Genomic DNA, 144,179 nt, shown 5'->3' on the forward strand with positions numbered 1-144,179 from the left:
ATCCTTTATTCTTCCTTAACCACTCTCTAGGTGCCCCTGATTTTCACATTAAATGCAATTCCATCTGTATAAAAATGTTGGAGAGAAGGATGAGGCGAGAAGAGATGTTTGTCCCTCCCCAAACTGTTCTAGAACTTCATTAAGGGAAATTAATAGAGTTAGGTTATTTTAAGGATAAAAGAAAAGGAGACTGTGACAATTCTGAGGCTCGTTTGACAGCTAGATAAGGTGAAAAGGTTTAGGAAAGACCTAAAAACCAAAAACAAAAACAAAAAACAAAACAAAAACAAAAAACCCAAAAAACATAAAACTGAAAGAACTAAAAAATGTAAGTTTAGCCCAGTTAAAAGAAAGGGTCACAAACAAGAAAGAAACTGAGGGAAATCATTCCAAGTGATGAAGTGTGTGGATCTCAATTACTATTGTGCATAATATCAAAACAAACTGAGCAAATCCCTATCATTTCTGTGAGTCACTTTAAGTTACTTCTGAACCTAATAAATACAAAATAAGACGACAAAGTGAAATCTAAATAGATCTTTTGATATTGGTGGAAGCTCAATGATAGGAAAATAGTCTTATTTTGCTCAAAAATAATTCTCCATCCACTAGATTGTCTAATGCCTACTGTAACCTAACTCCTACATTTGAGTTGTACCTGAATTCAAAATTGTTGTTCCATAGATTTAAACAAGGGCAGTCGTGAAGCTACTTTGAGAAGTAAGAAATCTGATCCTACATTATTTCTAGTGATCTTCTTAGAAATTGTTTAAGTATATTAGTTCCTCATATTTCTCCAAAGAATGTTGTCATCCATTTCTTCCTGACTTGATCCCCAAATACCAATATCCTGGTGCCTACCTACCCTCCTCCAAAATACTGGATGCTTTTGTTGAATGGACTAAAAAAGTCTGGAAGCTTTGCTAGAAATAAATGGTGGAGATTTATTCAAGGATCTTGGAGTTTGCAAATGGGATACATACACAGTTAGGTAAAATCCCAGAAGTGTCCCAAAGAAGAAAGCAAAATTAAAAGTTCTTATAGTAAGAAGTACATTCTTAAGAACTATCAGTCCTGTACGCTTAGCCCTATGATTGGTCCTACATTATCAATCAGATATCAGGCAGTCAGGATTACGGATGCCTGGTGGTCCGGAAGATGCGTACCAGGAGGTCTGGTCAGTCGCAGGCTGGTCTGGATAATGGATGTCTGGTAGATGTATATGTGAGTCCTTCAGAGGGTAGTCAGCTGGCCTGGATATTGAGCCCTTCATGGGATAATTTTCTAGTTAGTTGGCGGTCCAGATGTATACCCAGGCATTGACATAGAACTAGAAAGTTCAAACAAAGTTTGCGTTCCCAGGCTGGTTAGAACAAGAATGGAGTCTTTCCTCATGCCTCAACCTTCATAATGTTAATAATTTTAGCAGCTTGGTTAGAGTGGCTCCATTTTATATATTGCCCATCTTCACTCTTTCCTCACCTAAAAGATTAAAAACAAAAACAGAATGAAATGAAAAATCACAAAGAAGAGCTCTTAGAAATCAACAATATGATAGATTAAAGAGATGATGAAGTTAAGAAAAATCTCCCAGAAACTAAGACAAAAAGACAAGAAGACATTAGTAAAGAAAATGTAATACAGACTCTAGCAATTAATCTAGGAGAACATCTGGAGAAAGAGGAGTTCCAGAAATAGTGAACAAGAAAATGTCCTGGAACTGACGCCATGAGTCTTCCGATTGAAAGGACCCCATTTAGTATAATCAGAATAAATGAAAAGCAATCCACACCAAGGCATGCAGTCATGAAACTTCAGAACATCAGGGATGAAAGAATCTTCAAAGTGTCTTTAAAATCAGTTAATATGCAAGGAAGTAGAAATTGCATGGCATCAGACTGGTTACTAGCAATTCAGCATCCTAGAAGACAATGAAACCATTCTCCAAACATTTGTGAGACGATGATTTTCTCCTAGACACATTAATGGTTAAGTATGAGGGTAAATAAAAACATTTGAAGACACACGAGAATTCAAATTTATAACTTTTGTAGGAAACTACTGGAGAATATGCCCCAACAAATGAGAGAGTATCTGTGACAGCAAATTTCAGGGACCACAGAAAGGAAACATTTCAACACAGGTAGGAGGCAAAGGAAAGTCCCAGAGTAATAATGAAAAGATGCCCTAAATGACAGCTGTGCAACAAACCCAACAATATATCACTCAAAATTGGAGCATGAGGATGGCGGGAGCCTCTGGGAAAAAATAGAACTGATAGATTATCTGATATGTTTGAGCACTTGAAAATTATTGATAATTGAGAGATATGATGAAGCATGTATAAAAATTTCTCATGAGAAATTGAGAAAGGAGGAAGTTATTAATGTTAAGAAATAACAAAATGTGGCAATTATTAATACTAGGGAAAACAGAGTTTTACAGGAAAAAACATGACTGTAAAAACAGGTCTCGAAGTGTCAACATTTACACAGATATGCAAATGTAACGCTGAATATCAATTTAACCAACAATTATGGTATAACTATCTTGGGAGAGTGGCAGATGTGAGGGAAAGTAGGACTGGTGATTAAGAGATGTAAATCTTCATTTACCATAACAGGATATTAATAAATACATTTGAAATTTATAAATAAGACATACCAGTATAAGCAGAATATTTAGAAATATGGAGGTAAACGCCAGAAAAAAAACATAAGCGTTAAAAAGAGTTTCAGCTAGGAGATGAGATGAAAATAGGCAAGGGATTATAGTAATTATGGTAAGAGTACTGTGCATTTAAATGGATACTACTTTATATTACTTTAATAAAATTTCTGTCTCCTTCTCCCTCCTTTTTCCCTTCTCTCTTCTCTCTCTCTCTCTCTCACACACACACACACGTACACACACACTTCTATGAATTAAGACTTTGAAGTGTGTCTTGACTAGAGAGAAAATCAAGAACAAAGGCTGATTTCCATTTCTATCATAATTTAGCTTATGGATTTCATTGTCTTGACAGCTAAATGATAACAAGATCTTGAATGGAGATGAGAGGGTTAATTCCAGGACATCGGAAGCTCTGTGGGACATAGCTTGTTGGGTTAAGGTTAGGATACAACTGGGGTTACGGCTGTTGGGGTGCTGTTGGGGTGCTTTGGGTGGGAGATTCCAAGTTAAGGAGGCTAGAGCAGAGGAGCAGAAGCACACAACCCGCCTTGCCACTAGCCCAAATAGTGTCCTTGTGCAAGTTAGAAAAAAAATACACTTTCTCAAAACATTTTACTGCCATCTGCTAGGAAATCATGGCAATCAATCCACAAATCAATGATGACTACAGATGTGAACACTGCCGTCTAGAACCCTGCCTCACATAATCAGGCAACGACTTTGCCTGTAACTAGAGGTGAGGAAAGGACTGATGAGGATTTGACGGCTCTGAAGGGAAACCTTTTCTTTTTCATAACTTCCTTATAATTATTAAGCAGATTCCTACGAATATTTAGATGATTCCTTTTCCCTAAACTAGGATCTATGAAAATGGGATGTGTATCTTATTCATTGCTATATAATTGGCTTCTAATAAAGAGCAAAGCTCATAATAAAGACTCAATGATAATTTCAGAAATGAATGACTGATGTACTAAATATCATAAAATCTTTGCTTTCTGTTACTAGGATTCCTTTTACCTTTGAGTAGTTTAGAGCCAGAGCTCTTATGACAGCCTGTCTCTTGTTGCTTTTTTTATTTAGTTTATTGAGGTAACATTGGTTAATAATATTATATAAATTTCAGGTGTACAATATTATAATTCAATACCTGTATATTCTATTGCATGCCCACCACCCAAAGTCTAGTTTTGAGTCTCAGTACCACCACTTTCTAGTTTGTGACCTTGAGCAAATTATTTAACATTCCAGAGTTCAGTTTCTTCATATAAAGAATGGAGTATATCCAATACCTACTTCGTAGAATTTTTATGAGCATTAAATAAGATAATATTTTGAAAGTATTTCAGAAACTGGTACATAGTAAGCACTCAATAAGTTTTAATGTTATTACTAATCCAAGCAATAACTAACCTTTATTTATATTCACAATTAATAGTTCTATCAGTTGGGACTTACATTTGGCAGCTAGTCACAAACGAAAATAACATGATCTTTAACTGTTTTTCTCTCAGGTAAAAGAAGTCTAGATCTTATAGGGTGCCAGAGACATCAGAAACCAAGCCTATTTCAATATTCCTACTGGGCTCTTCATAGCCATGGCTTCTATCTTCAAGATTTTCTCATGGTCCAAGATGGCTGCTGAAGCCCCAGTCCCCAGGTTTGACTTCCAGGCAAGAAGCAAGAAAAAGGAAAGAAAGTAAAAAGGATTCATGGAAGCTATCTATCCCTTTATTAAGGAGTCGTTCTAAATTCCATGTCTAGCTGCAATGTAGGCTGTGAAAAGAACTCTTTTAACTGGTCATATTGCTACTTGCATTAAAATCGAAGCCTCTTTATTAAGCAAGAAGAAGAGAATTAGTATTGTTTTGGCAGCTAGCCTCTTTCATAGCTGTAAATGAGGACCCATTGCCATCATAATGAAGGTTGTAACTGATCTTAGCACTACTCCAAAATTATGTTGTCTTTGTTTTTGCTTTATGATAAAGACATGCTTGGGACAGTGGAATGCAAGGTTCCTTGAAGTTTGTATGAGGATAATTCACTTCAAAGTATGAAAGTAAGATTTTTGAGTTCTGAAAATAAGACAGGTTGTTAGTCATTTATGCTTTGCATTTTCTTTGCCTTCAGGATGAACGTATACAGATATGTACATGTATTGTGTCATTCTGTATTATTCATGTATCATGAGATAGCTCTAAATTTGCATATAAGGGATAAAGTCAGCCTATGTATAAGGATCAACTCTTTTCTTGACTCAATCATTTAAACATGGAGTCACTAATAATTAACCTAGAAAAAAATATGATCTTATAATTGACATACTTTTCCACTGACAGTGTTCTAAGAACTAAAATGAGATATGGCATAAAGCATAAAAAAAGTACATGTTCTTTTATAAATTATTACCTTTTATATAAAAGAGAGAGATCATTTAAGTGATGAAGACAAGGTTTTTGAGGAGATAAAATATAACTGTCCTGTGAGAATTAAAGCTTGATCAACATAGAGCCATCACTGGATTAAAAGAATCTACCCTGGTCGAGACAGAGGACCAGCCATTCCAGGTTGCCTGGGACCTTCCTTCCCAGCGTTAGCATTGAAAATCCCAAATCCTGGAAAACCTTCAGTTCTGGGCAAACCAGGACAGTTAGTTACCCTATTTTTAGCTAGTATCAGGGTAACTGTTTTAGGGTAGTGTGAGAAAAATGGTTAAGTTTTTTCAGATCTAGATAGCAAAAACCTAACATATGATTACTGTAAGGAAACACTGATTCTCAGAGTCAGCGGGGAAGGTGGATGCTCCTAGAAATGGGACAGAAGCAGATAGGAAAGAAGGAGCATAGCCGTCACAAGCTAAACAATCTTGCTTAGAGTTTCTGCCACGTTACGAACATGTGTTTATCGTCCTGTCAGTTGCTGACAGTGAGTCTTGCTTGCAAATAAATAGTAATAAATGAAGAGGATTTTCATAGTAAACGTCAACCTTATAAGTATTAGATCATAATCCACACATCTGATTTTTCAAGTTCCCATATAGAGTTGCCAGACAATATACAGGATGCCCGGTTGTATAGAGCACATAAAATGTATTATATTTGTTGGATAGAGGTTTGCAAAACAAGTTGTTTACTAGTAGGGACAGGACTATGGCCGCACATGTGGGAGACTGATAAAAATAAAAAACATGTTTTTGTGTGAAACTGAGCATAACAAAATTGAGTGATAAACATATTTACCAAGCAACTTCTGGTCATCATTCAAGAGGTAAAAAACTCCTGGCAAACAACTTGTGGTCATCACCTAAGAAGTAAGCACGTCCAAGGAAAAAAGGATAAAAGCAGACCTCCAGAGCAGTGCCATGACTGGTCCGACTGGGCGCCCCAGCTAAGACCCTCTGCGAGGCGCTGAGTGAGACACTCCAGAACGATCCTACAGGACGTTCTTCTGGGTGATCCGACAGAGTCCCCTGCGAGATGCAAGCTGGGATACCGGGACTCTCTGAAGTTCTTCCTTGCAAGACCAGTTTGCCTCAGACCCGTCAATGGGCCCAGTCGCCTCTCCCGGACCAGGAACCTTCTCCATCCCGATTGACTCTGGGACTTGGTTCGTTAATAAATTCTATTCTATTCTGTATAACCTTCTGAGCTTACCAGAGCATTGGCCTCTGGAGGGACACTGGCTCCCAAATAAAGCTGTGTTACTCACTCTTTCTAAACCTGTGTGCCGGGACTTTGTTCCCCACTCGCGTCATGAATACCACGTAGGGACGTAGGGCCCTGCGGAGGGGTTAATGTCCCCTTGATTTTCAGGAGGAGACTGAAATGTAGCAGACTGCCTTTACAGGCGCTCACAACACCAGTTAAATTTGAATTTCAAAAACGAATAACTTTTCTGCTTAAATATGTCTCAAATATTGCAAAAGCCATACTTACATTAAAAAAAATTATCCATTGTGTATCTAAATTCCTATTGAGCTGGAGAATCTTGTGTTTTTATTTGCTAAATCTGGAAACCCGACAGGAAGAAAATCACACAGTTTACACATTGGTCCCAGTGTAAACACACAGTTTCTTTCCTCCATAGGGCTCTCTGAGAGACAGTATCACTTTTTTTCTCTTGTGAGCCCCCTCTCATCTCCATGATCTTCACTATTCTTTTCATGCACCTTAGTTAGCCCTCTCAGAAAAGATCGTGGGTGCTCACCACCTGCTTCACTGAGAAAAAAGGAGGGGGTTCAAGGTAGAATTCCCTCAACCCTATTCGCGTCCTTCCTCCTCCAGCGTCTGTGTCTATGGTCCTGTTCTTTCTACTTCAGTTCCTATCTGAGAACTGAGACCCTCCTCCTGTTGAAATCTTTCCCCTGCAAGATGGATTCCATGACCTGCTCCTTCGGCTTCTCCCCTCCTGCTGGTCCGCTTTCTCTGGCATGTGAACAGTCAAGGCTCTTTGATCTTTAACCAAAGGCTCCCCTTGGCCTTCTAACTGCCATCCTCTCTCTTCTCTTTTCTTTGACACTCAAGCTCCTGGAGAAGCAGTCTTCACTGGTGGGTCCCACACCTGACTAATCAACAGCATTACCTGGGAAGTTTTATTGAATTTTGTATTGGTCTCAAGCTCCCTCCCGAAAACTACTCAATCCTGGAGTGGGACTCTCACCACATCTAGCCAGTTCTCAATCTCTCTGGGCCCTGTCACTGTCTCTGAGTGCCCACTGTGCCTGCGTTAATTATTCCTAACAAGATTACTATCCCTCTCTTTCACTTGCACATAACCCCTTTGCATATAACCCCTTTTTTGCATCCACAAATACTGCACAGCAACAAACATGAACTAGCTACAACTATACTCAGCACTATGAATAAATTTTACAAGTGTAAAGTTAAGCAAAAGAATCATACTCAAAAGGGTACATATTATATGATTTCATGTATATAAAATCAAACCTATAAATTAGTCCAAATTAATTTATGGTGCTACAAGTCAAGATATGCTTGTTCTTTGTATGGGAGTAGACACAGGACGTGAGCCAAGGGCTTTCCTAGAGTTCAGGAAATACTCTATTTCTTAATACGGGTGCTGATTACATAGGTAACATGTAACGCATTGCTGTGAAGCTATCTTGTTGATATGATTAAAATCCAAAAGTAGTTGACTTTAAGTACGGGTGACTATCCTCTGTAATCTGTGTGGGCCTGATTCAATCTGTTGAAAGGTATTAAGAGCAGAATGGAGGTTTCCCTGACGAAGAAGAAATTCTGCTTTCAGACAGCAGCTTCTAGAACTCTTCTAGAGTTGCAGTGGCCTGTGCTATGGATTTTGGACCTGCCTAACCAGCCCCCACAACAGCGTAAGCCAATTCCTTGCAATACATTTCTTAATATATATCTTTTATCGGTTCTGTTTCTTTGGTTGAACTCTGACTGATACAAAAAACAGCCGCATTTTAGATTCTTCCAACACACTGGATGAGAACAAAAAGAGGGAAAGGAAGTATAGCAAACTGATTGTCAAATTGCTCACTTCAGAAGATTTCCTCTCTAAAATTACAGAGCTGAACAGATGACAGAAATCTCGGAACCAATTAAGTAAGGAAGACTATGTGCAGCTAAATTGAAGTTCAAGCCTACAAACTGCTTGAAAGGTTCACTACATAGTAGTTGAGTAATAGTGTACATTTTGGAGTAATAATTATACTTATTCTCTTTCTTTTCTTTTTTAATTTTTATGCTTATTTTCATTTACTAAAATAAATAGTAGTTGCTCTTATTTCATAAATCTACTTTAGAATTTAATGTACAGAAAATAATGACTAGTGACTTTTTATTAGGTAGAGATAAAAATCTTTGGATAATGTAATTTTACCTCTTTTCAATCATTCTCTAGATAAATATACAAAATCATACATATTCCAAATGCAATTAACTATTAGGCTCTATAGCCACACTAACCATCAGTAGCTACTTAAGGAGTAGTTCTATGTTGTATGTTGTAGAGGAAGTGATAAAAAATGAATAATCACTGAAGAAGTAAGGCAAATGTGCAGCATTTGCCTACCTGTAACTTAGGCCTTGTAGATGGCCATCTGAGGCAATGGTGTGTCTACTGCTCTTTAACTAATGAGAATCTCAACTATAAATCCGGGTGCATGTATATGCAATTTCACATACCTGGTTAGAAGTAAGAGGAGAATGATAAGAAATCAGTGTACCTCTGGAGGGAATGACTTTGCTTCTGGAAAGGTAGAAGGGATTCCCAATGGGAAGTATGTCCCAAGCAAAGGAGTCCCTATGACCTAATAGTATCACTCTACAGAACAAAATCAAAGTCATTTTCAGTGGGAGGCTGTAGATACATTATGTCCATATGAGAAAATGGTAACAATGGAAGGTACTGAGGGTTATTCTGGAGATGATACATTAATCACATGAGAGGACAGCTGTAGTCGTTTAACAACATTTTATAATTAATCACCTGAGAGGACAGCTGTAGTCATTTAACAACATTTTATAATATAAACAATGTTCTATTACTTTACATCTTGGACCTTGTCTAGGTTGGATTCTCCGAAGCAGATGCTGATATGAAGTTAAGGATTCAAGAGATTCATTGGGGAGTTAACATCTGTGAAAGAAAAAAAGGAGAGTATTCAGAACATACCGCAGAGTTGACAAAGTCTCTGCCAGTTCAGCAGGGAGCTCTGAAGCAAATATTTTAAAGGGGTTGAGTGTCAGGCAAAAGTGGTTAGACCTGTACTACCACCTGTTCAGTCAATGGCCAAGTGCCACCCTGAAAATAGCATGACTTCGGGTTGAAAGCTGAAGGAAACCCCAACAAAGCAGCTGGAGTTTGCTGGTTAATCACACTTCCTGCAGCTGGAGAGAGTGTGCTTTCTTGACAGGGAATCCAGACTGCTTATCTCCATGTCTGCCCCAGTACTGCAGTGTAGCACTAGTAAAATTTTGGGTGGCTGCATATTTGGAGATGAAAATTGATTAGGTCAGAACAAGAGGTGTTAGTGAAGTACACTCAAATTGTAAAATTCCACTAGAGGTAGTTTCTAGAGGTATACCACCACCAATTCCTAGCTAAGGTGTCACTACCAACAGATTAGGGATTAAAAATATTGGATGTTGCTTAAGGCCTCTAAAATGATAAGAATATTGTTATTTCCATTTAATCCCAAATAAGTTGCTCCTAGTGGGACAACTCAAGGCCTCTGCATGTGATAGCCCTTTACATGTCACACTTGCCTTAGTTGTGAAATGGGCAAAAGGAGCTCAGAATGGCTCTTTTGGAGATGATGAGAAAGAATTATTTATTTCATAAAGAATCAAGAAGGTGGGATTTAAGGAAACCTGATTGGCTCTTTCTGATGCATCACTTTTTTTGGTTTTTGCTTTTTTTCCCCTCTTCTATATGAGTTCCACAATAGTGATGGACAGAAAGAGACAAAGTCTTTTTTTTTCTTTATATTATAAATAGATAGTGCTTAGTATAGTGGAAGCTCTGGAGTGTCTCCACTTACTAGTGATTTGGCTTTGGGCAAATTCCTGACCCTCTCAGTGCCTGAGTTTCCTGATTTGTTAAACAGGGATTACAATTGTGCCTACATCATGCAGTTGTAAGGATGAAAACACATACAGTCCCTGGCGTGGGAAGGGCTCAATACCTGTTAGCTATTTTTCTGCTTCTCTCTCCCCTTTTCTCTTCCTCTTCTTCACTAAAAAACAAAAGAAAACAAACCAACAAAAATGCTTTCCTATTGAATTTTGTTACCTGCTCTCTAGATGAGCAAAATGTTCACAGAACTTAGGAGGAGGGTAAAATTGAAAGAATCTATTACTCTTAACAGGATTCAGTATGTCTGCTTTTGGTCAGGTCATTGGTTTTCACAGCTCTTAGTACTGTTCTGGGTGTACTAGATGTAAAAAATGGCTTCTGTCCTGAGCAACAGTCTATTTGAAAAACAAATGGATATAAAAATGATTAATGGAAATGGAAGCACAAATAAAATTCAGTTCTAATGATCTGTAAGTGATGTGGGAATCTAATTTCATTTTGCTGTTGTTTTGATCTTTGAAAGGTGATACCATTTGGGGTGAACTTGTGAGGGTGAGCTCTTATACGGTAATACAATAAAATGTCATGTTTATTATCTTAGAATCTGAAATACATTAAGTTAGATCAAAAGAAAGCACGTTAAAAAAATTAAGTATGATGTCATTATCTCTTAATATTATGAGCCTATTAATGCTCTCTACCACTAGATATGTTAAGATGGCAAAAATACGAACAGCTGATGAACACTTTGAATAAAACTATCAGGAAGGCTTAAATTTTTTAGTTGTTGATCTCTCAATGAGTTTGTCTTTATCGTATTTTTGCTATTTTAACTAGTTCATCAGGCTCATCCATTAGCCTTCTTCATTCCAGGAATCTCCTTTGGCAATTCAGGAGTAAAGTAAAACAGATAGCTGGGCCAGATCATGTGGGACCAGTTTTCAGGGTATAGAAAGCAGGTGTTTGGGTTAGAAGGTACTTATGCAGCCCCATTAGGACTCTTAACAGAGAACATGCTTTGTGCCCTGTGGGAGGTACACATAGTAGGTGTGGATGAAATAAAGGGGTTCTATGGAAAGTAACCTGATGGTGATCTGATCATAAATTCCTAACTGGGCAGGTCATGGTGGGTAGTCATGCCCCAGACATATAACTTCTTTAGTGAAAGGTTTTAAGCCAGCCCTGTCCATCGTTCTTGTGCATCTAGGCTAGCACACCTTTGAAATACCAGAAGTAATCCTCTTGTCCAGACTCTTGGAAAATCCCCCTCATGGAGCACATAATCTTGTTTATTATCCTGTAACCCAATCCCTACCTTGCTTTCTCCAATCTTCTTCACGTTCCCTCCCCTTAATTTCAAACGCATAAAAGAAGCGGCAAAACTGTAATTCTCTGGAGCCTTTGAGATCTTGGTCCCCAGCACACGTCAGTTTGGCTCAAAGTAAACTCTTATGAAAATTCTATACAGGTTTGAACATTTATGTCAACATAGGACATGTGTGGACAACCAGATACTGAGATAGTCTTACGATGTCTCACACAAAGTGATGCTTTACTGTTAAACCCTTCCAAATTATGGATGTATGACCAAAAATAGTCCTATCTTATTTCATTATTTTCCTGTATCCTTCCAGTAACCTAGCGCTCTAGAGGACTCTTTCCTTGGGGCGATATAACTTAAGAGTCCTTGTTGGGTTCTTAAATCTCTTATTACCAAGAGGGAAACAAATTTTTTTTTTAAGATGTCCCTTACCTCACTAATGATTTTGAATGAGCATTTTCGAAGTGTCCTAGAGGTGGATCACCCTGCATTGTCCTAGGCTGAGTGAGTAACAAGAGGGAGTGTTGGGAAATGGGTGACCTATCTATCCCCAGGTGCCCTAGGAATGCAGTCCCTCCCTCCCCGACATCGGTTTCTGCGTGGTGACAGTGCACCCGCCTGTGGCTGCGCGGAAACCTTCCAGTAGAAAAGGCCAATCAAAGACGGCGATTCTTTTTTTCCATTCCTTTTGCCACCGCCCACTCCCGACGAGCTGACGAGCTGACAACCTAGACAGCTCCCCTGACTTGTCTTACTTTTCCATCTCCACCCACCCTGCCAAACCACCCGCCAGCTCGCGCCGCGGATGGGCCGCCGGAGGAGCCAGCGAGCATGCGCGACCCTCCCGAGCATGCTCACTAGTGCGCGCGGCGCCGCGGAGCTTCAGCGACCCGCGGCGGAGGCGGAGGTCTCCTCGGCTGCTGCGGCAGCGGCAGGAAGTGAAGCGGCCCGGCCGGCTGACCGCGGCACAAACAGAGGCGGAAGGGGCCCTGCGGCGACGACATCGTCGACGGGGGTGGCCGAGAGGGCTGAGCACCTAGGGGACTCGCCGGCTCGGAAGCCGGATCCCGGGCCGGGCAGGATGGATCATCACCAGCCAGGGACTGGCCGCTACCAGGTGGTGAGTTTCAGGTCCCCGCCTCGGCCTCCGCCTCCTGGAGACCCCGAGACTGTCTCCCGCCGTGGCCGGGAGAGTCCCTTTCCTCAGATTATTCCCTGTGGGGACGTGCTGGCTGTTTTTTGGTTTTGGGGTGTTTTTTTTTTTTGGCCCTTCTGGCGGGACCCCCTTCCTTCACACGTCCTGGGGAGCCTGCCTCTGACTCGTGGGAGACCCTTCCATCCCGACCCGTCTCCTACCTCCCCACCCCGCACCCGCACCCTCTACCCCGCTGTAACCCCCGCCCCCAACACACACATTAAAACTGATATCTATTTTATTTCCCACTTTCTCGATCATTTCCTTATTCCTTGACCCAGTTACTTCTGAGACATTCCAATGGATTGTCTGCTGGGAAAGGTACTCAGTTCACATACCTTCTGGGAAGGTGATCGCCATCATCAATGGAGTGGGTGGAGGGGGGAAGGAGTGTAAGCATTACGTAGGGTAGGATGTGGATTTGGCAGGAAAAAAAAAAGAAAAAAGGTGGTTTTAAAAATTGTGCAACTGTAGAGGGTAGTGGTGATTTCCTCTCTCAGCTCTAGTTAACCTTGTCGTTTTGTCCTTTTCCATTTTGTTAGTATTAAAAGTGACTGGATTCTTTTTTCTGTCCCCATATTTTGGGGGTGGGTTGGGGGTGGGGGTGGGTTGAGCGGGAGACGAAATAGGAAGTTTTACTAGAAAAATGCTAATCTTGTTAGAAAAAAATATTTTTCGTTAAGTACGTTTTCTATGTTAACCATATAAACCTTTGTATGTTGAAATGAGTTAAAAGTGCCCCTCTATATTTTCAGTGTGAATTTTTCTCATCCATTTTTTCCGGTAGTGTTAACCCTGGTGTTGTCATTGGAAATTCCTATTGGAAACCTCTTTAAAAAAAATGGACAGCGGTAGTTGACTACTTTGCTGCAGCTAGCTAGGTAGCATGTTATTCTGTAAACTTTGAGATGGTAATTTAGTCAACCTATTTATTGAGAGGAGAAAAACATTAATATGTAGCGCTGATGGTGCAATTAATAGTGCTGTTTGTGGTATTTTACAAATGTGTATATGTTAGTGGACATTTCACCTTTTAAATCTGTTTACACACGTGAAACAGTTGTGAACTAAGAATTTATATTAGTAAGTGCATTTTGACAAATAGGAAGGCTACTGAAAGATGAAATCCCAGTGTATATCATTTTGCATTTTTCTAAGACAAAAGCTCATGATGCTTCCATTTCATCTGGTTTACAGTCTGTAAAACCTCCAAAAGATCCATATTCTGAATTCTGTGAAAATTTATCAGTATTTTCGTGGCAGTTTGGAATATTTTTGCTGCCAGTATGTAAGGCAGTTTTCAAGTTGTCAGTGTATATGGTTTTGGTGGTTTTACTATTATTATTTTATATAAAGGCATTCTTATTTTTGCTGACATTGAAAATAAAATGCAGTAGGAAAGTACTGATATTATTACCAGAATACTATTACCAGTGGGACTCTTTTTTTTCCCTAATCTTTTTCCTTTCCTGTACTTATTCGTTTCCCTTAATGGCATTAGCTGATTTGAATTCTTTCTCTTTGGAGTTTTGCTTATCAGAATCAGCCATGTTCTCATACATAAGTCACTTCTGAAAGCATTTTTAACTGATGTAGCTCTGCCTTAAAATAATTTATTATATTGCAAATTTGCTTTCAGTAGTTATGACTAGTTAAGACTTGACTTACTACTTTTAAAAATTCCTAACACCAAAATACTGAAATTTGCTCTCTCAATTTTAAGGTTTTTTTTTTTTTCTTTATAACTCCTTTCAAGTAAGTAGGAAATATAATATTTTATTACGTTGGTTTTTCAAACTGGAGCTGTGTCCTACATAGACTTTGAATGGGTGGAGGCATTCCTACAGAGCAGAGGACAAAAATCAGTCCTAAAGATAACTGCTTTAAGTAGATAGGACATGAATTTGTTTTCCTTGTAAGGCAAAGTGTTTAGGAATCTTAGCAAAGTTCAAGTTTGGATTTTAATTCCTGTTACTACACAGTAATTACATCTGTCTAGTATAATAACTCTGGGCTTTGTTGAAAATGGCCTGATCAATAACTACATCTAGATCTATGCCAGAGAAGCAGGTGAATTGGTTTCCAGGATACTGTTTAGCTAGGGACCAATCTGCAGCTGTGGCTTATATGATGAACACAGCTGTTGTGTAGCTGCTTTTAGCTCAGTTGTTTGTGAAAACTCTGGAAAGATTAATAAACTTGAGCAATAAACAATTTCAGTTGTTGAGAGATGTTAAGAGATGAATAAAGGAGACAGGCAAGCATGCTTAGGCGTGAAATGGTGTGCGATGCTAATTTATCACTTATTGATAGAGTTTTTAATTTTTCCTTATTGGAAAAATAGCAGTGATACCCAGGACCATCAGAATGACTTACCATTAACCAGTGCACAATTTTTATGTTGAAATTGCTTTTTCTATGTTCTCTTCTTCCCTTCATATGTTAAGAGGGTACAGATTTTGTTAAGTACAGCAGTAAATAACTGTAGAGCTACAAAAAGCCTGATTGTTACCCATATAATTTCAGAAAAAGCCACGTATGTTATGTAGTTTCATTGTGTGATGGGAAATTGTTTTGTTTGATAGGAAATGAGCAATATTGCCAAACTATGAAATAGTTGAACTGGCTTGAAGCTGTTAAGTCACATTCTAACTTTGATGTTTTCTATTTTAAAGGATTATATCCCTGTACCAAGCTGACTATTAAAAATTTAAAGGTGTTCTGTGTAAAAGTTAAGTTGGCACTGTATATTGTAGCAGTCATTTCCCAAACTGTATTCCAGAATGATGATAGTAGTCTTAGAAGATTTATAACACATATTATCATATTAAAACATACTAAAACTTTTATAGTTTATAACACATATTATCATATTAAAACATACTAAAGCTATGAGAAATTTGCTGCAAAGATGATGGTTTGGATTTATTTAACCTCGCTCTTCCTAAATCTTGGTCACAGATTTTTAAAGAAAAATTTAAGGTTATGTTCACATGTCTGAAGTGTTCATTTTTTACAAACATAATGAAGTATCATACTGTGGTATCTGGAGAGTTAGAGTTGCCCTTGATAAATCAGCTGGCAAGGAGGTTGACTATTAGTGGTTTAAAAAATGACATGTTTCAAAATCATCTGGGCTTACATTTAGGTTGTGCTGTTTACAATTTGTGAGCCCTTGGCTTACTTACTTACAGTCTTAAAGCCTAAGTTTCCTCATATTAATACTTCGTTAGGATTAGTATGAGAATTATATAAGTAGTATATGTAAAAGATATAGAGACTGGTACATGAAAATAAATATGAATAATATAAAGTAAATAAACTAAAATATTTTATGTATTTCAGTTTTTGCTGGTGACCACCTTTGTGTCTCTTATTTTATTTAGCAATCTGAGTATCAACTACTTTGTTCATGCCAAGAACTGTGAAGTCTTAAGATTTTATTTTACCATATTTATAAGCTAATAAGTTAGTCTATTCATGTTTCATAGTTGTTGGCAGAAAACAGGAGACTCCCAGGTCAGAAACAAATGACGTTACTACTCACAGCATAGCAAACTGCATGAACATTAGAATATTTATGTAGGTTTTCCTTGCATCCAGGTCCCATGAGGATGATGGGTCTACATGGAGGCACTAGTGTGTCACAGCTGAGGAACCCAGAAGCAAGGGTCCCGCACTTTTTTAAGCAAGCAGCAAACGTAGTAAACAATAGTAAACAACCTACAAGTTACTGCACCTCTCACTGGGAGGGGCAGTTCCATGCTGTGGTAACTTTGACCTTCTTTGTTGCCTGTGTGGCTTGTTACAAGAATCCACTCAGTATCAGGACATGGATAAGCTTTGCAGACTGTCACACTCAACAAGAATGTGCAGGGACACTCAGGCCCAGGGTGCACGGCCTTACCCAATAGAACCTGTTCTGGTTGAGATGATATTTAGGTGCAGTCAGAGACGGATTGCAGTCTTTTACCTTACGTTGCTTTCTAGTTACTGTGTTCTTGGCCCAGCTCAATTCCTTTTATCTTCACTTGTTTGTTTCCTTTGAATTATCACTATTCTTTATCTGGTTTATATTCTTACCACACCTCTTTTACATCATCAAGGTTGTCCATTGCTTAATCTGGTAGATACTTTTTAGTTCTTGTCTTGCTTTATTTTTGTCACATTGACACTTTGAACATTCTCCTTGAAATTCCTTCCTTATTCCTGATACAAAGAAACTTTCTATTCTTTACTTCTCTGACTTTTCCTTTCTTTGTGAACTTATTTTGTACGAAGTCCTTAAATGTTGCTGCTTTCTCTAGCATGGACTATTGTAATAGCCTCCTCACTATTTTCTTCCTTCATTTGACCTTCCTTTAGTTTGTCATTTGCACTGCATGAGTCATATTTGTAGAATATGTATATGGTTGATTTTCATTGTTTTGTTCAAAAATCTTCAGTGACCTCTTAATAATTCCCTCTTTCCCCATATTTAATAAACCTTTCAAATATATAGAAAAGTTGAAGAAAATTGTACAGTTAGCCATCATAAGAAGTAGGGTTTACAGTTACCAACAGTTTTTTATATATGTGTTACTGTATATCTGTCAATCCCTCTTATCTTTTGATGCTTTCAAAATTGCAGAATATAAGTGTACCTCACTGCAAACTGCATGCTTATCATTTAGCCTAGAGTTTAATATTTCTTTATGATTCTTTTTTCCTTAGGGTAAAATTGACATAGTGAAATGAGCAAATCTTACATGGCTTATTGGATGGGTTTTGACAAATGCATACACCTGTGTAACCCAAGCGACTTTCAAAATACAGAGCAGGAATCAGCAAACTAAGTTCCAAGTCCTGGTTTTGTAAATAAAGTTTTATTGTACCACAGCCATAGCCATTCATTTACAGTGGCAGAATTGAATATTTGAGGCAGAGTCCACAAAGGTCGATACATTTGCCATTCTGCCCTTTACAGAAAAAGTTTACTGACTCCTGATACAGAACTTCTCTATCACCCTGGAAAGTTCCCTCCTGATCCTTCCCTTTCAATTCTTACCTCCACGTGATCATCGCTTTGATTTTTTTCATCTTAAATTAGCTTTGCCTATATTCTAGAATCATATAATCTGCAAAGCTTCTTTCACTTTGCATAAAGTTCTGGGAATCAATCCATGTTATTGTGTATATCAGTAGCTCACCTCCTTTTGTTGCTGAACAGTATTTTGTGTGAATTGTGTAAACTGTAGTTTATCCATTGCTCTGTTGATGGACGTTTTGGTTGTTTCCAGTTTTTGGCTATTGTGGATAAAATTGTTAGGAATATTCTCATATCATTTTTTGTGGATATATGTTTTCATTTCTCTTAGGTGGAATTACTGGGCAATTGGAAACCACCAGACATTTTCTCGAAGTAGTTGTACCATTTTTCAGTTCCACCAACAGTGTTGCTCTACTACCTTTCAAAATTTTGGTGGTGTCAGTATTTTTAATTTCAGCCATTTTGGTGGGCTTATTGGATTTTTAAAGTACAAATTTCTGTTCTAAACATACAAGTTCCTTGAATTGACCTTCCCATACCTGTACAGTGCCATATCTTAGGAATCCCCCCTCTTAATTTTTATGCACTAACTGCTAGAGTCCAGCAAGACCCACTTACTATTAGTTCTTCAACCATAATGTGTTCTTTCTTCTCTGGCTTTACATGTTTACTTCTCATCTCAAGTTCCGTACCACACCCCTCTGTTTTGTTCGCCTCATAAAACCCTGTTCTTAAATGTAAAAAGTCCTACAAAACTATAATTGGAAGAGGGAGTCAGGGTGAGTTGCTTGCATTGGTCATCAGCATCAAAGCAGAGGAAAAGTTGAGAATCACAATATTGGAGAACTTGTTGTACTGAATTTGTTTTTGTGTGTCTTCCTACCTCCTAAACTGGTGCTTTTCCTTAGAGATGCTTCAGGGTTCTGTGAATATCTAGTTGTTATTTCATCTTTAAAATAGGTTTTAAACTTTTAAAATATTGTAATTGAGGAAATTCACAAATATATTTTATACTAAGTTTCCACACTTTGAAGACTATTATGTTAATTTATGTTGCCAGGGTAATTTGTTCTTGAACGAATCCCAGATTAAAGTTTCTCCAGCATTTTCTGTGTATGTCGTGATATTTACTGTGTATCATTGATTTGATTGGTTGAGTGCAGCTCATTAAAAAAAAAAAAACATAAAAATGAGTAAACTACTTTAGCACACCTGAGTGATGCTGGATCGAATGCTAGCATTGTGTGGGCATATCTGGTATGATCTGGTAATGGCGTAATATTTGTTAGTAACAAGTAAATGCATTGGCATTATGTCATGCAAATACCACAATATAGATAGTTTATATGCTCATTTTATGTTTTGAGTGCCTCTTGTCAGATTTATACTTAACATAAGGTATGGGAACAGTGTTTCGATATCAGTATCGATTAACTATGAAACAAAGGTGCTATAACTCATTTATTCATTTATTCAATATATAATGAATTATGAAAGTGTCTTTATCTGCCAAATTCTGTTTTAGGTGCTGGTGAACAGGACAGTTAAGTTCTTGTCTCATGGCTCAGACTTTGGTGGAGAGGAGGCAGATAAGTAAACATAATTTCAAATAGAAGTCGGTGGTTTAAGAAATATGAAGAAAACTGTGTGGCTAGAAGAAGTAGAAGGGGGATGGCTCAGAGTAGAATGGGAGAAAACAGAAATAAAATTTATGCTGAATTTGATAGAAAAATGAAACTCTCATTTATACCTTTAATTTTTAATTTTTGTTGCAAGAAAGCAGTCAAGTCCAGATACATTATTTGTAGCCCAATACAAATGAAAATGTGGAGCCCTGGCCTGGGGCAGGGAAGCCCATCTCGTTTTCCTACAGACCTGCTACCTCAGCCCACAGCAGACAGACAACCCCCAAGGATTGCAGTCTCCATGCCAGGACTTGCTGGATACCCGGATTGGTAATAGGCAAGAGAGGCTGCTGGTTTGCCTGTGAATGTGTCGTGGTGCTGCCACACTGGAATGGGATGGTCACTGCCATAGTCCTTGTTGCAGGGTGAGGATGGGAGGGGTTGAGCCGAGCCAGGGGGTTCAGCTGACTGAGAACCCTTCCTAGGTAGACAGATTGCTCGTGAGCCGAGGCTCCTAGCAAGTGCTCTATCGTCCCATTGGAGTTCACTTATAAAACTCTAAAGATAAACTTACTAAGAATTACAAGATGGGGACCACAGAGCATGGAACCCCAAGGACGGGGTCCTCTTGAGGCAGGGTTCTATGTGACTGTACCGTTCATGTGCTCATGAAGACGGCCCTGAAAGTAGTCTCACTGCAGGGGTGGTGGTGGTGGTGGTGCTGATCTAGACCAGGGGTCAGCGAACTTTTTCTGTAAAGGGCCAGATAGTACGTATTTTAGGTCTTCCAGGCCATGGGGTCTCTGTCACAACTACTTAATGTCTGTTGTTGTAGCACGAAAGTATTCCTACTCAGTAAGGAAACAAATTAATGTGGCCACGGTCCTTGTAAAAGTTTATTTGTAGAAACAGTCGGTGAGCTGGATTTGGCCTGCTGGCTGTTACTTGCCCACCCCGATGTAGATGGTACAGGAATGTGCCTCATCCAGGCCCGGAGCTTGGGCCCGCTGTAGGATACTGCTGACAAATTCATTTTTTATTTCACCCAGTCTTGAAATAAGCCCTTAGGAATGTGATACAGTTGTTTGGAATCACTTACTTGTACTTGGTAATCAGCAGGCACCTACCTCGTCTGTCAGTAGAATTGGGGTGGAGATGAATGGATAGTGGAATAGTGTATAAAATTTCCTGTGAGGATGGCAGAGAGTTTCTCATGTCTGGTAGAAACTTCATTCCGTTGGAATGGTTACTGCATTGAGCCATTCTTGACCACCTTATTTAAAATCACAGCACCATTCCCTGTTTGAGTTTTTTTCTCTCATAATACTCATCACCAACTGATATTCTAAATATTTTGTGTAATTTCTATCTCTTCCCTTCCCCCCAAGTGTAAGCTTCCTGAGGACAGGGATTTTGTCTGCTTCGCTCACTGCTTTCTCAGTACCTGGCATGTGGTAGGCACTTAGATAATATTTGATAAAAATGAATGAATGCTGCTAGCTCAAGACTAGTTTTGCAGACTCAAAACTTTGCCTGTGTTATTTTATTCAAATTTTTATTTTGATGCAGAGAGTGCCAAAAAAAGTACACATTTTAAGAAAGGAAAAAACTATTAAAATTGTAATACTCAATATATACCAATAACAAAAGATGAATACAAGTCACGTTTGACTTCTGCAACTGCAAGAGGTTCTCAAAGTGGTTACCATCAGCATCCAGACACTTCTGATTACAGCGAACTACGTCTTCAGCAACGGTGACCAAAGTGTTCACTTGTATACATTGTTTTGGCAACCCCAATGTTTTGTTCATTGCTACTGAGACTTTGGCTCTCTAAGGTAGTTTTTTTTTTTTTTATTACCTTGCATTCTCTTGCTTAATGTCTCTCTCTCTCTCTCTCTTCCCCCTGTCTCCCCCCCCCCATATATATGATTGGCACCCCCTAGAGTTGTTCAGTAAACAAGCTATGAAGTAATATGCAGTGACCCTGCTTAGTACCTTTAATTGTGGAGTTGTGGGTACTGCTTTGATTTTCCTCATCTGTTTTGTATTGACTGCTTAGTGACTATTTTCTTTTTATTCTTTCCTTAATATCAGACCTATATTCTGTCTGATTTTATGTGTATTAATATTTTAGAATTTTACATACTATGTATGTAGCCTTGACTTAAGCTTAAATAACTGTGGAATGAATACATTCTGCTGACATTTAGTAAAGGTAAATTTATTCATCATTGTAATTAAGGCTAGCCTACCATGTGATTGTAAATCATCCTGTGTCTATGTTTTCATGCCATGTTGTTATGGTTTCTTCAAAAGTTTGATCACTTAGCTGGAATTAAGGTGTGGGTAAAATTCTTGTCAAAGACATGCTAAATGCAAGTTGGGAAATGCTGCATTCAGTAGTCTAAGATTTACTACCAGATTATTTCAAGGTGTTGACTGGCTTGCTTTTAAGATTTGTTTGAACATGAACAATTTAATATTTTAAAAGTTTAGGAATGTGCTGTGGTTTAGTTCGTCTATGATGTTTATCCAGAATTACCCATTACATTATGTGAAGCAATTGTGCTGTTTGGCAGAGGCTTTGAGAATAAGGAAATAAACTGGATTACCTCTTTACTAATTCTGAGGCTCTTAGGACTTGTAGCCTGTTGGATGTCGGACTGAAGAAATCCAATCGTGACGGTTTTTATAGACTATTCTCACTTCATTTATATCAGCATGAGTTTTTGTGTGATTTTCTTAAAAGGAGAAGGATCTTGAAATAACAGTTAAGACCCTTTTAAGTTTTTGTTTGTAACCTTTAGGGGACATGAGCCCTGCTTACCTTACTCCTGCTTGATTTGTTACTGCACTGCACGTGAGCTGTATTTTGAACTGCAGTACGTTTTGTTATCTTGCCCCACCCCTCTCCAACCACCACGCCAAACCACCGTGATCTCTTTTGCCTTCTGACTTTTGAACATATTATTCATCTTCTCTCTTTTCTTCCTCCCTCCGGACTAATTAATGTCTGTTCTTTATTCAGATCTGTTTAGATGTTCTTTTCTCCAGAAAACTTTTCCTCACCCTCTGCCTCCCCATTTCCATTTCCCACCTTTTACTACCAAGTTTTGTGTGTTCTTTTAACACTGTGCACTTATCCCTCTCATAGTCCTTATTCCAAACTCAATGGGAAGTAGGGCTTAGATATGTCTTGTTTATAATAGTATGTAGCACAGTTATGGGCCCATTATGTGCATAGTAAATAGTACTTATTGAAGAAATAAAGGAATGCCTTTTCTGAATAATTTCAAGGGTATGCATGAGGTTACTGGTATTGTCTTATATTTATAAAGTGAACAATTTTCCAGAGTTCTGTTATGTAAGAGTAACAATGTATTATTGGCTAGCCTATGCAATGTTGATATCCTTGATATCCATAATTAGGGTATGTACTTTGCTTTTAGAATAGTGCCAAGGAATCTGTTTAGATGAATTCTTGTATTTTTACATAATTCATCATCTGATTAGTGGCTTACATTTGCCAGATAGTGAACCATGGGTAGGTTTTTTGATTCACCTATAGAAAGACAGGTAATAAACTGTTTCCAGATGGTGGAAGTAGTAGTCAGTGATCATTTTCTTCAGCATTTTCATTTTATAGCAGATTGTCTGAGGTTGAATCTGGTCAAGGTTATGCAGCAAAGCGTGGAGGACAAATTTTGTTACTTGTAAACATATCAACTGAGTTAAAATAAAAAAACCTGGGAAATAGAACTTTCATTGAAGTTAACTTTCTTTTATTCATAGTGGTGCCCACATGGGGAGCATGGATAGTGTAGCATGAGACCCGTAGTTACCTAGCTACTAAGTGAACCCATCTGATTGTCCAAACCCATAACTCAGTGATCGTTAAGTGGGCTGAATTCAGCTTGTGGACAAGTTTTTTGTTTTGTTTTTTAAACCAGCATTTTTAAAAAATCAAAATAATATAGGCATACAGTTTCAAAAGTTAGAATACCAAAAGACAAATAATGAAAACTAGCAGTCTCCTTTTCCATCCCCTTTGTCCTCCAAGCCTTTTTCCTCAGAAGAAAATAATCTTTAACTCTTTTAACTGCTTTGTATTTTTAACTGATATGTGGGTTCAGCTACCTGTTGATTTATTACTTTTACTTTTCTTTTTCACGTGTCCTCCTTTCCCTTGTTAGAGCATAACTTTCGTAGTCTGACTTTGAGTTCAAATCTTGGCTCCTTGCTTACAAGCACTATAACTCCAGGCCAATTACTTAACCTCTCTATGCCATGGCTTCCTCATCTATAAAGTAAGGATAATACAGGTACCTACCTACCTCCTAGAATTATTGGGAGGATTAAATGTATGAAAAGCACCTTATTTTTAGTTAAATCAGAAACTAGTATTTAAATTTTATGACTGTAAATATTGTTCACTACTGAGTCAGGTAAACGTTTAAAATTTTTCATGGGCCTAATTTTTAAGTCTTTATTTTTCTATGTATCTGTTGTTAATTTTTTGCATATCCTCTGGTGATTTTTCAAAATTTGCTCTTCAGCTGTATTTTTCGCATGGTCAAATGCATTAGATAATTTTTAGTTCCTTTATTTTGTTCTTTGAAGACTTTCTTCGCGGAGTCCACCATCCTCCTGCCTCTATCTGTACTGTTTGTTATGTAGGCCTGTCATACTGAGTCTTTTTCCTTCATCACTGTTATGTGGGACCCTCTGTATCTTGACTTCTAAGACTTTCTGTTTTTGGTTTACTCGCTTATTTTGGTTGAACATGTTTTCCAGTAGGTTTCCTGGAGGTTATTTTCCTGGAGGTAATAACTAAATAAATAAAATACTGAATTTGTTGCCATCAAATTCATAATCCCTTGTTAGCACTTTAATATTTGTAGGTCTGTGGTGAGAACCCCTTTTTCATTCCTGACATTAGGCATTTGCTTTCTTTTTTTCCCCCTTGAATAGTGTGGCTGTGATTTTTCTTAATTTTGTTGATCTTTTTAAAGAAACAGTTTTTGGCTTTTTTAAATGTCTCTGTGTTCTCTTTTACTGATTTCTGCTTTTACCTCATTATTTACTGTTTCCTTCCTTTTTTGTGGTTTACTTTTTCTTTTCTAATTTCTAATGGTGGAAATGTTGGTCATTGATTTTAGACTTTTTTTTTTTCCTAATGTAACCATTTTCCCTTAATAGAAGCATCCATCTATCAGTGCTTTTGCTATGTCCTGCAAATTGTGACATGTTGCACAATTTAGTATAGATGCTTTCCAGTTTCTCTTGTGATTTCTCCTTTGAACCATACATTATTTAGAAGTGTGTTAAATTTCTATTTATTTGGGATTTTCTCAGATAATCTGTTTTTTTTAATTTCAAATTTAGTAATTTTATAGTAAGAGAATACACTCACTGTAATCTCACTCCTTTTAAGTTTATTGAGACTTGTTTTATGGCCCAGTATATTTATCTAGGTGATATATTATATGCACTTTAAATGTATACTCTTCATTCTTGGATGTGGTGGTGTATAAATGTCAGATCAAGTTGGTTCATAATACTGCTCTAATCTTCTGCGTCTCTACTGAGTTTTGTTTTTGTGTTAGTCTGCTGTGAATAGTGGCGGAGTAAGGGGTGTTAAAACCTGCTGTGATTGTGGGACTTAGCTATCTCCCTTTAATTATCTCAATTTCTTCCTGTGTTTTAAGGCCATTATGAAAGGCTCCCTCTTTATCGCTGATTGTGCTCTTTGTCTTCAAGTCCATTTTATTTAATATTCTAGCCATTCCAGCCTTATTTTTTGCCTGGCATATCTTTTCCTATCTGTTTACTTTCATCCTGTCTGATCCAAGTCTTTTCTTGGTAGCGTATAATTGGGTCTTGCTTCTTTATTCACTCTGATAGCTCAGCCTTTTTATTAGCATATTTGTAGTTAATGTAAGTATTGATATGGTTGGTTTACTTCTATTGTATTATTTTTCTTTTTTTTCTCTTTTCACCCTTTTCTGCTGTCTTTTGAATAGTTTGATTTAAAAAAGTATTTGAGTGTCCCTTTCAGTATTTCTATTGCCTTTTTTAGCTATCTCTTTTTACATAATTATTGCTTTCTCTAAGATGACAATAAACAGTGAAAGTTAGGTATATATATTTAACATTAATGTCATACCACTTCATGTAAAATGTAGAACTTTGTAACCATACAGGTCTGTGTACTCTCTACCCCCTGCCAACCTTGATGTTACAGGTACCATATGTATTACCTATACATTCATTGAAAACTCCAACAATGTTACAATTTTTGTTTTAAATAGTAACACATTTTTAAAAACTTAAGAGGAAAAAAATATTTTATGTGTACTTAGACATTTATCATTCCCTATGCTCTCTGTTCATTCCTGAAAGAACAAGTTTCTCTTTACTGTGACATTTTTTTCATCCCAATGAACTTCCTTTACCTTCCTTAACTTCCTAAAGTGCAGATCGGCTGCTATCACATATTTTATTTTTTCATAGCAAAATTTCTACTTGGTTCATTTTTTTCTGTTCCCTGCTCAGATTCCCTATCATTTTATTGATTTTTTAAGGTAATTTTGCTTTATTTCCTGGAAAAGTTATAATCGCTGCTTTCATATCCTTGTTTGGTGACTATATATCTGAGTCATATTGGAATTGGCATCTCTTGATTGCCTTTTCATCTTTTATGAATGATACATATTCACTAGTATTTTGTATTTCTAGTAATTTTGGATATTTTTCTGGATATTATGAAGGTTTTGCTATGGTCCTTTGGGGAACATAGATATTCTTTTTTAGAGGCAGTCACCTGAGCTTTAGATTGTAAGCCCTGTCTCACACTGTTCAGTGGTGCAAATGTAAGCTTAATTTCTTAGGCCTTTACTAATGTGTTTTGGGTCAGTCCTATACATGAATGTTTCGAGGGAAGTGATTTCCCCTCACTTTCTGCTCTGCCTGGGCTCCATTCCATGCTTATCTGGCTCGAAATAGCAGTTTCTATTGGGGTTTCAACAGCCTAAGCCCCCGTGCCTCTCCACAACTATGGTTCTCCGCCTTAGAGAAAAGCTGCAAAAAGAAGAAAGGAAGGGGGGGTGGGGACTGTCATTTGTGCAGGTTGCTTCTCCATGTTTTAACTTTCCTTTACTTCCTGGTTTTCTTTAGTTCAGAATGCTCAGGTAGTTGTTTTGTTTGTATTTTGTTCCAAGTTTATAGTTGCTGTCAGTGGGAGGGTTGGACTATAGAGGCTTACACTGTCATACTGGAATTTGAGTCAACTGTAGATTGTTGAGTTTTTTGTGTTTCTACTTCCTGCATTAACTTTCCTCCTAATATTTTTGTTTTGTTTTTCTTTCACGTTGGAGGTTTTTTTTAAATGGGGTGTTCCTTCTCTGCCTATTTATAGTCTGTGAGTTGTGCTTGTGTATTTTTGACTTGTTGATTGGTGGACGTCAGTGTTGTACCATCTCCTGGTGAGCCAATCTTTTCATTCTGGGCCTCACAAATGTCAGTGTCTGCAGCTTAGTTAGGAAGCTATGGCAGTAGTTCAGGTAAGGAATAATGGTGGCTTGGGTTAGAGTAGTAGAATTGAAGAGAAGTCGATGGGTAGGTTCAAAGATGTGTATGTAGTGGCTGAGTGTCCTCAAATCAGCGTTAAAAGAATTTCTATAGGTAGTCTTGTGGCATGGTAGATTACTACCTATAAATTTTTATTGGAGGCGTCTTGAAATAGAAAGAGCCTGGATTTAGTGACATTAAAACCTGAATTTGAATCTTTCTTTGCCCCTACTAGTGCGACAGTTCAATTATTTGAAATTTATTCCATCCTACTCACCTTAGAGGATTGTTATAAGGACTAAAGTGGATTATATATAGTATATATAGTGCTTATAAAAACCCAGCATTTATTGGGCATTTACTATGTCAGGCATTATTCTGAGTATATACGATGTTAATTTTTGTAATCTTTACAAAAACCATATGAGCAAATAGACCCCACTTTATAAATGATAAAATTGAGGCTCAGGCAAGTCACAGAGTTAGTAAGTGCTGGAGCCTAGGTTTGAATCTAGAAAAGTGTATTCCAGCGCCTGTGTACTCCACTTAACCAGTATTCTTTTTATGCTTAGCCCATTGATGGTGATTGAATAGGTTCAGATATACCCTGTTTCCCTGAAAATAAGACCTAGCCGGATAATCAAGTCTAATGCGTCTTTTGGAGCAAAAATTAATATAAGACCCTATCTTATATTATAGTAAAATAAGACCGGTCTTATATTAATTTTTGCTCCAAAAGATGCATTAGAGCTGATTGTCCGGCTAGGTCTTATTTTTGGGGAAACGCAGTACCTGTACTAGTACTTTGTTATTTCATTTATCTGTACATAATATGTTCTTATATAGTGCTTTTCATTGAACTTGTAAAAATCAAAATTACTGTATAATGAAATACTTTCAAGTCTGTCTTTATCAGTGTTTTAGTTAATGCTAACAAAAAGTTTCTCTTTAAAGCAAAATGTAAAGTAAAAATTTTAGATTACTAGGGTTTTTTGACCCCCTCCAAAACTATTTGGTAAATTTGTTTTAGTGTGTGTGCTGACAGTTGGAATTTGAGTACCACAGAGAACAACCTACTCACAGCTTCTCTGGATAGTACTTTTGCACTGGTTTTTTCAAAGGCACAAGTTATGACATGTTTTGTCTTGTGCATTTTCTAGTGCAAATCAATGCAGTAATGGAATTCACGTGTGTAAATTTTTATTAGAAAATGCCAGTCATGTCAAATTCTGTTGAAAACCTCGCGGTTGCATTGTTTTTGTATTGACTAGTGCCTTTAGAAATGTGGGATTATAGTGATCATTGTAACATGAGAATAAGTTTTTATACAGGAATAAAGAAATATACAGGGTGAGTCAGTATAAGGGCACATGGTTGCTAACTTTTAGAGAGAGAGAGAGAGGGAGGGGGAGAGAAGGGGAGTATTTGGCTTCTGATATTATGAAATTATTCAGATTATGTATTTAGATTTATTAGCCAACTTTTGAGGGTTTGCTGTGGCATCTAATCCTTTGATGGATGAGCCCTTTAACTATTGCCTGCAGTGGTATCTTGACATTTGCTAATGCTTCCTGGATGAACTATCAACAACATGCCTTAGTATTTATTTAGTTTACTGTATAACTAAATACAGTAAAACTGTATTTAGTTTTGCTGAGGATTCTATTCTTAGCGTCTCTGTGTTTACTGCGGAAAGAACAACACTTTATCTGAAGAAAGTTGGTGTTCCTTGCTAGTCTTAGCTCCCTGGTTTTTTCTTTTATTCCCCGAGTTGCAGCCCTAGTCATACTGTATTATGGCGTTGCCTCAGAGCTCCTAGTTGTTAGAAGCTAGAAGTTCCAGAGATTGCTGGGTTGAGATTTGTACTTATTTCCTGTACCCAATATAGTACCTGGAACATGTTAGTCATTTAGTAAAGTTGGTTGAGTCACTGATTGATAACCGACCGACTGAATAAATTAATGGATCACAGAAAGAAGATGAGGCTCAAAGACCCAATCAAGGTTATGCAGCTAGGAGGTGGTAGATCTATATTTTAAATTTAGATCTTCTGGCATCAAATTATCTTCTTTTCTAGTTTATTCTTGTAGCAACTACCTGATCATCTAAAAGAATATGAAATCAAACAAGACAGGACACCATACTAATTTTTAAAAGGACAAATGAATGCTTGTAATAGTAACTTTAACAGTATTACATGGGGTTAGTTGCCTTATGCCCTTGCAAATGAAAGTAAATCAAACCAGTTACACACTGTTCAGCTACCATTTAGTCTGTGTGTCAGAGGATTCAGTTTTAGCTAAGACTTTAAAGTTGGCAGAGGAAAATCAGGACCCCAACGAAAGAAACAAGAATGAATAGTTAAAAATAGGAGGAAAACCGGAAAGGAATAGTTCCTTGGAAGCTAAAGAAAAAACAGAATGCACTGAACTGTGTTGAATATATTAAAGATATTTGGTAGGTTGAGGACTGAAAAAAGGTTTATGGGTTTAACAATTAGGAGGTCAGTGTTCTTAGAGTTGTTTGAGTGAAAGCCAAATGGTAATGGACTAGGGAGTTGAAATGAGCATTAGAAGCGTGCAGAATGAGGGTGGATATCTTTTTTTTTTCTTTTAAGATGTTTGTCACTGAAGAAAAGAAAGGAGAGATGGAAATAGTTCAAAAAGCATGAGAAAAAAATTTTAATTTTAGCTGGGTGAAGGTTTTTTTCTTTTTTCAGTACGGCATGAATAGAATATATATGCGATAGAGAGAAGTTAGGGGAGAAAAGGAGAGACATTATTTAAAGGAAAAATGATACTTTGGGAGGCAGGATCTTCTCTGTACAGTTGTCTGGCATTTAGAAGCAAAGAATATAAATTAGGATGGATGCCATAATGCTAAATTTAATGACGCAGCAGAGATAAGTTGGAAGGAGTTTTGCTTGAAAACCTGTTTTCCTCTGTGCAGTAGGAAGCAAAGACGTTTGACTGAGAGTTCCATGGTTGGAAGTGGGGGAATAGGAGAGCAGCAGAGCTGAAACACCTGCCGTGCTGATGACTAGTTCTCACAGCCAGCCCTGCTGGAATTAGAAACTAAATTTGTACTGGCACCCGTCTACAAGGTTATGTGATCTGTTTTCCTCCTACTAGGACGTAGTAGACGGACTTGCCCCAGATTGGGTCTCAGTGGCGTAGGTGTGCCAGAAGATACAGGAACTGGGAAATGGAGGATGAATGTCCTGCAAGCTTTTCACTTTATAGTCCAGGCTCCATAGTATAGGAAGTAACCAGATGGCGGCAAATGTAGGGCCCAAAGGATAGATTTTGTGAAAGGAAGGGAGTGAGAAAGGTAAAAGCCAGGAAGATGTAGAAATCTCATGTTTTCTAGGAGAAGCAGTTCTAGATGGTGATCAGGTCGGAGGAGAGAACTGATGTCGTTACTGGACCACTCAACTCTGGCTGCTATGACTGCTACTTCCTGTCTTACAGCTGAGGTGTGGAGCGGGTTTAGCTGCCTTGTATTATAGTGGGATTTAAGGTAGAGGGGATAGGGAGCTGGTTTGTAAGTCTTACTGCAGAATGATTCGGACCCTCGTAAACACTAATAAGACCAGGATGAGAGAGGGTCTGGCAGAGTCTAGACAATGTGAACTCGAGGAGAGGCTCTTTATCTATAATAGTATTGGCGATATTCAAGAACATTTTCCTTGTCATCTTGTTTCCAGGTAGGGGAGACTTGTGTGAATATTAACATTCTTGTAGTGCCATCCAGGGAAAACTGGATTTGGATTAAATGTGGAGAAATCATTTTGTGAAGTCCCTGAAAGTGTAGAGGTTTTTAATGATCATACAGGGCTTCTAGCAATAGAGTGGAAATTATTAGAAGTTGGATCGCAGAGTATTAAGATAATCTATTTGTTTTTATCCAATATACTTTTCTATTTCCATGCCTATATATAGCATTTTGTTTTTTTCTTTAACTTTATTTTAAAATCATTTTAGACTTACAGAAAAGTGTGGGAAAGATAGTGCAAATAATTCCTATATAGCATTCACCCAGTTTCCTTAAATATTGACATTTTATTACATTTGTTTTGTGATATTCTCTTTATATATATGTATATACATACATTATATTTTTTCTGAAACATTTGAAAGTAAATGGCAGACATTCTATCCCTTTCCATCTAAATATTTTCCAGTGTATATTTCCTAAAAACAAAGACATTGTCTTAACAAACTGCAGTGCAATTATCAAAATCAATAACATTGAAACAATACTATAATCTACAAAAAAATTTTACCAGTTTCTTTACTAATGCCTTTTATAGCAAAAGACCCCCCCCCTTTTTTTTAAATGATCAGGGTCTAGTTCATAATTAAATATTGTGCTTACTTATTGTTATTGTGTCTCGATGTCTTTTAATCTGGAACAGTTCTTCAATCTTTTTTCTGTCTTTCATGACATGTTTAGGAAAGGTTCATGTCAGTTATGTTGTAGTATAGTCCACAAATGTCCTTAAAGAAATTATACGTTCACCCATTGGTTTTAGAATTCATTGGTTGTTGTTGTCTAAGAGAGTTATATCTATGGTGGTTGTCAATTGGTGATTTCCTAATTGTGTCATTTGTTCTACATTTATTATTTAGAATTCTATAAGGAAGAACTTTCCTTTACCTCCAACTTATATATTTATTTGTCAGTATGAATTCATGGGTTTTTGTTTTATTCTGTTGGTTATAATCTTACATGATCAGCATTTATTTTGAGGTTCATATCATCCCAGATTTAACCAGTGGGAGCCTCTTCCATCTGTTCCTATATCCTTGTGACATGTCCCTATCATTTTTGCACTTTCCTACCAAATAACATTTAAATATTGTGAAAGTACCTGATTTCTAGAGTTTAGTTTATACTTATACATAGGGCTGCAGTGGAAGAAAACTGACCAACACAACATTTATTGTCACAGTAGCTTACTGCTGCTGTGCTGGGTACTGAGTGAGCATTGTATTTTCTCATGGAGTTGTTTGTGGAAACTTTGCAGAGTCCTTTATCAGATAGGTTGTTGAGTAAAGCGGTCGGAACATGGGTGGCGTGTTGCTCACAATGTCAGTGTGCCATCCTCACAATTGAAGTCCAGAGAAAAGCTAGTATTGCTGTGAAAACAGAATGCTTTTGTAGGTTACGTAGATGAATATATAACATGATTGACAGTTAAGGCAAAAGGGCACCACGAATAAAACTCTTGTTAGGTGGGAGACAAAAAGCCCTTATGAATCATTTTAACCTTGAAAATGGGTTTCATTAGAAAATCATCACACATTAAAATGGATATGTGCTGGTGATACTTTGTGTATTAGTAATGTTATCTGGCTGATGGAAAATAGCAAACATGATCATATCTGTGTTTATGTACCTGACTTTCTTTTCTTGTAAAGATAATGGTTATAAAAGGTTATTGAATGGGTGTGGAGTCTGGTAATTTTTTGTTTTTTCAGTATCATTGAGAAATTTTACAAATGTCAGTTAGTTTTTTAACTTACAGAAACTTATTCCTTTAAGCACAGATGGAAATCTCTTTAGCGTATCACTTTCTGCCCTACATTAAGAACACACACAAAAAATGTTTTTTTGCTTTCATCTCTGTTCCAGAGAACTTGGAAAAAATATAGAAAAGTAAAAAAAAAAACACCAAGAAAATAACAAACAACTTTTAATGCTACCCATTTTGCCTGTTCTCATTTTGAAACTGTTAACATTGTTTTATTTAAAGTTGGAATAATATATAATTTACACACACACACACACACACACACACATACACACACACAATTTTGTTACTTCCTTAACACTGTTATCATGAGCATTTCCTTAGGTCATTAAGTATCCTTTCGAAACACCACCCTAAATGTCTGCTGTTCTATTGTATTGTTACAGTGTTTTTGTTCTATTTTGGATGAATAGATTGTTTCCGGTTTTCCATTATTATGATGAACAGCTTTATAAATAAATCCTGTTTTATAGTGCCAGGTGGGTACTAGACTAATCAGGGGGATCACTTCATAAATTATACAAATGTCTAACTACTATGCTGTACACCTGCAATTAATACAAAATAATACTGAATGTCAATTGTAATTGGAAAATAAAAATGAAAAAGGGAGGAAAAACAAATGTTACAACCATGGCTACAACAATTATACTTACTATCTGAACTCCAAATTCAAGCACCTAGGTTGAAAAGAAATTAAAAAACAAAACAAAACAAAACAAAAAAAGGTGTGTCCTTCCTGAGTGCGAGAATAATTGTAGACAAAAATAATAAAATTAAAGGGCATTTATGGGGTGTTATAAAAATATGGTAGATGTTTAAATTAAAAAAAAATTACAGTAAAAGACACAGTGCCATTAATCCCCCTCAAAATACTCCCTCTCACTTCGAACACACTTATCCCATCGTTCTTGCTACTTTCTGAAAGCATTTCTGGAAGTCCTCTTTCGTGCGTGTCTTTACTTGCGCTGTCGTGGCTGCCTCGAAGTCCTGAATCGATTCAAATAACATTTGTCTTTCATGGTCATTTTGACTTTGGGAAGTGAATGAGGACACACCATGATCTTTTTATTTGACAGAAATTGCTGTACCAGAAGCTGTGTGTGACACGGAGCCTTTCCGTTGTGATCAAGAAATAACAGTGAATGCTGTCGCTGAGTACCATCCAACAGAAAGGCAGGGATCTTCAATAAGGGAAGAGGCCCATCAAACCTTAGTAACAGTGTGTGACAAGTTTCAGTTTGTTCGGTGAGGTCAGTCAGGTGTGAGCTACGGTTGAGAGAAGGTGTGAGAGAATTGTGCCTTAAATCATCCTCCATCATGACAATGTTTCGTGTCACACATTGCTTCTGGTACAGCAATTTCTGTCAATAAAAACATTATGGTGTGTCCTCATCCATCTTATTCACTGGATCTGGTGCTGAGTGACTTCTGGCTCTTCCCCAAAGTCAAAATGATTCAGGATATTGAGGCAGCCACGACAGCGTAACTAAAGACACCATGAAAGAGGACTTCTAGAACTGCTTCAGAAAGTGGTGAGAGTGATGGGATAAGTGTGTTCAAAGCGAGGGGGAGAATTTTAGAGGGATTAATGACAATGTGTTGTTTACTGTAATATTTTTTTTAAAACAGCCACTGTATTTTGTGATCACATCTCATATATGACTAAATTGTAATCTAGTCTAATAAAGAATGCTTGAAATCATGAAAAAAAATCCTATTTTAAGTGTCTGATTAGTTTTTTTTTGCTGTAGTCTTAAAATGAGAATTACTAGGTTAAAGTGTGTTTTTTGTGATGACCTTTTTAATTTTTATAAAAAGTGATATGTACTTATTTTTTAAAATACAGGCAGTATAAGTACAAAGAAAGAAGCAGTCTAGGCATCCAAATCTTACCCACCAGGAATAATTTCTGTTAACATTTGTTGAACATCATTCCATTTGTGCTTATAGATAGGAAGAAGGTTAAGAATGGGATAATGCTATTTTTGTTATTTTTAAAAATGAGAATATGAAATATGAATTTGTTTAAATATAATTTAAATTAAATACCATAGAGCAAGGAAAATACCTTAAAAATTGCTGAATTCTCAATAAAGGACTTTTTTTTCCACAGAGCTATTAGGTTTTGTAGGATTTCACTACAATAAAGATTATAAAAATCAGTAAGGAATTGGAATAATTGAAAAAAACTGCATGTTTAAATTTAATTAAAAATTTTTTAAATATTAAATAGGTGGCTATTGATAAGCATGTTTTAATTTTAGATATTAGAGATTAAACCCCTGCTGTGAAAGATGAGGTGAGTAGTCCTAATAGTTTCATGTCTTCTTTCCCCAGAGCCTGATTTTATGTTGCTTGTATTTTTACTTTTTCAGGGTATGTAATGTTTGCTCTTCGTTGCCAGTAGCTATTTAGTACTTAGCTCTATGTTTAGCATTAGTTCTGTATTTAAAAGAATTCAGTGCTAACCACCATGTCTTTTCCCATTGCTTTTCTCTTTATTTGCTTTTTATTTGATGAGTTTTTATTTTATTTGATCAGTTTTTGCTCGTTTTCTTCGTGGAGGAGTTTTTTTCCAGCGACTCATGGGGTGCTCTATACTCGTATGTAGGTACCACCCCATTCCCTCCCACCCCCAGCTCTTGCTGTTTAGGTAATCATTTTAAAAAGCAACATAGAACCGTTATGGGACAGTGATAAAGAAAAAATTTCCACAAATGGTGTTATCTTATTTGAGAAACATGTAAATTGATTTGAGTGCTTCCCTGAATTTAGTTAAAAGACAAGCATAGGTTAATTTATTGAGGCGCCAAAAATATCAAAATTATAATGTTGCATTGAAAGTAAATTGTCAGTTCTGTGCTATAGTGAGGAGGGATTGTTGACTGGGTTACTGGGTTTTACTGTTGACATATAGCAGATGTTCACTGTGTATTATAATTTTGTAAAAACAAAACTAGAGGTGTTAGGTAGGGCAGTTGAAATAAAATTAGGGCATGTTTTAGAAATACCAGAGGTTTATTTCTGAGATGATATGTAAAAGTGTCTGCAGTTTATATTTTTATTGTAGTTATTTGAATAAATTTTGAAAGGTTTTAAAAATAAGTTAGTCATTATGGGGAACACATTTATGTATTTGATGTGTAAGGAATATTTCTTGTGAAGAACTAGAGGAGAGCTGTTTTGTCATAAGACTTTTTTCTTTAGTACAGTTCATCTACATTTGCAGCATTAATAGTAGATTGGAAAAGTGGTTTCCCCTTTGACACCTTCACTATTACTGAATTGTTTAGTTGATGTTGCTAGTGTATTATCTGTACTTTACTTTTGTTTGCCTTAACTTGCTCATCTCACATTATTGCTCTTAAAAGTATGATCAAAGATGATTCAATTAGGAATTCCCCTGGGTACCCTGTAATGGGAAACATGGGAAATGCTTTGTGACACTGGGGCAAAGTACTGCTAGTCAGAGTGGAAATGTAATGGTTGTGTGCGATGTCAGAGGGGTAGTGGAGGGGGGGAGGGGGTTGTCACTGTGTGAGGGATATAAATGATAAATGTCTAACTAGTACATTGTTTTGCGCACCTGAAACTAATAAAAAAAGTTTAAATAAATAAATGAGAAAAAAAGTGCAACAAGTAAATTTAAAACTCATACAAAGTTCACTTTATTGATTATTTGACCTTAGAATTCAATTTCTCTGAGTAGATTTTATTACATAAACCTTGGTGTTATGGAAAAAGTTGTTTTATTAACTTGAGAAATAATTTGAGGTATGTTTATGACAGTTTTATTAAAATTATAATACATTTATTAACTCACAAAATCATTTTGCTAGGGTGATCACTTACCAAGAGACGTGCAAACAGCAGTGAAGTAAATTGACCTATTTTACTTTACATACTTTTTTATCCTTTACAGGCAAGTGAGTGACTACTTACTGGACTGATAGAGTTCGTGAATTAAAGTATATTAAAAAAAAGGGAAGAAGGGGGAATTAGTATTTATTAACTGCCTTCTGTGTGTTAGGCGTTATGATTGATGCTTTCCAAATATTATTTACAATACTACGAGGATTTTGGCAGCATTCAGAATTTACACATGGAGATGCCGAGGCACCTGGAAGATACGTTTATCAAACCCTCTAAAAGGTGGAGGAAGAATTTGCATGCTCTTCTTTCAAAACTCCAAAATGCATGCTCATTTCATTACATCACAACAGTCAGATTTGTGTATGTACAGATAGAATTTCTTTGAGGGATTATTTTTAACATTGAATTTCTCAAAGGAATAGGAATAAATTAAGATATGAAAATGGAATAATGTTGAAAGTCTGTAGTTTCTCTTCAAATCAAGATTCTAAGTTGTTTTAAAAGTGTCTTAAAATATTTTAATAAGACCACTTTCCCAAATATATTTAAGGATCAATTATAGTACCTTTTTGATGAGTGATTAATTTTTAGAGTATTGACACTTTTGGTTCACCTCAGGTTGGTTTGCCTATGTGTAGTTGTTGTCAACTCCTAGTGAATGAACATTTAAAAGATGACTATAAATGAAGTCAGAAGGCTGTAGCCACACTACGTGGGTTTGATTCCTGGCTTTACCCTTCCTAGTTGTTGGGATGTTTGGCAAGTTACTTGAAGTCTTTATACTTCCAGGTTTCCCCCCCATTCCTTTAAACTGTCAGATGGGGATAACAGTCTCTATCTCATAGGTTTGTTGTGAGGATTCAATGAGTTAAATTATTAAAGATATTACCCAGCACTTACTGATCTTTCATTAAATTTGTTGTGGTGAAGAACATTTTCTGGAATTTTATATAATATTGACTCATTTTGGTTTATAAGTCATTCTTTTGGTACATGGGAAAAATTCCTTAGAGTATTTCACATTTTGGAATGTTTATACGTGGTTATTTCATTTCATTAATTTAGTTTACATTTCGAATTATTCTAGATACTGGCATAGTAGAGATAGCATTGTGGTTATATCATTAGGAGTTTTACTTTGCTTTGTAATACACAGTAATTGATACATGGTAGACAGTATTTACTGTGGGATTGAATGAACTTGAATCTTTGCAATCATGAATGTTTTTCTTTATAAATTCTTAACAATTTGAACTTCATTTTTGTAAAGAAGCTATCAAAATTCTAAACTTACTGACTGATTAGGTCTCTTAAATTTTGTTCATCTTTTTAAATGCTATTTTACTTTATAGCTAAAAAGTAATCCTTTGCCTGAGGCGATCTGTAAAAATCAGTGTAAATTAAAAAGCAATTAGTCACATTAATGTTGCTTTTTTCCTTTGTTCCCTTAGCTTCACAATGAAGAGGATAATTCAGAACCGTCTGCCATAGAGCAACCATCAGCTTCCAGCCCAGCACCACAGATGGTGCAGGGGGCTCCTTCAGCATCAGGACCCCAGACGGAGCCCTCCCCTCCCCCTTACAGTAGCATTACTGTGGAAGGACCTACAACTTCAGGTATGGTTTTTAGTATGAAACAGCTAGGAATGTGTTTAATAGCTCAGGTTTTATGTTGATTTATATCGGGTTTATTTGTCTTTGGCTATATGATTTAACAGCTGGATTGGTGCTTATTAAAATGTATTACAGGCTAACTTTTCTTCAATATTTTACAAGTTCCAGAGTAAAGTGCAATGAATTTGCTACCCTAGATTTATTTGACGGTAATCTTGAGGAGAGAAAATCCCTGTTGATGTCTTGTTTGAATGACAGAAGATGTTAAAAGTGAAATTGCAGTCCCTTTTTGTGGCTACCAGCGCTACTACTGTGTACCTGACTGCCTCAAGCTTGCTGGAGTAAAATGGCATTCATTTATTATTATACATTCCCAAGGTTTGAGGTGAACTGGGCTCAGTTATGCAGTTCTCTCCCAGGGCCTCATGTGATGGTCATCTGATGGTGACTGGGGCTGGAGGCGTTTTGCAGGCTTTCTTATTCGCATGTGTGATGGTTGACGCTTCAGCCTTCAGCCAGGGCCGTCTCGCAGAGACCCTCAGCCTCACCTGCGTGTAGCCTCGTGTTGTGTCCTGGGATTCCTCCCTGAATGGAGGCTGGGTTCCAAGAACAAGCATGCTGAGAGTAAGCCATATGGAAGCTACAGCACCTGTTACGACATTGCCTCCGAAGTCACACAGTGTCATATGTGCCACATTTGGCTTGTTAGAAATGAATCACTAAGTTTGGTGATTTTTCAAGACTATTGAGAAATTAGTCTCCACCTCTTGATGTGAAGAGTTTCAAAGAATAGACTAAGGTTTAAAACCACCTCAACTACACACTGCCTTTTCCTCCACCACCAAACCTCTTTTTACAGTCTTCCCCCTTTCTATAAATGGCTCCAGTAGGCCAGAAACCTTGGAGTCATCTTTCTGTACCTCATCATAAAATTATTTTTTTCTCCTTCAATTTTTCATGTAATGATACATATCATTTATTATAATAGATTTCTTCTTTAAGCTAATCTGTCCCTGTATTCCTGGAATAAATTCTGATTGTCTTCATATTCTTTTCTCTTCTGGATATAGATTTGTTAATATTTTAGGTTTTTATAGCTTTATTAATGGGATCTATAAGTTACTTTATGTACTGTCTTTGTGGTTTTGGTATTAATATTATGGAAGCACCATAAAATGAATTGAGAAGCTTCTCATTTTTCTGTGATCTGGAATCGTTTTGGTAATGCAGCATGACGTTTTTAAAGGTAGATAAATTTGCACTGTAAAACAAGTTGAGCCTAGATATCTAGATGTTCTGTTCTTGTGATTATTGGTCTTTCTTATTTTTCTACATCTGTACTAAAAGGCCATTCATGACTATAATTGAACACAAGAACTGAGTAATTCTAGAATTTTGGGTCTCTGTTTAGGGAAAACTATTAATAGTATTTTTCTTCAGCTTCTTGGTCAGTTGTTATATTTTAAACATGGGCAGTGCCAGTTTTCTGTGGAGATTATTGTCTTCAGCAGGTCACGTGATGGTTGGTTTCAGAGACGTAGGTGACTTTGTATATTGCTTCACAGTTTACAGCATCCCCTGAATACTCTTCTGTTTCATCCCATAGTAGTAAGTGATAGCCTTGCTGGCTCAGTTTTATGAATGAGAAAGTGGAAGTTTGTGGTGTGTAAGTGATTTGCTTGAGGTAATGTAACTTCCAAGGAGAGGAGCTAGGGCTGCAGCTCCCCAGACTTTAAATTCTCTGGTTCAGAGCTACTGCCTTAAATGGTATAAGAAAAATACATAAAATTAACAAGTGAAAAATTAAAGCTGTAGCAAGTTAGTGCTCTTTCCCAACTTTCATCTATTACTGGTGGGAGTATTTTTTTCTATCTTGGTCTTTAAAACTTTTTAAACACTTACATATCTGTTGTTAATATAAAAGATCTAGTCTCCTTGGATATTATGTATTATTGTTCCAGTTTTAAAGATTTATCATTTTAATGTACTACTTTAAAATTTATAACTATTATTTTTACTTAAATTTTGCTTCTACTCTAGACTTCAACTAAAGAAATCTATTTACTTGACCATTTATGGTGTTTTTACATCCTAAAAATAATCTTTTCTAAGAATTTATGATTTCTGCCTTTTGGTAGATAACATTCAGTATCATATAGTGACTACCACTTCCTCTCATTAGATTAAAAATCACCTAACTTCAGATCCTGAGCTTTTATAGAGAGCATTAAAAAAATTATTTTAAAGTCTATGTACATAAAACACAGTAGAAAAAGCTTTACTAACGTAAAATGTGTTTTCACTTTGGAAACGCAAGAAATTCTGATAAAGGTAGAGAAAATTATAAATCAATGTAGAAAATGTAAATAGTGTAGTTATATAATAACAGAGGAACTCAGAGAAGTTATATCAAACGTGGTATGTACGATTTTTAGAATGTACCTGTTTTTTCATGTCAGTGATTCTAGCCTAAGCCTAATCAATTGATTGACCTGTGTCATTTTAGTAATGTTGGCAATGAGTGGCGCGGTTTTTGTTTCTGTTTTTTATAAACAGTCTGTACTTGTTCTGGAGATCATATTTCAAAGATAGTTCAAAATTTAGGGAGGGAAAAATTATACAAAGAAAATGAAAGCAACTAGGTCGATGGGAAAATGGGAGGAGAAAGGGACAAGAGTGAAAAAGAGTTAAATGTCCATCTTTTAGCAAAGAGAAATACTGAGTTTGCATATGAGATTAGGGCAGTTGCTAAAACTGACATGAAGGAACATTAACCTTTTATCAGAGCAAAGTATTTGAATTCAGGAAATCCCTGGGTTCTGCCACTTATTGGTTGTGTGATACTGACAAATCACTTAACTTTTTCTGTACCTCGAGTTGCTAAGAATAATGTACATAGAAGTGGTATATTAAATGGTTAGTGCTATGTAAGTGTTTGCCATTATTATTTCTGATATTTCTATTTTTTTTGGCTGTGAGATTATGGGCAAGTAAATCCTTTCCGCATAGTAGCAGCGTTGCTTGCCTCCCTTGTCTTGCACTCCTTTTCAAAATCTCATTCTTGAGGTTTGTGTTTTGTGTGTCACTTTAGATAATATTTATCAGTTCTTTCTCTTTGTAATAAATACAGGACTAAAATAATACATATGATTATAGTAGTAATTCATATGTTATATAGCTTATGACATAGGACTGCAGTAGCACTAATAGCCTTTAACGGTCTGTTGTAAATTACTAAATCATGTTTTTGGTTATAAAAATTCTGTCAAATAGTGCATTTTAATGGTTATCCTATTTCAATTCTTTTTCTTCAGATACAGAAGTTTATAGTGAGTTTTACCCTGTGCCACCTCCCTACAGTGTTGCTACCTCTCTTCCAACATACGATGAAGCTGAGAAGGCTAAAGCTGCTGCAATGGCAGCTGCAGCAGCAGAAACATCTCAAAGAGTAAGACCATTTTATTTCCTTTTGAGAGTATTATTTTTATAATTGATATGTACATTTATTAATATCAAAACAGTAGTCTGTGTTTGAGTGTTTGTCCCTGTAGCTTTTTTTTTTTCTTTTGGTAGTATTTTACTACTGCTTATGTGTGTCATCATTTTTTTTTTTTAGTGAAATTAGTATTCTCTTAGTTAAATTCACCTTCTTCATTCCGAGACCTCCATATTTCTATTTGTTTCTTTGGATCTTCCCTTTAATTTCATCTTGGCTTATGGTCATCCTAGACCTTACTTACTTTACCAATTTAATTATCACTTCCTAATATTTGATTTCAGGCATCTCATGTTCAGACCTTCACCTCCCATCCTTCTGACTCACTCAACCCAGTTGCCCTACCCTAACACTTTGTCTCTTTCCCCTAGACCTTAAGTCCATCAACTTCTTCACTGTCGATGTCCCTTTTTCCCTCCTTATGTAGTTTACATTCGGTGGTTCATCACTATAATCCTAAATCATCTTTTTTTTTCCTATTTATGTTTTATGTATTATAGTCTAGTGACTCTATGAATGAACTCAAGGTAGGTTAAAAAGCACAGAGAAATAAATTACAAGGCCTTCAAGTTATGCTGTCAGTTCACTTTTTTTTGTCCTTTTAACACATCCCACCCTAGAATTTTGAATGATAGTCAAGGATTCTATCTGCCCTTTCTCCCTCATTCTCCTGTCTTAGTAATTAATATAATTGAGAGTGAATGATATGCATACACGTTATTTCTTCTTTTGGTAAAAGGAGTGGCTGTCACAGTAATGGAGAATCAATGAGATACATGTGCGCTATTTACAGCCCAGTAAAAGGCAGAAACTATTTACATTTTTGTTTGGCTGCAAGCAGGACCAAGGTTTCTTGCCTTTTTTCCCTTGCATCAGACTTTCAGATGTTATTTCAGATTCCTGAATTCATCCCATTTTGTTCAGGAAAAAATCACTTCACCTAGGACAGCTAGAATTAGCTAAGGGCTGAGAGAGTGAGTCAGAGGGAGAGGTGTTTCTATGAATAGCATTCTCCTCTTGCCGCCGTCAGGCCAGAGCCCAGCAAGTAGATTCTCTGGTAAGTGAGCATTTTTCCTGGATGGATTTCTTTCATTGGCTACAACCCTTTCCATACCTGCTCCCACTCTCATCCTCCAGCACACACACAGGTAAACGTCAACATAAATAGCTTTGGGCACATACGTGAAGACAGTAAACCCCAAGTTATTTATTCCTTTTCCCTCTCAGAAGGAGAAACATCAGTTACCCAATGGAGATTATGTATATGAGTATGTAAATCAAGTCATGTCACTCATTTGATCACAACTTTGTAAGACCTCTCAGTAAAATCCAAAGTCTTTCAGTGGACTCCCTGACCTCATTTCTTCCTAGTTCTCTTATTCACTCTACTTGAACCTTGCGGTTTCTCTAACATGCCAGGTACCATCCTGTCTTAGGGCCTCAGTGAGGCCTGCTGACCTCCGTATTGAATACTGTAACCCATAGCATCCGAGCATTCCTAAACCATCCTTTTTTTTCAGAGCATTTGCACCTTTTAATAATTGTATAAATAACCTATTTATTATGTTTTTGTTCTGGCTCCCATCACTGGAATATAAACTCTAGAAAGGCGAGCATCATTGTTTCATGTATGCGCATGTATCCCAGGTACCAGGAAGCTAAGTCTTGTGTAAAACGGGTACTTCATCAGTATTTGTTGAATAGTAGAGACAATCAGTGATGACGGGTTTTCTTTATACTTTCAGAGATGCTCTCTATATTTACAAGCAAATCCATTAATATGTTCGTGTATTTTTGTACACAAAAATTATTCTTACAAACAATTTTACTGTATTATAGGCAATTTGCATTTAATGTATTTTGGAGATTGTCATGAGAATATTAAGAAGTTTTTGCTCTTTTTTATTTTTAAAATTTTACATTGCTTTTTGAATTTCACCAGATAGATAAGCAATAGTTTATTTCATTGGTCTGTCAAGAACTGTGAATTATCTGAGATTTTACCATACTTGCAAGCTACCTGATTAGCTTGTCAGTTTTGTGTATGCTGACAGAAGGCATGAGACTGCTGGGTCAGAGACCAAAACTTTATTATTATTCACATCAATAGTAGTAACCAGAGTATTAACATATTCTCACACCAGTTTCCCCAAGTCTCAGTTCCCACAGGGTAACTCAAAGAGAGCCAATCGATGTCTCCACACACAGTATGGAACCATGAGTTTAAGTGGGCGTATATGTGTATATCTAAACAATGTATTTGAAGAGCTGAATTGCTAGGTCAAAGGGTGTGTACACTTTTATTTTTGATAAATATTGCCGCATTGCCGACCCTAGAGATTGTACCCATTTATATTTCACCACTGATTATGAAAGTTCTTATTTCCCATTTGACACTAATGCAGCAATGCCACATCTATCTTTCTGGATACCATTTTCATTAATTTGATGTTATTCAATATTTATCTTTTTTTAACTTTAAAGTTACTCTTTACAAGGGTGCCCATGAAAAATTAATACTTGCTAATATTTTTGAGTACTTACTATGTGCTAGACATTGTACTCATTCTTATTTTGTCTATACAACAAATTGAGGGTATTTTATTTAATTTAAATTCTTACCTTTACATTTAAGGTAATAAAGTTTTAACTATTTTAGTGAACTCTTCTAATGTCATATGTTTTACAGATTCAGGAGGAAGAGTGTCCACCAAGAGATGACTTCAGTGATGCAGAGCAGCTCAGAGTGGGTAACGATGGGATTTTCATGCTGGCGTTTTTCAGTAAGTGATCATTCCTTTCCAAACTTTTTGTTTTCTTCTTCCATATTTGGTGTTAGGTATGATGAACTAGAAATGAATGAACACGTTAGCTACAAACAACTATTGTTTTTTTTTTTACTGTTAGTCTAGTGAACCTTGCTTTTTTTCTTAGTTCAGTTTGTAACCCTTTATATTGATAACACACTTCCCACATATTTTGTTTATAAGAGTTATATAAACATTTACTCTTTAAGTAGAAAAGAATTTAAATTTATTGTACTATTTGTAATAGGAATACCTGTTTCTTAGGAATAAAAACATGTTATTTGCTATCATCTAATTGGACTCACAGCTAAGTTGTAATTTCTCTATTTCTATAGTTCAGTAAATTCTATCTTCTTTTTAGTTTTTAGTTTTTAGATTTGAAAACATTTCACTGATGTAACAGTGTTGTAAATGCTTGATAACCTAGACACTTGGTTGACTTTATTTTTGGCCAGTGGTGTGTATTAATTAATGTAAATATAAATGTATTTTTAATCAATGTAAGTTATCTGACTTTTACTAAATTTTTACTGAATTATTTTTTTATAATTTATATTTTTATGCTTCCTATTCTACAACTATCACACTGTTATAAGAGTAAACCTATACATTACCTTTCATCTTTCTTTCCTTGTATTTTTCTGGTAGGTTAGGCAAGTGCTTGAGCTTATTTGTTTTAATGAGCATAGATTTATTTGTAATCACTACCATCTAGTGGCTGTTCTACAAATTGCAACTTGCTATATTTTCCGTGCCCCTTAAGTTATATAGTAGCTATTGTCTAGATTCTAATTTTATTGTCTATTTTTAAATTTCAGAAATAGATTTTCTTTAACATGATTTATAACTTAAGCATTTCAGGTTATATAAGTTGTATAAATAAAACTACAATGATTATCATCAATGAGAATATTCCAGTTAGGGGCACCTGGATGGCTCAGTTGGTTAAAGGGCAAGCTCTTAACAGCAGGGTTGCCGGTTCAATTCCCGCATGGCATGGTGGGCTGTGCCCCCCGCCCCCCCTGCACCTAGTTTGAAAACGGCAACTGGACGTGAGATGAGCTGTGTCTTCCACAACTAGATTGAAGGACAAAAACTTGACTTGGAGCTGACTGGTCCTGTAAAAAACACAGTTACCCAATTAAAAAAAAGAAAAAGAAAAAAAAAATACTTCAGTTAAAAACCTTTTGTTGGTTAAATTCTTGCCTTCTTTGTTTTCAAAGTCTGCATTTCTGTGTCTTACTGCATGTAACCCTAAAAAAACTTACACCTAAATTTGGTAAGATAATTGCATGTTTATGTTCAGAAAGTGTACATAAATAAATGTATGTATCCCATGATACTTTTTTAGTTTCTCATACTCCTTAAAGTGTTTCTGCAAAATGCCTATTACATGCTTAACCTGCCTATCTCTGATCTTATTTTTAAGAAATTTTTCTCTCTAAGACAATGGAATTCAGTTATTTATCAGTTAAAAACTAGACGTTGAGATTTGGGTCATTGGATAATTGACAGTCTGTGGAAATGACTTTGAACTCTAGTACTTAAAAATATAATGGAGTCTAATTAGAATTTTTTTCTTTCAAGGTTGAGTCTTTTGTATCATGTGTGAATCTTCACGTCACTGTGCTATAATAATGGTTAATCACCTGCATTATTCCCATTTTAGACTTGAGAATAACGTAATTAATTAAAGAGAAATTAAGGTAATTGTACCCTTAAAAAGAATTAAAACAGTGTTTTGAAATGTGAGTTGATTTGTAAGAAATTACCAAACTGCCTTCCAAAGGGGCTATACCATATGCATTCCCCCCAGCAGTGAATGACAGTTCCTGTTCTGATCCTCATCAGCATTTAGTACTGACATTTTTTTATTTTAGAGATTGCACTAGGTGTGTGGTGGTACCTCACTGTGGTTTTAATTTGCATTTCCCTAATAATTAATGATGTTGAATATCTTTACTCGGTACCCTTTGAGTACCTACCATGGACAAGTCATGAAAGTTACAGTTATTAAAGGGATTGTCTGGGCACTACACATATTGAAAAACAATGCATTAACAATTTGTTCTGTGCATACAAATCTGTGTCTTTACATAGCTTTTTCGATCGCATTACATACTATAAGTGAATCCAGAAAGGGACCATCTAAGAAATGTAATTATATCTTAAGAAACTCATATAATATTTGTGAAGTATTAAATTTTTTTTTAATTTATTTTTAATTTATTGGGGTGACGAAGTATTAAATTTTATTTAATTTGTTATATTTACAAGAAAAAGAATTTTTATATAACTTTTTATAATTTAGTGGAAGTGTCTTAAAACTAGTAAATTGTTAGCATCGTGTCTTTCGTGATGGCTGATCATTTAAACAAAGCCTAAGAATAAGAGAAATTTACCCCTATGTAGTTCAGAATTAAGTACAGTGAAATCGATTATTGTTTGAGAACTTTCTGTCTTGGAAACCTGGTACATTTATGTGTAATGAGAATTTTTCTGTGATCAAAAAATTAATAAGTTCTCAATGTTTGTATTATGTGTATATTCATCTGTGATTTTCATTTATTTTCAAAGCAAATATCTGTAGTTTTTTAAAACTTAAAACGTATTTTGAAATACTTTTAAAACTTAGGAAAAAGTTATAAAAATAGTACAGTTCCAATATAACTTTCATACAACTTTTCCAAGTGTTAGCATTTTATATAACTTCAGTGCAATATTCAACATTAAGAAATTAATATTAATAAAATTCTACTAACTAGTTTACAGATCTTATTCAGATTTTGCCAGTGCTCCCACGAACACCTTTTTTTTTTTTGGTTCAGAATCGAATCCAGGATTACAGATTGTTTTTAGTTGCCATGTTTCTTGAGTCTGCTTTAATCTGGAGCAGTTTCTTAATTGTTCTTTGTTTCTTTTGACTTTGATTCTTTTTGAAGAGTACTGGTTAGTTTTCCTTCATAATTAGATTCAGGTTATGCATTTCTTCTCTTTCTCCCCGCCCCCTTGTCTCCCCACCTCTGCAAAAATACCACAGAAATTATATGCCCTTCTCAGTGCCTCGTATCAGGGGAATGATCTACATGTGTACGTGTAATGTTAACTCTCATCACATCAGGTTAAGGTGATGTCTGCCAGCTCCCTTCAGTATAAAGTTACTGTTTTCCTCTTTTTCATTAGTAAGTATCTTGTGGCTATTGCAAATTTAAAAGTATAGCCTTATACTATTTAATGGATAAACTATAGTGTATAATAACCTTTTTAGGTTATCCTGCTAACCTCTGGTTAGGTAGGAGGCATAGATGGTAAAAAGGTAACTGGATATAGCGGGTAAGAGACTTGGGTGCTCCAATCCTAGCTGTACCACTTAATTGCCTCATGACTTGATGTGGAGCTTATCTGTTCTGTCTCGATTTGTCCTTCCGTGAAATGGAATTAATTTTGATCTTGCTCTTCTTAAAAAACTAATGTGAGGATCAAATGAGTGAATATATATGAATGTCATAAATTACAGAATTCTATTAAGTGAAGGTGATGGTAATGTTCTCCTTCCCCATCCTTAACTGGGAATTCACCTTTTAGTTGTAATAAGTAATACCATGTTTCCCCAAAAATAAGACCTAGCCGGACAATCAGCTCTACTGTGTCTTTTGGAGCAAAAATTAATATAAGACCCGCTGTTATATTATATCATATCTCATCTCATATCATATCATAAGACCTAGACTTGTAGTAAAATAAGACCGGTCTTATTAATTTTTGCTCCAAAAGACGCATTAGAGCTGATTGTCCATCTAGGTCTTATTTTCGGGGAAATGGTATGATTTAAAGTGATTGGCAACCTTCACATGTCGTTAACCTATGTGAAGCTTCCTGTTTGCTTTTCTCCAAAGAAGGGCACTCTGACGGTGAGTGTGGAGAGGTGTGATCACAGCAACACCAAGCATTCTTTACTAACTTTTGTGAGTTTATTGCCTTGCTTCCCTGTTGCTTGCTCCCCCAAGTCTTACTTTTCCTAAGGAATATAGGCTACATAAGCTTTTTGGGGTTTCATCTTGGTCCTTGCTATGTGGGAAATAGGTGCCTTGTAGCTTTTAAGCTTCCTTATTTTACCCTAGATTTGCAGGGGAAACATAGCATGAATGGAGTACAGCTGAAAGAAAAGTGTTCTTCTTTCCCAGGCATGCATAATAAGTTCTCCTGCCTCTACTACACTTTTTTAAAATAGATTTTACACGCTTATGGTTTAGTGTACATTTATTAAATTCTTTTTTTCTTCCCCCAACTCTGACATGTCATAGAGGACCCAGAATTGACTGATTCTACCCTTTCTGTACTTTAAAGATCTATATTCAGCTTTACTTTCTATGTTATAGGTCAGGGGCATAAAAAGCGAATCTATCTATGCTCAAGTGGTCACCAGCTTCACTGTTTTCCTAGCGCTTAAACCAATTCAAGATGGTTGAATTATGTATTTGTCTGTTCGGTCTGTCCTAACAAAATACCACAGACTGGGTGGCTTACAAATAGAAATTTATTTTCTGGAGGCTAGAAGTTCAAGATCAGGGTGCCAGAAAATTTGGTTTCTGGCGCTGATTCTTTTCCTGTCTTGCAGAAGGCCGTCTTCTTGCCATGTACTCACATGACCTGTGCTCTACATGTGTGTGGAGATGGCGCTTTTTAATGTTTTTTTCTTCCTGTTTGTACACCAATCCTGTCAGGTTAGGGCTCGACCTCATTTGACCTTCACCACCTCCCAAAAGGCCGTGTCTCTAAATACAGCCATGCTCGGGGGTAGGGCTTCCATCTGTGACTTTTGAAGGGACATAGTTCAGTCCATACCAAGTTATATCACATGAGCACACCTTCTAGGAATCCATACCACTGGCAGGGAACAAAAAGAAAACATAATGGCTCAGTGACTACTTTTTTTGTTTCTTTGTGTCTTATTCCTGGTGTGGCTGCAATGATACGAATAATAGATATTGCTAAGTCTGATTTTGAAGAAATTAGTTGGATAGTATTTGAATTATTTTTTCCCAAAGCTAAATGTATACATACTCAAAGGTAAAAATACACTTTTGGAATATCTTGCTGTTTTGTATCTTCTCCATCAGAGCTTCCTATGTTTTAACAACCTGGCATGCTACGAAATAATAGAATGCTTGCTTACAGCACACTGGAGAAAGGAAGAAGATGCTCAGGACTGTTGGCAGGCTGTCCTCTGCTGTAGACCTCACCGGCCTGCCCTGAGAGCTGAGGAGGGAAATACCTCAGCCTGCCACTGACACGTGTGTGTGTGGCGTAGCAGTTGGGAATCGCTACTGCTATCTGTTGATGTAAATTCTTTATAAATATAAAATTATTTTTTGATTAGCTAAGTGTTTTTCCCCACAACTAACACAAATATTAACCGGTTAGATATAGAGCAGCTATTTCTAATAGAATATTCTATGATGATAGAAATATTCAATGTCCCTGCTGTCTAGTAATATGGTAACTACAAGCCACACGTGACTGTTAATCACTTCAAATGTGGCTTGTGCGACAGAGACACTAAATTTTTAATTTATTTAGTTTTAATTAAGTTTAAATAACCTTGTAGAGGAGCATGAGTTCCTGGGGCACGAGGAAGAAGAAGCAGTGTGGCTAATGGCATTTGATAGCACAGCTATAGATAGCAAAATACTGATTGATATCTATGTTTAAAGAAAAAGCGGAAAGTTAAACAAGCTTTATTTCCAATAGTGTCTCCTGAATTTTTTTTTTTTTTAACAGAAAAGATAGGACCTACTCTGTAGGGTGAAGAGATCATTTTGTGTGGCTAGTAATGATAGCTAACACTTCTTCAGCAATCACCACGTCCCTGGTTCTGCACTGTGCTAAGCTCTTTACATTCATTATCTCACTTAATCCTCTTATCAACCTTGTGAAGTAGGTACTTACAGATCAGAGAACCCTGGCTCACAGCAGTGAGTCCAGGGTCACATATCTAGTGAATGAGTATGCTGTGACTCAAACACAGGTCGTTTATTTCTTCTGACTATTGCAACGTATAATACGGCTTCCCAAAATGATCAAGAAAGCTGAGACTAGCAAGCATTAGGAAGAAGAAAGGACTAGAATAGGGAAATTGCTTCAAAGCAATAGCTGTTTCATTTAAACTTATCCTCATATGCTTCTTCTTTGTCTTCAGAATTCTGAAAAAAATCACAATTTCTCTAGGCCATTTACTTTGTTCTCTTTGAGGTTTAGTTGGAGATACATAGGGTAAGAGGATGGACACTGAACAGGACCAAACCTAGGCTCAAATTGATCTTTAGAGGTTTTATTAATAGTAGTTATTTTTTTGATAATATTTACAATTTGGACAGAAATAGGGCACCCTGATTACATCTCAAGGACCTATGTCAGAATGGTTTCAGCTACAAGTAATAGAAAACCCTTACTCAATAGTTTTAAATTGTTAGGAGGTTATCTCACAAGACAAGCAGTCTACAGGCACAGCAAGTATCAGTGTTGTGGCTCTGCTTTTCTTTGCTTTTCTTCACTCTCCACCACTTGGAGTGATGGTTTAATCCTCAGGCTGATAGCAAGATCCCTGCAGCCGTTCCAGGTACTATTAGGTATGTCCAAAGATCCAGTGAAAGAGGAGAGGCCATTTCTTCTTACATAAGGGTAGGCAATAGTGTAATAAATCTCCATGTGTCCATCACCCAGCTTCAACAATGATTAATTTAGAGACACTGTTTTTTAACCTATATTCCATCCTCCTTCCCCTTGCTGTGTTTTTAAGAACCAAGGAATGTTTTTCAGAAGTCTTATTTTAAAAAAATCACTGGCAGGGAGTTTCAGTCTTCTGTGATTTTTCTCACTACTTGGGACCCACCTTTTGGGGCTAAGCGGGATCCAGCCTTCCCTGAAGGGTCTGTAGAGGTGGGTGGGTTCCTGGGGAGGGGTAAAACAAGGTTTTGTTAGAGAGGAGGAAGAGGCAGTGAATGATACCTGCTCTGAGAACCTTATTGTATAATATATTCGCCTCATTTTTAATACTGGCCGATTGCTTAGGCTGAGCTTTTTGTGGGATCACATGGGAGCTGCACTGTGACCTGGTTTTTATCTTGTTTAAAAATGTTTCATCCATTGGTGATAAGCTTTAAGGAATTGATTCCTGTTGACCAAACGGACAACAAACCAAGCTTACCATTTGTTAATGTGTAGTAAATAACATACATTTGCAGAAGGTAAACTGTAGTCTATGAAGAAAGCTTTATAGTGGAACTGCTGTTTCTGCTGAGCCATGAAGTGTTGTTAATATCAAGTTTCTGTTACTTTGCTTCCAAAGTATGGTTTTTAAAAGAACTATCTCTCTTGCTTTTAGTGGCATTTATTTTCAACTGGCTTGGATTCTGCTTATCCTTCTGTATCACCAATACCATAGCTGGGAGGTATGGTGCCATCTGTGGATTTGGCCTGTCATTGATCAAATGGATCCTTATTGTCAGAGTGAGTGTCTTGATAATGATAACCTGTCACTTCCACTTTTATTTCTGAAACTGAAATGTATGAAATTTCCTGTGTGGTTCGTAAATGTTCCTTTTTATGCATATGAATTCAATTATTTTGATTTATATCTTAACTTCTGGGCTTAATTACTATAGTGATCTCTGTGGTGTGAACATTTATCACTGTATTTATATGAGAGCTTGTTAGTACAGTAGTGCCCCCCCTTTTCTGCAGTTGCGCTTTCTGCTGTTTCAGTTACCTGCCGTCAGCTGTGGTCCCGAAATATTCAACGGGAAATTCCAGATATTTTGAGAGAGAGAGAAAGACCACATTCACATAATTTGTATTACAATGTATTGTTGTAATTGTTCTATTTTATTATTGTTGTTAATTTCTTACTGTGCCTAATGTATAAATTAAATTTTATCAGAGGTATGTGTAGGAAAAACATAGTATATATAGAGTTCAGTACTATCTGTGGTTTCAGGCATCCACTGGGGGTCTTGGAGCATATCTCACACAGATAAGCGAGGACTATTGTATATGGAAAGAGCTTTGAAAGCAGAAAAACTTGAGTCTGAATCTTCTCTTTTTTATATCACTGTTTTAACTTTAAGTGTTTTAATTGTTCTGAGCATTAGTTTCTTCATAATAGGCTGATAATAGTTGCCTTTCAGGATTTGTGTGAGGTATGGAAATAATATTCAAGTACCTTGCCTACCTGTCGTACACATATGTGCTCAGTAACATGGCTACCACTATCGTGATACAGTGCAAGCATGCTAAAATCAGTTAAAACATAACAATTTCCATTGCTTAGTAAAATTATCATGAACTTAAATATCTTCTCATTTTATTTTTGTAACATTAATAGCTCAGAAGTAAAGTACAGGCCTTTAAAGTGACTATCAGAACTTGTCTTTTCCCCCTTATATTCCAGCTAAGCCGTTCTTATTTTCCTGCTGTAACTGGAAACCACCCTGTGTCTACCTCTTGTGTACATGAGAGTGTATAAGGAGACAACAAGGATCGGTCCTTTTCTTTCTCCTGTCTCAACAGCCTTTCTAGTCCCAGCAGATTTCTCTGTAACAGTTGCACAGGCAGCACTGTTCTTAGCATAACCTTCCCCCAGCTCTGTCTTTGCCTGTCGAAGGTGGCTTTGGGCTCCTTTTTACAAAGCTGTTTTCCTAGTTTCTTTAGGATAAGACCTAGGAGAATGTTCAAAAATGGCTTTATTTATTGTTTTAATAAGTCTTAAAAGTTACCTTCTTATTTAAGTGCTATTACAGTATAGATCGTATTTACTTAAACATTGATTTCTAATTGAATGAGTCACGTCCTCAAATTTTCGGTAGAATCAAATACCTAACATGTCAGCTGCTCTTAAGTGCTTCAGCCACTTCAGTTATGCACCTACATTATCAAATTGATTAAAACATTACCCATTACAAAAATATTTTAAACTGTGGATTTAATGTGTTTCTTCATTATCTTTAAATTTATTTTATCGCTCCCCGGGTTTCAGTAAGCTTATCAGACCCCCTCTCTGTTAAGACTAGATTAGAGGTTTTTTTGGTTATTAGTTGATTCTTGGTTGGACCTGTGGATTAGCTCCTTTCAAAATGATTACACTTGAGTCATTATAAGAATTGCCCCCTGGCAGATTTATGTTCTAATTTTATTTTTAAAAATGTAAAGTGGGTTCCCACCATGAGCATAAAACTGTTAGGTGTTAAAGGAACATACAAAGATAAAGAGACAATCCTCCTCCTCTTGCAGAAGTTATTACTAGAAAAACCCTCAAAAAAGTTGGAGGTAGATTAGTCTGCCTTGGTTATATTAATAGAATTAATTACTATTATTCAAATGGTATTTCTCATCTAAGTCACAGAACTTAGAAAATGATTTGAGGACTATTTTCTCAATTCTTCAGAAGTTGGTAAGTTGCTAATATTTTTCTAGATTCATAAATTAGTCCATGCTTTTAGGGCCTGATTCTCTCATAGAACCCTAGGTTAGATTATCTCACAATCAACTACAATTAGCGTGGTACGATGGGGAGCTTAAATTCAAAGACTGGAGTTTCTCAGTTTTGTAAGGTATGTACACGCATCAAGTTTGATCACAAGGATTATTTAGTTTCCCTTTAAAATATCTTTACTGAGGTAAGGTTAATATTGTACCTTTTGTGTATATGGAGAATTGATAATAAGAAATGATTTTTAAAATCTTTTGTATAAAATAGTAATAGCTTCCATACATTATTATGTTCCAGGCATAATTTGTGACAAACACTGAATTCTTTAACCCTATCTGTATCAGTGATGCTGGTGACAATCCAACCATTTTATTGATGATGAAACGAAGAATAAAAAGAGTCTAATAACTTGCACAGTTTGTATCTGGGTTAGGATCTAGCTTGGTCTCAATTCAGTGCCTATTCTCCTAATTCTGTGCTGCCTCTGTACTTTTACTGTTATTATAATGCTCCAAATAGTAAATTCCCCGTGGAGGTCCATGCTGAAAGGTTTTCTCCTAAAAGCCTGGTATTTCCTTTTACTAGACAATAAGTAATTTATAAATCATACTGCTGCTTTCTTTTTGTTTCTGAGTTGCCATAAACCTCAGATTTAGTGTAAATATCTTTAGCCCAAAATTCTGGTATTATTTCTGCCTGAGGCTTTTGACATTTTTATTGTTTAAGTATTCATGTGTGTTTTATTTAAAAAAAACACAAATTTAATGAAAGTAGATAAGGTATAAACAATGAAATACTGGTGTTAATAAAGTCAGAAAAATTCTTGTTGGTTCATTTATTTTCCAAAATTTGATTTCCACTGCTTGTGATTGGCCAGTTTTGTTGGTTTATTTATAAAATAACTTGGCTCAGCCCTATGAATTTTAGAATTTTAAAACATTTTTGATAACTCAATAATTAGCCCAAAAGCTTATTAGTTTATTCTTTTTACATAGTAAATCTTTCTCTTTGACTTCAAGGTGAAGGTAATTACCTTCTTCACTTGATAGTAAATAAAGAATGGCTTTAGGTGAAGAACGACATTGTTCTAATTTTCTGATTGCCTCTTGCCACCTAACATTATATATTAAATATATTTTTAAATTGGAAAGTTAAAAATATATTTATCATTCTCCATTTCTTTTTGTTCTATGTAATAGCCTCTAAAACCTATATGAAAACTTTTTACTTCTAATTATTAACCACTTAATTAAAAGTAGTGTAGTGCAGTCCTACTTTACAAGCTATATTTCCCCAATTTTCTAGTTCTCCCTTCATTGTACGTATTTTAAAGGTGTAAGAAGAATATGTACGATTTACATCTTTAATGGTACTAGGAATTTTTTTAATCTTTGAAATTTCCAAAAGTCTAAGCTGAGAATTTAGGTCATGGTTCATTTATAAATTATAAATACTTCCTGTGGAAATACTTAAAACGCCTTAAAAAAGAGATTTAGATAATCTTTAGTAGATATCCTTCCTCAATAGTGACATTATTTACAATTTGTAAGCATTTTTGTTACTACCAAAGCTAGAAGATTTTTAAGCTTTTATGGAAATTACCAATGAATAGTTGGAAATAATTGCCTATAAAGTTGGAAATACTTTTAATTAATTTCAGATTTGAAGACAAATCTGCATTGAGCAAAATCATTTTTAGTTAAATCAGATTCACTTTGGAGACCAATAGAAACAGTAGATAAAACAAACTAGTTTTCAGTTTTAGAGTAGGTTATATTAAACACTTTAAAAAAACACAATTGTTTGAAGCATGGTTAGATCCTAAAGAGTAATAAGGAAGAATTATCTGAAGTAACTCTGAAGAAAATTAGGTTGACTTAAAAAAAAAAAAAATAACTAGAACCTACTCAAGGAAAACTACCTGTGTCCAATATCATCAAACCCGGTCTTCCATCTGCCTATTTATATTCTTTTTTCACAGAGAATATAAAACTGCCTGCCATGGCCACTGTTCCCAACTGTTGAAATGCCACTTCAAGGTTCATTTAGCTGTTCTCAGCTCACTGTTGGGAACTGAATACTAGAGCATCTAGTTTGAAAATAAAAAGACTCTAATGAGTTGGGGGTCTTTATGTGGCTAGTATTCTTGGCAGTGATTCACAGTAGGGGGTGTACAGAAGGTCAAAAGCTCTTCTTTTTGGAGGTCAGCAGAACATCCCCATCTGATAAGATTAAACTAATGTGGCTTTTGGTGTTAATATCTAAAGCAGCAGGTTGCTGTAGTGTATTTGCGACGGTAGCCATGGCTTTGAGAGATTCTGAAAAAATTGACATGTGAACTCCTTAATGAGAAAACGTTGGATTTTCTTACAAGCAGTTTGAAACTGATTTTTGTTTCTAAAATATTTTGCGTATGTTTTTGCTCTGTTTTTTCTTCAGTAATTATATGTGTGTCAGTCATTAAGTATTTCTTTTTCCTCTTTTTATTTTTGTGCAATTTTTAAGTGCTAAAGATTATTTGTGATAAATCATTCTGATACTGAGGCTAATCTATGATTTTCAAATTTAAGGACACAAATATGATTAATACATTTATGTTTACTCCATAGTTTTCTGATTACTTTACTGGATATTTCAATGGACAGTATTGGCTTTGGTGGATATTTCTTGTACTTGGTAAGTTTATTCTCAATGCATTTCACTTCGATTAATTTGCATTTAGTTTTACTTGGATATTTCCTAAAACTGTAAGGTATAAATACAACTTATGTGGAAATAATAATTGTCATATCTAAACACTTATATCATCTCAGCTATTCAAATAATTCTACATAGTACTCCAGGTTTCTTAGATTTAAAATCCAGAGCTATTCAATTTAAAGAATCACTGTTGAATGACAATCGAATGCTACAAAACTTGAAAATTCTAGCATGATTAAAAAATAATAGTCTTCAATATCTATCTTAGAAAATACATATACATAATTTCATAAATGATCTTAGAAAATGTTGAGAGCAGGATACTTGGAAATTCTATTCATTCTCTTATTTTGGGATCACGGAAACATTCTTTATACTTCTGAAATATACCCTGCATTAATCATTAATCAGCCAGACATAGGAAAGGCTTCATGCCTAATAATCACTGTACTTCTCTTTGGCATGTCTTCTTATAAGGCATGTCTTTTTATTAACATTAATGAATTTTGTGGATTTCCATATTTTGTTCTTTTGCATTGTCACTTTAGATGTATGATAATTAAGTTAATCTTAAAATCATGTTATACCTTCAACCCACATTTCAAATTTATTTACTGACACGAAGAATACAGTTTGTTTCTGCGTAGGTTTAAAAGCCCACAATTTCCCTAATAAAATAACTACCAGAAAATAATAGCATTTCAGTAGGTGGCAGTCTTCTCCTTGAGTTTTGATTTAGTCCTACTATTAGATATGTAGAATCTTTTGGGATTCACATTCTTAGTGGTCAGTTAAGGTCACTAAAGATTGTTTCTTTAATAATTATAGTGAAAATATTCTAGTCTTGTGATTTTATTGGGGAGTAAAACTCATACAGAATTGAGCCAGTTTTTTATATTAAATGTATGCTGACTTCCTGAATTCTGTGCTTTTTGAGGTTCTTAAAAGTCTATAGGTAGTTAAGTATATTAAATGAGTATATTTGCTTATATAGTATTAAGGGATTGAGGGTCTTAGGAAGACAACTATGGACAGCATGGAATGCAGAGGACAAGCCCTGTTCCACATCAGCGCCATAATCAAGCAGTTAGGGGAATATGAAAGGTTAATCCATGATCAAAATGTTGGTCTCACACGTACTGCAGAATGTTGAGCACATTGTAGAACTCAGAGACTATAGCTACAGAGTGATTGGTTTCTAGGTATGAATGGGCTTATTGTAGAAAATGTCTGAGCAGGACAGAATATGTCTTAGAAACAGCAGCTTCATAGACAAAAGAAGGGATTTCACAAATAATTTTAGTTTACATTTTTCAATAATACTTTTACATTTGGATCCCAACACCATGATCTTTGAACAGCATCTGGAAGGACATGGTGATGGAATTCAGAGCGGGGGTCACAAATGGAAGGAGTTAGGATATGGGAAGCAGATGGGATCAGATTTAGCTGAAATTTATACCACTTGTTTAAGTCATTGTTTGTATATCTCTCTGTCTTTCCTCTAATTTATTATAACCATACTTTTTTTTTTTTTTTTTTTTTTTTTTTTTTAGTGTTTCGATTACTCAGAGTTAGGGCACAAATTTAGTTGGGATTTGCACTTTAAATTGAAAGACTTTTCCTCTCTGGGAGAAAAGTTACATGCATACATATATTCCGTTTTTGTTTTTGCCCCCTACCATTACCTGGTTAAAAATTTACTGGAATTAATAAATGTTTCCCTTAAAATCGTATGCTTGAGTATATCAAAGACTTAATTCTAATAATGGTACTACTTTTTATACTTAGCTAACATTTTTCATCCAAGGTTTGAAGCATTTCACAGCCATTGTTTTATTAATTATTAAAGATACTGTTGCTGTAAATGATTTTTATTTAAAAATACTATTTGACAGAGGAGAACACTGAGATAGATATAACATATATCCTAAATCATTTAAGAAATTACCAGAATGGCTGCTTCCCAAGTCGTCTTTCCTGATTCTTTTAATCTCATTTTTTAGTATAGATTAGTCTTTTATTAATTGAAAATGAGAACTAATAATTAAAATTCTTCATATAATGTACATATCTTCAAATACAGATTTCACTGCTGATAGGCTCTTGGTATTGCTAGACAGGCTTATTGATTTTATGCCACAATTGGTAGTGTTAACTTGCATATGCATGTATTCTCTTGAATATTTTATATCAGTAAATATGTCTTAGTTTGCTTGGTAGCTATGTTAATTAAAAATTTTGGTAAAATGACATTTCTGTGAGTTGAATCAGTTTAAGTTCATTAGGTAACTTTGCTATTTAAAGAAATTTAATAAATGTATATTTTTGTGTAATTCTGAATTTTCATGGCTGGATTTGCTTAAATTTTTACTTTAGGTACATCTAGGCTTAATAAATCAAAACCATTTTTAGGTGGCAGTAAAATTTTAGTATATTTCCTCATCATGGAGTTTTCATTATAGTGTAAAACATACTATGGAATGAATGGAATTCTATAGATTAAATTTCTTAAGCCAAGAGGATCTTGTTTATAATTGTCTATTTTAAATATACACGTATCATGCTCCCTTTCTGTATAAGATCATAGTACATCTTTATTATTTCAACCTTCTCAGGCCTGCTCCTTTTCTTCAGAGGATTTGTTAATTATCTAAAAGTCAGAAACATGTCTGAAAGTATGGCAGCTGCTCATAGAACAAGATATTTCTTCTTATTATAGAGGTAAGAAATATTAATGTATTAACTCTGTTCATTCCCCTTATATATTTAAATTCAGCAGGTGCTTATTAAATGTTTCACGTGTATTCATGTTATTTACTCAAATTTAGCATATTCAACAGATACTGTCAACTTATTGAACGTTAATAAATTGTGAACTTTTAAAGATAGATTTTTAAAATTGAATTTTATAAATTTTAGTTTTTTAAATATATAATGAGTAAACTGAAACTTTGATAACAGGATATATGCTAAGTAACCACCAGCACAAATCTGAAGGCTCGAAAAACAAAATATGATAAAACATTTACACAGAAGGGACAAATATTTTGCATGAAATGATGTAAAATCCACAGATACCTGGTGAAAAGAACAAAAAAATAAATCCGTGATTGAAAAGCAAGTTGCCATGCACTGATCTTAACAAACTGGGTCAAGGAATGAGAGTTGTATGAAAAAAATAGGAGCTCTGCTATTATTTTCTTAATGTGTTCCAGTTTGTACCAACAATGAAAGCTGCAACTTGAATAAATGGAAATTAAAGAAATGAGCAGAGGTTGTCTTACTAGTTTCTGGAGACTGTGTATATAGTAATAGCATTTATTTATTGTGGAACCAGTAGTATGTTCACATGAAGAAACCTCATCTTTCTACCCTCTATCTTATTTTTGAAAGCAAGAACCATACACTTCATATCTATAGATGATTTGAACTTTTAAAGTATTCAAACTACATAAACAGAATATCTGCTGAAACACTTCTGGATTTATCTACAAGTACAAAATGTTTCAGGGTTACTATGTACTAAGTATTCTTTGTATAAATAAATTGTATGGTTTGTGATTTAGTTGCTTAAATTTTATTTTTAATTTATGAGTTTTATGTATGCTAACATTATTTGTTTCTGCTGAAGAGTACAATCAATACAGTTGTATTTCTGGGTCATAATAAAGTATCATTTTAAATGTTCCATTTAGGTCTCCACCCCCAACGATGTCACATTTTTCTCTTAAATCAGTGAAATGTCTTCAGATGCAGTGACATTAATAGTTTTTCAGTTTTAACATAAGATGAAAGGCAAAGTAATTACACTAATATAAATGATTAAATGATTTTCGGTGGGTATTCAGCATGATTATCATGTTTGCATTTCAAGAGTCTAAAATATAATGTAAATGTTTTCTAGATGTCCTATAGAAGCTTTAAACTTTAGAAGGTATTCCGATACATGCTACTCTGTCACCTTAAAAAATATATATATATATATACTTGATATAATACTGCTGTAAATGGGGTTATATTGTATTGTCATTACATACATGTAACTTAATACATTTTAAGACTAATTCTTTCTTTGTCTTTAGACTGCATCAACCAGACATTCCTTTGTTATATCAATGTGAAATTTCCAGATCATCTGTAAACCTACAACTTTAATAGAAGACTACTAATAAAAGAAGACAAATTAGTCAAGAAAAGATAGAGCTTCAAAATTGAATGGCAGGGTGGTTTATGCCTAAAAGCCATTTCTGTTCATTCTCTTAAGTATTTATATTTCATTTGTTTTGCACATTTGCCTATGTGCCCATTTAAAAGGTTTGCATATACTTGAAAGAAACCATGAAGTTGTATCAGTGAAGTCCAGTCACATTTGGTTAATCAGTGATACAACTGAAAGAGTTGAGTGGTAAATAGTCTTCCACTATGTAAATGCCATTGGCTTCTGACCTGACGTTTAGTATAATAAAAATGAAATTATTAACCATGTCAAATGCTTTAGTTTCTGGCTCTTAGATTTATCTAGTAACTCTACACATGAAATAATCTTTGTTATATATAAAATTTTTTGAAATTTGCCGTGCTGATTATTAGAAAGGCTTTGTCAGATTTTTGAACATGATTTCACATCATTATTTAGAGCAAAGCTCTTTCTGTAAATAACCATGCATAAATTACTTCCTGCATTGTTAGAAATTGTGTCTAGATATCTTTTCATTAGTTTTAAATTAAGTGAACTTAATATATACAGAAAAATTGGGTGTTAAAGGTAGAGTTTGTTTTAGGACAAATTTTGAGAAAATATGGGTATTCTACATGGTCCTTTGTAAGAATTTTTTTTTTTTTAAGGGACATGACGGTTTTAGGGATTCTCAAATGAGAAGCTTGGTTTTTATCATTGCCCTGTTAGAAATTCTTATAGGAAGAGATTGTATTAGGTATTGTATTTATTTTCATTTAAGACATCTTTGAAAATTAATTTTTTTCACTAAGATATTCTCATTTGCATTTGTCTTTTAAAAAGCCAATAAAAGTATCTTTCGATATCATTGTTATAATTTTTAGATACTTAGTTTGTTAAATTTAGCAAATAAAAACTTGTACTATTAATAGCTTCTTGCTTTATGATTGTAGGATTAACTAGTAAAAATTATATCCTGAATTCAGAAGTCTGTCTGTGGAATATAGGGGTGTGGGTTGTGTATGTGTGGCGAGAGTGTGACCATTATTACAACTGGAATCTACTCTCTATTCATTTGGAGGGCTATTACATTTTGCAAATCATTTTATGTCTCATCTGTTTTTCTTTTCAATTACATCTTTGCTTTTGAATGCCAACAATAAAAGTGATGGAAATTATATCATCTATTAAACTTCAAAGTCATTTAATACAGCTAAATAGAACATAAAATTGATTACTTAAGTTTATTATTAGACACTGACTACTACACTAAAAGATACATCTAAAATTATTCAGGGACATTTTTCCATTTCTGAAAAAATAAAATTTATTATTCTTTAAAACTTCTTTTGTATTTATCTGTATTTTCTGATTTATTTCATTGTCTTTGATAAATAAAACATGCAATTTTGTTTTTGCTAATTGAGCCTCCTTTTTTCGTTTTCCCTCATTCATTCTCTTCTTCTGCATAGAATTTTTATTGTTGAGTTAAGTACTTATGTTAAACCCCTTAAAGTAAAAAATAGCATGGGGTATAGAAAACAATACTTAATTTAGTTGCCAGATTTGGAAATTAATTAAAATTAGAATGTACTTATATGAAACATAAACTAATGCTTTTAGTTTTCTTTATCTCATTAATTGTCCTATAGACCTATACTTTGTTCTTTTAATAACTTTTAAATGAAATTAAGCTATGATGCATGGTAATTTTAAATGAGTAGATCAGATATTAAATATTAGTTTACTAAAATTTTGTTTTAGTTTTTCTGGTACTTATGCTTGGTTTCTGAATGTGGATGTGTCACTTTTGACCCAACATCAAAACTTCACATTTTGTTTTGATTTTTGTTCCATAAAATCTATAAGATTCAAGTGTGTATGTTATTCAATCCTCTATAATTGGTACAATTAAATGGTAGCCTTAAATCTCATCATACAAGCAGGGGAATTGGCATATTATTTAAAAATCTTATCCCCTTTCAGATTTATCAAATCCTTTATATGTCCCTTCATTTCTTGTGCGCTTGGATAGAACAGCTGCTGGTGTGTTTTGGGGACCCTTAACTACTTTGCACTTTGCCTTAAAGATTGAAAATCAAAACCCTCATTGGGGTGTCTAAATTTTTGAATGAATGTGAACTTGGCTTGGAAGTTAATGCAAACATTTATTAAATTATTTCTGTTACATTTGAAGAAGCTAATTATGGCCAGGTTAACCCGTTTTTATGTATTTATGAAATAAACTGATACTAAGATAAAAATATATTTTTCTGTGTTAAGAATAGATTTTAAAAATTTAAAAGCAATCCTATTACATTCGATAAAAATGAAAATCTCTGTTTAATGGAATACTAATCTCTTAGCCTATAAGACATAGCCCATGCCTCTGAGCTTGTTCATGAATTTTAACCTGTTAAAACAATAATCACTAGTATTTGCAGTAAAGCCTCTCATAACAGGAAAAGTGGAGTCCAAAAAGCCCAATTGGAGAAAAATTCAGGGTTCCTTAACTTAATACAACTTTTTTCAACTGGTCGGTACTGTCCCCAAAAGCACAAAAGTTACGATAGTGCATCTGATATTGTATTTAGAGTGTCATGAATCCTGAGTTTGCTCAGAACAGTCCTGGTTATTTCCATTTTTTCAGCTTAAATACGGTTTCTCATTCTCAAAACACTTCTGATTTGGAGTATAAATTATATGTATACTGGACTGAGAAGTGACTGCCTAAATCCTCTGTCCTTTGAGAGAAAGAACGAGTGTTATTAGGGCAGGAGCCAGTTTTTGTCACAGCCTTTCCTAGCCAAAACCATTTGTTTCATTTGTAGAACATGCATAGTATCGTTGAATAGAAATTATTGCATTTGAATAATTCCAGCTTATGGTAAACAGTAAACAATGAGCTTTATATTTTTAAATTGCTGTTAAATGTTATTTTAATTGTTTATTATTTAATTCTTAAAAGTCATATGAAGTGTTAGTGTATTATTTTTAAAAACCTCATTCTTGATAAAGTTCAACTGTTAGATGATATTGTGCCATTTATCATTATAGGAATGTCCTTGCCCATATATAAAACATGCTGATGTGTTTTACTTGTTAATAAAGTTCTATAGATGTGGAAATGTGAACCTGTGATGCATCCTTTTGAAAATCAGTTTAAGATTGCACAATGTATTATCACCACGTTGGCCTAAAATGTGTATATGGCAGACCTTTCAAGATTTGAGATGAAAACAACTGTCATAAAATTAGGTTGGAGTGTGCAACATTATTTTACTTGTCACCATAATTTGTATGTTAGGAGATTGCAGTTTAATTTTAACAAATGCAAGAAAATCAGCTGTATGAAAATAACGTGTTCATTTCTGCTTTGCAAAGATCAATGGTTACCATAGGTCAGATTTGCATTCTTATTTGTGACATGGGACCTAAAGTGTAAAAACTTTCCTCAAGTTACTAAAAAAAAAAAAAAAAAAAAAAAAATCAAAAAGCTCATGCTGTACTTTATAAAAGTTAAAAAGGTAGTATTTATCTTGAACTCAATGTGTTTGCTTGTTTTAACTTTTCTTGATGTTTTCTTGAAAGCTAAATGAAGCTTAACTTTCATTTTTGTTTTTGTTTTGAGAGATTGAGCTTCTGAAAACCACTTGGTGTTCATGAAAACCATTAAAAAAAATCCATTAGCTAAATAGAGAAGAAATAGAGTATTACCCTTTTAACAACTGCGGTTATAGCAAACTGAAATTTTACACTTCTGGTTCACAGAATTTTAGAGGCTGTTTCTCTTTGTCTCACGCTTGTAAAAAGAACCATTTTATTCCCCATACCTTTTGTGTTTGTTGTTAAATCAACACTTTACCTTCAGTGACAGAAGAAGGGGCATAGGCTGCCCTTCCTTAGAACACAGTTTCTTCTTTTAGTTTTACCAGAAGCATAGCAAGATCAGAGAGTAAAACAAAAGTTCGCCCAAAGCTCTGAAGAAATTTGTAGGGCAGCCTCTGCCCTCAGAATATGAAAAATAGCAAACAATCTTGTTGGAAAGAGTTAACTCTTGAGAGGCACAAAGGCAGTACTTGTGCATAAATACCTTGTGTGGAAATACATTATTCCTTTTACATCAAACAGTTTCTCAGTCATCTGAATTCCTGCATGATGATTTGATTTAGCTATGCAGTCTATGGGATTTGGGCTCTAAAATTTTAATTCAGAGCTAAAACCTAAAGACTCTTAATTGCTAGCAAGCATTGGTGACCTCTCCTCCTAATATAATAAGTGGTGATGGAATAACTGTGAACTATCACTTCCTAAATCCAGAGTTTTAAAATCCAGACTGAAAAATGTAGCATCAGTTCATTGAGAGTTACGAACTTTTAGAAGACATCTGAGTCTCCCTAAACCTATGGAATCTCCTGGGATGAATTCTTGATCAAATGATTTTTAGGACATCTCAAGAGCTATGATAGTTATTCAATATATTACATTATAATCAACGGGGAGTTTGGGGGAAATTAACATTCCAGCTTCAATTTCCAGAGGTTCCAATGCAATAACATCTGCCCATGACAGCGCATTTCCTTCCCATAGTTTGAAGGTCTGGAATTTGGTTTTTAGTAGTACAGCTGATTCCTTTCTCATCATCGTGTCCTCTCTATGTCTAGCTCCTGAAAAACATGATAGAAAGCAACAAGTGTTGGCATCAGTGTATCAATCAGACTTCTTGTAAAGACAGGAAAAGGCACACAAAGCAGATCTTAAAGAGTTAATGAGCATTTATTGAGCTCTTGCTGTATGACCTCTGAATGAGAGCCATTCTGGTTTTCATGCTTTTATACACACAACACAGCTCTGCAGGGCTGTATCACCAGGGCAATGTGTGTGCATTGTGACATAATGGAACTGTTTGTCTCAGACGTTTTCAGTAATCCTGTAAAGCAAACAGAATTGCATTAATTATCATATAGTTCGTTTTTCTTGCCTGAAAAAATATTTCTTCCCACTAGCATCTTCCCATCTCGATCCTTAAGGAGCCTATGGATTATTAAGGGAGGTGGCTTTGTGCCACAGAAGGACTGGGTTTTGGAGCCAGATTAACTCTGGACTCAAATATCAACTCTCAGGCAAGCTCAGGCAATTTGCCTAACCAAAGCCTCAGTTTCCTTACCTGTGTTGCGAAGCACCATATGTACCTGAGGATTAGGTGAGATTTACACAAAAGAAAATGTGAAGCATTATTGTTACATCTTTGCTCCGTGTGTTTCCTGACCAGGCTGCTTGTTCGCCTTAGCCAATGCCTCCAGGACTTGGTGGTATAAGCCCTTGCCTGATGGAAGCATTGTATCTGCCAGCCCCTTTGAGAAGTGTGATTATAATAGGATCATGCTGACCTAATGTTGGCTCCTTCTATCTTCTCTGAGGCAAGTGGAATTAAAGCAAAAGTTGCTTAGATGACAATGGATATTAAGGGACACAATCATGCAAAGAGAGGAAGGGAGTTGCCTGTTTACCGAGCAATAAAGCACTCCAGCTGGTAGGAACTCACACAGATCTCTCCTGGCCTGGAGGCTAGTCCTTCAGAGTTTCACTGAATTGATGAGATGATTGGTGACTCATTGCTTTTACTCAGGGAGCCAGTGCATTGAAATCCTGGTTGAGAAGTGATCAGAAAATAAATTGGTGGGCAGATTGTTCCTGATTCTAGGATAAATTAACTAGCTTTCTCCTATAATTATGGGTTCTTAATCTTGGATTTATTTTCAAAAATGTCTCTTACTGTGAAAGGGAAATACTTTAGATGGGAGTTAGGTCTCCTAAACTCTCTCTTGATCATAATTTGAGTCAATTAAATATTTTTGAGTGTTTATTAAAGGAATGATGCTGTTGCCTCCACATGAAATTCCTCTTCTGCCCTATTCCTCTTTCTACCTTCTTCAAAACGCTTAAATGCCATGTCTTGTGGGAAGCCTTTCTCTCTCATCCTCTTCCTTTGGTTCTGGTCCCCTTGGTTCCCATAGCCCTATGCATTATTTTTGTCAAAGCACTTATGATACTGGTTTTTGTGTTAACTATCCTCAGTGGCAGATGCTATGTCTTACTCAACTCTGCATGGCTCCCCAGCACCTCGAACAGGACTCAAAAAATTGAATGGGTGGATGGATGGGATGGATGGGATGGGTGCTAGACCAGCCTCTGTGTGTGTAAACTGAGTTCTACCCTTTCACTCAGAGTCTAACGGAGGAAGATTTATATACAGGAAAGTATGCTAGTGTGAGGTAGGGAACAAAAATCATGGGTCCAAGTAAACTGAACTCTGGGAGAACCAGAGTTCATTCACTACAGAGGTGTCATTGGAACTAGATCTTAAAGAAAAAATAGAAATGTGCAAGTATGTTTAAATGTTCCCTATTTTGCCATCTCTTGCATGATACTCTGCCATCCTTGATCCTCCTCAGAAGGAATTGTCATTCTAAATCTCGTGACTCTTCATCTGAACCTCTATCCAACCACTGTCTACTGGGTCTCAGTCATGCCTCATTACTTCTCCTTAAGGGCAGGATCCATGTCTACTCCAACTTCATAGCCTCCAACGTGCCTTACACACAGTAACAAGCACCTTTAAAAAATCAAGTCCAAGATGTTTCACATGTCCTGAGCCACTCGCTTTGCACCGCAGATAGGTATTAACTAACTTCAGAAGTCAGCAATGGTAGAGGCACTGTCCTCTCCAAATATGAGGTCTTCCATATGCTTCTTCCATTGTTCCTTTTCATACATCGCCCCGCTTCCTCTCTCTGTCCCCAGAAGTGGCCACTGTTGACAATTTATTGTATATTCTTGCAGACTTTTTCCACGCAAGTTTTTTATTAGGATGATCCTGTGTCAGCATGACTTCTGGTCCCAGGTACACTGTCTGAGGTAGTGTGCCTTTTTTTCTGTATGCCAAGAGACAGCTGTCAGGGAAGAGGACTATCTCGTCCTAAAAACATAGTTTATTTCCTTGGTTGTGTAGCCTTTAGACTTGTGGCTTCAAAGCCTTTGGGACCTGGGCTATTCCAGGATCTGATATTTGCAGCATTTAAATGTCCTGCTTTCTTGATGAGCTTATAGCTCCATTTTGGTGAGAAGTTTGCTGGAACCAGGTTATTAGGAGGAGAGGGGTCAGGGTTGACAAAAATATGCAGCCTGGGTGGGTCTAGAGAAGACCAAAATGATTCTCGGTTTAAAATTAATTTCCCTTGGTTTAGGACCAAAATTGTGTCCCAAGATATGGCAATCACTGTTCACTGGCTAAACCAACAGACATTTAGAACCCCTCCTTTCTTCCCAAATTCTTCTTGCCTGAGCTCAAGTGTGACATCTGGAGCTGAAGCAGCTATCTTGTGCCACTGAAGCAACAGTTGAGAGACTAAAAATGAAGAGTGGTAAGAAAGAAGAACCCTTGATTTTTCCCCCTGACATCACGGAGCACTGCACCAGCCCTGGACCTGCCTACCTTCCAACTTTTGCTCAATGAGAAAAATTTCTATTTGATTAGTTATTGTTTGTCAGGTTTTTTATTACTGATATTTAAGAGTGAACAGAACCTAAATTTTACCACCCTGAACCTGCTTTGGGGGATATTGATTTTAAGCTGTTTTTGCCCATGAGACTGAGACAGAAACCTGCTTCAGGAAGGAAATCTTAGAATGCTGCCTGAGCCTAATTTAAGTATGGCAAGTAAGAGGACTTCAGGCAGGCGCCTGTTAGCTGGATACCCGTGTCCAACTGTTTCTGAGTTGCCCAGCAAGAATTCGGCTGCTCATGTATGTTCCACTCTTCCTCAACTATCTGTAAATCGCCATTCTCACTTCTGAGATCTAATACCTCTCCTCCCGCCCCTTCTCCTTTGTCCAAAATGTCATACATACCCAATGTTGCCTCACTGTCTTTGGAATTTTCATGCCTACGTGAATTCCTCATAAGCATGTATTAAAATTTTGATTTTCTCCTGTTAATCGGTTTCTGTTAACTTGATTATTAGTCCAGCTAAAAGAACTTAGAAAGTGGGAGTATTAATTTTAGACCCCACAAAAGCAATCCAAACCGATACACAGGCATAACTCTCCATTTGCTCAGAATCGACAGGGGAGCTTCTCAGGCCATCAGAAACCACCAGTACAAAAAGGAAGAGCTGCAAGTCTGTGTGCACAGGGACTATTGACCATCCAAGCTCCTCACACCTGGCTTATTGACTGCCAATCACATCGTTAGAGTCGCAGTGTGTCAGCAGTGAGTCTACATCTACTTTATTCTCAGCCCTTCATTCTCTTCATTCTCCAACTGGGAGTCCCACCCAGAGACTAACTTCCCAACAGCTGCTTCTGGAGACGGTCTAAGTGAAAATGTCAGTAGCCACCATTCAACCACTGTCTTGGAGATCATTCAGTTCTAACTAGACTGTCCATCAACAAAATATTGCCAAGGGAAACAGGTGTCATTTTCAAATGTCTTCTTGGTAAAACAAAAAATGAGAAAGGCCAGGTGAAATAGGCACTCCCTTTTACAGTGTCCCTTTTCCCAAATGCATGATCTTGGTTTTTTTTTGTTTTTAGAAATGAAATAAAATCTTTTTCATCTTTTGCACCAAGAAGGGTACTAGGTGAAGACCCTGCTGCACATATAGGCCCAGAGAAACCTGCAATCTCCACTCCCACCTGCCCTGTGTTCTGCCCTCTGGTCTAGTGCAGGACAAATGACCCTGAGATTGATTAGTTGTCCACACCAGGAAACCCTTACCGAGACACTTCCTTATAACCTGTCGGCAGTGATTACTATGACTTTTATTGCAGCTTCATGCTCCCTCTTAATATTAGAAATATGTATTTCCTCACCCCAAACTCTGTTCCCCAGACAAAAATAATTTTTTCTCAGAGAGGAGTTAACGAAAATGTAAAGAAGTCCTACAGAGAGATTAAATACCTCCTGCCTGTTCAGGCTCCAGGATCTGAAATTGAAGGACCAAGCTACTAACTCTGTTACTGATAAAACTGGATTGGCGGAAGCAGCGTAGTTACATGAATTCCAGAACTGGGCAGATGTGCCCTCTCAACTCTGTTCAGCAGGATGCAGGGGAGATGGACGGGAAAGTGTGGGACTGTTTACACCTACTTGTTAGCAGTGATTATCTCCTCCCCTTTTCTCTCCCATCTCTTCTTTGTTCCTACCTCCCTTACTTTCTGCCCTTTTTTCTTTTCTCTCTCCTCCCTCTCTCACCGTTTCTTTGCTAACATAAATCTAGTAGATTATCATTGTCTGAAGTCAAGAGCAAAGGCCAAATATAAAACAATTCTGGAAGAGAAATTACTTGTAATGTGAGCTCCATCTTGTGTATTGACTTCAGCCATTCATCTGTTTCGCAAATCTCTGGGTCCTTAAATTCTAGGAAAATGTTTCCAATAATGCTTGTATCTTAATATTTTGTGAACTAGAATTTTTCTTTGTTTTTTAAAGATTTAATGTACTGTTGGAATGTATGGGAAATTTCCTTCCCTACTTTCGATGTTTCTTCCTTGTGGTGGGAATGTAATTAGTGTAGCTCCTGACCTCCCTCCACTTCTTGATTAGCTCTTTCCTAGGGGAGTAATATGTTAGGTTGTTGCAAAAGTAATTGCGGTTTAAAAGGTTAAAAATGGCAAAAACCGCAATTACTTTTGCACCAACCTAATGCTTGATGGGCAAATCTGAAATGTAAATACCTGGGTATGTTCTGCTCAGCTTCTCTTCGTCTTCTGGCGAGTGAGCAGCTCCCAGGAGTTCCAGTTGTCCTCTGTTCTCCAGGACAAACCCTGCTCTGCTCCTGCCCAGGGAAGCCAGTACTACCTGGATAAGGCGCCTCTGCCCAGTTCTGGAATTCATGTAACTACGCTACTCCCTCCAATCCAGTTTTATCAGTAACAGAGTTAGTAGCTTGGTCCTCCGTATGCCACTCTTTCATTTTACTTCTTATTTATATGTAACCCAGATGGGAAAGAGAAGTGCTCTATTGGGATTCTCAGGAACTCACAATATATGTCCCATTCGATCTGCTGTTGACTAGATGTCTCCTTAGCCATCATCAATATACATGATTCAAATGCAAGACTACCTGAATTAGTTTTGAAGTCTTTTGGGGGAGGATATTTGGACAGATCCAGCAGGCAGAAAATCTTTATGGATATAGTTGAACTCAACACCACCATCAATCAACTGGATAATTGACATCCATAAACTACCTCATCCAGCAACAGCAGAATACACATTCTTCTCAAGCTGACATGGAACATTCACCAAGATAGATCACATTCTGAACCACAACGGCCACCTTAAAATTTTTTAAATAATAGAAATCCTACAATGTCTGTTCTCAGACCACAATAGAATTAAGCTAGAAATCAGTGACAGAAAGATAACTGCAAAATCCCCAAATATGTGGAGATTAAGCAACACACTTCTAAATGACAGATGGGTAAAAGAAGAAATATCAAGAGACAATTAAAAATATTTTTAACTAAATGAAAATGAAAACACCACTGATCAAAATTTGTTGTGAAATTTTGATGCAGGATGTAACGAAAACAGAGTTTTTCGTTGTATGTAGTGGGAGGAATAGGAAAAGTGAGTCTACTCCATTTCCTAGAAGCAGAAGTCCTCAGGTGAAATCCGTTAACCAGTTTTGTTTTGCCTAGAACAAAATCTGAAGAAATTGAAATAACCACAATTTACCCTCAAACTCCATTTAACTTCAAGCCCAAATATTTTGCTTTTGCTTTCAAAGCAGTTCTGACCAAATATGTGAAAGTCTATTCTAGGTGGGATTCCATTAAATCTGTAGATCAACTTGGGAAGAACCGACATCCTGGTAATATTGATTCAGCCTATCCACAAACATAGAAAATTTCTCCATTTATTTAGTTCTTCTTTGATTTTATTCATCAGAGTTTTGTGATTTTCTTCATAGAGGTCTTGTACATATTTTGTTCGATTTATACCTGAACATTATATTTAAGAAGACCTCAGGAAAGAGGGCGAGAAGAAGGCAGAGCAGCTAGGGACCTCTGGACCCAGGGAACAACACAAGGATGAGTTCCCTGAGTTTTCTTTGGCCTTGTTGTATATCCCAGATATGGAGGCAAAGAAGCCAGCAACTTGGAAACACCAAAGGCACAGACACAAGTAGCTCCCTGCAAAACTGATCTCTCTATCAAAGGACCACTTAACAAGGAGCCACTTAACAAGACAGGAAACTTTTAGACAATAATCACTCTACTACAGCCAAACACACAGAAAATGTAGTCTCAGTCCTATCTCCATCTACAAAGTGGGGAGCCTACACTTCCACACTCACCAGGCTGTGACAGGCACCACAGCCTCCCCTGGCCTGAGAAGGCCACATAGGGAGCTTGCCCTTGGGTGTCAGAGGAGGCCTACTGGGGAGTCAGGACTTACGCCAGTGATAACAAGGCCACCCCTACTCAGTGTCAGTGGATACTACGTGGGGAGCCGGAACTCTCTTCCAATCTCAGCATTAACAAGGAGTCCCCCTCCTTGAGTGTCAACGCAGGCCAAGTGGGGAACTTAGAATTCTACTGCACCTGACAGTAACGAAGCAGCAACTCCTTTCCTCCACCAGAGAAAGCCAGATGAAACAGAAGGTTTAAATAAGATCCAGAGTCGCATCACATAATATGAAATATCAAGATTTCATTCAGAAAACAGTTGTCCTAACAAGGATTTCAATTGTGCAGTTTACTAAAATTGAAACAAAACAAAAAATAAAGTCAAGAAATACTCATGTGACTGTTCAAGTAAGTATTTAATCTTACAAATAATTTAGATTGGAGAAAAATCCAAATGATGACAGTTATTGGTTATTTATTTCAGTGTATTTCAAGAATTCTAATAGAAGCAGGTAACGAAAGAGCCTGGTAAGAGCATGGATGGAGAATAAAATGAAAGGACAAGATTATCCAGAGAACATGAAGTACTGTATGAAGGTCTTGAATTAAGAGACCAGGGAGTCCAGATGTACAATGGGACCTGTATTCTCTGAAATTTTTATAGGAATACCTGGAAAATCAAGCTAGCAAATGTTTGGAGGCAGGAATATTTTTTAGCCTTTACTGGAAAAGTATTTATGTTTTCCCAAGTAAGTAGATCATCTGTTTAGTTGCCTATGTCAGTGAAAATTAAAAATGATCTTTAAATTCTTTAAAATTTCCATCTTGTATATTGTTGCTGATCATGCTACAAATTTGGGGGTGAATTTTGAAAATTTAAAAAAATGGAAAAGATGACACTCTTACGTAAAGAAAATAGAAAGTACTGATACATTTCTTAATTTATTTTACATCACTCCCATCCCCCAGGTCTGGCATTTTTTAGCATTCACATGTCTGTAAAGGTATGAGAAATAGAGAACTTCTTTAATTTTATAACCAAGTTGGTCTTTCGATTCCTGAGAGGAAGAAAAATGATTAGATGTGTTTACTTATGGGTAAGTAATAACTGAAAGTTTATTGAGTGGTTAGATGAGTATCTGAAAGAGTAATGGTTTGTGTAAGCTTTGGGTTCTGCTTGATGCTTCTACCCATCCAGAATGCTCTATAAAACCTTCACTCTTTTTCTCCTCAGGATGTCTTTCTGAGTTTACCATATAAACATTTAATGAGTGACTTATTTGTAAAACTCCCTTCCAGATTGGCAAATATAAGTTGATAGAGAACTTTTTTGTTGTAACTTCCCTTTCTTTGTATTTTCTGTGCTGAACCTTACCAAGGTGGGAAACACACACACACACACACACGTGCGCTCACACTCATACGCGCACACACACATGCCCCACACCACAGGATAAACTCTTAAGCAAAAAACAAACAAACAACAAAAAGAAAATACAGCATTCACAGCAGCAGTCTACAGCATTTGGTATAATTGTCCCTCGATATCTGTGGGGGTTTGGTTCCAGGACCCCCTCGGATACCAAAATCCATTGATATTCAAGTCCTTTATATAAAATGCCATAGTATTTGCATATAAGCTATCCACATCCTCCTGTGTACTTTAAATAATCTCTACATTACCTATAATACCTAACACAATGTAAATGCTATGGAAATCGTTGTTATATTGTATTTTTGGGGGAATAATGACAAGTAAAAAATGTCTGTACATGTTCAGAACAAATCATAGTAGATCTAAGTACATAGTACACATAAGCAACACATAACATTTTTCCCCAAATACAAGTGTAACTCATTTTACTGCGCTTTGCTTTATTGCGTTTCACAGATGTTGCATTCTTTACAAATTGAAAGCAAGACCCTCCATCAGCAAAAAAATTTGGATTCACTTTGTTGTGATACTCTCCCTACTGTAGTGGTCTGGAATGGAATTATCTCTGAGGTATGCCTTTTCTTCTATGTGTGGTTGGTTGAATCCATGGATGTGGAACCTGTGGATATGGCCGACTGTACTGTGATTTCAGAATAAAATGAATTAGACACATTGATTTCTTTAAAGCAGCATCTGCTCTAGCCTACGTGGAAGTTTTTAGACAGAAAACAAAATGTATTAAATTCTAGAGCTTACCTAATTGTTGAATTAAGGATAAAGTGATGCATAGTGATACTTGGAAACAAAAGGAAGACAGGTTTGGGGTCTGTTATATTTTGAATTACAATAGGCAAGGCGACTAGAATGCATTAATGCTATTCGCCATCTTTTAAGACAGTTTTACAGAAGAAATATTTTATTACTTGTCCACACAAAGCAAATCCACATAACCATCAGTGTTATTTCCTTCTTACTGTTTGTTTTTCTTTCCTCTGGAATTTACAAAGAAGATGTAACTTAAATTCAAGTGTGAATGAAGACTAAAATATGAAAAAATTGTTATTCAATTATGTTTAATTAGTAGGTCAGCCAATATTACAACACTCTAAATGTGCGTATTTATGAGAAAGAATAGTACCATTAAAACAGGTACTTTGAGATTCAATGTGAACAATACAAGTAAAGTTTGATTATGTCATTAAAAAGCTATGATGCTGTGAAGAAAAGCCATTCTTTTTCTACATACTCTAAAGCAGGGGTGTCCAAACCTTTTTCAACGTTTTTTACCAAAGGTCACATGCGATCAAATACACAAACAGCCGGGCCACTCACTCGAGGTGAAGTACATATTGCCTCACCTGGTTTATTTAAGTAAACTAAATATATTTTTGGAATTTGCTGTGGGCCAATTAACAATGGATTGTGGACCGCAGTTTTGACACCCCTGCTCTAAAGAATACGAATAAATACTTTTTCTACAAGAAAATCATGCACCCTTATAATTAGAAAACTTCAGTGTTCTTTTTAAAAAGTTCCAGCAAAATTTAACATTATTTTATACATTTTTGAAAAAAAAATTACTCCTTAATCTCATTATTCTTGATGCAATTTTCATTTTGGCACATTCCTTCTAAGTCTTCACCTTATGCCGAGTTATTGTAATTTTTCAGGCAAATTGTGTTCTCTTTTTTCTTAACAATATTTTACCCTAAATATTATTTTTATACAATTGTCATATTTAGGATTTGTAGTAGTTTTAATAATCTCATTTATGAGAATTTATCACATGGAAAATATTCAACAGGAGAAAAAATACCTTATAGAAATGTTCATGACAGCCTTATATATAATACTAAAATAATGCATACAATCATTGTCCATCATTGGCAAATTATGACCTATAAACTATATGGAATATGATGTTCATGCTTTCAACAATAGCCAAAAGGATGCAAATTGTGATCATGGCTCTTTGGTCAGCTCCAGAGACTCTAATGTTCAAGCTAAGTGTCACAGTAGATTGAGTGATCTTTCAGTGCTGCCTTCTGTGTTATGTCTCTAACAAAAAAAAAACCAAAAACTAAAAAACAAACAAACAAACAAAAAAACAACCTCACTTGACAGACAGAATGTGAGGAGAAGACCAATGGGTAAAAGACACACAGAGATGGCCCAACCATTCATTGTCATTTAGAACAAAATAAAAGTAAAACACATCCCAAAATTTGGCAGTGCTAGAGACTGAGATGAGTTGACAAGTTGTAGATGTTATTCTTTCCCATTAGGTTTTTATATGAGGAAGGACTAATGTGCTGAGCTGATGTAAGTCACCTGGCTCTGGAAACCAGAATAGGAAAAATTACCCTGATAGGCAAAGAAATGGTGTGGAGGCACTGGAATGGATGAAACTGCATTGACATGCTGGATGCAGGCAGCCTGTATGGGGCTGGTCCAGTATAGATCAGAATATTCAGCTTTCAGCGCAAATTGCAGCTGCTCCTTCAACGGAAAGAGCCAAGGTTGTGGCTGATGCCCACAGTATCCTTGCAGGCAGAGCAAACTGGCCAAGTCCAACTGGGACTTGGCGTTTCATTGGATATCAAGTAGTTGTCCCAAAGGAAATATGTATATTTAAGAAATGTTTTAACTAACAACATTATCGTTAACAAAGGACCCTCACAACATGTCAAAATCAAACCTAAAAAATGGACCAGATGTTTCATGAATAGGTTTACTATTTATTGATATGTCATTAATAAGTGTTTTATATCACTTATGGTAAGTTAAAGGAGAATGTCTTGGATTTTTAATGCCATACTAACTTTGAAATGAAACATCAAAAATTATTGCAAACCTTTCTTTAGTGCAATGAGATAATAACCTAAAGTATGAATCTATACTTGTTTCCTTGGTCTTCCTGTGACTCATACCATATGCAAGACCCCCACACCCACCCCACCCAGTCAGGCAGCGGGGAAGGTAATACTAACAGTTCTGTGTTTGGTCATTAGAGCAGCAATGCAAGAATTAACAAGTAAGGGGCTTGACCAACAAAAAATCATTGTTCAGTTTCATGTTCCAAATACAAATTTGACATTCGTGACAGGGATAGTAGTTGAATCGAAAAAGGGTTTTGAATTGGAAGAAAATCGGGGTCAAAAATCAATACTCTGAAGAACTGAAGTAAGACTGCCACAAATGAGGCATAGAAGAATATTGGACAAATCCAGGTAGCCCACCCACCAAGACTGGCTAAAGTTACCACAGTTTGGGGCGAGAAGAGAGTAGACAGGGCAGCCATGGTTAAGGCACGATAGTGGGGAGGGAAGGACTCTCCATAGACAGGTGTGAAGGCAGACGAGTGCTTTGTAACTCTGTTTACTGGGAGACGGATGAGGTTCCAGACCTCTCACGTTATGATGCAGGTCGTAGTGCTTAGGTAAAGTGGCAGGAGAAGCATCAGAAACCTTGCGCTGTCCCTAAGATGGGCACTGAGACAGGAAGAGAAGGCTATTGGACCTGCAGAGCCTCAAGGTTATGACAAGAGAGACAGAGGGATTGCCAAGGAGATTAGCTTGTATACCAGGTGGGATTATGGCCTGACTATGGGACTGACTAGAGATGTCCTATACTAGGGACCACAGTAAATGAGGACCAGCAGGAAATCCCAGCATGCGCTTACAACAACAGGGCTTGGATGCCCTCTGACCCTCCCTCCTATACCTGGATGTTATAGGTCTTTCTGAATCTTGGATGCAAATCTCGAGGAATAGAAAGGGGAGGGTAAAAATGCAAAATTGGCCAAGGAAAGTCTGCTTGACTAGCATTCATTTTATGTCATTAATAGAATGAGGACCCAAGAATGAAAATAACATTTGTTACAGAAATATAAATAGTGTTTCCACTAGAATTTGTATCCTATGAGATTCAATGTCTTTGCATAGCTATTAGCATAAAGACTTAGTCAAAAATTTATATCAGAACCTTACACAGTCAAATAAAATAAAATATCTTAAAATACGCACCTATAAAAGTTTAAATGTCATCCTTTGCAGGGAGGTTTTCACTTTATAGATTAGTTCCATCAAGATTTAATACATTTGGAAGGAGTTCCCACTCAAATCTCGACTGTTCTTGTGACATAAATGTTAATATTGTTACAGTAGTTTCTTTTGTGGAGAAAAAAACATATTGTAACAAAAAACTAAGTCTAAATGAGGACCTTGGTTCAGAGGAACCAATAGGTTAGAACTGTGCTTTTTCTCCCTTTGTGAGAAAATGAATATCCCAAATACTGTGTTCCTATATCTGATTCTTAGAGAAGAACTTTCCACCTTAACCTGGGAGGTGCTATTCCAGCTGTCATGTTTCTACAGTCACCTGGCCGTAGCTAATTGGTCCATAGGTGCACCCAGGCTGAGCCAATCAGATTCTCCCTTCCAGAAATTCAGAACTGAAAAATACAGAGGCTAGGGATTTTTGGTAACCGAGATACTGTAAACTCATTGGGTGAGGTTCCTAGAGCAGCCCTGACTTGAGTCTTGAAAGCTTGGTTTTCAAGAATCTTTGGATTTCATAAGCTTTTCTAAAACCTTCCCATAATTTTTACTTAAGTTAGCTATATTGGCTTTTGGTACATAAAACCAAAAGAGTGTTTTTACTCCTACTAATAATGATATCTTCACTTTCTGAAAAGAAATAAATTTACGTTTGGCAACAAGGCCCTACTACAAGGTTCTGAGTAAAAACAGAGGGTCCAGCCTGGGGTCCTAGCCTCTATTTCCTTGACTGAATATACCAGGCTTTTCCACATCCCACTTCAAACATGTACAAAACACACCCAAGACAATCAATCACAGCTCGCAGAGGTTGCTGAGCCACCCCTGTACAACCTAGTACGTGACCCTGTCTTGTTTTCTTAAGAAAAAATAATTTTATTTCTTTCTAATTTATTCTTAGACAACCACAATTACTTATCAACGACTTGTGCACCTGTTGGGTACTATACAGCTTCTCATACCTTGGAATCAGATTCAACACCACCATCCTGTTTCCGCTCCTGATCCATATGGATTTTCCAGTGGTGCCTGCTTCTTTTTCTTCTTTTTTTTCAATCACAGCAATCACTGAAAACTCAGCTTCACAAAAATGTGGTGTCATGGGAACAAACGTAGTGTGAGCTAATGCTGAAACTACTTTGAATGTCCAGTTCCAGTTTGTGCATTGTTTGATAAATGTTGCTGTGTTTCTCTCAAGTTTTATACCAGCCTGTGGCTTCCCTATGAGTTAGCTGCAATATCCTGGGATTTTAGTTCTGCTAATGTCTGTTTTATATATTTTAAAGCTAAGTTGCTGGACATGTAGGATTATTGTTGCTCACGGTGGATTGGACACTATCATTATGAAAAATCTCGGTCTATAAAAATGCTTCTTGCCTTAAAGTATACACTGTTTGATATGAGCATTTCCCCAAACCTGTCCCTGTGTTTCAGTGAAGTTGCTTTTGACAGCCCTAGGACTATTTCTATCTGCTACTGTATTTCCTTATAAGAGAATGTTAAGGATACTTGGAAGTAAAATTAAGATTCTAGAGTACTCTTTTATGGCGTATTCCTGCTAATTCTGTAAAACACTATTAAAAAAATAATACAGGGTTTGGAGAGAACTTCCTGCACAGTGCATCGTCCTGCACAGGCCTACTCTTTGGTTCCCTGCTCTGTTCCCGGGAATGACCTGTCTGGGACCAATGTCCAATGCCTAGCCCATTGGAGAAAACCCTCACCACAGCCAGTCATATTACTTTTGATTTCTTCTCTTCTTTTCCCCTGGAGACTGTAAGCATACTACTTAGACAGAAGGGAAGACAATGCAAACGTCTTACTTGTAAAGTTCTATTTATAAAATTTAAAAGTTTGCAGAGTGAATTATGAGCTGCCTGTTTCGTGTCCAACATGTAAAGAACATAGGACTAGGTTTCTATCGGGAAATAGCTTTCCTATAAACGTGAAATTATTTTAAAAATTAGCTTTGAGTTTAGATTTTAGCTATTGTTTTTTTTTTTGCGACTATTATGACATGAACAAAAACTTTAATCACAAGATTCATTCCTATGAAGTCCTCTGGGACAAATTAAAAGTATATTATATATAGTGATTCTATACTTATTCATTAATAATCAAACGGTTATTATATTAAGTGTAATAAACTTTCTAAATATATTGTCTAATATCTATTGGTGAAATTAGAGAGAAGTTTTAGTAATGAGATATGGTTTAAAGATTTAATTTGCGACATATAAATATGTTATGTCTACTGAGAGTGACTTTATATTGTGGCAAAAGACGTTTTTGACACATTTCTTTTGCCCTGTACCCAGAACTGAGCCTTTGGACTTGATAGTGTTATTGTCAATATTATAAATCCATGAGGCATTTTGATGTACAAGCACAGAATGGAAAAAATTAAAAATTATAATAGAGGGCTATTACATAAAAGAGTGATGGCTAATAATGAGGGGTTGTAGAAAAATTGAGCAAATTTATATGACATCCACATGCTGCATCCATTGAAAATTAGAGATCATAAAAGAAATAAGTTAAACCTCTTACCTTCTGTTAAGGCCATAGACGTTTTTTTTTAAGTGGAGAGAAGAGATAGAGAAAAGGAATTACAGACAGAGAAAAGAGATTGAGCAAGAGTAAGAAGGTGCGAGAAAGCGATATGTGTCAAAAGCTCAAGCAGTTCAGTGTTGCTGAGCAAAACGTTAGAGGCAGGGTGTAATGGGAGAAGAGCCTGGAGACTTAAGTGAGGACAGATCCTTAAGTCCTAGTAAGAGATACGGGAGCCAGGAGAGCTGAAAGAGGTCAAGATATGGGAGGAGAGAGGAGAGAGCAGACTCTTGATGGATGAAGTTTCTTAGTAGGACAATAGGTGATAGAGTTAAGAGTCCATGTGGGGGAATCTCCTGGGTATGGATGTAGGAGAGCTTATAAGGGTTGAGCAGGCATTTGCTCGACGCCTTTAATCTTCTCATTTACAAAACAGTTTTCCAAATTGTAGTGTACTTACTGATGGTAATGGTATAAGTGGTACATGAATGATCATTTTTAAGACATGTGTTATAAGAAAAAATATCTTGTACACCACATATCTGGATGGTGTTGCTCATTAATAAGTTAAAAATTAAAACTGAAATGATTTAAAGAAAAATATTAAGTACGTAAGTGACAGTCCTAGCGTACACGATTAGGGCAAAAATCATAAAGGTGCTATGTGATGGAGGTGGGGGAAATGCAATAGAATAGGTGAAGTGAGGTATGGAGAGAAAAGGGCCCAGAAAGGTTGTGGGCTTGAGGGCTGTGCTGAGCGTTTGGAATAGCCACTCCATGTGTGGGCTGTGGAGTTCAGCACAATGGAAGAGTCAATGGGCAGAGTCGTGGGCCCAACTGAGGCCGGAGACATGGGACTTTTGTGCTCTAGCCAATCTGTGTGGTTCTAAGATTTGTGCCAGCAGCTCAGCTACCTGCAGCAAGGACTAAGAAGGCAGAATGGGGTTTTACTCAGAGGGTTTGAGCAAAGGTTGGAAAAGCAGGGGAACTGAGGGAAACTCTGAGAAAGTGATCCAAGTGATCAACAATATAGTGTAATTCCACTTCTGGGTATATACCCATGAGAAGTGGAAGCAAGGACACAAAGAACTCTCCTCACACCCGTGTTCACAGCAGCATTGTCACCATAGCCAAAAGTTGGAAGCAACTCAGATGTTCATCAGCAAATAAATAGATAAACAAAATGTGGTATACACTTGCAAGGAAATATTATTCAGCCTTAAAAAGGAATGAAATTCTGATATATGCCCCAACATGGATGAATCTTGAAAACATTATGTTAAGTGAAATAAGCATCATACAAAAGGATACATGTGTATGATGTCACTTATATGAGGTACCTGGTGTTGGAGGAGGTCATCGAGATGACGTGACCTTCAGTTGACCCGCAAGCTGTACCGGGGCAACCGGAGCTCCTCATCCCTCCCCTTCCTTGGAATGTACATTCCATCCACAGCTGGAGCCATTTTCAAGGGTGTAGCCTTGAGACGGCAATATGTTGTTGAGACCATCTGGACTGTGTACGTGACTGAAGCCCATTAAGGCCCCTGTATAAATTTTTAAGATTCTGGCTGCCAGGGCAGAGATCTACCCATCTTGTAGCCACGAAAGACAAGCCTGGTAAGTAATTTCCTTTTCTTGTTAAACCGCGTTCTTCTATCTTTCTTTGCCCTCCGTGTTCAGGGCCAGTCTCAGGTTTCTCCAGGAAGCTCCCCAGTTTGCGAGTCACCACCTCAAATAGTCATATTTACAGAGACAGAAAGTAGAATCGTAGTTCCTAGGTGCCGAGAGCAACGGGGAATAGGGAGTTATTGTTGAATGGGTCTGGAGTTTCGTCTTGGGATAATGAAAAAGTTCTGGAGATAAATGGTGGCGATGATTGTACCACATTGTGAATGTACTTAATGCCATTGAACTGTGCATTTACAAATGGTTAAAATGGTAAATTTTATGTTATGCATATTTACCACCACCACCACAACAAAAATCAAACTTTGACTCTATTAATTCAGTGAGAAATAACCAACCCAGGAACACAATACATGAAGTCTTATGGACTGTGCCTTTACCACCTGGGCCACTAAAACAGCTCTGATGGTACCAAGAGTCTCACAAGATCTTTCAGGAACTTAATTCTCTCCACTTAGTCTACTCTTCCCTCAGAAAGACTCAGAACAGGCTTGGGGTGTGTGACAGATACCAACCCTCATTCTGTACCTCTCCCCTCTCCTCAGGAGTCTCAGCCCACTGAAAACATAATGTCTGCCTCCTTCTTTAGCCACATTTCTTGTCCCCGTTATCATAAGAAAAGCTGGAAAACCACACATCAGTCAGTTCAAGTAAATCGGTGCCCACAGCAGTCTCCAGTTCCTCAGTTCAGAATCCAGGTTTAAACCAGGAAGGACCCACTAACATAGGAAATAAGACAGAACATATTATTCTGAAAATAACATTTTACTTTGTGTTTGCTCCCTTTATAGGAGCAAGCAGAAGGGAGTGGCCAGGTCTTACTCAGCTGTGCATGTTCTTAGTGCCAAATACTGTGCCACACACATAGGAGCAGGCATTAAGCACATTTGTCCCGCTGAACTGGATAGTCAAGCAATTAAACCAACTTGCATTTAGTAAGTACCTGTATTAGTTATCTATTGCTGTGAAACAAATTACCCCAAATTTTGTGGTTTAGAACAATAATAATCATATATTACCTTTCATAGTTTTGGTGGGTCAGAAAGTCAGGGCATAGGACAGGAGAGATGGCTTCATGATGACTGGGCCCCCAAGTGGAAGAGTTGGAAGCCGGGGGCTGCAATCATCTGTAAGATCATTCATTCACATGTCCCGTGCGTAATGTTGGTGCCACCATGTGTGGCTTCTCCGTGTGACCTGGCTTCCCAATAGGGTGACTGTATTTCAAGGGTAAGTATCCTAAAAGACAGAGAAAGAGGCAGAAGCCACATATTGCCTTGTATGACTTAGCCTCAGAAGTCACACAACATCATTTTTGCAACACCTGCGACAGTTACCAAGTGTGCCTAGGATCAAGAAAGGGACTTCAGATCCTAATAGAGGCATGTTAATGTCATTTCGTGAGAAGGACATGTGAAATGGGCTATATATTAAATGTAGCCATCTTTGGAAAATACTTTTGCCACAGGGCTTGCAATGTGTCAGGCACTGTGTTAGCCTTTTCCTTAGCTTGTTAAAAGAATATTTAAGTTCTTTTAGATGATTGAATAGAAATCAATGATAGCAACATTCTATCATTGTTCTTCTTCTTCTACTTTGTGTTCTCAGAAGTCTGAAAAAGTAGAATATAATTGGTCACCTTTCTCATGATACAAGGTTGATTTACTTACCGTGTTTCCCCAAAAATAAGACCTAACCGGAAAATAAGCCCTGGCATGATTTTTCAGGATGACATCCCCGGTACATAAGCCCTAATGCATCTTTTGGAGCAAAAATTAATATAAGACCTGGTCTTATTTTCGAGGGAAACACGGTATTAACTTGTTTGTTGAACAAGTATTTATTGGACACCAACTGCCAGGCACTAAAGTTAGTTGCCGAGGAGAGAGGTGAACAAAACAGAAATGGTTTCTGTCCACATGACGATTGTGGTTTGGTTTGACGGAAGTAAAAATTGTGGTCATGGTTTTATTTATATTCAGAGTCAATACAGAGTCAAACGATAAAATTGTAGATTGATAAGAGTATAAAAGACGTTCATGAAGGCCACCTTCTTCCTTGGTAAGACACTTCAACCAGATGGTCTACCATTCTAATTTTAAAGCTATTCAGGATATAAAAAAGGAAGTTTCTGATGAGAAAGCCTCGTGGAAATTCAAGCTCATTTTTCTCCTTTGGTTTTCTGTGAAGCCACAGAACTGATGAGTTCTCTCATTGCAAATTACTTGTTCTATAGTAAGTAATTGTTATAGAGTCACTCATTAGCTCTTCCCTTTTCTGGCTACACTTTCTTAACTTTTAAACTTTTCCTCCTAGGGGTATTATCTAGTCTGTAATCATTTTAATATTTTGTCTTCTTTCTGTAGGGAATCTCAAACTGTACACAGTATTTTGAATAAAGCCAAGAAGCCGAAAGAGTGAAAGGATAGCTTATGGGCCTACAAACGTTGTATTTCTGTGAGTACACACTGATAACAATGACTTTTAATGTGACACCACATTGGGTTTATACGTATCTCGAAGTTCACTAACTCTTCTATTTTTCTTCTTCATAATGTGAGTTCCAACTCATTTTTGTAACCTTGTTCTTGTTTGTGTTTTGTTCTTAAACATTCATATTCAACGCCACCACTGGAATTAACACTTTGACAATTGAAATAGGCTCTGGGATCCTATTTTCTTACCTTGATAATTTAAATATTTTAATCCTTTTTGACTTAGGATTGGATGTTTGAATTTAATGTGTTTAGACAAACCAGTTTTAAACACCTTTGGACCTAGTTTCATTCATTCTCAGCATATATTTATTGAGCACCTATTATGTACCAGGCAGTGTGCAAGGTGCAAGGGGCCTGATGTCTAGCAAAAACAGATATGGTCTCTGTCTTCTCAGAATCTAGTGTCTGGTAGGGGAGCTGGACATTAAATGAATTGCAGACCAAGAAAATATTTGCTTAACAAGATGCTGAACAGTGTGCTATTATGGAAAGACGTGAGGGTTGGGAAAGAGAACCTGATATTTCAGTTAGGTAAACTTTTAATTTTTGAAAAGCTTTAGATTTATAGAAAAATTGAGACGATACTAACAGAGTATTCCTATATACCAAGAACACGTTTCCCTATTATTAACACCTTAACTTTAGCATGATACGTTTGTTACAATTAACATATCCCTATTGATATATTATCATTCAAGTCCACAATTTATTCACCTTTCCTTAGTTTTCACCTCATGTACTTTTTCTGTTCAGGATTCCATCTAGAACACCACATTACATTTAGTCACCATGACTCTTAGGCTCCTCCAGGCTGTGACAGTTTCTCAGACTTTCCTTGGGTTTAATCACCTGGACAGTTTTGAGGAGAACTAGTCAGGTGTTTGTCCCTCCGTTGGAATCTATCTCGTACTTTGTCATGATAGCCTGGGGTTATGGGTTTTGGGGAGGAAGGCCACAGAGGTACAGTGTCATTGTCATCACATCAAATCAAGTGTACGTACCATCAACATGACCACCACTGCTGACACTGACCACGCTCACCTGTCTGGAACTGTGTTTGTTAGATTCCTCCACTGGGAGCTCGGTCCCCCTCCCCCCCAGCCCCATTCCAAGCCGTGCTCTTTAGAAGGAAGTCACTCCGCCCAGCCCCACTTAAAGAGTGGGGAGTTATCTTCCACCTCCTTGAGGGCAGGGCAGCTCCATAAATGATTTGAAATTTTTCTGCTGGACAGATTTATCTTTTCTGCCCTGGAAAGTTTATTTGAAGAACCAGCTTTGTCATTTGCTAGTCATGTGACCTCTGGCAAGTCGTTCACCTTGATAAGTTTGTTTCCTTATCTTTAAAATCTGTCTTCTTTCCATACGTTTTTGAGACATGGTAAGCCAAAATACTTTGCACTTTCTAAACAGTGACTATATGAAGGTGTTAGTAATGGTTTCTTTATGTTCAGATTTCTTGTTGTGTTGTCTGTTCCCCCAAAACCCCATACTCTCCTGAAGGTGGTCTAGGGGCTGCTTGCCAACTGGCAATCAGTGACAATGGGCTGGCCGCTGGTGGGGTTGGAATGATGGCCTGGGGTGGGGGGTAGTTGCTGGCTTGGGACAGACCCTAGGCCCCAGTAGGGAGTTCTGCATTAGTTTAAATTCCTTCTGTTCCTGCCAGGAAAGCTCATCTGCGGTGATTGCTGCAGTTAAGATTACTCAATATAGCTGTTCTAAGGCTGTTAACTAGGTCAGAGGTATGAGGAAAACAAGGGCTTTTTCTAATCAGGTAACATGAAGAGAGTCTGAGGTCAGGAGCATTTTGGTCCAAAGATTCCAGGCGCGGCCTCCTTCCCCTACTCTTTGGGACATCCTCTCTCTCTTTACTTCTCCCTCAGACTCTCTTCAGAGTGTTTTTGGTTTCAGTTTTGTGCAAGTTCCTAACGCCTTTGCAGGTTGTGATTAGGATGATTGTCTTTATAAAAGACACTTGAAAATCAGGTTGGAACAAGGCACACGCACGTTTTTTGCAGAGGATGTTAAGCTTGTTGACTGAAAGCCTGCCTGCCAGAACAAGATCCTTCTGTGCACACCAGAAACAATCTGCTATTGTCTCTGGGGATAAAACAGTGCCAATAAAAAAATGAAAACTCCGAGCCAAGAGGAGGAATACCACATTAACTGCTTCACCACTAAAAGTAATTACGGGAAGGGAGAGAGAAAGTCAAAATCCTCTCCTTTGTTTTCAGCGTGCAAACACACACAGAGCACGGACGTGGTGACCAGAGCAAAGTCTGTCATCTGTCCTGGTACAAGGGAGAAAAAGCTCCACTCCCTGTGTGTGCACTTGTCAGGGACAGAGCTCTCCCTTAGGTCGGAGCGTGCTTGATGCTGCTGCCAGTGGAGAAAGCCGGGCAGCCCCTCGGTTTCCTTTACGTTCGGCTGGGTTCCAGAAGCTGTGACTTCAGGGACAGTCCTGTGCCAGGACTTAGGGAAAGGGAGGGGCAGTGTACACAGCTTTTGGGGCACCTCATGGAAAGAGGATAAAATGCAGTATCGGTGGAGGGAAACCGGGGAGGTAAAATGAGACAGAAAAGACCAAAGAAACTAAACTGAATTAGGTAATAGGAAGCTTTGATTTTTTTTTTTTTTAATTTGCAACTTAATGAACGTAGGAGCATGAAAAGATAGAGAGGAGGGAGGACTGAAATTCTCAAAGCCTCCCGTCCTGTGTTCTCCCCTCAACTCTGGTTAATAAAAATAAAAGGATAGTAATTAAATCTATGAGGAATTCCATTTTCTTTCTTCCTATATTCTGTGTCAGAGTCTGACCCCCGTTGCAACTCATAGGAAACTCTCAGGTGATGTTCTGAGCCCCCTGTTTTTCACCTGACCACCAACCTAATCTACCCTATCATCTATCCTTACAGACAATTCAGCTTTATATTTAAAAATTCAAGTACTGTGCAACAATTCAAGACTCTGGGAGTTTTGGGAGGTCCTGGCTTCATGTGAGTAACCACTAAGAGGTAAAGAAATGAGCCTCTCAGGTAACGGTCTGAGTTCCCTCATTTTACACAAGGCCTCGCCACACAGAACAACAGCCATCAGAGGAAAGCCCATTTCTGAGTTACCAAGATTCTTCGCCAGGTCCCATTTGAATTTCATGCATTACAAGTTTGTGTGTGATCCTTTATGAATTATCTGTGGTGAAGGGCAAAAATCTGTCCTTGATTTACAGTTTGGGTCTGATAATCTCAGTACATGAATCACAACTGGGTCTAGTTCTATTATGGTTTTTTTCTCTTAGTCCTCTCTCTGGGTGTGTCTGATAATCTTCTAGGGAAGGCTGGACCTCGGGTATGAAAAATTGTAGAAAGTCTAGATGGTGTTTTCTCTTTTCAGAGAGAACGTTATTTAGCTTCTGGAAATCAGTTAGTAGAGATCAGCTTAATCCAATCAGCGAGCAAACTGATTTGAGTCTGAGTCTCAGTCTTTAAGGCTTTGACTATTTGGGGTTTGCCCTTACCTCTAAGGTTCAGGAAGTCTCAAATGAAACCCTGGAATGTTTGTCTGGACACCTCCACTTTGGCGGCCCCTGAACTCTTTTTTTAAATCTCCCTAGCACAGTGAAATTGCCAATAGATCTGTTCAGTGTTTCAGCCTCTTAGCAAGCAATTTTTGGATCAGCTTCTCTATTTCTTGCCTGCACCCCAGAAAAATGAATGACTGTCTCAAGAGGCAAAGTGGCTTGGAATATCAGGCTTATTTTCCTGTGTTTCCCTTCTCTTTAGGATCTAGGCTTCTCTCATCTTGGGTCTCTTGATAGTCTTGAAGTCCCATTTTTGACTCTCCTGTCCCATGATACTGCTCAAAGTTTTGCTCAGTTTCTCTGCCCATCAACAGCCCTTTTCTGTCCAGCCTCTCAATTAACTTCTTTCAAGGATCTTGACCCCCTTAAGTTTTTGGCTACTTTCATAGTTCTTCAACACAATTAAGTAGGGGTGTGTGTGTGTGTGTGTGTGTTGTCCTGCTTTTCTGCTTTTTCTAAGTAGGGGAACTGGTCTGCTATAAGCCAGAGAGGAAAGTCCTGCTCTTATTTTATATGCCACTGATGGAACTGTTCTGCAGTTTCTTTTCTTCTGCCTTGTTTTGAGCCTTTAGTTTTAACCCAAGGAACCAAAAAATATACGTGTTTGACTTTACTTACAGTGTAAAAGGAACGCCTCATATTTGGGGTTTTGTATGTGTTTCTAAAGAATAAGACTTCATATTTCTTGCTTCTCCCATTTTGACTTACAGAGTAGGTACTCTAGAATAATTGTTGAATAAATGAATTTTATAGTTACCATTTTACTGGCAAGAAATCCTCCACCTGCCCCCCAGGAATCCAGCTGAATTATTCAGGGTGTCAGCCAGACAGAGATGTCTTGCCTGAGACAGTACAGACCATCTGCATCTCACATGGGGCAAAGGAGAAAGGAAACCAAAAGACACATCAGTTTCTTCAACACTAAAGTGAATGGGATGACTCGACTCTATCAAAGTCCTTTCCAACCCTAATAGTTGGTGCATTTGTTAGCGAACCCACCCTCTTTCATTGGTCCCTTTACTGAGGATTTTGTTAAAGACAGGGCCACATCTGCACCTTTGTTTCCTCAGGCCACTCCTGTGCTCAGTGACACTCTTTGATAAGGGAGACTAAAGTTGGGGTGCTGATTTTTTCATTAACTCTCTTCACCACTGTGTTAGTTTCCTAGGGCTATCATAACAAATGACCACAAGCGGGGTGGCCTAAAATAACAGAAATTTATTCTCTCACATGTCTGGAGGCCAGAAAGTCTGAAATCAAGGTGTCAGCAGGGTGTCAGCGGGGTGCCTCCTGGAGGCTCTGAGGGAGGACCGTCCAAGCCTCTCTCTTAGCTTCTGGTGGCAGCCAGCAATTCCTAGCATTCCCCGGCTTGTAGGTGCATCACCCCAGTCTCTGCCTCCATCTTCCCATCACTTCCTTCTCTCTGCATCTGCTCCTCTAATGACACTAGTCATTGGACTTCGGGCCCACCCTATATCCAGGATGACTTAATCTCATCATCCTTAGTTACATCTACAAAGACCCACTTTCCAAAGAAGGTCACCTTCTGACGTTATGGTTAGACATGAATTTTTGCAGAACACTATTCAAATCACTATAACCACTAAAGTAAAGCTTAAAACCATAAGCTTTATAAGGGCAGGAATTATGTCTGTCTTGTTTACTGCCATGTCCTCAATGCCTAATTCAACGCATTTAATGTTTGTTGAATAAATGAATGAATAAGGTTGAAATAGGGTCTACGTGGAAGGTTCACTACATGTTGCCAGTTACAATCAAATAAAGATGTCATTCATAGGCCAGTTGTCTAAGGTGCTTGTTCTTTATGAGTTTTCAACCTTACATTTATGTAAAGTTCTATTACTTATTGGGCTGATGGAAATGCAACCCATTAGCTAAAACGTGTGTTATTTTATAGTCTATTGAAAAAAACTCACCTTTGTATTGTTTCCTTGCTTTTACTCTCTCTCTTCTTACTTCTCTTTCATTTTCTCCCATTTTCTGTTGAAGTAGTACTATCATCAGTTACAAGTCTTCTTTTTCAATTCTTAGTTCTTCCTTGTCGTGTCTTTTTCCTTTTTACAACTTCTCATAATTGGGCTTTTGAAAGGTATGGGTCTGGAATGTGAATATATATATATATATATATATATATATATATATATATATATATATAATATTTCCCCCCCAACAATAAATATATATTTTGATAAGACTTAGATGAAAGGATTCAAAACGTTTAGGTAGATTTGAATCTTACTGATTTTATATTGAGTTTTCCTAAAGAAAGGAGAAGCAACTATTTTGTAGTTTAAATTAATTTTAAGAGGAAAAGAATTCCATGTTTTCCAGCACACAGTCTTTTAAAACATTACTGTCTGTATCTCTTCTAACTAGTAAACTAGGACTTAATGAGGGAGGTGACATTGTACATAATAAGCTGCCAGCCATCCAACTACGAAATCCTTTCTCACGCCATTTCCTGCAGAGTGAGATTGTACGGATGCCTGCAAAACCCTAAACTTGCTGCACTGATTGAACATCCCTATTACCTTACCGAGCCTCAGATCTAGTTCTTTGATTTGTACTCTCAAGCTCCTTAAAGCTTCTTCTATGCCAGTTTGGATAGTATTTAAGAATCTGGATGAATATGCTCATTATCTAATACAAAGTGACATAAAACACTCCTGCCACGAACTCTGCCACATAACCGTTATACCCTGCTGAACTCCCGCAATTCATTCGGTACTAGATTAATAGCATTTATGTTATTCATAGATCTCAGTTGACCTTGATCTGCTAGAAACTCCCTCCTTTTTATCTCTGTTCCATACTGGGGAGGTTTTATCCCACATTAACAATAGTTCCTTTGTACATCAAAGCACACCCCCTCCCCACAACATCCAAGTTTTCATTTTCCTTGCATGCATATATGTATCTCTCTTCTGTTCAATTCTTCTTACCTATGTTTAACTGGTGGATAATAGAATTTTCTATTTATTTTGCAAAAGAAAATTACTTATAAATTAACCTTTTAGTATTTGAATTAAAAAAAAAGATTTTTGGATGGAAAAGTTTACAGAAATGATTTTTTTTCTTGTCTTTTTTAAATTTGAGAAATACAGACTAAGCAGAGATCAAGTCTCATATACCTCCATTTGGCCAATATCTTTAAAATAGCAGTATTTATTTGTCTTGGAAAACAAAAGAGTTTTAACCACACTGAAATATCCCTCTTTGGGTTGAGTATTAAAAATGTAAATAAATATATACATATATATTTATACAATTATTTGTACAATTTTTCTGATTAGTGATGCAGACATTGGATAAAAGTTTGTGGGCAATAATTGAGAGTTTAATTCAATGAGTCAATTCTGCTATTCCTTTTAGGAAACCTCTTTCAAAAGTATTTCCCAAAAGCCAAACAAACAAAACAGAAAACAAAATTTAAAAACTAAAACCTCATAACCTAGAAATTACTCTGTAATGTGAGTTTTCTCACCTCTCAATAAAACATCTTGATTTTAAAATATCCCTTTCAATTTGCTTATTGTTTTTGTAATCGGCAAATAATTATCTGGTATTTAGTAGTTTTGTGTAAAACATTTGCAACTCAGTTCTCTAGAAATTACTCTAGTAGCTATAGTAGGCTGGTAAAATCTTTTAAAACCTTCTTTCATGAGTCCGATTCAGAATGTTCAGTCTCTTGTTTTTACTTGAGGATTCAAATTTTTATTTATTTAATATTTATTGTTCTGGTATATTACTTCTCTGTGAGGAGGTGTTCCATAACTATTTCTGATAGCAAGGTGCATAATGAGAATGAACCACCTCACTTAAAAAATTACCCAAATTCTCAAACTCCAGTGTGAATGAATAGCACCTGAGCAGCCTTTTTAAATGCACGTTCCTGGGCCCCAACTTTTGAAATGCTGATTTACTAAATCTGGGGGTAAGAACCCAAGCCTGTGTTTTAAGAAAGCAACCCTGTTGATGCCAATGTATTTGGCTACAGATCAACTGTGAGAAACATTCTAAACTATTATGGAGCAAAGAAGTTAGTTCTATTGCTGGGGAGCTTATCGAATCTGAGGGTTGAAAAAGACAGTGGAAATGTATTCTGGAATGCTGATATTGCACCTGAACATGCAACAAAGATGCATGAAATATATAAACTAGGTAGAAGAAATATTCACAGATCTGGCTTTTAATACCTGCTCAAAGCTGGAAGGGGAAGCCCTCACAGAAATTAGTGTAGAAGGTAATATGGAATCAAGAATGTTGTTGGAGGTGAAAGTGGTAGGCCATTTTCCTCTTTACCTCTATTGGGCTTATTTAAAATGATCTGGGTCCCAGGATTACTCATGCAAAAGACTAGGACAGGGTAAAACTTCTCCATGAGAATAAAATTATTCACCAACCCATCTGTACTTGTTTTTCAAGTCTTCCCATAATAGTGCCATAGGGATACTTTGGAAATGAAGTGATTCAAAGCATTAGACAGTTTTGAACTCTTTCAGAATAAATTTCTCATTTCCCCAGATGAAAAGGTGTAGGCTATTTATTCATAGTCTGGATTAACACAATTAGTATAGAGTCTACTTTAAAATTAGACAATGTAGTTAATTGTTTTTTATCTACATTTAACTTCAGTTAATTATATGAGATAATATAAAGTGCCCGGCACAGAATCTGGCATTTGTTAAGTACTTAGATCCAATTGCCTATTTAGCATCTCCTCAGATAACTTCAAATTACCACCTCAAATTCAATATAAGCCAAATTGAACCATATTCTCTGTCTCCTTTCCAAATGTTCCCTAAACAAACCAGTTACTCAAGCCGGAAGCCTTGGTTTCATCCTTGGTGTCCTTTTCTCCTCCAAGTGTTATTGATTTGACTTCCTACATATCTCTTAAATCATCCACTTCATTCATTCATTGTTCAGTGAACCAAACAGTTATGACATGTATGAAGTTTCAAGGCAGGTTATATGTGATTGCCCTCAAGTCCGTAGAGCTTAGTACATACAAGGAACAGAGAGGGTCAGTGTGCAAGGGGAAGTAGGGCCAGAATATGAAGGGAGCCCTTTAAGCCATGTTAAGAATTTTTGAAATTTTATCCTAAGAACAATGGGAAAAGTTTGAAGAGTTTCAAGCACGGCAATAACATGATCAGATTTGATTTTTACCAAGATTGCTCCTTTCCAAATCTCTTTGATCCCATTTGCCACAACACTAAACCAGGTCACAAGCATCTCTCCTCTGGAGAACTACACCTGGTCTCTTTGCCTTGTTCCTTCTCCCCTCAAACACATGCTCCGCATTGCAACTAAACAAACAGCAAAACACACAAATCAAAACCCTAGAAATCTGATTATATCACTGTCCTGTTTCAAGTCTTTTAATGATTTCCTAATGCCCTTAGGATAAAATGCAAATTCCTTGCCAGGGGTTCCGTGGCTTACGGCTGTTTGCCTTTCCTGCCTCTCACACACCTCAGGTATACTGAACTTCTTTCAGTTATTCTAACGAACCATGCTTTCTCTGGCCCAGACCTTCCTGTTCTCCATGTCTGGGCACCAATCCTGCCCAGGTCCGTTTGGGCTGGCGAATTCGTTAAGCTTTTCTTTTCTAACTTTTGACTACATGAAGTTCCCTGTTAACAATTGCCATCTTTCCCAATTGTAATATTTATCACATGTTTTCCCACTAGACTTAAGCTCTCCCAGGGTCTGTCCTGATTAGTACCTCAACCATAAATCCTTGAACAATACCTGCCACATGGCAGGCTTTCAAGAGATCTGGTAGGTTCTCAACACACACCTACAGAATGAATGAATAAACAGTGCCTGTGAGCTTCCTTCTCTTTGCCTTTTATGTCGTGTCTTCCTGCTCAAGAGTTAATTGGGGAAAATAATATCTCAAAAATGACATATCTGTTTTGAGTTTACATGACAAATTTTAGTCCTATTACAGTGTTGGGGATAAACGTAACCAAGTTAAATTTTAGATAGGGGTGTGGGAATCGGATAGATTAGCAAACAAAGAAAGACTTAAAAGAAATTATTTCTGTTATAAATGAGGGATGCTAAATTTGGATAGATATGGCCAATTGCTCTCCATGAAGGTTGGACTCATTTATATGTCCACTAGCAGTAATCTAATTCCCGGTTCACTATACACTTGCTATCATTGTACATCAGCAAACTTTGTGAACTTGGTCAATCTGAAAATGATAAAAAGGAATTTCAATATAGTTTTAATTAGCATTTAAAATTATTCTTTGATTGAAGATCTTTTCATATTTTTAAGACATTTGTATTTACTCTTCTCTTACTTGTCTGTTTCTAAACTTTGCTTACACTTTATTGATCTTATTGATATCTAGAAGCTCATATTAGAGAAATTAGACTTTTTTTGACATGAACTGCAAATATTATTCCCAATTTGTTTTGGCATTTTGTCTTGATTTATGATATATATACCATGTAGAAATGTTCTGTTGTTATGTCATCAAATTTAAAGTCTTGCTTTATGATTTCTGGATTTTGTATCAATATTAAAAAGACTTTTCCTGCTTAAAAGTTACTTAAATTTTTTCCCTAATGCTCTTAATGTTTTATTTTTGTGTTTAAATGTTTGATTGAACTGGGATTTCTTTTATTGTAAGTTATGAAGTAAGGAATCTAATTTCTTCCCCTTAGATAGCTACCAAGTTGTGCCATACCTTTTATTGAATAATTTTTCTCCATTGATTTGGAGAAAATACTTTATCATTTTTATCAAATGTTATATTTTACATCTATTTCTGCAATTTCTATTCTGTTGTTCTGTCTGCTTGCTCATACGACAGAGCCATACTGTCTGTAATAACTGCAGCTTTATAATTGACTTGCTACTGAGAAGGGCTCGTTTCCCTGACCACCATTATTATTTCATAAATGTTGTAGTTGTTTTTGCTGTTTTATTTTTACATTTTTATTTGTGTTTTCATTTAGTTTATGTAATTAAAAATTCCATGTGTATGATTATTAGAATTAAATTTGTAAACTACCTTAGGAAAATCCTAGTTGATATTTTGCCTTTCTATCAAAGAGCATAGTATCATTCCACTCTTTTTGGTCCAGTTTTTGTTTTTAAACTGTAATATGTGAGTCTCTTTTTCAGGACAAATTTGTCTTTAGAAAATAGGAAAAGTAGAATTTGAATTTTTCCTTAGTTTGGTTTTTGGTCTTTAGATTTGGTCAAAATGTTCCCCTGAAGTCACTTAGCAATTTTGTGACAGACATTATAACGGGAAAAAAAGAGAAAAAAAGAAATGTGTTCTCATAATGTCTTGTGACTACTTGGTCCTGAAAATTTATGTGGGTAGGTGAATCCTATCCATGCTGTCTGCTTTTTGTCCTGAGACTTGGCTGGAAAATATGAATTGTAAATACTAACTAAAGCATTTCTTGCTATTTCATAGCAGTGTTTTGCAAGTACTGCTAGTGTATCCCATAGCTGTGCTTTCCAAGGATTAAGGTAACTTGTTGTGGCCTTGGGGACTCCAACAGCAATGCCAGCTCATCCAGTTCAGGTTTATACCATGGCAAGCAGCATATTAACATTTCCTAACCAGCTTCACTTTCATGCCAACATTCAAAAAGGACAACCTAAACAAATACTTATTTACTTGTTTAAATCTTGTCTTAAATTCTGCAAATGAAACCTGAACCTTTTTGAAGTCAATGCCCTGGGTAATAAACACATCGTTATCAATGGTGGGCATGTGCTGTACTCAGTGTCATTGTTTGTGGAAGTACATAGATTATAGCCAAACAGTCTTTTCAGTTTGCAAGCAGCCACTGTGCAAATCTTATGAAACAGTTCTGACTTATCTGCATGCTCTGACTTGCCATGAAGTAAAGAACTTCCTCTCACAGCTAACTAAACTTTCTTGATTCCTCACTGCTTTCAGTTTTAAGGGTGCCTATTACTCAGAGATGGACTTGTTTTAATTGAAATTATCCCTTTACAGCATATAAACCAATACCTCTATTCTAGGCATCAGCATTTTTTCTTTTCATTTTTTTTTTCTATATTGAATTGATTGTACTTTGGGAACAAATGGAAATTTTGAGGTTAGTAAATTAACCTTATTAATTTTGTAGAGATATTTAATTTGGAAAAAACATTCTGCTGTGTAGTTGCTACATTCTTATTTCTTGCTGTCTGGCTGCATAGGATTCAATCAGGGCCCATGGTAACATTGGAAGTTAACATGAATTTCATGACCCGATAGAAGGAAGATACTGGCTGCTCTTAATTTATTTGATGCTTCACAACTTTGAGGAGCTCATTCTACTACCTGCCCATTAACCTGGCTGTCTCTAAGTGTTTTTGTTGTTGTTTGTTTTAATTTGATGGGTTTTGTTTTTTCGTCCTCAAGGAAGAATTAGAAAAAAGGAGTGATTGTTTCAGTGACTTGGCTCCAAGTCCAAAATAAAATAGGGTGTGGGATGGAGAGGGACTGCAGGATGGTCATAACTTTAGCTAATGTGGTCAGGGCAAGGCAGTGATATCTGAGCAGAGACATGAACTCATGAGGGAATTAGCCACATAAAGGTCTGAAGAGAAAGCTTCCCAACAAGAAGAATAGCCAGGGCAAGGCCCTAAGGTAAAGTTGAGCTTAGTATATTCAAAGGACAGGATGCAGGCCAATATGTCTGGAGACTGGAGAACAAAGGTGAGAGGGTGAGAGATAAGGTTAGAGCAGGTGTGTGCAGCTTCTGTCATAGCTCGAAAGGATGCCCACCTCCTGTTATTCACACCTTTGTGTCATCCCCTCTCCTTATGTATGGGCTGAACTTAGTGACTCATTTCTAGCAAGTAGCATATGGCAAAAGTGATGGAATACAACTTCTGAGGTTAGGCTGTAAAAAACTATAACCTTCTTGCCTTCTCTCTCATTCTCCCTTTCCCTGCCTCTTTTTCACTCCCTCCAGTAAAGCAAGCTTTAATATTATATTTTGAGCTATTCTATGGAGAGATCCATGTAAGTAAGGAACTAGGGATGCCCTTCAGACAATAACTTGTGAAGAATTTAGGCCCTGAGACCAACAGTCCTTGACGAACTAAATCCTGCCAACTATCATGTAAGTGAGCTGGAAAGAGGATCGTCCCCAGTCAGGCACTGAGATGACTTGCTGCCCTATCTGACACCTTGAATGTAGCTCAGAAGAGTCCTGAAGCATAGCACCCAGTAAAGCTGCACCTGGATTCCTTATCTACAGAAACATCAAGATAATAAATGTTGTTTTAAGCCACTAAGTTTTGGGATAATTTGTTATGGAACAGTAGATAAATAATACAGGTGGGTAGGGCCAGATCATATAGAGATTTATAGGCTGTGTAAGGAGTTTGGATTCTCCCTCACTGCTGTCCATGGAAGAAATAACTAAAAAAAAATAAAAAATAAAAAAAAATAACTGACTGCTGTGTGGAACGGATGGCACAGAAGCAAGAGTGGAAGCAGGACAACAAAGGGAGAAGTCTCTCTGAGAAGTATGGATGTGAATGGGTTGGATTTAAGATATATTTGGACATAATGGTGATATGTCTTGCTAGGGATTGGCTATAGGGAATAAGGGAAATGGGAATTGCAGATGACTCCTACATTTTTGGCTTGATCTACTGGGTGGATGCAGGTACCATTTGCTGAGATGAGAAAAATTAGGGGAAGATTAAGTTTGGGGTGGAGATGGAAATATCCATCTTGAAGATGATAAATCCACATGGAGATGTAAATAGGGAAAGATCAGAGGTTCAGATGTGCCATGTATGTTTGGAGGATGGGTGGGGCAGTTCTTTGGGGAAATCTATTTACATAAGTGTCTGAAGCTCTTGAGAAAGAACTATCCTAAGTGAAGACAACATGCTCCCATTGGTTGAAAGAGGCCAGAGTTAGAGTGGGTTGGTGATCCTGTATATAGCACCTTATCCTCTGCCTGAGTCCACATGTTCTTGAATAAAGGTGATATAGTAACAGTCTCCATAAACATTAAAATAAACACTTTCAATAAAAATCTCCGTTGATTCATCCATCACCTCTGATGCCAGCAGTTCTGCAGAATTGGGAGATGGCAGTCTAGTACAGACACTTTTTATGATATGAAGTGTTCTTGACTTGGATATTGATGGGTCCCAGCAGTAATAGCAGCGTCATTGTCAACCATCAGTTGATGACCACTTCTGTGAGGTACAGTGACGTAGCTACATTTTTGGCGTCAGGAGCTATCACTACAGAAACGGAAGAGAAAGAAAATATTGGATGCCAAATTGTAGTCAAGAAGCCTCTTCTTGGGGACTTTTCTTTTGTTCAGGAATTTGAAATGGGTTGCACTTTGTCAACTGTGATGAAATTGGAGAATACTGTTATCATAACACTATTTTTACCTCCAGGATATGTTCTCTGGAAAACAATGGTTATATAAGAAAGAGTCATTGAAAGAGGGCATCTGTATTTGTTGGAAAACTTGTCAAGAACATTAGCTATTGAGCCACACAATGTCATATATAAAATCCTAGATAATATTAATATTTACTATTTTAGTCAAAAAATTGGTGTTCTTCCATTTTTACGTACGAAGCATCAACATAGGTGACTGTATTTCCTGTTTTAACCCTACCTCTCAGGAAGATATCAGATAGATTTTACTCTCAATGATGTTTATACTCATAAACATCATTGGCACATGTGCTCGCCTCAATCATTAATTTCTATTTTATAATTTCATTTCTTAATCTTATTGTTATGATGTTAAGATGTCTTTTATGGTGAGTTCTTTCAAGCTTTTTTTTTTGGTTTGTTTTTGAGAAAGATGAGGGAGTTAAACATTTTAAGGTAATACAATATTGTATTACAAATATCCTAGGTATTTCCTATGCTGTGCAATATGACACAAGGTTTTTTCCATATGTTACTTTTTATTTTTACATACTTCTCACTTCTAAACAGGAAAAAAGAGAAATTCAAATGATTAGATTAAGCTCTTCTTTGTCTTTTGCCTGATCCCCCCTCTTTTTTTCAAATGTGAAGATTTGGAACACTGAGCATTTCGAGAGCTGAGTACTTTAAGAAAAATTATATGGCCTAGGAGAGGTTAGAGAATTTTTGGAATGAGAAAGTTGTTGACTGAGTAGAAAGAGTTGCAAAGAAGTTCTGAACTAGCAATGTTAGTGCATGAACTCCAAATGTTTGCTCTAATATACTTAAAATAAATATTTTCTTTAATGTGATATTGAGGTCCATTTTTTTCCAAGCCATTCTTTAATTTTTAACACTTCCTGGCATAGCTTGTACCATTGTTTTCCCTAACTACAGTATTTATTGCTTCTGATATGATTCATGAATTAATAACCAGTAAACTTGAGGGCATAGAAAAAAAATTACTATTTCTTAAAATTTCAGATGTGATAAGATGAAAATTACTAAATTAGTAATAGGTGGGATACACATTGTACTATGTCACTATTTAAAGTATTTCCTGAACCCTTACCTTACTATTTTTGTGTTGAAAATTAATTAATATTATATGTAATTCAACATTTAGAAAAACTGATGGGAATCAAAGGGCCTGGGAAGAGCTGTCTTGTTAAAATTAGATGATGCTGTTTGGTACCTCTTCCTGTTTGGTACCTCACACCCAACCCTAAGGCTTAATCTCGGTGAATTAATTACTGCCTAAAAATGCTCACGTGGGTTATCTGCTGCATAAAAATAGGATTGACTATATATTCAAATGGCCTCTGGAATCATGCCAACCTAAAAGATTTTCTGTCTCCTTCACACATGGGATGGCCTGTTGCTTGTTGATTTTGTAGTTGTTACACTTATTGGTTTTACTTTTAGTCTGAGAGTGCAATTTATTTTCCTTATTTAGAAATTTCCAAAAGACGCACCCCCTCACTACAGTTCCTAAATAATAGTTTCAATAAATTCTATAGTATGAGTAATTAGCTGAACATATCTTTTTTACGTTTATTTTCAGACTCAACTAATAAATTTTCTTTTTCCGGTTCAGTAAATCTCGAACAGACAAGGCTACACTGTATAACCTGTTAACTTATCAATGCAAAGTCCCAGACCTAAGTTTCTAGTTGTATTTATAATGAAGGTGCTTAATACAGGATTATTGAATAAATGAGTTAATGAGCAAAATAATCCCTTCAAACTCTGATCCTCTCAGGCATGGTTGTATCTTTTTGTTCATTACAAATTAGAAGTTCACCTACTTGTTCAGGAATATTTACCCCACAGACTGATGCATAGTTGACCAATGATGTATGCTACCTAAATTGACTTTCAGGTTTTATAGCCAAACCACAACCCTACAGACTTGAAGTAGAAGATCACTTGTGAGCTTTCTGTCTCTGACGAGCTTCATATGTATGCTAAAAATGTCTGAAGTGATCTGGGATATATTGCATACCAAATCTTGCCTTGTACAAATTCAGTCTAAACTTGACAGGTTTCTTTGGAGTGTTGCTATATAAAATAGTGACATACTATAAGCCATGTAAAGTCACAAGAGTCCTCAATTAGACAGGCACTAAGCATTTAAAGATAGCTTTTAAGAACTAGTATCATTTTTTTTTTTTGCCATGTATTTATTCTTGTTATAAAAACTGGCTCTGTATATAAATGAACCAATGTATGCATGTCTACAAAGAATGCCATATATTTCACTTGAGGTAGAATTCTCTTGAAAACCAATGACTAGTATTTTTTTTTTGAAATTTTGTTTTTATGGTTAGAAAGTCACATGTTCTGCTTAGATTCACTGATCAAACTTAAGAAGACTTGAACATTTTCTGAAAGAACCTGAGCCACAAACTTATGTCATGATCTACACTGTTTTAGAATACTGTGCTCCATCTTGAAACACAACACAATAATTTGTCAAGATTTTTCAACTTGACTTCTGAAATCCTTCCTTGTTTTTCAAATTAGAAGTTTTATAAATGATCTGGTCAACTGGCCATTTTGACAGATGGAAAGAAGTCATGGTTGCCAAATGAGAGGTTTTTACAGATTAAATCAGCTCCTTATTAACTGACCCAATGGCATGATAGACTCCAGGGATCAGATTGAGTACTTTTGAAGGACTTTAGTGATTTGGGAGATTGCTGTGCTCACCAAAGCAGAATTTGGAAACTTTACATTAAAATATATATTTCAGAGTTCATTTTTTATGTAAATGAAATCGATTAATATGTTAACATCAATAGCTCTGATTCCTCTTCTGTAAAATGAGGAAGTTAGACAGAATGAGTTCCCAAGTCTATTTGAATTCTAAAATAAAATGATTTTAAATATAATATGGTTGCTATTGCAGTCTTAAACAAAATTTAGAAGATACAGTAGACTTGACATTCAGGATGATTATGTTCTGAGATCTTCATGAATTTCCTAACTCTTGAATCTGGAAATAGGTCACATTTCCTAAGTATGTCTTCATGACACAAGTTAAGCATCTTTTCATTATTAGCTAAAGTTTTATATTTTACTTAATAAACATTAAGAAAAGTTGAGTGTGCATGACAACTGTTAGAGGAAAAGAAAGATTCATTCAGATAGGAGTGCTGCACTGTTTTCTGGATCTCAAATTGGGCTTTGCATCACTGTGATCTTGGGAAATGAAAAAAAATAAAGCAGATCCTCAGGCTTTATCTCAGATCCATTACTTCAGAATCTGTCTGATTGGTAGGTACGTAGCCAGATAGCTGTAGTGTTAAAAAGCTATGATTCTGCTGCATAGCTAGATTTGGGAACCAAGCATTTGGTCTAGTGAAGTGATTTGCTTGAAACGACCTCATCATTTGCTGCCTTGGGGAAAGTACATGCCGCAGTTCTGAGTTATTCTACAAGAGTTTATACTTCAAGTATTTAATCCTTGAGTGCCAAAGTTCTACATTCAGGATTCACAGTTGGGAAAGGGTAGTGATCCTGTATTCTGTTCGGGCTAGATCCCATCTTTAGGGATGTTAAGTTTTGGACTGCATGCTTTTCAGGAGGAACGCTGACTACTTGCATGTACAATCTGGAATGTCTACTCCATGCTAATCTATCCTAGAAAAAACTTGTCATTGAGGTTAGGTGGCAAAGTTAGAAAGATCCTTCAAAAGCTACATGATTCTATATTATCATTCTTTCTTTATCAAGAATCAAATCAATCTCAATTTTTATGGGTAAATATATACAGTATGCATTTTCATTCCTGACCTCATTTGATATAGTATGTTTACTGGTTAGCTGACTTTTACATTACTGATCCGATATCTATGCCATTTTTTTGATATTATCTGCTTTCACAGTAGAGTAGAAATTGCCCCAATAACCAAGAATATAAATACAATAAAAGAGGGTTGGGTTTATCCTCTAAAACATATATTTAATAAAATTCTGAGGGCTTTTTAACTTTTTTTAGGTAAGTGCTAATTTCAAAATAGCATTATAAAATGGTATTACATTATGAAAAGAGTAAGGTGTTTGCTTGTGTCAGCCTATCATCTAAAAGATTGTCCAGCACATAGTAGAGGGATAATAATTTATGGGATAATTTAATATGTTAGAATTGAGTTTTGACAATGAACACTGTTTTGAAAGTATTTTTAAAAATTTTATTAGCGTTGATTGAACACATTTTCTTGGTTTTTTGAGGATCTACTTGAATGAATAGGGGTGTTCTTTGGCCTCAAGGATTTCAGAGACTAGAATAACATTGTTAGGTGTGCTCTCCCCACTCCGCTTCTCTCTGCTGGTTGGCCATATTCTCCGCATTTCAGATGCACTTCCTTCAAGTGGTGAGAGCAGAAGGTCATAGCCAGAGGCTGCTTAGAGTTAGTGACACCAGAGGGAAGAGGGAGCTCCTCCCTTCACAGAATCCATATTTAATATCTCAGAGAAAAACTCTTATTGGTCTGGGTTGGGTCACATACCCATCTTTGGACCAAGCACTATGTGCAAGGAGATCACTGCTGACCAGAGCTGGGTCACTTGTCCACTTCTGTCACTAAGGGCATGTGTGACATCTGTGACTAATCAACACTGATTAGCAGATGGAGCTACATAGAGTGGGAGGAGGGGAGAGAGGTCAGTAGTTCCCAAAAAGAAGTAGGAATATTGTTACGAGAAGAATGTTGAAGGTGAGACTAAGGCAGGCAAAGGAACAGGTATCTGAAACACACCTTTCCCTGTGTTTGGTGGTAATCTTTCTGCTCTGGGTGTACTTGGTGAAGTAGAGAGAAATACATGTGAGTTGACAAAGAGCAGTTCAAGGACGGTAGTTCTAGGGCGTAGGTCCGAAGTGTCATGGCCCTGAGAACATCACTTTGCTTGGGAAAGTCTGGAATCCCTTCTCATAGAGGATGACACAAAGAGTGAATTGGAGTTGGCAGGGAGGGTGTGTGCAGCACTCAATAAATGTTTGTTGGGTGAATGAACAAAATAATGTTGAAATAGGGTTTGAGGCAGAGTGATTAACTTATACAAAGGCGCAGGCTATGAACGGCTGTCGTATTTGGGGAATGGTGAGAAAGTCATGTTTCTGTCCTTTTAAATGAGAGGTATTTAGACGAGAAGATACTGGGAAGAGCTGAGTCTTGAGAGCTTTAGTGCGTCCATTGATTTATTCAATAAGTATTTACTGAATACCAGTATATGTTAGGCACATATAATAAAAATACATCATAATAAACCCAAGACAATTGGAGTGAATTTTATTTGATATGTGATAAGAAGTAATGTGATCAGATTTGAGTTTTAGAAAGATAATTCTGGCAGCATGTATAAATGTACCTTCCCAAGGAAAAGTAAGACGGATATCATTTATTCATTTATTTTTACCATTTATTTATTCCACTTTAGCACGCCTACTTCTCTGAGTCTTTTGATTCCTTCTTCACTATTAACCATAATAGTTCTGGCACTTCTATTCATTTAGTGAGGGCTGTCACTTTCTCCAAGCTTTCCAGAGCCATCCTAACAATCTGTTAGTATTGTCTCCCTGGATCCTTGCCAGTGTATTAAGTTCTGTATCAGAGAAGAGTGTTACCATAACAGAAACTCTCTCTTGTCTAGCTGGCTGTTCTGCTCCCATTAATGTAGTGCTCTCAGAATTCTGTCCCGCATGTTTCTGCGGGCACTTCCTAAGGTTCTGCAGCAACGTTAAGGTATAAAGTCTTGGCTTTGTCGGCATACCCGATACTTCTTCAGTGGGATTATACTTTGACTTAACTCTAGTAATTGATCTGGTGTCCAGGAGGTGGGAGTAGATCAGAGTGCTTTGTGCGTGTGATCTAGTAAGGCAGGCGTGTCTGTATTTTAGAGGAAAGAGAAGTTCGTCACTAGGGTTTAACAGGGAGGAGTGGGTCACTTCTGCAGGCCCACAGAGCTCAGGAAAATCTGGGGATTCAAGATTTTTTTAATGTATCAACTTAGATGTCCCCATCCAATGTCTTAGCTTAACACTACTTCCCAATCAGGGGCCTGACCTTGGAGTAGCAAATGGATCAAGGTTGAGAATACAATCTCTCCTGTACTTGTGCTATTCTTAAATTAAGTCCTGATTCTCCCCTAAATGTTTCTTGCCTTTTGGTTATAAAAGGTGAGAGTCTTTTTATATACCACCGTGTTTCCCTGAAAATAAAACCTAGCCGGACAATCAGCTCTAATGCATTTTTTGGAGCAAAAATTAATATAAGACCCAGTTTTATTTTACTATAATATAAGACTGGATCTTATAATATAATGTAATATAATATAAAATACTGGGTCTTATGTTAATTTTTGCTCCAAAAGACGCATTAGAGCTGATGGTCCGGCTAGGTCTTATTTTCCGGGAAACAGGGTTCTACTTAAGGAGGCCCCGTCTTGAACACTTATACTTTGGTGATTAGTCACTTTCATCTGTTTATTGTATTTTGCCAAATCACTGATTGATCCCAGCAACATGCATCTTAATGCCTGATATATTGAAATCAGCCTGTGCATTCCCATTCACTGGTACCCAGGCCCGATCTCCAATGGTGAAAGTTTTAACAATTTCACCGCTACCTGTGCAAGGAATTTCTGTGTGCTCTCCTTACCAATGAGGGGTCCTTATGGTTGGTGGGCTAACTGTTCATCCTTCAGAGCCCCGCTTCTTTGGACCACACCCTATTCGTGGAAAGCAGAATCTGAGGCAGAGATTCAGGTATAGGAAGTTTATTGGAGAATGTGCAAGTTCTGGGGGGAATAAAGGAGGCATGATTGGGTCCCAGGAGAAGTTAAACTACGATTTGCTGGCAACAAAGGCCTCACTCAGCCAGTTCTAAGGTTCTCATGTCTTTAATTAACCAATTATTGGATGAAGGTGAATGGGCTGTCTTCTACATGTAACAAAATGACTGGAGATAGACACAGCTGAGAACTGTTGGCCATCAACACACCCAATAAATAGGGAGTGAGAGGTTCACTCCTGGAGCAGGATCTTGGCCAGGCATCCAGTCCACACAGCATTCAGTGAAAGGGAAGAGGTGAGTGGATCTTCCCTTACTAATGAATTGAATCTCTCTCCAGGCTGTACAGAAATTGCAAATAGGCTGACAATACTAACAATAAGAGTGTCAAAGGTGGGGAAGAACGTGTCAGAAATGATGTGGAAATGAAATGCTTTTACTCTTGAACAAAAGCTGAGAGTGCTCAACATTGAGTATGTTCAGTAAAATGGTCTGATTTTTAAAAAGCTATCTATAGCAAACACCTTTATTTAAAAACTTCCTGCAAAGAAAAATAATTTTATTCTTAATGAATCTGAAAATCTGAACACTCTAAATTCCTTTCCCTTTAGACCTTGACTGAAAAAGGAGCTTTTGTTTTTGAAAACATGAGGTTTTCTAGATACAAAAAGGCTGCTTCTTAGGAGTAATGGAAGAGCCACCACACAAACTCTGAGTGTGCAAAATTATTCTTCTCTGGTAGAACTAGAGTTAATTCTATTCATTTAAACAACAGTTGCTTCATTGTTCTGAAGACTATTTTTTTTATTAGTTTCAGGTGTACGAAACAATGTAATAGACATTTATACCCCTCACAAAGTGATAACCTCCTCCTGCAATCTACTACCCCTCTGACATTGTGTATAGCTGTTACAAGTCCATTAACTCTTCCCTAGTTTCCTATGCTCTACTCCATACATATATTCAAAAAAATATATACACCCCAATATAATTATATATATGGGCTCTATATAATTATATTTGACATTCAATCTTCAGCTTCAGGTATACAGTGCAGTGGTCAGGCATCTACACAGTCCATGAAGTGTTCTCCCTAATAAGACAAGTGTCTATCTGACCCTCTACAAAATCTTTACAACAATTATTGATTATATTCCCTAAATTGTCTTTCATATCCTTGTGGCAATATTGTGACTACTAATTGTACTTATCTACCAATGGGCATTTCGGTTGTTTCTATGTCTTGGCTATTGTGAATAGTGCTGTAATAAACATTGGGGTGCTTATATTTTTTTGAATTAGGGTTGCAATTCTCTGGATAGACACCAAGAGTGGAATTGCTGGGTCATAAGGTAGTTCCATTTTTAATTTTTTGTGATACCTCCATACTGTTTCCCATAGTGGTTTCACCAATCTACAATCTCACCAACATTGCACAAGGGTTCCCTTTTCTCTACATCCTTGCCAGCACCTGTTGTTTGTTGATTTATTGATGATAGCCATCCTGACCGGGATGAGGTGGTATGTGGTTGTGGTTTTTATTTGCATTTTTCTAATGATTATTGATGTTGAGCATTTTTTCATATGTCTGTTTGGTTGGTCATCTGTGTGTCCTCTGTAGAGAAATATCTCTTCATGTCCTCTGCCCATTTTTTAATTGGGTTGTTTGTTTTTTTGATGTTGAGTTGTATGACGTTTTAAAATAAATTTTGGATATTAACCCCTTGGCAGATGTATCATTGGCAAATATCTTCTCCCATTCAGTAGGATGACTTTTTGTTTTATTGATGGTTTCCTTTGCTATGGAAAAACTTTTTAGTTTGATGTAATCCTATATGTTTATCTTTTCTTTTGCTTCCCTTGCCTGAGGGGATATATCAATAAAAATATTACTAAGGGTAATGTCTGCAAACTTACTCCCTATATTTTCTTCTAGGAATTTTATGGTTTCAGATCTTTTAAGTCTTTAATCCATTTTTAATTTATTCTCTTATATGGTATAAGGAGGTGGTCCTGCTTCATTTTTTTTGCATGTGTCTGTCCAGTTTTCCCAGCACCATTTATTAAATAGACTGTGTTTACCCCAATGTAAATTCTTGCTTCCATTGTCATAGCTTAAATGACCATATAGGTATGGATTTATTTCTGGGCTCTCTATTCTTTTCCATTGATCTATGTGTCTGTTTTTATGCCAATACCATGCTGTTTTGATTATTATATCCTTGCAGTATGATTTGATGTCAGGTAGCGTGACACTTTTCACTTTGTTCTTATTTCTCAAGATTGCCACGGCTGTTCAGGGTCTCTTATGGTTCCATATAAATTTTAGTATTATATGTTCTAGTTCTGTGAAAAATGTCATTGGTAATTTGATAGGGATTGCATTGAATCTATATATTGCCTTCGGTAGTATGGACATTTTAACTATATTAATTCTTCCTATCCATGAGCATGGTATGTGTTTTCATTTATTATATCTCCTTTAATTTCTCTCTTCAGTGTCTTATAATTTTCTGCATGCAGTTCTTTTACTTCCTTGTTTATATTTATTCCTAAGTATCTTATTGTTTTTGAAGTAATTGTAGATGGGATTGTTTTCTTAATTTTTCCTTTTGATAGTTTGTTATTGGTGTATATAAATGCAACTGATTTCTGAATATTAATTTTGTATTCTGCTACTTTACCAAATTCATTTATCAGTTCTAATAGTTTTTTGGTGGAGTCTTTGGGGTTCTTTATATATACTGTATTTCCCTGAAAATAAGACCTAACCAGAAAATAAGCCCTAGCATGATTTTTCAGGATGACATTCCCTGAACATAAGCCCTAATGCGTCTTTTGGAGCAAAAATGAATATAAAAGCCAGTCTTATTTTTGGGGAAACAGGCTAGTATCATGTCATCTGCATACAATGACAATTTTACTTCCTCCTTTCTAATTTGGATGCCTTTTATTCCTTTTTCTCATCTGATTGCTATGGCTAGAACTTCCAGAACTATGTTGAATAAAAGTGGTGAAAGTGGGCAACCTTGTCTTGGTCCTGATCTTAAGGGGAACGCTTTTAGCTTTTCCCCATTGAGTATGATGTTAGCTGTGGGTTTATCATATATGGCCTTTATTATGTTGAGATATGTTTCCTCTATTTTCACTTTGCTAAGAGTTTTTATCATAAATGAACACTTAGCATAATGTTCTCTAGGTCCATCCATATCATTGGAAATGTTATGATTTCATTCTTCTTTATAGCCAAGTAATACTCCGTTGTATAAATGTACCACAGTTTCTTAATCCAGTCATCTTTGGTTATTATATCTTCAAATATGTTCTTGATCCCTTGCTCCCTCTCTTCTCCTTCTGGTATTCCTATGATGTGAATGTTGTTGCACTTGATGTTGTTCCACAGGTCTCTTAAACTATTTTCATTGTTTTTTATTCTTTTTACTTTTTGTTGTTCTGATTGGGTGAATTCTACTACTTTGTCTTCTAAATTGCTGATTCGATCCTCTGCTTCATCTAATCTGCTGGTCATTCTTTCCAGTGTATTCTTCATTTCGGTTACTGTGTTCTTTATTTCTGACTGGTTATTTTTCATGGTTTCTATACCCTTCTTTATGCTTGCTATCTCTTTGTTGACATTCTCACTAAGTTTCTTCATTATTCTTATCAGTATTTTAAACTCTGTATCTGGTAGGTTGAGTGTCTCTGTTTCATTTAGTTTCATTTCTGGAGATATTTTTTGTTATTTTATTTGGGACATGTTTCTTTGTTTCCTCATTCTGGCTGTTGCTCTGTGTTTGCTTCTATGTATTAGGTAGATCACCTATGTCACTCAGTCTTTGCTGGATGACCTTATGTAGTATGTGTCCTTTGTAGTCGAATTGCTCAGTCTCCCTAATCTCCTGTTCATGTATTCCAGAGGTGTCACTTGTGTTGTGAGTGTGCTGTTGCAGTTGAGCCTTAATTGCTTTTGGCTTGTTTGTGGGGGGCTTGACTCCCGGGCTGACTAGCTATGAGGATTTGATTCAGTGTGTGAGCTGCTGGATGATGCTCTGGCTCCACCTGAAGCTGGCCTTTGGGCATGCCAGTTCCCAGCCCCTCCTGGGAGAGGACCCACTGCAGGCCAATTTTAGCTGCAGCCTGTGCCCTGCCCCTGGTCACATGGAGTGAGCCACAAAGCAATCCACAGGTGGCTGCCACTTGCCCTGGGTGTTGCAGTGCCTCGAGAGGCCAATATGCAAACTGAGGCCAGCTGTCACCAGTGCCAGACTTAGGGCGTCGCAGCCAGAGGTATGGGACGTGCCAATGCCAAATGCTGCTTATTTGGGTTTTGTGAACCTTTAAGAGATTTTATGAAAGTCTGCAGCATGAGCTAAAACAAATTGTTTGTACAGAAAAGTCACTAGAAACGACTTGGCCCAAGAGTTGAGTGGTACAGTATCTCAGGGAATCACTAGGGTGTGGCAGAAAGTTGATAGCCAGTTTGATGGAGACGCAGATATGGCGGCTGCTTGTGTCTGCACACCAGGAAAGAGGAGGCCTCAACAAAGAAACAATGGCCTCTACCTGCTTCTCTTCTGGGAGCAAGCTTCCCCTTCAGCCCTCACCCTAAAGCCAGCCAATTCAGTTCCTCCCTGTATGTCTCTGGTGTCTTTCGAGCTGTTGCCCCAGCACAGAAGCTCAGAATGAGTGAGTGAGTCAACGAGTAAGTCCATGTGCCCTTTTGAGAGCAATGCCTGGGAGTGCAGCTGCGTTTGTCTCACTAACTCACAATCTCCATTGGTTTTTACAGCCAGAAGTTATGGGGATTTCTCTCTCTGGTACTGGAACCCTGGACTGGGGAGCATGATGTGGAGCTTGAGCACCTTGCTTCTCTGGCGGGGGGCGACCTCCACAGCAGAGATATGCCTCCCAATTTTCAATGGTCACACTTGGGAACGGGACCAGCCCGTAGAGCATCTCTGACGCTCCTACCAGTGTTGAGGTGTTTTTTTTCTGCATGTCCGTATTTGTAGGGCTTGGGTTCAGCTAGACTTCACACAATGACTGTTCTGTAGTTTAGTTGTAATTGATGTGGTCCTGAGAGGAGGAGAGCACAGTGTTTACCTACTCCACCATCTTGACCAGAAAAATTCCCTATTATTGTCTGCTTTTAGAGATGAAGACACTGAGGTTTTTAGAAATTAAGTGAATTGCCATATTCCACACTTCTGCCTCCTGGAGCTTGAAATCTTTCCAAATACTACTACAAGACCTTGGATTTATTTATGTTCTCTTGTAGCCAGATAATTTAGAAATATATCTATAATTCAGAAGTGAGAGTGGGGGAAGTATACAGGAGAGCATGTGAACTTTCTGAAATGAATCCAATTATGTGACATAAAAAAAAGGAGAAGTCTCATTTTGCCTTGGGCAGTGAAATACTTTGGGCCCACACTGGATATAGGATGAGGGAGAAAATACCAAAAGGATGTGAAGAATTTGAGAGATTTACCCCAGGGTAGGGAAGTAATTCTGATGAAATGGCACCTGAAAACCACATTTGTTCTGTGAGCCTGAGACCAGGAAAGATGTAGACATTTTCTTGGAAAAAGTTCAGATAAGAAGTCAGGAAGGTGACTAAGGGGGTTGAAGGGACTGACTTAGGATGACAGTGTACAGGAATTAAATGGGTTCACCTTGGCTTAGAGACAGCAAAGAGACCCCTTGATAACTATCTGCAATTATTTGGATGTATAAATACAAAGTAAAGTAAAGTGCTACGTGGGGTGGAACAAAGGAGTATAATTACCTAAAAATTAAGGCAATAAAAAGGAACCTTAATATGAAACAATTTATGTTTATAAAAGAATGTTCATGACAGTTCTATTATAAACTTTGTGGCTTTAAAGGACCAACTTGCCATAGATTAAAAACTGTAGAACATAATTTGTTACCTCAAAAAATAATCTTGTTTTAATGCTGTAAATTGTATTGAATCTGAATTCAAGCATCTAAAAAAAAAAAAACAAACAAAACAAACAAACAAAAAACCACCATGGGATTGCACTAAACAGATTACACAGTTAGTCATTTGGGTGCCAGGGACATCATTCCTGATCTGTGGAGTGACCCAAGGTGACCAGAAAGGCACTGGATGTTCTCTCCCGGAGAGAGGTTCAGTGACCTAAGGGAATGACTGACAACCAGAGGACACCTGGAAAGGTCAGCCCTGGGGCTGTGGTTGGGTAGGACTGTGGTTTCTTCTGTGTGCCATGAAGAAGGAACTATGCCTTGTCAAACTCATATCGTCTCCTTGATGATAACATTTCACCTTCGTGTTCAGATTCTGCCCTTGGCTCTTCTGCAATTTTAAAATGCAGTCTTTACCTCTTTGTGCATTATATGCTTCTTTTAAAGGAAGATTCTTATATTTTGTGAATATTTTCTTTCATTTACTATTACTTATAAACTATTTTGAAATAGTGTATGGAATTGCTACTCTATACTTATTTTCACTCATACCAATATAGGGGTTGATTTGCTTCAGGGAGGAATGTTAAAGTCCAACAGTGGTTGTCAAACTTTCTGTGGTGAAGAATTCATTTTTTCCCCTTTAATTTTCAAATTCTTGTGGACTGATACTTTCTAGAATACAGGAAGATTGTGAGAAAAACGAAATAAAAAGCCCCAAGACATACAAAGTGCAAAGTCTAATTTATTTTTAGATTTAATAGATAAAATTTATAAATTGTTATAAAAGTTTCTAAACACTCTTATTTCTGTATTTCACAGAAAAATATAGGTTTCTACTTTTAATTCTGTCGTTTCCTGATTACGTTCGTTGCCTCAGGCATCACATTTATCCATTCAGAGCAGAAATTTTCTTATCCCTGAAATTAACATAACAATTCCGGTCCTTTCTCTCCAGGCATGGTAAAGGTCATGTGGCAGGAAAGAAGGAAGCTTGGTTTGTAACTAGTGAGGTGCTAATTACACTTTACAGACCATACGGGTGAAATGGTTTCTGTGTGATGTGCTTCAGAAAGTTTTCATTTGTTCTAGCAAAGAAGTGAGTTTTCATTGAGTTAAATTTTTTAGATTTAAGGAATTATCTTAAATTGCAAACTGCTTAATTTGAATGTTTTTCTTTTAGGATTTTTTTTTTTTTTTTTTTTTTTTTTTTTTTTTTACATTTTACTGGTCAGCCAAATCTAAAAGCCAGGTGTAGGTCTAGGTCTCAAGTTAAGTGTATCAGGATAACTTTGAGTTTTTTCAAGACATACACATTGGCTCCTTGCTCTAGATTCTGATCTATCCCCCTTTTTTCAGGGCAGATTGTAATTTTTGTTTTCTTTTTTTTTTTTTTTAAATTAAAAATTTTTCAATTACAGTTGACATTCAATATTATGTGTTTTAGATGTACAGCATTGTGGTTAGACATTTATATAACTTACAAAGTGATCTCCCTGATAAGTCTAGTACCCACCTGGCACTACACATGGTTATTAAAATATCATTGACTGTATTTCCCAAGCTGTACTTTACATCCTTGTGACTATTTTGTAACTGCCAATTTGTAAATTTTTCAAAGTTCATATGTTATGCATCTTCACCAAGATTTTTGCAGTTGTCTTATAGGTACACATCAAAACATCAGAGAGGAGTGAGAATGCAGATAGGGTTATATAGGTTAAAAAGAAAATCACACAGGGCAGTCTGATATCCCAGCCATTTAATCCTAGGTACTCTGATACCCTACCCACTCAACCCTAGTTTGAGAACAATTACGCTTTACATAGTGTTAGTTTGTAAGGCTCACAAATAGATTTTAGGGACCAAAAGTCAAAAATTTAGGAAATAGAGGTACTAATAGCATGAGCATACTTGCAGATTAATTGGTGAAATAATAAATTGAGGACAACTTACGTAATATGAAGACCATTGCTTTGCCTGAACTAGCATGGTGGATTAAGGTAACAAAGATTCGTCATCATTAAGATGTAAGCAAGGGGAAAGTATATTAACCTTCAGTGGGCAAGAACCTGATAAACTAGAAAGGATATGATGGATCTGATTTTTCTTGGCTGTTTCTTGGATTTCCTGTGCTTCAAAGATCTAGTGAATTATAGAATGTCTTCTGTTTCCTGGATCTTAGACATGTGTCCTGAAATGGGACTCCTGACTCTTCTGAAACTCCCATAGTGATTGTGTGCCATTTCATCTTTTTTTTATTTATTCATATTTATCCTTCATTCAATTTATATATTAAAAAATTCTTATAGTCTATTAAATATAGAAAATAATACTAACAAAATAAAATGATTGACCCATCCCTCCATACAACACTATTAATTTGTGATTCTACTGTATGACAAATGGTACGAATATGCAAAAGAAAACATCAAACTACATTCTACAATAGTTACTAATTTAGAATCATGAAGCTTCTCAGAAAATATTATATATATAATCTCACATCTCTTCTTTATCATACAGTTGATTATTTATTAGATTCTTATGGTCCTATTGGTTCAACCTTTGTGAAGTATTTGGAAAAAAGTATAGCTAAAAATAATACAATCACTTGAAATGCAACCATCTAGTATAGTGATATTGGAGGAAAAGTTTCTAGAATTTAAGCTCATGTTAAAGGAGGAGTATGGGTTTGAGATTTAGATAGAACTGAATATTTGTCTCTGCTTTATCACTTACTAGCTGTGTAACCCTGGGAAAATTACATAATTTGTCTAAGTCCCAGCTTCTTCATCTGTAAAATGGAGCTAATCTTGCCTTCCTTACAGAGTTGTCATAGGCTTACATGAAATGCATATAAAGGCATCTAATATTGTGCCTAGTACAGAAAAGGTACTAATAAATATGAGTGTCTCTTCCTTTCCTTTAGTTGCCTCTTGGGATTTCGGGTTTGTATACATGTGGGTCAGTGTTGATCAGACACTTAAACTGAAAGGAAAATTGTAAAGTTCACACACTCTTGAACAAATGAAGATCAATGTCAGATTTCTACTTCTGAATATACTAAGACTGTGTCTCTGTTTTGGTTAGAAAACGGTTTCTTAGCTCCAAATTTAATCATTTGATTTATATCGTAATAGTGGTTATTTTTAATAGTGGTTATTTTTAACAATACTTTTATTTTATGTTAGTCTTAGGCCCCACAAAAATACACTGAGATCCATTAAAATTGGAGTAATTTTAAAGCTAACTTGAATGTTGTAGTCAGGGGCCTCTCTCCTGAATCCTGTCGCAGTTTGCTGTCTGTTTCTGGTGGGTCTTTTCATGGGTCCACACAGATAACAGTAACGGTGCCTTTCCAACAATTGTCTTAGTGATTTAGTGTAATATGAGTACCTGTTTTAATAGCAGTTTGCCTTTTAAAAATGCTTATTCATGCTCTGATACTGTTACATTTCAGTCTTTGGATGTCTAGAATGTTCCAATCATATATTTCTCTTCTTGTGTGTCTTTATATTTAAAAAATCACTGTTGAATCTACCTATTCTCAAGTAAGCTTAGGGTATAATAACTGTTGTGATAGATTTGTCTTCTTTCAGAGAAAGAAGTTGTGAACTGTTGTGATAGGTTTGTCTTCTTTCAGAGAAACAGGTTGTTAGCCCTCTCTCCTTAGCTTCAAGGGCTCATCTATTGACAAGATTAATCAATAGGTATTGAGTGTATTAACAAAAAGTGACTTAATGAAGTGTTCTTGAATGATACAATGGAAGCTTTCATTTAACTAAAAATCAACAAAATGCACAAAACAAAAATTTCTGAGCATGAAATGTAATGTTTAGGGACTCTGCCTTTTCTAAATATGTCTTCTGCTAAAATATTAAATTATGTTACATTTTTGTGGTTAGTCTTCCTCTTCAACAGGAATGTGAGTGACTTGATGTTGCAATTTTTTCATGAGTGTGAGTCTGAGGCATAAACATTGGATTAAAATAGAAAGACAAGTTCATAGCAGCGTTATTCATAACAGCCAATAGATGAAAGCAACCCAAGTGTCTATCGATGGATAAACGGATAAACAAAATGTGGTTTATACATACAATGAAATACTATGCAGCCTTAAAACAGAAGGAGATTCTGACACATGCACAACATGGATGAATACTGAGGACATCATGCTAAGTGAAATAAGCAAAAAGACAAATAGTGTGTAATTCTACTTAAATATGAAATACCTAGAGTAGTCAAATTAATTGAGATAGAAAGTAGAATGGTGGTTGTAAGGGGCTGGGGAGAGGGAGGAATGGGGAGTTGTTGTTTAATGAAATAGTTTCAGTTTTGCAAGACGAAAAGAGTTCTGGAGATTGATTTTATATCAGTATGAATGTACTTATACAGTTTAGTATTATTTAAAAATGGTTAAAATGGTAAATTTTATATTATGCATATTTTACCATAATTTTTTAAAAGACTATAATTTAAAAAAGTTTTACTGTAATCCTTAATTTTTTTCTCTGATTTAACACCGTACGTGGTCCACTGTACAATTTTTGAACTAGAGTAAACTTGGTATTAGGACATCAAGAATGTAATTTGTACAATTAGAAATGTTATCTCTCCAAGTGACCCTCATTGCCTGTCATCAAGATTGTGTAAAAGGGTTGTGGAAAGGTTAAAAGAGGCTGTTGGAACTTACCCATTTGCTGAAACATATAATGCGTATATCAGTTTTTTCTGATCTTGGCCATGGTAGGGTACAAACCTCATTAACTTTTTTGCTATCTTTTCTTCACTGTGTTTTCTTTATCAGTTTTCATTTCTGTCACTCAATGTCACATGGTACTTCCGGTTTTATTCCTGCTTGACAAGGTTAAGCAAGTTGACGATCTGCAGTTCTGTTCAGCTTTATTTTCCATAGATTTCTCCTGATAACCATAACATGAACTCTAGAGTGTGTGTTAGGAACTGAAAAGAAGCGAAAAGTTTTCATTAGTGTTTTTATTACCATTCTAGTAGTTTTTCTGAGGGGCAAAAATGTGTCAGTGTCCTTTGTGAAAAAAATATAGTTTGGTAAAAAGAAAAAAATGCTTTCATCTTTATATTAAATAAAATTTGAAACATAAACTTACTGATGACTTCTGGTTTTTATCCTGTCTCCAAATGAAACTATTGAATGGTTCCCTTTAGCCACTTTTTTAGAATATACAGTAATTAAATGTTCTGTTGTTCTTTGCTCTTGACATATTTTGAGCTTATATGGGAAATTGCTATGATTAATTTGATCTTTAAGCTTCAGTAAATATCTTAGGAATATTTGTATTCTGTACCAGGTGTTAAAATGAGGAGAGAGAATGCTTGCTTTTACTCTTAATTATTTAGTGTTGGATAGATGTAAATATGATTGGTGGATATTTTGACGAAGTTCAGATTATAATAGAGAAAAAATGTAAATCTTCTGTACTAAAAAGGCTCTTAATTGCACAGAGGATGACTGGTGGTTAAATGTGCTTTTACAACATTGTTAACGAACTCATTTTTCTATCCTAATTTATACATTATTTTCTCAGTATTTGGAGAGAGATATATTAACAGAGCACAGAAACCTTTATTCTGCTATTTCTAATAGCTAGAGCAGATTACGAGTTGTTTCCATAAACTAAAGTCCAAAGCTTTCTAATGGTTTTTAGGACCTTTATGTTATACTGAATTGAGAGATTTGGAAGCAACTCCTGCCGAAGTTTAGGGATGGAGAGAGGAAAGAACTATCACTGACGTGATGTGGCAGGGATGAAGGGGAAGAAGTGAATACTTGTGAGGCCAAGTCCTTTCCCGTTAGTTCATAGATCAAAGTACAGACTTGGGTCCAGTCCCAGGGAGGAGTAAATATGGAAGTTCTTATCTGTCAGGGAAGGTAATGGTGCAGCCTCAATTTTTTTTTTTTCAGTAATGGCAGTGCTTTGTGCCAAAGGGAATCAGGTTATGAATTGAAGTTTTGTATCAATGAAAGGGCCACCAGAACCTTGAGCCCACAGGAACACAGATGAATTGCAGGAGAACCAGCTGGAATTAAGAGCTAGGGTCTTGCCTCCAAGGTGAACTTTGAGAACGAGGACCTGGATACCTGAAGAAAAGAATGTTTTTATATTTCATTTGCAAATGTACCAGGATGCCTAATGATCACTAATCTAGGAGAGGTCACAGGTAGAAAAGCATCACAGGCAGCTGGAATGGGGTTAAGACAGGTAAAGGCTTTCATGAAGCAATGTGAGGTAAAGTTGAGGGAAGGTGAGGGCTTGATTCCACCTGGCACCCAGTCTTTTTTCCATCTGTAGTCTGGTCATTTGATTCCCACATGCAGGTTTAACCCTACCTGAATTCCAAGGTCGATTTTTGACTTTCAATAAGAGGTCCCTCTAGGACAGCGTTTCTTGACTCAACATTAATTCATTCTTGCCGATTAAGTAGAAGTGATCTTATAGTTCTGATTACTGAACTTTACTATCTCAGTAACTTTCTAGAATCCTGTTGTCCCATTCGTAAACCCCACATTTATCCAACAATTACTCATTGAGCATCTACTATTTACCAGTCATAGAGAATGCGGCAGTGAGTGAAATAGATAAAAATCTCTCCTGCCCTATGATCTCTAACTCAAGGCAGAAGTCCCACTGTTTGCTGCTGGTTTCCTTATGCTGAAGCGAATTTATCTGCCTTGGCTGCAAGGGCTCCTCACCCCTGGGACCTTTATGGATGCCTTTCCATCCAGATGTTCTCTTCTCTCCGTTTAGATGTCCTACATTTACCTGGCTATACTTTTGCCACCCTGGCTCTGGTTTCCCAACTGACCTGCCAGCACCCACCTCAGTGAGTGCATCTGTTTTCAGGGCTCAGTCTCTCTGAATTAGCCCCATTTGGCCTCGTTAACACGATCCCGGACATAATTCTGATCGTTTTCCAAGTGCAATGCCATGAGAAAATGTGTAGCCTAGACACACAGCTAGATTCAAATCCAGCTCTACCATTTAGCAAATAACCCAAAACAAGTCACTTAAGCTTCCTGAGTCTCCGTTTCACTGTATGTAAGTTGCTCAAAATTATACTTCCTTCTCAGCATTTTTGAGAGGTCGAAATGAAATGATATATCTCAAGCAACTGGCACACAGTGGGTAGTCAGTGATGATTCTCTTCTTTTGACAGCTTCAGTGCCTCATTTGATAATGATAGTAACCGTGGAGAGAGCAGGACAGAGATAGAATTCCTCTTTTGCAGACAAAGAAAGTGTCAGGAGGGTTATGAGTTACCCAGATCAAGAGATCTGAGGAGGAGCCAGTATGAGAAGCCAAGACTTCTAACTTCTGTTCAGTGCTTTTTTCATTAAATGGTGCTGTTTTCACCTCAAAAATACAATAAAACAAAAATTGTAAGAAAACTTCTACCACTACTTATTATATTTATTTTTAAAAATGTTTGTCAAAGGGGCTAAATAGCCTGAGTTCTTTTCCTTGTGCTCAACTCTTGCTGTCAATGTTTTCTAGTTAATTTGTTCATACTGAACATAAATGCTATGTGGGAAGGAATAACAACTATTTGGCAATAACCAAACTGTATTTAGTTTACACTATGTAGCAGACCCTGAAAATATTTTAAACGTTTACTCATTTATATCCCTCATTCATGTTTTAGGATGATAGAACTGAAGTAAAGAGAACTTACATGAGCCCATGTTTGCAGAGCTAGTAAGCGGCAAGTTATGTGTTTGACCCAAGTCTGTCTGGCATCAGAGCTTAAAACTTTTTATTTTCTTAATTACCTCTTAAAGTGTTTTAGTATACTTTTAATTTATTGCCCTCTGCCTTAGCATTTTATATTGGTAAGCTAAGTATCTGTTTATACTAGCATGAACTGAAGGGGGCAAAGCCAGCAAAAAGTGAAAAGACGACTTTGGATTTCTAAATTACTGCCAAAAGAAACAAGCTTAGGAATCTATTCTTCTGCAACCTGGGGATATTTCTTATAGGACGACTCGGAGTGCAGAACCAAGAGCACAGCGCCAGGGATTATAGAGAATTATTCGTAGGCAGTGGGACTGGACAGGGATCTAATCAGGAAAATGGCCTTGCCTGTGCAGTGCGACTGTCAGACTGGCAGACAGAAAGAGAACAAAAAAAAAAAAGGAAGAAAATATTTATCTCAGAAGATACAATTATGTATAATACCACAAAATAACTTATCAATAAATTACTAGACTTCAAATAGTAAGATAAACTTCTCAAGGCCTTCAGGTAAAACTTTCAAAGGCAAAACGGTTAAATTGGCATCAGACTTTAGAAAATCACCTACAAACTAAAGGCAACAGGAGAGCACATGCAAAACCATCAGTGGAAAAAGTGAAAGCCAAGGATTTTTCATTCAACAAGAAATTAGGGAATTCTGTACTTATCACCCCTTTTTGAGGAAACTACTAGAAGATGAACTTTATCCAAAGCTACATAAAAGTAGGAATGAGGATGGAAAATGAATTTACAAATGCCACATGCTACTAAAAATTGGGAGAAAAAAGGAGAAGAAAATAAGAAAATAGCAAAAGACTTGTTGTATATAGATGGACATTAAGGGATACTACAAAATAACTGATAAACTAAATAGTAAAAAGTCAAATGAGAAAACAAAAAAGATAGGACTAGGAAGATGGAAAATGGGTGGAGAGTAGGGACAATGTGAATGGCGTAGTGTGGATGAGGCAGAGTTGCACTCTTTTCTGAGTATAAATTTACAACAGCTTTGTAAGAGCAACAGTCATGTTTTATATACTCAAAAAACATAAAATCAATCAGGATGTAGAGATCCCAAAATGGAAGGTAAATATTAACAAATAAACTTAACTGTATTATAAATAAATAACGTAATCTCACTGAAGGGCATGGGGAAGATAATAACTAATCTGAGTAAATTTGAAAAAGTGTATTTTGATTAGATGTTGTATGGCTAAAGACAAAAAAACCCCCTGTAAACAAAAATTGTACTCATTAGCAAATCGATTTTTTTCTTATAGGAATATAGGTTAATGATTCTGTAATCACTTTATGAGTAAACTAGGATTGAGAGAATAAGTGAATGTACTGTAGATATTGAGAGTCAGATTTATCTCTATCAGAGAAAAATATTAAAAATAAGGAAAAGAGGAAGGCTAAAATTTATCTTTTGTTGATTTGGAATCAGAGGTATCAGTATGAACTCAAGGTATTTTGAGAATATATATATATACATATATGTATAGTATATACATGTATATACATATGTATATGTATATACATATGTATATATATGTATATACATATGTGTGTGTGTGTGTGTATATATATATATATATATGCCAAAAAATGTATACAAGTAGACACTTTGGTCAGCGTTGCTCAAGCAGTAGTTCACCGTAATCAGAAGTGTCTGGACGCTGATGGTAACTACTTTGAGCCCCTCTTGTCATTGCAGAAGTCGAACGTGACTTGTATTCATCTTTTGTTATCGGTATATATTATTACAATTTTAATACAGTTTTCCTTTCTTAAAATGTGTGTACTCTTTTTTGGCACCCTCTGTATATATACTCTACACACACACACACAGATAGATAGCTACAGAAATAAATATAGATGTATGTATACTCATACTTACACACACACCTGTGTTCCTATCCCTGCCTGCTGAGAGGCCTAGGGGCAATGGCACCTGAGTAGCAATAAGCAAACTCATCACCCAGATCTTGGTTTCTAAATACCATTCTCAGAGAAATGGTTGATTACAGGATTGGAGCAGGAAATATCCAAGATAAACCTGGACCATCTTGTGGTACCTGGAAAAAGTGATTAAAAAAAAAAAAAGGATTGGGGCATGTCTAAAGGACACAGCAATCAATGTGAGGAAGCCCCAGTGGCCAAAACTGGACCAATTTGAGGATACAATAGTTAATAATAGTGTTGGAGTATCACAAATAGGTTAAACTAGATATTCATGAGTCCATACTGATATAAATAATTGAATCCATAAGTAAATGTGGATAAAGGATAGCCCTTTCTTGTGAAAGAATTCAAATTGATAGAGAAGAAATGACAGAAATAGGAAAACCACATTAGGCAAACACCTCAATAAAAACTGTTTCAAGAAAAATACTGAAATCAGTGGGCAACAGTTTGAGAGAGAAAGGACATTACATAGTCCATAGTACATATCTCTACTGAGATATTTATCAATTGCAGAGGGAAAATCAACATTACAGTAGTGACACCTGGCACACACCATCTTTACCAAGTGATCATGGTTAAGATATTGACATCATAAAACCCTCGATGTAAAGAAACGAGGGGGCACAATATCACATTTATGATATTCTTAACAAAAATTCACAATTCCATTCTAATAAAGCATCAGAAAGACCAAAATTGACACACATCATACAAAATATTTGACCAGTACTCATCAAAAGTATTAATGTCAGAGAAGACTGATGCACTGTCAGATTAGAAGAAACTAAGAACACATAACTAAATGAGATGTGGGATTTTTGGATCCGCTGCTTGAAAATAAAAAAAGGGCCTTAGTGGGAAAACTGATGAAATTTTAATAAAGTCTGTAGTTTAGTTAAGAGTATTGTATTAATGTTAGTTTCCAGGTTTTGATAACTACTCTGATTATGTAAATTAGTAACATGAGAGGAAGCTGGATAAATTCATTACAGTGAATTAAAGCTTTTAATGTGAAAGGCAAAACTATAAAAATTTTAGAAGATAATACTGAAGCATAATTTTATGGCCTCTGGGTAAGAAAGGATTTCTTAAAAGAAACACCAAAAATTCAAAGCATAAATAAAATAATTACAATTACCAAATTAAAATGAACAACTTTTGACACCATGAAGAAAATGAAAAATGAACAAAAACTTAGAAGATATTACAAATGCATATAACTAGCAAAGGATTGGGATTATAAATAAAGAGCTCCTATTAATCAAATAGTAAAACACACACAAATAATACTCAATAGTAATTAGAAGACTTGAGTAATCTTTCATAGAAAACGATACATGACCAGCTCATATGAACATATGAAAAGATGTTTAATTTCATTAGTAACAACCCAAATAAAATATAAAACTCAAATGGAATACCATTTAACACTTATCAGACTCACAAAAATTAAAAGTTAGGTACTACCAAGTATTGGAAAGGATATAGAGCAATGGAACCCTCATCCACTACTAGTGGAAGTGTACACTGGTAGAACCTCTTTGCAAAAACAGTTAGCCCTGTCCAAGTAAAGGTAAAATTTGTGTTGAGAACTCCTGGAAGTATTCCTGCACATGACCATCATGAGACATGTACAAAAATGTTCATAGTTGCATAATTCTGAGGAGTCAAGATCCAGGGGAAAAAAATCCAAATGTTCACCAACAATTGAATATATAAATAAAATTTGATGTATTTTTACCATGGTATGTAGCAGTACTCATGAACAAAAGCTACAAACGTCAACATAGATCTTAAATCTTAAATATTAATTGAGAGAATCTTAAAAAACTGAGTGAAAGATGCAAATGATGTAAGCAAGCATACTGTGTGGTTTTATTTATGTAGAGGTAAAAAACTGGCAAAACTAAACAGTAAATTGGTTTGCGATCCACACATATGAAGTAAATCTATATAGAGAAAGGAATGATTAATAAATTTAGGATTGTTGCCCTTGGAGAGAAGAGAGAGATGATCAGGGAGGGGTACCCAGGAGTTCTCTAATATATTGTCTATTTCTCTATGTACATTCTATATAAAATAGATACAAAAGAGTATTTTTATATACTATTTAGTATGTATGAGATATAATACAAACATTTTCAAAGAAGGATAAATATTGTCTGGAAAATATCTTAATTTGTCAAAAGCCTCTGTTCTTATAGAATGTTCTTTGTAGCTTAGAAATAAATACATATAGTCTCTCCCTGGTTTGTTTCTTAAAATGACCCAGGATTAAAAAAAAAAAAAAAAAAAAAAGACATTTCACTGTTTAAGAATGGGGTCATGAGTTTCAAGGCTGTTTCTCTGATCAAGAAAAAACGTGAAGATAACTTGGCTTTGGTTCCATCCCACACTTAAATTACTAAAGAACATTAGTCCGCACTCGGCCATCTGCCATGTGATATGCAGCCAAGGCAGGGAAAGTAACTTGTGTGAATTCAGAGACTTATCTCTCTGACATTCTGGCCCAGAAAAGAGGTACAGAAATATAGTGCTATCCATTGAGACAACATTTTCCCACAGTCTGTCTCAAATTTCATAGCCCTTGTTAAGTAAGTTGATGATATCAGTCCTATTCCCAGTAGGCAAATGTTAGTGTCATTTAAATAGAATCTGTGGAGGTGATTTGATGAACCAAAAAAACTTACTGAAGGTAATGAGACATCAAGAGTGGAGAATGTAGGAAGAAGGGCAAAAATTCTTTGCCCCACCAGTTTGCAAATTATTTAACCATGTGCTTGAGGGAGAGAAGACAAAAAGCGTCTGTTTTTAATTTTTTTTCTTTATCGTAAGCAGGTGTAACCCTCTTTAGAATACCTATGTTATTTTCTTCTTTTCCCTTCCTCTATCTTTGCTTTATTTTTTCTATTTTTAAAAAATATCTCTTAATAGTCTTATAGATCCATTGGGTAGGGACAAAAGCAAAATTAAAAATTAAGTATGGTGATCATGAATTTGTTTTTTCCTTTTCCTTTAAATTCTGATCACTACAGGCTGCGTGTGAGAATAAATCTATTTTCACTTTCACTTGCATCAAAACAGAAACAGAATAAGCAAAATATATAATTTAAATTGTGCTGCTTTGATGGAAATCCTTTCTATCCAATATCTTTTATAAGTATTAAGGAAATGTTAAATGAGTGACAGAACTTGAGGAAATAACAAAAAGGAAATGTAATATGGCCCATTTTGAAATAGGTCCCAGTCCCACAAACACAGATGTGGCTGTGTTTCTTCTTTTCATGCCTGCTGTGTACTTCTGGCCAGTACAAAGGGAAGGGAGTATTTGACAAGTATTTAGGATTGTTTAGCCACTAAATTGAATGGTTGGGCTTAGGATCTTCTGTTTGGTCATGTAAGGGGATAAGAACATCCATATTTTAAATTCCCAAACATCATATGCTGTGTTTTGGAAATAAGATTGTTTACCGTTTCTGTTATAGGTAGTAAAATGAATAATTCTGCCAGGTTGCTAAAAGGAATAGGAAATGAATTGTATCAATACTTATTTTTGGAAAGACTTATACCTCTGCTAAATAAAAAAAAAAATTCACAGTAATTTCACTTTTCTTCTTGTTGAAAAAAAAATCGGTATAGTTTGAAATTTCTTAGGAATTTTTGACCTAGAAAACAAGTTTCCATGTGAAACCTGATTCGTTCTCCAAAACTATATGCTCATCAGAAGTGGAATTCAAGAGATTAAAAAAAGAGTGATTATCAGGATGGGAAGCCACCTATGCAAAAATATTTTCTGCTATTGGCTTGAAATTTTTATCAATCAGAATATATTTCTAGACGACTACTGTTAAAATACAAATTACCTTGGGCAAGTAAGACATTAAGTATATATATATTAATCTAGCATGGATTTTTTCCCCCTCAAACGAAGGAACCAAAGTGAGAAAAAATGTGAATAAATGAGCATTTTACAATAGGGTAAAAGACAATTAGTGTAAACGATAGCTTGAGCCATCAGCTTGCTGCTTTCCTTTTAGGTCCTTTGTTATTCTTCTTACGGGGTTTTCCATTTTAACATAGGATCAAACTTTTAAATTGAAAAGGATTAAGCTCTTACTGGGGGGGAGGGGTTCAGGATTCACCCAGTGGGTGAGAGAGTTATATGGGGGGGTGGTACTGAGGCTTTTTCATGGCCCCAAACTCACGTGGAGGAAGGAGGCAGCTGCTTACTCTCATAATGAGGGGTGACTGATTCCAAGCTTGACACTCATTATCTTCTACAGCTTGTAAACAGGCTCTGAAGGCAGTTTCCATACGAGTTCAAAGTTGAAACAGGTACTTAGCCCCTGAAAAGTAACTTCAAAGTAAGTACTTTGAAGCACAATACCCATTTTTTTTATATACTCTGGTATGTGTTACAATAATGTGTTATTACATTATTTCCTCCTGAAGGAAGATTGCCACATGTTAACAAAGAGTAGGAAGGGCAAGAGCTTTGAAGAGGAAGACAACTGAGTCTGGCTGTCACACTTACTAGCTGGGAGAATTTGATTTAATCTTAAAGCCTCTCTAAGCCTTAGTTTCCATTCCAGTAAAATGGGAATAATAACATTTATTGTGTCGGGTTCTTATAACTTTGTTAAAAAACACTTCGTGAGATAACACAGTGATTGTAACAGATGAAATTCTAATATTTAAAGAAGAATGAATAACACTGATAGTGCCTTGCTGTCAGTGCCTAGGTAAATAATGAGTACAGTATTGGTACATGTGAGGTCAACCCAGATCAATGGACATCGTGCAATAATTGTCAAATAATAGGATAAATTATTTTTCATTGATGGTGTCTTCAACTAAAATACAATCTTAAGGAGCAATAGATTCTTCTTCAAGGAAATTCTCAGTCCCATGTGTATTATCTGTATATTCGAGGCTTATTACTTTTCATTAATATCATAATATATATTTTTTGCCACCTCCCTTTTCCCCCCGTTTTTTAAGCTGTTGTTTCTCAGTCTAGTTGTAGGGAACAGCTTCCTGGCCTATGCTGGTGTTATGAGCCTTGTGCTCCCCCCAGCTGAGGCAGTCGGTCGCTGGTCGAATCGAACCGGCGGCCTTCGGCATTAGGAGCTCGGTGCTTCAACCACCTGAGCCACCGGGCCACCCCTAATATCATAATATTGATACAATTTTTATTTCCTGAATTTGGATTTTTATAATTATTTTTTTTACAATGAAGCATGTGCATGAATCCATGTTACCTTAATTAAGAATCATGGGGTATGTGTACGAACACTGTACGTGAGGCTATCATCGATATGTCAACATTAAACCTATCAATGTTAGCCTCATGTACAGTGTTCTATCAAGAATTTTGGTTGCTTTGCTGAATTATGTTCTCTTCCTATCTGCCCCACCCCCAATCCAGCTCAGATCCATATTTAATTGCATTTCATTTCTAGGCTTCCTCAATACTTTTGAAATAAATAGTTAACTTAGTACTTCGTAGGTAAGTCCCAAAGTAAGGGTCTCTTGCCCTGACAGCAGTGCCATGAACCCTGTCCTCCTGTAGGAACGGGTGCTAGAAACATCTGCTCTCTATGTCTATGAAGGACCTGCCGAGCATGGTCCTTCTCTGCCTGAGCCCTCTACTGGTCCCCACTGGGGCAAGTCTCCAGAGTCCTGTGGAGAACTAAAACGTACAAATAGACAATGGCCAGAAGTGTGACCCGCAATCTGTAGCAACCCGCCCAGGAAACCGACCGATTATCTCCAGTAACCAGCCAGAAGACAGCCTACTCTCTGTAAATCAGGCCTGTAGAAAGTCGGACCACTATTTCTAACACTCAGAAACCCTAAAAACAAACAAAAAAATCCTGGTAACAATCACTCCCAAACATCTAGGACTTGATTAATACCTGACAGCTTTCCCAGTTTTTGCCTCTGCTTGCAACTTAGGAACAGCCAGACACAGACAAATATGTACCATAACCAATCACATAGGATGCCTCACTTCTAGTTACTTCCAACTCTTCCTGCCAGCAGCCTCCAAAGAGGGCACACCTGAAGCCTTCCCTTTTTCCCACTATAAATAAAGCTTTTCCACTCCTCTGCCTGCCATTGTGTCTCTGCTAAAACTTGCTATAGCAAGTCTGAATAACTACCGTGTTTCCCCCAAAATAAGATTGGTCTTATATTAATTTTTGCTCCAAAAAGCACATTAGGGCTTATATTCAGGGGATGTCATCCTGAAAAATCATGCTAGGGCTTCTTTTCTGGTTAGGTCTTATTTTTGGGGAAACACGGTAGTCTTTGCCTCTTTTCATTTGGTTGGCCTTTGGTTATTTCCACACCTACCTCTTGGCACAGTGTGGTTTGTCGAGATTGGTCCTTACATCAGTGCCATGCCTGACCAAAGATTCTGCTTCTAGTGACAGATGTTGCCTCTTCAGCCTAGAGGTATGGTACAGGTACACAGGTTGGCTACTCCTCGTCAGTTCTGGTCACCCAGCCAGAGATCGGGCTGTGTTAACCCCCTGGAATACAAAGAGTCGGTTCACTCTTTCTCTCATTGTCTTGCTTGATGGCCTTTTGGACAGGGTTTAGACGTTAGATGCCCCATGTCTATTTAGCTTTCTTTGGGGCTGGCGGTGGTGGGGTGGGAGTCCACCTTCTCTCAACAAGGTAATCAAGACCTCCACCTTTCTTTTTTTCTTGTTAAAGCAGAGAAAAGGTACAAGTGAACTGTCTGGCATATCATCTTACTTTTAAATTCGTTGAATTTCACCTCAGTAGATTTCAAACAACTTCTTTGAAAGTCAGCTGAATGTTTTAGTCAGATGTTCAGTACTGGAATGGCTCAAATTAACCTTTCTTACATTGAAAATCCTATGACGAAATCCTTAGGATTGAATAATTTATACTGCCTTTAATACATTACGTGCTATATGAAAGGCATGTATACATTTATATTAGTACATACGGTATCTCAGCGACAGTTCTTCCAGACACTCCTCCCACCACCTCAGCCCGTTTATTCGTATCTTCTTGTGGCTCTTTTTAGATTTTAGACCCTGGAAAACACTAGCTCATTGTTTTAGGTTAAAACAATCAGTTCTCCAGAGTCAAATATGTGGTTCCTTTATGGTAAATTTGTGTTCTCCAGCTTTATTTATTTATTTCTTGTTCTTGTGCATATACAATAACTTATTGTTTTGAGACTGCCTTATAGTGTGATCTCTATGCAAACATGTTAAATAAAACATGCTAAGTTGCACCGTTTGTTATGCAATCAGTGCAAGTAACCTAGGTGATTCGACCATCTGATGAGCAGATGCCTTCTACCCTAGGCTCAGTTCACATACGTATTTACAAGTGATGACAGTGTTGTCACAGCTTACTTCTCTGGAGCTTTCCTTTAATACCGATGTTAAGACACATTCTGATTTCAGAAACATTAAAATATGGAAAAAATGCACCTTAGAATTGAGAAATACGGTCACTATTAAATGAGCCAAGTTCTATCTCTTCTCAATTCAAAAGCTTAGCCAAGTTTTACCCTCAGGGCGAGCACTTGAAAAAGACACCACCTTTAGAGGCTTGTTGCAGAAGCCAAAGGCCTGAAAAGACAAACTTAATTCCTCCCTTTCTCTTACCCCTCAAAGCTAGTCTGTCAGCAAGTCCTATCATTCAACCTCTGAAAAGCATCTCAGCTCTGCACTGAGCTCCATCTGTCTGCACTCCCATATTCCAAGACACCATCAACTCGTTCCTGGGCCACTGCCGTCCTCTGTGCTTTCATTCGTTTTCTCTTTCCCTCTTTTCTCCATAGCACACAGAGAATAATTTTTAATAAATGCGATCACATCCCCCTCCTGTTAAAAAGTCTTCATTGGATCCCAATTGCAAATTAATTGAAATCCCAACTCTGCCATGTTTGGGTTTGCTTACTCTCCAAACTCATCTTTGCTCCTCTCCTCATCCTACGTCAGTCCCACAGGCATCCTTCCCATTCTTCATGCCCGTTAAGCTCTTCAATGTCACACAGACTCTCACCTACCCAATACCACCATTTTCTTCTCACTGCTGAGCCACCATTTTTCAGGTTTTGGCTTAAATGTCAACTCCTCAGAGAGACTTTCCTGACAGTCTTGTCCTAGTAGGTTTCCTCTCCCCATTTTTCCACTTCTGCCATCTGCATTTCTTATATTGCTCCATTGTTTCCTTTGTAGTACTTATCGTTACATGAAATTATACATTTGTTTGTGGGTGAAGAGACTGACCTCTTTAAGGGGAAACAGTCTATTTGTTTGGTTACCAAGTGCTTGGCACATGGATCCATAACTAGAGGGATCCACAGACAGGGCTATTCCTCTCTGTGCCAGCACCCCAGGCCTAGAGGAAGAGGTGTATCCAGTAGGACATTTTTTCATAGTGGAAAGACTATTGTGTGGCAAATGAGAGGTCTGATTTCGGGTCTTGGCTTTGTCACATAAGAGCTGCATTAACTCGAGTGAGTATTTAACCTCCCTCTGGTTCTATTACTTTATAAAGGGAACAAAAATGCTTACTCTATGCATTGATTATTATAAAGATTGTACCAGACTGATGTTCATGAAACTGCTATGCAACGTTTAAGTCATTATGCAGATATGGAGGCAAGGAATGAGTAATAGGAAGAGTTTAAGGCAGGGATTTTGACAGCAGCTGTCAAAAGGCCAAGCACTAGTTTTGGGTGTAGGATGAGAGCCTGGCTGACTGCAGGTGGGACTGACCATGAGTTTCCAGAGCTACTGAGTTTAGGATCCCCAGTTTTCCACTGTCAGGGTCAGAATTTGTCCCGCAATTTCCATGGGGATAAAAGGGTCCATAGGGTTCCCAGGGCTCTGGCTACAGGTTTGAAAAAGCCTCAGAGGAGGGGATTCCATACCCCTCCTAGTTCTTCCTTTCAATGCCATACCCTCAGGCTTTCATTTTCTCATGCCTCTTTTACCTTATCAATTTAGTCTACAAAAAAAAAAAAAAAAAAAAAAGAAAGAAAGAAAAAAAGAGCAGAAAGCCACTCATGATGTAAATAACTGGTTGGAAGAATGTTTGCCTTACAACAGGAAGTGATCGTCTTAACCTAAATAAATAAGGCTTTGTAAAATTTGAGGTATTACTCAATGAGGTGGGAAGGCATTTGAGAATAATTTGCTTTATGTGTCTCATCCATACAGGCTTATACTTGTGGCAGAGGTGGCTCACTGCCCCTTAGAGTTTGTGCCCCTCTTTCCAAGGAGTAGCCTCTATGGGAACTGGCTGCCCAGCCAGGACTGCATGTCTGCGTCCCCTTGCCTCCAGGCTGGGCCACGTATGTGATGTCTCACTTCTAGGCAAAGGTATCCGACCAGTGCCATGCCTTCTTTATGCTTCCTGTCCCCTCCCACCACTGAGTACAGATGACAACATGGTTCTAAGGAATGGTGGAGCCATAGCATAGATGGGGCCTGGGGCCTTGACTCCCTGGGAGGCGGAAAGCTCGCTGTTCTCCTGGAACGCCTGCCCTGGACTAGTAGAGAAGTGAGAAATAAACTTGTGGGGTTGAACCACTGAATTTTTGTGTTTATTTGTTATAACCACTAGTGTGGTAACTAACACAAGAAGTGCCTTCTGGAATTACAATTCTGCTTAATATTCCAATTGGAAGATCTCTAATCATATCATAACTAAACATATTATGATGTAAATTATTTACTACCCAAACAGAAGTCAGCACCAGTTATGCAATCTAAATATCAGTGATAGGGTTTAATAACTACCAAAGATCCAAATACCTATCAGCTTAAGCAGAATCAAATTTCCTAATATGTAAATCACTTCAGAGACTTTTATTTTTCCCCATTTTCTCAAGAATTGACCAAATTTCTAAAATTGAATTATTAAAACCTGTAAAGCAAGTTAAAGGCTGTAATCTTTGTATCCATCAATGATGATTTATTTTCATTTTTGACATTGCATCTTCCTCTCTTTTTTAAAATCTTTGTCTGTCTTATTGTTTCTAATATTACTTTGAGAGTAAGCCAGGAGGTGGTAAAAGCCCATGTTTCTCCAAGTCACGGAAACAGCTGACATCCTGTCTCTCTCTATTAATGAGTAATAGACAGGTGGATATTTACCAGTGGCTCCAGCTGAATTATGACAAGACCCATCATGAGCCAGGCTGGGAGGCTTTTCTACTGTGTGACTAAGGGTGGTTCAACAGAACAACTCTTGGGTTTCTCAGCAAGTGGGGACAAGTTTGTACGTTGCTGGCTCTCTCCAAATAGTCCTAGCAGTTGTTTTTATAAAAGCCCTTCCAATTCTCTTTGCTGATGTTTGTTCTGTAGAAAAATCTCTGTTAGGTCTTTTGTAGATGAAGCTAAAGCATGAAGAGTTTCAAAAAATTGCTGAAGATTAACACCGTCATTAGAATTCAGTGTTCCTGAGAACTCTCCGTGTTCCTGAGGCCCCTGGCAAGATACTGGCCTTTTCACTTAGAAGCTATGCTAATAATTACAGGGCAAAAGAAAGAATCTTCTTGGTGGCCCACAGAAATAATGCAGCTTATTAAAGTTTCAAATCTGGGTAAAATCTGTATATGGTACCTCAGTTCAGAAAGCTCCCAGGGTTTACGGGCATTATCTCATCCATTCTCTCATCAAGTCCTTCACTGAATAGGTATGAAGTATTATCCATTCAGAAAGGTGGTGGAGACAGTTTGCTGCAGGTGTTATTCACATCCAAATGTTTTCTTTCACTTTTCTGGGCCTATGCCTCATCTACCCCAATGAACTATGTAAAATGGAGTCAGGCGTTAAACTTGTAAATTACTCCCTTAGCCATTCTGTGTTAGCCATTCTGTGTGTTGTCAAACCTGGAGTATGTCTCATAAATATTTGTGAATAAATAAATGAGAATGTATGAAGCAAAGAGGGGAGGTTTAAAATAACCAAGTGAATTTTAGAGGATGCTGTCCTATTGCCAAGACACTTTTTTGTTAATATTAAGAAAGAACAGATTGTGCAACTCCATATAATTCTTACTGCAGTCAGTTTCTTAAATATGGTTAACATTGCTTTCAAATGCAAATATTTTGCACGCCATATTTTGCACAATGATAATGAACCAATATCATTATTATTAACTAAAGTCTAGCATATTTAATAATAATAGCAAAACTCCCTTGTGTTGTAGGAAAGGAGCTCTACAACCGTATATACCCCCAAAACAATGAGTATAGCCTAGGTTTTATTCCTCCTTTCCCGCAGTTCCCCTGTACAACTCATTTTTCTTTATCAAGGTATTATAATCATTCTTAGTACTATGATAGTTGATCTCCAAACAACTCTTTTTCACCTTTTTTTTTTTTTTTTTTTAATTTGGCATACGTTGTACATGTCTTCTAACTTGATGGCACAATTGCCAGGATTCTAGTGTTGAACTACTGGACTCTATCCTGGAGAAGTGAGGGGCTCCGTGAAGCAATTTAGATTTTTCAGTATGAGTCTTTGTACAGAATCTTTCAGGAAAAAAAACACACACATACTCACACACAAAATCTGATATTATTCAAAAACCATGGGCTTTAACTTTGTTCAGACTTGTGTTTATATATCTGGCTTTGTCACTCACCAGTTCTGTGAGTTTGGATTTTACCTCTCCTTGTGGCAGTTTCCCTATTTATAAAATGGATTGCTTACATCTACTATTATTGTAAGGTACACTTGTGCTGATTATTATTTTATTGCATTTAATTAGGTTATCTGACTAGATTTTTGAGAGTACAGTGTCTTAGAAAATGGATTATGTGAGGGAGAATAGTTTTCCTTGCTTCACTAAAAAAAATATATATATGTAACATATCAAGTGTCATTATTCTGACATTTACTCAACTTTAACAAAAAGGTTACATATATATCCATTATGTAATAAGTCATGTGAAAAATGTGAGTTGGGGATACTGTGGTAATCATTGAATTATTAACACTCACCACCTCATTAGCATAGCTTTGATCCTAAGCCTAGTGAATACAGTTAGCAAAGTAATACAAAACAGTAATCTTAAAGGAAGAGAGCAAATCTCAGGAATATTAATGTGAGACAATTTAATTAGGAATAGATGCATATCATCTGTAAAGTTATACATACTCATACATACAAATCTCTTTCAATAGAGATCACAGCTATCTGCAGTAGCTGTAAATATCACATGAGAAGACTTTATTTAATAAACAAGAGATGATTTACATTGAATTGGTATGTCAAAACCAAACTCATTTCTAGAATTTCTTAGTAGTTAATTTTACTGTTTAACTAGAACTGTGGGAGGTAATGTAGACTATGAGATTATTTCCTAACCTTATTTTCTTATTGAAAGTTATTTAAAAAATTTTTTTCAATGAAAAATTTCAAACACAGTGGGCTGAACCTTACAATACACTTCTCTGTACCTATAACCCAGCTTCAATAATTCTTAATTCTGGGTCAAATCTTGTTTGATCTATTCCCTCATCAATTACATTTCCCATTTTTTTTGTAATTTACTTAATTTTTAGAACAGTTGTATATTTACAGAAAAACTGAGAAGACAGAGTTCCCCTATATCCTACACCTAGTTTCCCCTATTATTGACATTTTAGTATGATACATTTATTACAACTAATGAACCAATCATTATTATTAACTAAAGTCTACAATTTTAGATTTCCTTAGTTTTTACCAAATGTCCTTTTTCTGTTCCAGGGTCCCATTCAGGATACCATATTACATTTACTTGTCATGTCTCCTTTGGCTCCTCTTGGCTATGATGGTTTCTCAGACTTTCATTGTTTTTCATCATCTTGAGAGTTTTGAGGAGCACTAGTCAGGTATTTTGTAGGTGTCCTTCATTTGGAATTTGTCTGATGTTTTTCTCATGGTTAGACTGGAGTTATGAGTTATTGGGAGAAAGACCAAAGAGGTAGAATGTCATTTTCATCACATCACATCCATGATACAGGCTATCAACATAATTTCTGACTGCTGATGTTGGCTTTGATCACCTGGCTTAGGTAACGTCTGTCAGGTTTCTCCACTATAAAGTTAGTCCATCCCTTCCCTGCACATCCCTAGCGGGGAAGTCACCTAGTTGGGTGCAGCCCATGCCTAAGGAGAGGGGAGTCAACCTTCTCTTCTTGAGGGAGTATCTGCATAAATATTTGGAATTTTTCTGCATGGGAGATTTGTCTCTTCTCCCTCCTTTAACTGATTCAATTACTTATTTATAACTATGTTATTTTGAGCAAATTCTAGACATCGCATATTTTCCTTTGTAAATAAATTTCAATATTTATAAAATATGCAATTTTTTTAATTTAAAAAATCTTTATTTTTCTATTCAACAGGTATATTTTTAATTTAGAACATGAATTTACTAAAAAGTTAAAAATTAAAATACATTCAAAAATCAAAGAATCTAATACCTGTTAACTCAATAAATACTTATTGAACATCTGTTATGTGCCAAATATTATGCCAAGTGCTGGGAATATATGATGAATAAGAAGAGAAGATGAATAAGAAATCACGTTTAAACCAATCTCACTTATCTATCTTCTTTTGCCTCAATAAACATAGTGAAAGCAAACACTTATAGGGGCTTATTTCGTGCCAGGCATAAATAAAAACTATTTTCTTATTTTAAACATGAAAAAACTGAATTGTAGAGTGGCTAAGTGACTTGCTGAAGGTCATTTAACTGATAGGATATTGTAATGTGACTTGATCTCAGGCAGTGTGACATCAAAGTCTAGCCAGGAATCTGCAAACTGTTTCTGTAAAGCAGCGGATATTTAATATTTTAAGTTTTATACCACATCTGATTTCTATTATTGTCGTTGCTTCTTCTCCTCCTGTTTATTCTTTACAACTCTTTTAAAAATGTAAATTCCAATCTCAGCTTGAGGGCTATATAAGAACAGGCCACAGGCTGGATTTGACCCAGAGGTCATAGCTTTCCAAGCCCTGCTAACCACTGCACTATACCACCTCGTGTCACCATCATCATAATGGTCACACTCAGAATGACGTAAGAAACTCTGCCATCCTATAAGGCTTAATTTTCCTTTGTGATGCATTGGATTCATTTCTGTTTATTTTCATCATCCAAAACAGTATGCAACACTAGGCTTGTGTTCTCAGGCAGTCTGTCTAGAGATATGTCCTCTTAGGGCCTGGGTAAAGAATACAAAGAACTCGAAGACCCAGAGTCTCTAGGAAATCTGAGTTTGGGGTAGTTGATTTGAGTGATGTCCCAGGGTACAAAAGGTTGAGTGGCCTCTCTAGCAGAAGAAGTAGTACGTATAGTTCTTCATAAATGAAGAGGGCAACTTTGATCTTTGTGACCACAGCTGCTCTGTAGGGTCTTTGTTGTTAGTGTGGGAAACCCACTTACCCACTGGGGATGTGTAAGAGTCTGGAAGAGATGCCTTCTGATGGAGCCGGACACCCAGATAACTCAATATTTTATTTAAAAAAAAGACACCTTCTCCAGTGAATTGGGAATAAGGTGGACTAGACCCAGTCAAGGGCCTAATCATGGTCCTGTCTACCACTAAAAGGTAGTCCATGGTTCTTTATGATCTATACATCTGAAAAATCATAAGCTAGGTTAAGATGTCCTGGGCACAAACTGAGGCTGATTGTAACCTCACTGCAAAGTTGGTATGTCTAGCTATATTTATTGGACACTTAATGTGACATGGGCCATGCTAAGCAATTTACCATGTTATCTCACTGGATACTCATAACTTAATGAGGTTACATCATGTGCCCATTTTACAGGAGGAAATTTAGGTGTTAAACAACTTAAAAGCATAGAACTAGTGAGACTGGTACTCAAAACCAGATGTATCTGATTGGAAAGTTTCAGCAGGTAATTTTTGAGTACTTACTAGCTAAGCACACAGTAGGAACTCATTCAATAAAATGTATCCAATACCTTCCAAGTACCAGGTAAAGTGTTGGGTACGGGGAATATTATGAGGAACAAAACAAAATTCCAGCCCTTAAGGAGGAATGTACCCCCTTCTCCCTTGTAGGTCACCACCTTCACCTTTCATGTATCTTTCTAGCTGTACGTTCAACTTCAAATGTGATAACATTTATTATAAACACTCCACACCCATGTGAATAGATACACACGCCTGCTATTTCCTTTCTTTACATTTTCTATCAATAGGAAAGAGAAAAGTAGTGGGTCATGACAAACACGGATATCTTAATGATGTGCCGCGTCTCACTTGATGAGGCCCTTGATTCACATTGACCTATTGGAGCCTCTGTTTCTCTAGCTGTGGAGAGAATAAATTATACATGACAAATATTATCTAAGGAAACATAGACAGTTTATACTTAGAAACATCCTCAGGGATGATTATTCATTAAATATTTTATAGTTTGGATCATTGTCATGTATAAGCTTTCTTGCCATTCCCTGTTATCTAGTTTATTTCCTTATATCTCATCTCCATTGATATTGGAATATACCTTTCCAATTTGTAAAAGTAGAACTGTGCTTTTACAGAATCACACAAATGGAAGCATGTTGCAATTGTGTAAAAATGTGAGCTATTCACCAACTTTCATCAGATGCAGTCACTTGATCCATTGTGAGCTTTCCTAGTTCCTGGTCCTGGTCTTGGTACTTAGTCCTGGAGTTTTATATCACTCAGAAACCCAGGGATCAGAAACTCTCATCAGACAATTGTGGCTAAGAATATGGTTTTTGTAATCAGACAGCCTGCCTTTACATTATAGTTCTGTCAATTTCAGCAGTTGACTCTGACAGTTTGTTTAATCCCAGATCTCAGTTTCCCCATTTATAAAATGGGGGTAATATCACCTCATCGAACTGCGAAGAAGATAGTAAGAAGTGCTTATTAGTACCTGCCACAGATTATTACTGCTGTTATTTCAAATAATATCAGGTTATTAAAATCTATAATTCATAGAGTAATTTTGAATTGTATGAATTGGTTTTGGTATCCTTGGTCTAATTTTTTTCCTTTTATGATCATTCATTTATTTTTAAATTATTTTATTCATCCTTTTACTCAACTTCTACAATGTTCTTGGTGTGCATGGCAGTGTGGAAAAAAAAGAAGGGAATAAGCTAGCTTCTGCCCTGAGGAATTGAGAGTTTCGCTGGTAGACACATACTAAATAAACATTTATGAAAAACAAGACAGTATGTGATCATTAGTGTTTCAGACCTGTGCTTCTCAAGCTTTAATGTGTATGCAGAGCTGAAGGGGATCTTGTTAAAATGCAGCTCCTGGTTCAGCAGGTCTGGGGCAGGGCCTGAGAGTCTGCATTTCTAACAAGCTCCCAGGCTGGTGGTCCTGGGAACACACTTTGAGTAGCACAGTCAGTGCTTCAGGATTTCAGAGAGGCCAGAGCGTAACGCTGACCCTGCCTCGTCCATAGTATCAACAAAAGAAAGAAAACAATACGTGCTTCTTCTCCATCATTTTATAGGTAGAGGTTTAATATTTTGTCATGTCAATGAAAGCAACTATAATTTGCTAGGAACGCCAGGGCAGGGCTTGCAACTCATTCACAGCAATCGTGCAAACCATAAGGCACGGAGTGGTCATATTTGCTGTTTTCTTTCTCTTGGGTTCTATTTTTTTCTTGAAATTTCTGTTCTATTAATTCTGGTATGCATGTTTTTGGCTGTAAGTTCCCTCAGATCTTTACTTGAAAATGCTGAAATGTAAACCAATTCATTGAATTCCATTGTTTTAGGCAGACAGTGCTGGTTTCAAAAAATGTGAAGGCTTTTAAGTTGAAAGTTAAATCCAAGACAAACAGACCACATATTAAATAATTATAGTGATGCAACATCTTTTATCTGTTAAATCAGCAGCTCTTTCTGAAAAACAAAAAAAAGAGCTATGTGTTAGAACCATGTTTAAATCCAATCTCCTTGTATTTCCATTTAACTATACAGAAAATCAACTAACAAGTTATGCTAATGCTCTTTAAAAATGATAAGTAATAATAAAGACTAGAATCCTGATGGGAGATTCTACTAAGATATTTCTTGAGACTCAAGTGTTGGAATGTCAGTGAGGGTTGTCAAGACCTTGCTGGGTTCAAAGGAGAGTGACTTTGGTGGATCTCTTATTTATTTCACAAATATCTCTGTCCTATTCACTTTTATCTAAAGAGTTGCTATTATTTCTGCTTTTGTCCTACTTTACTTTCATCTTACATATCAGGGATTGAAACTCTGGTTCCTCTAATTGTGTCTGACATGAAGCTGTCAATCTTATCTCCACGGCTTTATTGAAATGTTCCAGATGTGTGGCAGAGTCTAGGATCCTAGGCGCGCCTGGCCCCTGATTCTTAAATGGTCAGTGCATCCTCTCTTTCCCCAGCCTCCAGGGCTGTCCACCAAAGTCATGCATGTAATGGTACTTCAAAGCACCTTTTTCATCCAGCCTTTTATTTTCCTCCTTCAGAAAATGACCAGCCTAGTGTGTCATTTTCTCTTATTGGCAGTGAGCAAGTCTCCAGTTCCCAGGGGAGCACACAGATAAACTTCTCCTGAAGAATTTTATACCTTCAACTCACCAGTCTAAACTTCTATGAATTGGGCTTATGAATAAAATTGTCAATATCATTTCCATGTTTACATAGGCCCCAAACCAAGTATAAGTATATTGAAGAGTGTCATAACCCTTTGATCATCTGCCCCTCAATTTATTGTTTGTAAATGACCTTTTAAAATTTTTAAGTCACCAGATAGCTCCCAGTAGAGCCATTCACATTAAAAAAAACATTTTTTTTTTTTTTAACAAGTGTTTCTCCTCCAATCTGGACTATGGACAGATGTGTAAATCAAATGATTCATTTTCAGGACATTCCACTCCAATTAAACTGTGTTCATTTTAGACTCTTGGGTCAATGTGGCTTGTTCTAAAATATAGATGTATTCATTGTTCTTCCGTTGTTGTTAATACCCTAAGATCAAGGTGACATTGTGGCTTTCCCACCCCCAGTTCCCCTTGATCTTTATATCACCAGCTTGTTCTTCCTTGATGATCACAACTCAGTCCAGACTATTGCTCCAATGTCCTTCCTCTACGCCTGAGTGATAAAAAGTCAACAAGGTATGCACAGACATTATTGGATATTCTTCATTTAGCCAAATAACAGACCTAACAAACTTGTGATTCGTTCTGGCTCTTTATCATGTTTACCTGGTATTTGTACCAGTTTTACATATTATCCCATCTGACTGTTTATTTGTCTGTCTTGTGCCTGACTGTGTGCTCCTGGCCGCCACGGACTCCGTCCTGACTTTCGACTGCGGTAAAGAGAGCAGGGCCTCTTTCCTCTCCATGGAAGCCGAGTCCATTGCCACCGAATGGTTGAAAATCTGTTCTTCCAAAAACCTGTTCATCTCTTAGTTCAAGTTTTAAAAGAAAATAACTATAGATATTTTTCTAAATTTTAAAACATTGTTTTTAATTTTTCTTATAAAATGGAATTATGTGCACCAGGTAAAGGAGGTAATGGTTAATACAGGCAGTCAGTGAATCTCCCACTTGAACATGGGGATGAATATAAACATAGGACGGGGCCTAAGATTCTGAATTTCTGAGAAGCACCAAGGGGATGCTGCTGTTTGTATTCCGGGGCTCACGTTTTGAGTGGTGAATCCCTAGCGAGGACCGTAGGCTTTCTTTGTCCTTGAATCACAACGAATGATTGGCTTTGCCTGGTAATTTTATCATAATTTCTTCTTCCAGCTTCCAAGATCTGGTATAAAGATTTCAGACATTACAGAAATAAAAAATGTCAGAAGCCAAAGTTCTTAACAGTCTTTCCTCCTACAAACAGCTGCTGTCAATAATTTAATGCATATTCTTCCAAATTATTTTCTATGTATGACTGTGTTTCAGGAAACGAACTCATTCAAAACATTCTGTTCTTTTTTTTTTTTCCACTTTCCAGTATATTTTGGGTTTTCTTCCCCCCGTAAGAACCTATCGGTCTTTCATTCTATTTTAAGGATAGTTCATATATGCCTTATTTAGAAGTGTTTAGATTATTAAGAAGATATTTATGTAAACAAAGCTTTTAAAATAAAAACAACAGCAGAATTTTTGGCAGGAGTCAATGTTATATAAATAAATAGTTTAAAATAGAAAGAGGTTAACTTGCCTCTAGATCATGTAGTGATGACACTTTTAAAGGAACGAGCAGGCAGGGTCAAATGAGACACTGATTGGATTAGAAAGGAGACGTGACCATTTCCTTCCATGAAATGACTATCTCCTAGGACTCCCCTGGAGGCTTGGGTCTGGGATATTTAAGGAAGTGACTATATAAGGATAAAAAAATACCCAGGGCTTTGCCCAAGACAAAAGGTCCTGAGATCAGTGACACCCTCAGGATGCCCAGGGCTGGACATCCTGTGCCAGGGCTCTCTATGCCCTGGCATCCTCTATGCCAGGGCTGGAGTCACCAAAAGCTTTTTGCCCAAGGCACATGTGGTGAGTTGCTCCACACAGCTACAAGGCACCAGGTGATTTTTGCAGCAAGGCAGTGTGACTTTTTTCAGTTCATGGCTGTTTCAGAGAGCTAAGAGCAGCAACTGCAGGCCCAGATTAGAAACCCACTTTCCCCTGAGAGTGAAGCTGGTGGCCCCTGACTCCTGACAGACACTAAAATTCTCCACTCAGGGAGGGATGAGTGTTGGTGCAGAGAAGCTGTTTTATACAAACAATAGGCAGAATACATTAGAAACTGCCCTTCAAATGGCTGTTTTGGTACAGGGACACCTGTATTGGCCCGTCTAGCCTTTGATTCCATACCAGGAACTTATAAAAGCAAATCTCTCTCTTTTTTTTCTGTCTCTCACTTAAGAGTAAGGATTTCTGGCCAGGAGCATCTCTAAATTCCAGTCAGAATTGGAACGACCAGCCTGAGAGCTTTGCAATTAATTTGAGAATCTTTTCGCAATAAAAAGACACTGTTCACCCCTTTCCCCGCCCAGCCCCCAAATCAGGCTAGAAATATGATAGATTCAGTTAATCTTCAACAGGCAGTTTCAGACATTTTAGATCCACTTCTACTGCGTGATTAATTGCTTCAGTGTTTGGCAAGTATTAAACGGGAGAGTTTTGTGGGGAGGAAGTCGGCGTGCAGGCTGCAGCTGGCCCGCTGTTTGTTACTGGTCTGGCCCAGCCTCTGTTCTCCCTCAACAAAGCACAGCTGCTTCGTGTCTGTCACAATCAATGGGATGACATTTCCCAACTGGTAATTACCAAAAGGATTCCTGTTGATGCCTTTTGGAACTGCCAATCTAAAAGGTAGCTCTTGGCTCCCGCTGAGTACAGTATGTCTGCAGTTTGGCTTTTTATCTTCGTTTTCATACTTGAATTGAAAGAAAGGTTTGTGTGGAGACTTGCAGCTCACTCCCTAACACCTCTCTTCCTTCCCCTCACCTGTCGACACATTAAAGAATATCACAGAGGCACGAAAATCCTCTGCGTACACTGAATAAGACTGGTCTAGGAGTAAACTAGGAAAAAAGGGACCTAAGAGACACTAATGAAAGAACTAAGGCAAGCTACAAGTGAAGGTATTTATGTTTTCATGTTTTGTGGGGGAAAGGGTAAAAACCATTATTTTCGGGGGATTTAAATGAGAGCCTTCCTCATAATTTGGTGTTCACCAAAGAGAAGAATTTAGAGAATTCATTGGATTTAGCCATCTAGGAAAAACACTCCCTGTTGACATGTATCTCTTTACATTATATATAGTTTTTCAAGTGCCAGGATGCCATTTATTAGGCAATTTTTGAAAGAAAATAAATAATGCTCTAGCCGGATGGTTCTATGGGAGGGATAAACCTATAAACATATCATAGAGGAATATGTTTATTCTTTCATTCACTCAACAGTGATTTATGGGGGGAGGAGGAGTATATGCCAGGCATTGTTTTAGATGCTGAGACCTGGAACAGTACCAGATGGAGCTTGGAGGGAGGCGGGAGGGAATGACACTCTTTAGATAGTAAATTTAAGTTGAGAGACACTCTCATTCTACCTGTACGTTCCCTATGATCCCTATGAATCGCAGACTCTTAAGCCTCTACTAGTTTCCTCACTTACCCTTTTTCGATGATAAGATGGCTGTTGCCTCTGGGCCTTGAAGTTAAAAGAATTAAAACATATTTGAATGGAGATGGATTAGGGAACCTCGGTGCATGAGTAGCTAAGAAGGACTGGCAAGGAGAAATTCAGGGCAAAGTAGAAATTTAAAATGGTAAAAGAAAAAATACATGAAAAAGAAGAGGAAGGAAGAGAAAGGTTACTCAGTGCAGATTTGTTGTTTAGAGCACTATGTGCGTTGACAAGAGTGCCAAGACCAAAAGTAGATTACTAGTGGCTGCCAGGGGCTGGAGGTAGTGGAGAATGGGAAGTGACTGCGAGTGAGTGTGGGGTTTTGGGGGTGATGGAAATGTCCTAAAGTTAGATGATGGGGATGGTTGCACAACTCTGTGAATATACGAAAAACCACTGAATTGTATACTTTAAAGGCTGATGAAGTTTGTGGGAGTGAATTATATCTTAATAAAGTTGTTATTTACAGAAAAGGAGACAGTGGTTCAAGCTTAACTAAGGTGACGCATCATCTTCCTGTGAGGTAGGAACTCAAGTTAACGTTCCTTCAGCAGACAATCTTGCCTCTGAATTTCGGGGAAACTTAGTTTCTGTATAGAACAATTTTGGAGAAGCTTACCCCATGTATATATATTAAGGGATTGTAGCTTAGGAAATTGGAGAGAGAGAGAAAACATCAATTGTTAGAAACTATTACTATGGTAGATTTGGTTTTATAAATATTTATATATGTATCTTAAAAAAAAAATAAAAAAGGAGAAATAGGCCTAAAACTGATAGTATGGGGGAAGGCGCTAAGGCTCTAGATCTGTGCTGGCCGAGATGGTAGCCTCTAGTCACAAATGACTCTTGAACTTTAAATTAAACACAATTGAGTCCACTTAAAAGTTCAGTTTCTCAGTCCTACTAGCCACATTTCAAGTACTCAGTAACCACATGAATTAAGTGGCTGCTGTATTAAACAGGGAGGATATCAACTGTTCTCTTAGATAGCTCTGCTCCAGGTATTAGGTGGGGTGGTGCTGCACCTCACAACACCCCACAGTTTGCCTCCATAAGAGAATCTAAAACAATGTCTCCTCTTCAGGAATTTGCTTGCGTTTATAGTCCACCGAACGCCGGAACTGTCTCAGTGAAAGTGTGGCCCTCATTGCATCACTCAGGGCTTCAATCAGGGTGAGCTGGAAATGACTCAGAATCATTAGGTTACTGCTCATGAGGCTTAGGTTGTATTTTGAATTCTGTATTACGCTTCTTTGTGGTATTTCAGATACTTATTTCACTCTCTCTGCCTTTTCTTTTTAGGTATTTAGTTTAAAAATCTGAGAAATATTTGACAAACACTAGTTGCCATATCCGATCAGGATATTATTTACTGTTGAGCAAATAATTTCTGTCGTCGTTTTTTTTTTTGTCCCAATTTCCTGGCCTGTGAAAGGCTGTTGGAATTAATACTTTCCCCCATCATGACACTTACAAAATTAAGATTTTGGGGATTATTTTAGTAAGCTGATGCAAAGAGAAAAACTGTAAGATAAAGTAAATATAATTATTATAAAGTTTCTTTTAAAAATGACTTCTACTGTCAATTATTCTTATGTACAGGAATATTGGATGATATTCAAAAATATATAAAGAAAAAAATCTTAAAGCCACCTGAAGATACCTCCCAGGTAAATGTTGTTAACATTTGGTTGTATTTTTTCAACTTGCTTTATGTACTGTATATACAATTTCACAAAATTGGAGGTGTATTGTATATACCCCTAAGTTTCAGTCCCACGCTTAACTACCTTCACTGTGTAGCACAGTGGCTGAGAATGTTGACCATGGGGCGCTCCCTGCCTGCCTACAAGGGCCCCCTCTACAATTTACTAGCTACATGCCCTTGTTCAAGTTAACCGCTCTTACTTTCGGTTGCTTGATTTTCATAATGAGGATAATAGTAATGCCTACCTCTCAAAGTGGTTGTGAGGTTCATATGTATTAAAGCATGTAGAATGGTGACTGACAGATAGCATTTGGTATTATTACTAAAAGTGTGACCTGTTTTGACCACTATTTGGACTTACAGAGCTGAAGCCCTTCCTGGAATATCCCTTCGCACTGAAGCATTCCCCATAGGGGAA

At 36.7% G+C, this 144,179-nt stretch overlaps 1 protein-coding gene and 1 long non-coding RNA gene across 2 annotated transcripts; one reads left to right on the plus strand and one right to left on the minus strand.

Moving 5' to 3' along the window:
- Positions 1-1,000: 1,000 nt before the first annotated feature.
- LOC117021407 (uncharacterized) lies at positions 1,001-10,380 on the minus strand. Its single transcript, XR_004422855.1, has 3 exons — positions 10,346-10,380; positions 9,148-9,297; positions 1,001-1,482 (listed from the first exon to the last, which is right to left on the minus strand). It is a non-coding gene; the product is annotated as an uncharacterized LOC117021407 (long non-coding RNA).
- Positions 10,381-12,277: 1,897 nt separating this feature from the next.
- On the plus strand, positions 12,278-61,852 carry NDFIP2 (Nedd4 family interacting protein 2). Its single transcript, XM_033104518.1, has 8 exons — positions 12,278-12,677; positions 37,842-38,007; positions 41,319-41,452; positions 44,190-44,283; positions 51,692-51,816; positions 56,404-56,470; positions 59,113-59,218; positions 60,580-61,852. Exons 1-7 carry the CDS (start codon positions 12,363-12,365, stop codon positions 59,214-59,216), a joined length of 1,005 nt encoding a protein of 334 aa, XP_032960409.1. The 5' UTR covers positions 12,278-12,362; the 3' UTR covers positions 59,217-59,218; positions 60,580-61,852.
- The last annotated feature ends 82,327 nt before the right edge of the window (positions 61,853-144,179 follow it).

This window comes from Rhinolophus ferrumequinum, chromosome 4 (genome assembly GCF_004115265.2).
Source record: "Rhinolophus ferrumequinum isolate MPI-CBG mRhiFer1 chromosome 4, mRhiFer1_v1.p, whole genome shotgun sequence".
In the NCBI taxonomy this organism is placed as follows: domain Eukaryota; kingdom Metazoa; phylum Chordata; class Mammalia; order Chiroptera; family Rhinolophidae; genus Rhinolophus; species Rhinolophus ferrumequinum.

Coding starts and splice junctions, on each gene's coding strand:
- NDFIP2 (XM_033104518.1), top strand. CDS start 12,363: ATGGGCCGCCGGAGGAGCCAGCGAGCATGCGCGACCCTCCCGAGCATG. Junction 44,284..51,691: donor TTTCATGCTGGCGTTTTTCA/GTAAGTGATCAT, acceptor TCTTGCTTTTAG/TGGCATTTATTTTCAACTGG. Junction 51,817..56,403: donor AATGGATCCTTATTGTCAGA/GTGAGTGTCTTG, acceptor TTTACTCCATAG/TTTTCTGATTACTTTACTGG.